We start from the raw sequence: 144,179 nt of genomic DNA, 5'->3' as shown, positions 1-144,179 counted from the left end.
CAGTAACACCCACAGGGGCAGTAACACCCACAGGGGCAGTAACGCCCAGAGGGGCAGTAACACCCACAGGGGCAGTAACACCCACAGGGGCAGTAACACCCAGAGGGGCAGTAACACCCAGAGGGGCAGTAACACCCACAGGGGCAGTAACGCCCAGAGGGGCAGTAACGCCCAGAGGGACAGTAACACCCAGAGGGACAGTAACGCCCAGAGGGACAGTAACACCCAGAGGGGCAGTAACACCCAGAGGGACAACAATACCCAGAGGGACAGTAACACCCAGAGGGACAGTAACGCCCAGAGGGACAGTAACACCCAGAGGGACAGTAACACCCAGAGGGACGGTAACACCCAGAGGGGCAGTAACACCCAGAGGGACAACAATACCCAGAGGGACAGTAACACCCAGAGGGGGCAGTAACACCCAGAGGGACAGTAACACCCAGAGGGACAGTAACGCCCAGAGGGACAGTAACACCCAGAGGGGCAGTAACACCCAGAGGGACAACAATACCCAGAGGGACAGTAACACCCAGAGGGACAGTAACGCCCAGAGGGACAGTAACACCCAGAGGGACAGTAACACCCAGAGGGACAGTAACGCCCAGAGGGACAGTAACACCCAGAGGGGCAGTAACACCCAGAGGGACAACAATACCCAGAGGGACAGTAACACCCAGAGGGGGCAGTAACACCCAGAGGGACAGTAACACCCAGAGGGACAGTAACGCCCAGAGGGACAGTAACGCCCAGAGGGACAGTAACACCCAGAGGGACAGTAACACCCAGAGGGGCAGTAACGCCCAGAGTGGCAGTAACACCCAGAGGGGCAGTAACACCCAGAGGGACAACAACACCCAGAGGGGCAACTTCTATAGGGAAACACATCTTTTCTAATTATAGGACTCAGGATGAAAGGATTTGGGGTTGTGTAATGATATTTTCATTCTTTATGCTATTAAGGATGAGCCTCTGATGATTATTTTCTCCCTGGGAACGGGAGACAGAGTCTGTCTGTTCATCTCAGTGTCACACACGGTCTTGGAAAGAGGTACTGGCTTCTCGAGGAACGGAGTGTGACATTTCATTCCTGTTCCCATTGCTACGGCAATCGTGTTAGACTCTGCCGCCTGACTAGGTCCAGAGTTTCCCAGCTCCCACGGGGATCAGGCTGCGAGGGAGATTGGAAAATTGGGACAGAGGGTCTCAGATTGGAAACCTGATGTCGTTACATCGGAACCAGACAGGACAAGTGGGAGGGAGGTGAGTAAACCTGTTAAACAGGCAATCAGCTTTCGGAGTTTCCTCAGAGTGTTCGGGAATCATGAGGCTTCAGGACCTCTCCGGGTACAAGGGGGGAGGTGGGAGATCAGATACTGACTCCAAACTGACACCATCGAGTGGCACGGCATGGGTTTTGGCATGGCCAGGGGTAAAAGGGGAAAGGTTTGTGAATTGGGTGGGGGGGGGGCACTGCCAGAGGTGGCAATGGGACTGGGGCAGGGGGGGTAAGAGGAAAGTGAGAGAATCTACCAGCCATGGCACCAGAGAGGCAGTAACACCCAGAGGGGGCAGTAACACCCAGAGGGGCAGTAACACCCAGAGGGGGCAGTAACACCCAGAGGGACAGTAACACCCAGAGGGACAGTAACACCCAGAGGGGCAGTAACACCCAGAGGGGCAGTAACACCCAGAGGGGGCAGTAACACCCAGAGGGGGCAGTAACACCCAGAGGGGCAGTAACACCCAGAGGGGGCAGTAACACCCAGAGGGGCAGTAACACCCAGAGGGACAGTAACACCCAGAGGGGGCAGTAACACCCAGAGGGACAGTAACACCCAGAGGGGGCAGTAACACCCAGAGGGACAGTAACACCCAGAGGGGGCAGTAACACCCAGAGGGGGCAGTAACACCCAGAGGGACAGTAACACCCAGAGGGGGCAGTAACACCCAGAGGGGCAGTAACACCCAGAGGGGGCAGTAACACCCAGAGGGGCAGTAACACCCAGAGGGGGCAGTAACACCCAGAGGGACAGTAACACCCAGAGGGGACAGTAACACCCAGAGGGACAGTAACACCCAGAGGGGGCAGTAACACCCAGAGGGGCAATAACCCATGCGACATGAACCCAAGATCCCGGTTGTTACACTATCTGTAACCCCCGTGACTTGCCTGGGTTTGCAAAACCTCACTTACTGTCCTGTCTGGAGACAATACACATCTCTGTAACCTGTGCTCAGTGCTCCTTCCACTCACATTGTTGGCCTCTTTAAGACTTGAATAGCAGGTTAGGTGTAAGGATTCACATTCTAATCAGTAATCTGTAAACTGTCTGAGCTGTTATATGCTCTGTCTGAGGCCAGAACTCTCCATTCACCTGACGAAGGGAGAAACCCCAAAAGCTTGTGAGTTTACTATCAAATAAATCGGTTGGACTGTAACCTGGTGTTGTCAGACTCCTGACTGTGTTTACCCCAATCCAACGCTGGCATCTCCACATCAGGACGAGGCGAGACAGCCAGCTTTCCACTTTTAACGTCCCTGCCTTAAAACTGCCTGTTGGAGGAGTAATAATAATCATTCGAGCTCTGCAAATAGTTTAAAGACAAGAAATTTAATAAAATAAACATGAATTATACGGTTATAATTTGAGCCTTGTAGAGGAAGATGATGTTTTTTAACTCTAGCTGGCCTGAGCCTGTCAGCCTGCATCCGTCTCAGGAGTCTCCGAGTTAATCCCGGACCAACCCTTGTGTGACTGGGTCTCTCTCACAGACATTGCGGCTGATTGGAAGCCCGAATATCTCTCTCAATCTCTCCTCCACATCACAGACCCAACGGTGTCGACCGTCTCCTCACCTCTCGGCCTCTTCCCCAAATACTCAGATCTCTGGTCAGGATTGGGAGGGGGTGGTGGGGGGTGATGATGGCATATTCTAATTACAGAGACTTGGTTAAGGGAAAGATCGGCAGATCCCAGGATACAGATGTTTCAGGCGGGATACAGGGGGATGTAAAAGGGATGGAGGAGTTGCACGGCTGGTTAAGGAGACTATCACAGCTGGACTGCGGGAGGACACCTCGGGGGGCTCATACAGCGAGACAATATGGGTAGAACTCAGGAATAGGAATAGTCACAACGTTGTGGGTTTACTATAGGCCTCCCAACTGCCAGCAGGGGATAGAGGAACAGGTGTGTAGGCAGATTTTGGCAAGTAACAGGGTTGTTGTGGTGGGAGATTTTAGCTTCCTCTGTATTGACTTAGTGCAAGGGCCATGGATGGGGCAGAGTTTGTAAGGAGCATCCAGGAGGGCTTCCTGAAACAGTGTGTAGATAGTCCAACTCGGGAAGGGGCCACAACTCGGGAAGGGGCCACACTGGGCCTGGTATTGGGGAATGAGCCCAGCCAGGTGGTTGATGTTTCAGTAGGGGAGCAGTTTGGGAATAGTGACCACAACTTAGTGAGCTTTAAGCTACTGACGGATAAAGATAACTGTAGACCTCAAGTTAAGGTGCTGAATTAGGGAAAGGTTAATTACAACAATATTGGGCAGGAACCAAAGAACGTAGATTGGGGGCAGATGTTTGAAGGAAAAATCAACATCTGGCATGTGGGAGGCTTTCAAGTGTAAGTTGATAGGGATTCAGGATTGGCACATTCCTGTAAGGATGAAGGGTAAGTATGGCAAGTTTTGGGAACTTTGGATAACAAGAGATATTGTGAGCCTAGTAAAAGAGGAAGCATTCTCAAGGCTAGGAAGCTGGGAACACACGAAGCAAGTGTAGAATACAAGGAAAGTAGAAAGAAACTTAAACAAGGGGTAAGGAGGGCTGAAAGGAGTCACAAGAAAGCATTGGCCAGCAGGATTAAGGGAAATCCCAAGGCTTTTTAGAGCAAGAGGGTAGCCAGGGAGAATTTGGCCCACTCAAGGACAGAGCAGGGGGTCTATAAGAACATAAGAACATAAGAAATAGGAGCAGAAGTAGGCCATCTGGCCCTTCGAGCCTGCCCCGCCATTCAATAAGATCATGGCTGATCTGTCGTGGCTCAGTTCCACTTTCCCGCCCTCTCCCCATAACCCTTAATCCCTTCTCTTATCAAAAACCCATCAACCCGCTTCTTAAAAATATTTAGCGAGGCAGCCTCCACCACTTCAACGGGCAGAGAATTCCAGAGATTCACCACCCTTTGAGTGAAGAAGTTCCTCCTCAACTCCGTTCTGAACCGCCCCCCCTTTATCTTGAGGCTGTGCCCCCTAGTCCTACTGTCTTTTTTGAGCGGGAAGAGTCTTTCCACCTCTATCCTATCCATCCCATTCATCATCTTATACGTCTCAATGAGATCTCCCCTCATTCTTCTAAACTCTAACGAGTACAAGCCTAGTTTATTCAGCCTCTCCTCATAGCTCAACCCCCTCAACTCCGGTATCAGCCTAGTAAACCTCCTCTGCACTCCCTCCAAGGCCAAAATATCCTTGCGCAGGTGCGGCGCCCAAAACTGCACACAGTACTCCAGCTGCGGCCTCACCAATGCCCTATACAGCTGCAGCAAGACCTCCCTACTTTTATATTCAATCCCCCTCGCTATGAAGGCCAGCATCCCATTCGCCTTCCTGACCACCTGCTGCACCTGCACGCTGGGTTTTTGCGACTCATGCACAAGGACCCCGAGGTCCCTCTGCACCGTCGCCTGCTGCAGTTTTTCGCCACGTAAGTAATAGTCCTTCCTACCATTCTTCCTACCAAAGTGGACCTATGCATGGAGCCAGAGAAAATGGGCGAGGTATTAAATGAGTATTCACCAAAGGACTTGATGGATGATGAGTCTGGGGAAGGGTGTGTAGATAGTTTGGGTCATGTTGAGATCAAAAAGGAGGAGGTACTGGGGGGTTCTTGAGAAACATGAAGGTAGACAAGTCCCCAGGGCCTGATGGGATATACCCCAGAATACTGAGAGAAGCAAGGGAGGAAATTGCTGGGACCTTGAGAGAAATCTTTGTATCCTCACTGGTTCCAGGAAAAGTCCCAGAGGATTAGAGAATGGACAATGTTGTTCTTTATTACAGAAGGGTAGCAAGAATAATCCAGGTAATTACAGGCCGGTGAGCCTTACGTCAGTGGTAGGGAAATTATTGGAGAGGATTTTTCGAGACAGGATTTATTCCCACTTGGAAATAAGTGGATGTATTAGCGAGAGGCAACATGGTTTTGTGAAGGGGAGGTCGTGTCTCACTAACTTGATTGAGTTTTTTGAGGAAGTGATGAAGATGATTGATGAGGGTAGGGCAGTGGATGTTGTCTACATGGACTTCACTAAGGCCTTTGACAAGATCCCTCATGACAGACTGGTGCAGAAGGTGAAGTCGCTTGGGATCAGAGGTGAGCTGGCAAGATGGATACAGAACTGGCTCGGTGATAGAAGACAGAGGGTAGCAGTGAAAAGATGCATTCTGAATGGAGGGCTGTGACTAGTGGTGTTCCTCAGGGATCAGTGCTGGGAACTTTGCTGTTTGTAATATATATAAATGATTTGGAGAATATGCAACTGGATTGATTAGTAAGTTTGCCAATGACACAAAAGTTGGTGGATTTGCGGATAGTGATGAGGACCATCGGAGGATACAGCAGGGTATAGATCAGTTGGAGACTTGGGCGGAGAGACAGCAGATGGAGTTTAATCCAGACAAATGTGAGGTAATGTATTTTGGAAGGTCTAATACAGACAGGAAAAATACAGTAAATGGCAGAACCCTTCGGAGTATTGATAGGCAGAGGGATCTGGGTGTGCAGGTACACAGGTCGCTGAAAATGGCAATGCAGGTGGAGAAGGTAGTCAAGAAGGCATACGGCATGCTTACCTTCATCAGCCGGAGTATTTAAAAATTGGCAAGTCATGTTGCAGCTTTATAGAACCTTAGTGAGGTCGCACTTGGAATATAGAGTTCAATTCTGGTCGCCACACTACCAGAAGGATGTGGAGGCTTTGGAGAGGGTACAGAAAAGATTTACCAGGATGTTGCCTGGTATGGAGGGCATTAGCTATGAGGAGAGGTTGGAGAAACTTGGTTTGTTCTCACTGGAGTGACGGAGGTTGAGGGATGACCCGATAGAAATCTACAAGTTTATGAGAGACATGGACAGAGTGGATAGTCAGAAGCTTTTTCCCAGGGTGGAAGAGTTAATTACTCGGGGGCACAGGTTTAAGGTGGGAGGGGCAAGGTTTAAAGGAGATGTATGAGGCAGATTTTTTCACACAGAGAGTGGTGGGTGCCTGGAACCCATTGCCAGGGGAAGCAGTGGAATCGGATATGGTAATAACTTTCAAGGGGGGGTCTTGACAAATACATGAATAGGATGGGAATAGAGGGATATGGTCCCCGGAAGGGTAGGGGGTTTTAGTTCAGTCGGGCAGCATGGTCAGTGCAGGATTGGAGGGCCGAAGGGCCTGTTCCTGTGCTGGAATTTTCTTTGTTCTGCTGTGTAGTGGTATTACCGCTGGGTTAGTAACCCAGAAACTCAAGATAATGGTCTAGGGACCAGGGTTCAAATCTCACCGCAACAGATGGTGAAATTTGAATTCAATAAAAATCTGGAAAGTCTAGTGATGACCATGAAACCATTGTCAATTGTCAGGAAAACCCATCTGGTTCACCTTTATGGAAGGAAATCTGCCGTCCGTCTGATTTTATAAATCCAGATGCTCTCGGGGTTTGGTAGATCTACAATATCTCAGGCTGTCATGTTTGAAGGAATGGCGATGATACTCTGTCTTCCTGGGATTTGTCTCTCTCCGTTAGCTTTCTGGGCTCCTATGAGCTGTGGTTCCCTCTGGGGCAGCATGGTGGCACAGTGGGTTAGCACTGCTGTTTCACAACTCCTGGGTTCGATTCCCGGCTCGGGTCACTGTCTGTGTGGAGTTTGCACATTCTCCTCATGCCTGTGTGGGTTTCCTCCGGGTGCTCCGGTTTTCTCCCACAGTCCAAAGATGTGCAGGTTAGGTTGATTGGCCGTGCTAAGAAATTGCCCCTTAGTGTCTTGGGATGTGTAGGTTAGAGGGATTAGTGGGTATAATATGGGATGTGTAGGTTAGAGGGATTAGTGGGTATAATATGGGGGTGGGATTGTGTTCGGTGCAGACTCAATGGGCTGAAGGGCCTCTTTCTGCACTGTAGGGTTCTGTGATTCTGTCTTTTTCTTCTCTGTCAGAGTCAGAACTTTGTCCTTTCCCTTCATTTTGGATTCACTGTTGGCCAAGTCTGTTTCCGGCCAAGTCTTATAACTTGTTTCCGTTCTGTAATTACAAACAGACGAAATAGGAGCGGGGTGGGCCATCTGGCCCCTGGAGCCTGCTCCACCATTCAATAAGATTTGATTGTGTTTCTCATTCCCCATTCCCAATAGGGGACCAAAACCGTGCACTATACTCCAATTCTCTATGGGGAGCAGGCAGGAAAGTGGAACTGAGCCACTTCAGATCAGCCATGATCTTCCTGAATGGCGGGGCAGGCTCAAAGGGCTGGATGGCCTACTCCTGCTCCTATTTCTTATGTTCTTATCCACTTGCAGCTTGGAAAGTTTTCCAGCTTTTCCTTTCAATGCCTTCTCTCTTTCATTAGAGCCCATAGAGATTTACAGCACTGCAAAGAGGCCCTTTGGCCCATCGTGTCTGTGCTGGCCATCAAGCACTTATCTATTCTAATCGCATTTTCCAGCGCTCTGTCCGTAGCCTCGTGTGCTATGGCATTTCAAGTCTGAGGTCAGGCATTTTGGTTGGTAAAATGGGAAGGCGGTTTATTATCTAGATAGGGAGAGACTTCGGGGAGGTCTGGTGCAGAGGGATCTGGGCGTCCTTGTTCGTGAATCACAGAAAACGAGCATGCAGGTACAGCAGATAATAAAGAAAGCAAATGGAATGTTGGCATTTATAACTAAAGGAATAGAATATAAAGGTAAGGAAGTATTGCTGCAATTATACAAGGCATTGGTGAGGCTGCATCTGGACTGTTGTGCACAGTTTTGGTTCCCATATCTGAGGAAAGGGAAAGATATAGTGGATTGGAGGCAGTTCAGAGAAGGTCCACGAAATTGATTCCGGGGATGAGGGGTTTATTATATAAAGAGAGATTGAACAGTTTAGGCCAATACTCTCTGGAATTTAGAAGTACGAGGAGAGATCAAATTGAGATACACAAGATAATAAGAGGCATGGATAAAGTAGACGTGGAGCGGATTCTCCTCCGTGTCTCCGTGGGTTTCCTTTGGGTGCTCCAGTTTCATCCCACAGTCCAAAGATGTGTAGCTTAGGGGGATTGGCCATGCTAAATTGCCCCTTAAGGTGCGTAGGTTAGGGGGATTTTTGGGATAATTACATGGGGTTACGAGGTTAGCAACTGGATGGGATGCTCTGTCCGAGAGTCCGTGTAGACTCGATGGGCCAAATGGCCTTCTTTTCCACTGTATGGATTCTAAGTCTCTGAGGGAGGTCACAAAGGAGATCGGAGTTTGGGTTTTGAAATGTTTACTAAGTCACTTAAATAGAAAAATAAATCACTAATGAAAGTAAAACAATCACTTTGATTTAATAATGAAACAAATAAATGAATAAATGCTCAATGGAAGAAGCCAGAGAGTGGTGGTGGGGGATTGCTTCTCTGAGTGGAGGCCTGTGACTAGTGGTGTGCCACAGGGATCGGTGTTGGATCCATTGCTGTTTGTCATCTATATCAATGATCTGGATGATAATGTGGTAAATTGGATCAGCAAATTTGCTGATGATACAAAGACTGGAGGTGTAGTTGACAGTGAGGAAGGTTTTCAAAGCTTGCAGAGGGATTTGGACCAACTAGAAAAATGGGCTGAGAAATGGCAGATGGAGTTTAATGCAGACAAGTGTGAAGTATTGCACTTTGGAAGGACAAACCAAAGTAGAACATACAGGATAAATGGTAGGACTCTGAAGAGTGCAGTAGAACAGAGGGATCTGGGAATACAGGTACAGAATTCCCTAAAAGTGGCGTCACAGGTGGATAGGGTCGTAAAGAGTGCTTTTGGTACATTGGCCTTTATACGGACATGGACAGTTAACACATCATTGTACATAGAATGGATACATTTATGCAGTTGTGTCCTCTATTAATGGCTGGTTTCGAGATATACATTTATGTATTTATGTTCCCATCAGTGGCTGATCTTATTATCAAACACATTGTTCTGGATCTGCTCTTATCTCAAGTCTTAAAGTGCCCCAGGTCTGACCAGTTTCCTGCAGAAATTCAGCAGGGTTTTAACTCTTTGTGTAGCTGCCTGTGCCCAAAGCCAGTGTCTTTTAATGTCCCTTCCCAGAGTCCGTTTTGTGTGCCATGTAACCATTTTGTGTCCATCACTTTAATTTCACCATAACAGTACCTCACCCTCCCTTTCCATTGCTCCTTCTTCCAAATGGGCCGAAATGAACATCATTCGATTAGATAGTCCTCGAACCTGATCTGGGCTTACTTTAATCAAACTTGTCATTTGTTCATAGCTTTCCCTGTGGGACTGAGGCTCAGCTTACGTGATTTTTTAATATAAACTTGTGTGATTTTTTTTAACCCTTTCAATGAGAACAAGGGCTGCAGGGTGGGTACCAAACCAACCGTAACACCATGCTGCAGGGTGCCATTCGGGAGAAAGAAAATGTGGTCGTGATAGGGGACAGCCAGTCAGGGAAAGCCTTCAGCTGTAACTCAGAGTTGCGGAGCTTCCTGCCTGGGCCACAGTTAAGGACATCCCTTCACCACTGGAGCAAAACATGAAATAAGAAGGGCAGGATTGAGTTGTCAGGCTATGTTTCAGAACTAAGAACATGGATAGAACTAGGAATGGTATTCAGCTGAGTTTGGGCAGTTTGGGACTGAATGCAGAAGCAAAATTCAAAGATAATCATCCCTGGATAGTTACCTGAGCTGTGTACCAACTGGCCAAGAATAAGAACATAAGAACATAAGAACATAAGAAATAGGAGCAGGAGTAGGCCATCTAGCCCTTCGAGCCTGCCCCGCCATTCAATAAGATCATGGCTGATCTGTCGTGGCTCAGTTCCACTTTCCCGCCCTCTCCCCATAACCCTTAATCCCCTCTCTTATCAAGAACCCATCAACCCGCTTTTTAAAAATATTTAGCGAGGCAGCCTCCACCACTTCAACGGGCAGAGAATTCCAGAGATTCACCACCCTTTGAGTGAAGAAGTTCCTCCTCAACTCCGTTCTAAACCGCCTCCCCTTTATCTTGAGGCTGTGCCCCCTAGTCCTACTGTCTTTTTTGAGCGGGAAGAGTCTCTCCACCTCTATCCTATCCATCCCATTCATCATCTTATACGTCTCAATGAGATCTCCCCTCATTCTTCTAAACTCTAACGAGTACAAGCCTAGTTTATTCAGCCTCTCCTCATAGCTCAACCCCCTCAACTCCGGTATCAGCCTAGTAAACCTCCTCTGCACTCCCTCCAGGGCCAAAATATCCTTGCGCAGGTGCGGCGCCCAAAACTGCACACAGTACTCCAGCTGCGGCCTCACCAATGCCCTATACAGCTGCAGCAAGACCTCCCTACTTTTATATTCAATCCCCCTCGCTATGAAGGCCAGCATCCCATTCGCCTTCCTGACCACCTGCTGCACCTGCAAGCTGGGTTTTTGCGACTCATGCACAAGGACCCCGAGGTCCCTCTGCACCGTCGCCTGCTGCAGTTTTTCGCCACGTAAGTAATAGTCCTTCCTACCATTCTTCCTACCAAAGTGGACCACCTCACACTTGCCAACATTAAATTCCATTTGCCATTTCCTGGCCCATTCGCCCAGCCTATCTCGATCCTTCTGCAGACTCTCCACACCCTCCGCACAATTTGCCTTTCCCCCAATCTTGGTGTCATCAGCAAATTTCGACACCCTGCATCAAACATGTTAGAAGTTTAAGGGCTTGTCTGAAGGAGTTTCCATTTTTGGGAAGCTTTTTCCCAGGTTGGATACAAAAATCACGAGGGGTCACGGGCTTAGGGTGAGGGGGGCAAGGTATAATTCCGATTTAGAGGGAGGTTTTTCACACAGAGGGTTGTGGGGGCCTGGAATGCACTGCCAAGTAGGGTGGTGGAGGCAGGTACACTAGAGTTGTTAAGGCTTACCTAGATAGGCACATGAGCAGACTAGAGATGGAGAGATACAAAAGATTGTTCTAATTAAGGATCAAGAGCCTCAGGACGTTCCTGGGAATCAATAGATTCCTATGGACCATCCAATATATCGTACAGCTCACCCGTCTTACGTTTGAGCTTCTGGGGATCTGCCGTGAATGTCTGTATAGGCTGTGTATGTTTATTGATTTTTTTTTTACATCCACAGGAGATTGGGTCCGCCTTGTTGTCCAACGAGGGGCATACACGTGGTGGGTCGTGCGAGGGCTGCTCTTGCTTCGAGAGTTGCCTAGTGCTTCACGTCGTTAGTGTACCCTTAAACTGGACCAACTGACGGGCAACACGACAGCTCAGTGACCATCACTGTTTGCTGTGCAGATACAGGGTCGGATCTCCGACTTGGATCAGCGTCTGTGGGAGTTTGCACATTCTCCCCGTGCGTGCGTGGGTTTTCTCCGGGTGCTCCGGTTTCCTCCCACACCCCAAAAACGTGCTTTTAGGCTGATTGGTGTAACAAATTGTCCCTAAATTGGACCTCCCTTAATCTGGCGCACATATAATTCTCTAAATTTGCACACCTTTATTGTGGAGTCCAAGAGGCATAGAGAAAAGTCGTAGGTAGAAGGAGGATTGGAATGAGGCGCTCACTGAGTGTTACAATGGCGGCGCGGGCTTGTCGGGCCGAAGGGCCTGTTTCCTATCCTGTGTTGTTCTTTGGGGCCCTGACTCCGATACTGGGGCACGAGGAATCTGTTCCCCCCGGGACAGACTCCAGTTAAACTGGGCTGGGCTCAATGTCTTGCAGAATCAAATAACTGCATCAGTTTAACATTTTATCTAATAAGCAGTCTCTCCCTCTCTCCCTCGCTGGAGTGTCTGCCACGACTCCTGGAGTCAAACTTCAATAGACAATCGTGTGACTCAGAAGTGAGAATATTACCAACTGAGCCACAGCTGACACTTATAATATTAAAGTATCAACATTTTTGAAGCTGGGCCAATGAATCTCCACTAACTTGTCAATTTTATTGTCTTTTTAGAAAATCTGTATCCTATTAGTCTGTTTCTAATATTCTAGTTCCTTTCCAGCAGCTCATGATCACTTTGCAATGATTGCCAATAACTGACTTGTCTCCCTCAATACTCTGAGACAAATATCCCCGGGAATCTATTTGTTTCCTGCTCTGTTGGGTTGAGTTTATTTGGACAATCCTGTTACGCACTTTGGCCCAGATTAGCAAGGGATTTTTACAATTGCAAAGGGCCTGAGGCCAGGCCAGTTTAGATGGGTGGTGCTGGCCACCCTAGAGACACAGTAGGTCACTTGGTGTCTGATCAAGGGTTCCAATATCTGGACTATATTCTTGGGAGTGACTATCTTATTAACTCACAGCTGGAGTTGAATGGTGTCTGTGTAGTTAATGGATGAAGTATTGTTTCTGGTTGATTTTAGCGTGTAACAGATTTTTCTGCTACCCTCCATATTGGCCCAGTTAACAGTCTCAGCTCAACCTGGGTGGCACGGTGGCACAGTGGTTAGCACTGCTGCCTCACAGCACCAGGGACCCGGGTTCAATTCCTTCCCGTCTGTGTGGAGTTTGCACGTTCTCCCTGTGTCTGCATGGGTTTCCCTCAGGTGCTCCAGTTTCCTCCCACAGTCCAAAAATGTGCAGGTTAGGTGAACTGGCCATGCTAAATTGGCAGTAGTGTCAGGGGGTTTAACAGGGTAAATGTGTGGGGTTACGGGAATAGGGCCTGGGTAGGATTGTGGTTGGTGCAGACTCGATTGGCCTCCTTCTGCACTTCTATGATAACCTTGAGAAGTTCATTTCCTTCAAACTGCTTTCAGCGTTCCTCATTGAATTATTTTATCAAATGTAATGAGCCATCCTTCTGCGTTCTTGCCATGGTTTCCAGCTCTCTGATTCCAGCTCCATCTGCTGTCCTGGACAAGATCCAGAAAAGAACAATTTGGTGGATTTAGTTTTTATTTTGTGTGGCAGTGGGAGGAGGGAGAGCCATTAACAGTTTGACATTAAGGTTAACAATCCAGTCAACAGCTTGGGATGAGGGAAAGTGAGTGGTTGCAAAGCCTCCGGGGAAAGATCTCACAGGGCGGGAGCTCGGTATTTGGGCAATGGTCTAACACGGGTGAGCCAAGATGCAGGGTGAGACCCGATCCCTCTGGGGACCCGCTGTTGGTTCTGTGTTGGTGGTTGTTTTGATCTCCAAGGTGCAGCCCCAGACATCTCCTTACACTCGTGGCCTCATAGTTCCATTAGCTTACTGGTGTCAACAGGAAAATGATTAATAGTTATCTGGACAGAGCAGGAGAACAGGCAATGAGATACCAAATAGTTCTCCTGTGCTGAGTTATCCATGGCTGTTCGCTGTTCCGTATATTTTATCGCTAGTATTTATCGCTGATTCCGGAGATGAGGGGGTTAGCCTATGAAGAGAGATTGAATAGACTGGGTCTGTACTCATTGGAGTTTAGAAAGCTGAGGAGGGATCTTATAGAGACGTATAAGATAATGAAGGGGATGGATAGGGTAGAGGTAGAGAGATTCTTCCTGCTTAGAAAGGACAGCAGGACTAGAGGGCACAGCCTCAAGATAAGGGGGGGTGCAGTTTAGATCAGAGTTGAGGAGGAACTTCTTCACTCAAAGGGTGGTGAATCTCTGGTGGTGGAGGCTACCTTGCTGAATATATTTAAGTCACGGGTAAATAGGTTTCTGATAGACAGGGGAATTAAGGGTTATGGGGAGAAAGCGGGAATGTGGAACTGATCCACTCCAGATCAGCCATGATCTTATTGAATGGCGGGGCAGGCTCGAAGAGCTAGATGGCCTACTCCTGCTCCTATTTCTTATGTTCTTATGTACTCTGTGAAGACACATTAACCAGTAGTGTCCAGCAGCAGCCCACAGTCCGACCTGGCTGGACTCCTGACTTTTGTGACCTTAGTTCCATCAGGTCACTAGCGATTGCTGAAAAGCTGCTCAGGAATGAGAGGCTGAATCTCTTAACTGAGGAGATGCGAGTGGTTTAGCTCTCAGTGCCACCTAGCAAGTGTGGAGAAGGTCTATGGGCGAGTGCATTGACTGGGTACCCTGCACTGACACCACTGTAATAAACTGTGCCAGAACTGTGCCCCTTATCCTCCTGTACCGGTTACAGATTGAATTTCATTGTCAATTCCTCTAAGAAAGAGTGATTCCCACGAGTAACTTACAGAATACTGAGAGGCCTAGACAGCGTGGACGTGGAGAAGATGTTTCCACTAGTGGGGGAGACTAGAACTCGAGGGCGCAACCTCAGAGTCAAGGGACGCTGCTCTAAAACAGAGATGAGGAGGAATTTCTTCAGCCAGAAGATGGGGAATCTGTGGAACTCAGAAGCTGTGGAGGGCCAGGTCATTGAGTGTCTTTAAGACAAGAGGTAGATAGGTTCTTGATCAATAAGGGGATTAAGGGTTATGGGGACAAGGCAGGAGAATGGGGCTGAGAATCATATCAGCCATGATCCAATAGCAGAGCAGACTTGATGGGCCGAATGGCCTAATTCTGCTCTTATATCTTATGGTCTTATAGAAAAACAGTCTTGAAGAATTACAGTTGACTGCTACATTGCGTCATTCTGTTTTTTGGTACATTTGTGTGGGAACAGGATATTGATGAGATCATTAGGGTTGAAGCAGTTATTATTTTAATTTGATTTGATTTATTATTGTCACATGTATTAGTATACAATAAAAAGTATTGTTTCTTGCGCACTATACAAAGCATTCATAGGGAAGGAACCATTTAGAATGTAGTGTTACAGTCGGAGCGAGGGTGTAGAGAAAGATAACAATGCGAGGGAGGTCCATTCAAAAGTCAGATGGCAGCAGGGAAGAAGCTGTTCTTGAGTCAGTTGGTACGTGACCTCAGACTTTTGTATCTTTTTTCTGACAAAAGAAGGTGGAAGAGAGAATGTCCGGGGTGCGTGGGATGCTTAATTATACTGGCTGCTGGAAGTGTAGACAGAATCAGTGGATGGGAGGCTGGTTTGAGTGATGGATTGGGCTACATTCACAACCTACTATGTCCCACACAGTGAGAGGGTGTAGAATTAACATCTGGAATTGAACAGAATTACATTTATATAGCACCTTTAACAACCTCAAGATGTTGCAAAATGCTTTACAGCCACTTCTGAAATGTGGCCACCATTGTAAAGTTCGAAACCCAGTCGAATTTACTGATAAAAAGCTTGTACGTGACAATGGCTAGGCCAATGTATTAGGTGTTGGTTGAGGGATAAATAGATGTCAACTGGGATAACTCCCCTGTTCTTCTTTGAACAGCAGATGTGGGAACATTGACATTGTGCATACAGGGCTTCAGTCAGTGTATTATCGCACCTCTGACTGTGCAGCACTCCCTCAGTATCCCATCAAAGTGCCAGCCTAAATTCACAAAGCTATAGAATCCCTAAAGTGCAGCAGGAGGTCATTCAACCCATTGAATCTACACTGATTCTCGGAGAGGGCATCTTACCTAGAGCAGTCCCTAGCGCTGCGGGGCAGCAGTGCTAAGCACTGAGCCATCGGAGAAGTCTCCAGACTGGGATTTGAAGCAACAATCTCCTGCGTCAGAGATAGAAAGGAGCAGTGTTAACAACTGCACTGCTCCTGATTTTCATTCTGTTACAGGTTTAGTAATTTTCCCAATGGTATTGCACTGTTGGAATAAAGCAAACTTTACCATGATCTCATAAACAGCTGAGTGACAAAGAACTTGTGGATGTTAAACCACACAGACACCACCGTGAAACTTAGTCTATGATGAGTTAACGGATTGCATCTGGGCTGGTGGGTGGGAAGTGGAGCACTGCAGGGAAAGCTGCTCCTGATCTGTCCACTGCCCCATGTTGAAAGATCCCGATGTGTGGACACTGGCGGAGAAGAACCTGAGGCTCGGTCGTGAGAATCAAAGGGTTAAATATCCATCCAGCACTGTGCCAGCTGATTGGTCACTGGTCACAGTCCAAAAGTGGGTGGATTATGGGGTTTAGCCATGGGGTGGCACGGTGGTTAGCTCTGCTGCCTCACAGCGCCAGAGACCGGGATTCAATTTCCAGCCCAGGTCACTGTCAGCGTGGAGTTTGCACATTCTCCCCGTGTCTGCATGGGTTTCCTAATGTGTGGATTGGCTATGCTAAATTGACCCTTACTGTCGGGGGATTAACTAGGGTAAATGTATGGGGTTACGGGGATAGGGCCTGGGTGGGATTGTGGTCAGTGCAGGTTCGATGGGTGAATGGCCTCCTTCTGCACAGTCAGAAGTCTCACAACACCAGGACTGCTTACTGTGTTTACCCCAGTCCAACGCCGTCATCTCCACATCCTTCTGCACTACTATGATCCAGAGGGTGGTGGGAATCTGGAACACGCTGCCTGAAAGGGTGGCAGAGACAGAAACCCTCAAGCATTTACTTGAGCACTTGAAACACCATAGCATACAAAGGTTATAGACCGAGTGTTGGTAAATGGGACCTGAATTGATAGTTGCTTGATGGTTAGTGGGGACTGAAGGGCCTTTTTCCGTGCTGTAAACTTTATAACTATGACAGCAGCTGATAAGAATAAAGCTGTTGACCTTTCACCTCTTCTAAACCCATCTTTGGTGTCCCACTGCAAACACCCTTGCCTTGTACCAACACTTGTTTCATCTCTTACCTTCCACCCACCACTTCACTGACATTCCTTTGTAACTCCTTTACCCCCCCCCCCCAACTCCTTTACCCCCCCTCAACAACTCCTTTACCCCCTCCCATTCCTGGTTTCTGCACTTGCTAAAAAAACTGTTGCACTTTGAACATTTTTTTTCCTTATTGTGGGATGTGGGTATTACTGGCTAGGTCAACATTTATTGCCCATGGCTATCCCTAATTGCCCTTGAGAAGGTGGTGGTGAGCTTCCTTTCGGAACTGCTGGAGTCCATGTGCTGTAGGTACACCCACAGAGCTCTTAGGGAGGGAGCTCTGGGATTTTAACCCAGCCACAGTGAAGGAACGGCGATATATTTCCAAGTCAGGATAGTGTGTAACAGGCTAACCTTCTGGTGACAGTGTTCCCAGGAACCAAATGCACTTGCTTTTCTAAGCGGTGAAGGCCATGTGTTTGGAAGGTGGAGACAGTGGTAATATCACTGGAGGAGTAATCCTGAGGCCCAGCCTAATGCTCAGGGACATGGGTTCAAGTCCCTCCATGGCAGCTGGTGAAATCAGAGATCAGTCAATAAACCTAGAATTGAAGCTAGTCTCAGTAATGGTAATCCTGAAACCATTGCTGTCAAATCCATCTGCAGCACAGATTCGTGAAGGGAAAGTCGTGTTTGATGAATTTATTGGATTTCTATGAGGATGTGACTAGTACGGTAGACAGAGGGGAACCGGTGGATGTGGTGTCATTAGATTTCCAGAAGGCTTTTGATAAGGTGCCTCACAAAAGGTTGCTGCAGAAGGTTAGGGTGCACGGAGTTGAGGGTAAGGTGTTAGTGTGGATAGAGGATTGGCTGTCTAAGAGGAGGCAGAGAGTTGGAATCAATGGGTGCTATTGGGATTGGCGGTTGGTGACTAGTGGAGTGCCGCAGGGATCGGTGCTGGGGCCTCAACTGTTTACCATTTATATAGATGATCTGGAGGAGGGGGCTGAGTGTAGGGTGACAAAATTGCTGACGACACGAAGACGAGTGGAAAAGCAAATTGCGTGGAGGGTGTGGAAAGTCTGCAGAGGGATCTGGATAGGCTGAGCGAGTGGGTGAGGACCTGGCAGATGGAGTATAATGTTAGCAAGTGCGAGGTTATCCACTTTGGTAGAAATAATGGTAGGAGGGATTATTACTGACCTTGCAACCCACTCAGTTCAGATGCTGACCTTGCCAGGGGCACTCCCATCCCAGCAATAAAAATAAAACACACTCTTGACTTGTGACTTGTAGACGGTGGAAAGGCTTTGGGAAGTCAGATGACTTATTTACACAGGATTCCCAGCCTCACGTAACCATAGAGTAGAATCAGCACAGTGCAGGTGGTGGCCATTTGGCCCATCACATCTGCACTGACTGTCCAAAGGAGCATCTCAGGCAGGCCCACCTCTCCACTCTATCTCACACTTTTACCATGGCAAATTCTTCTAAACGTCTTGGGGCAATTTAACTTGGCCAATCCACCTAATCTGCACATCTTTGGAGAGTAGGAGGAAACCAGAGCACCTGTAGGAAACCCATGCAGACATGGGGAGAACATACTAACTCTATTCATGCACCCAAGGCTGAATTGAAATGGGGTCCTAGGTGCTGTAAATTTAACAATCATGATGCCACAGAATGTTAATAGGAATAAGTTGATGACCTCTTACTGGAGGTGGCCATTATGTGAGGTGTAAATGTTACTTGCAACCACCAGTGAACATCCCCACTTCTAACCTCCTGATGGGAGGGAAGGTCATTGATGAAGCAGCTGAAGGAAGTTGAGCCCAGTAACAGCCTGGGGCTGAGTTGAGATGATAGGCCTACGATAATCTTCCTGTGTGCTGGGTATGACACCAACCAGCAAAGACTGCGTGCATCCCCCTCACCCCAATTCAGTTTTGCACAGATTCCTTGATGCCACACTTGGGTGGCACAGTAGCACTGCTGCTTCACAGCTCCAGGGACCTGGGTTCGAATCCCAGCTCGGGTCACTGTCTGTGTGGAGTTTGTACATTCTCCCCGTGTCTGCGTGGGTTTCCTCCGGGTACTCTGGTTTCTTCCCACATTCCAGAGTTGAGCGGGCTAGGTTGATTGGGCATTCTAAATTGCCCCTTAGTGTCCTGGGATGCATAGCTTAGAGGGATTAGTGGGTAAATACATGGGGATAGGACCCCGGTGGGGCTGTGGTTGGTGCAGACTTGATGGGCCAAATGGCCTCTTTCTGCACTGTAGGATTCTATCAAATGCCACCTTGATAGTCAAAGGCAGTCGCTCCCACTTCACCTCCAATCCTGATGTAAACTCAGTGACCTGAAACATCAGTTCTGTTTTTCTGTTCGCAGTCTGACCTGCTGAGTATTTCCTGCAACTTCAGTTTAGAACATTTCCGCTTATATTTCAGATTTCCAGCAGGCGCAGTATTTTGCCTCTGTTTTAAACATGCAATCTCTCGTGCCACATCTGCAGAAATAATTTACAAGCTGCGTGTGTTAGACATCAACACAGAGGCACCTGCCACGTGTGCCCGAGAGCCAGAGAATTGTTATTGCCACGGGAAACAGCAGCTCACCCGCATGCTCAAAAATGCTTGTTGTTCTTTTAAAAAGTTTCCACTTGCTTATTCCATGCTTTTACTGGAGCATGTTACATCATTTTAATCCCAAGAACTTAAGTCCTTAAAACGTAGAACATTACAGCGCGGTACAGGCCCTTCGGCCCTCGATGTTGCGCCGACCTGTGAAACCAACCTAAAGCCCATCTAACCTACACTATTCCAATATCATCCAAATGTTTACCCAGTGACCGTTTGAATGCCCTTAATGTTGGCGAGTCCACTACTGTTGCAGGCAGGGCATTCCAGGCTCTTACTACTGAGTAAAGAACCTACCTCTGACATCCGTCCTACGTCTATCTATATTTAAAGCTTTGTCCCCTCGTGCTAGCCATCTCCATCCGAGGAAAAAGGTTCACACTGTCCATCCTATCTAATCCTCTGATCATCTGTGTGCCTCTATAAAGTCACCTCTTGTTTCATTGAGAGCAGGGATTCTGAACAGAGAATTGGCAGATTTCAAGAGCTCCCCATTGCTCTTCCAATAGCAACCAAACCCCAAGCCCAACTCAGGCCTTACTCACTGCTGACTAGCAGCATCACCCTCAGTGAGGAGAGGCAACGGCCAAGTGGTATTATTGTTAGATTATTAATCCAGAAACTCAGCTAACATCTGTGGGAGTTTGCGCATTCTCCCTGTGCTTGTGTGGGGTTTCTCCGGGTGCTCCGGTTTCCTCCCACACCCCAAAGATGCACTCTTAGGCTGATTGGTGTAACAAATTGTCTCTAAATTAGTCTTCCCTCAATGTGGAATGCCATAGGTATAGACAAGGGTCATGGGTGGGGGGCTCATCATTTTAAAATGGCGGCACGGGCTTGTTGGGCCGAAGGGCCTGTTTCCCGGGCTGTTTTGTTCTTTGTCCTGGGGACCTGGTTTCGAATCCCATCGCAGCAGCTAGTGGAATTTGAATTCAATAAAAAATATTTGGAATTAAGAATCTATGGCCGACCAGAAACCACTGCTCGTCCGAAAGAACGATCTGGTTCACGAATATCTGCCGTCCTTAGCTGGTCCGGAATGTGCGACTCCAGAGCCACAGCAATGTGGTCAACCTGCCTTTGGGCAACTAGGGATGGGCAGTGAATGCGAACCAGCCAGCGACACCCATTGATCAAGAATGAATTAATAAAAAAAAGCACCATCAGTCACGTAAAGCAGAGTGAACGGCAATTAATTCACAAACTTCCAAATGGAAACTCAATGGGTAACACGCTACGTGATCCATTTTACACCCAATGATGTGAAAAGTCACCACTGTGGGATTGCTGATTTATTACTGGTGAGTACTGCTGCCTTCACAGCCACAGGGACCTGGGTTGGCCTTGGGTCACCGTCTGTGTGGAGGTTGCACGTTCTCCCCGTGCCTGCGTGGGTTTCCTCCCACACTCCAAAAAATGTGTGCGTTAGGTTGATAAGCCATGTTAAATTGCACCTCAGCGTCAGAGAGATTAACCAGAGTAAATATGTGGGGTTACAGGGATAGATGGGATTGTGGTTGGTGCAGGCTAATGGGCTGAATGGCCTCCTCCTACACTTTAGGCATTCTATGATTACCATTCTCTCGCACCTTCGATCTCTGTCCTATCTCCATCACGCTCCAGGATGGAGTTTTCTGTCTGAATTATTGTTCACGCAAAAGGAGTAGGGCTCCAGCTCTGAGAGACAGAGTGAGATTGCAGGATTGTTACGGTGCTGGAGGTTACCATTTCATCCATCATGACTGCCCCTGGTTCTCAGAATGAGTAACTCACCCTGTGCCATTTCCCCACCCTCTCTCATAGATTATAGAGCCCTACAGTGCAGAAAGAGGCCCTTCAGCCCATCGAGTCTGCACCAAACACAATCCCACCCAGGCCCTACCTCCATATCATACACACTAATCCCTCTAACCTCCGCTACCCTGGACACTAAGGGGCAATTTCTTAGCATAGCCAATTAACCTAACCTGCACATCTTTGGACTGAGAGAGGAAACCGGAGTACCCGGAGGAAACCCACGCAGACACGAAGAGAATGTGCAAACTTCACACACACAGTGAACTGAGCGGAGAATTGAACCCTGGAGCTGTGAAGCAGCAGTGCTAACCACTGTGCTACTGTGCCGCTCTCTGAAAAGTGAGCACCGAGTGGCCACGAAACAGCCACGGATGAAGTTGAAATAGACCTCGGTATGTGAGCAGACTGCACCCTCAACATCTACAGACAAAGCACAGAATTGCAGACTAAGGGAACAAAATCCCAGAGAGAATTCAGGGAAATATTACAGTGCAGGAGATGACCATCCAGTTCTCTGAATGAGCAATTTACTTTGTGTCACTCGCCCACATCCTCCCCATGAACCAACACTCTCTTCCAACTAATTCCCGTCAATGGAACCTGCATCTGGCACACTTTCACACAGTGCGTTCCACACTCTAACCACGCCACACATCAAAAGGTTTCTCCTCATATTATTTGCTTCTTTTACTAATTACTTTAAATCTGTCTCCTCTCAGTTGCGATCCTTTCCCAAGTGGGAATAACTACTCCCTATCTATCCGGTCCAGACAATTTTGAATATCTGTCAATCTCAATTTTTTTTCCCAAGAAAACCCTAACTAGAATTCGACCCATCAAATCTGCACTGACTCGTTTAAAGAGCATGTTACCCAAGCTCCTCCCCCCCCCCCGCAATCCTATTCCCTAAACTCCATGTATTTACCCCTCCCATCCATCTAACCTACACATCTTTGGACTGTGGGAGAAAACCGGAGAACCCAGAGGAAATCCATGCAGACACAGGGAGAATGTGCAAACTCCATGCAGTCACCAAGATCAGAGATGAACGGGGTTCCTGGCGCAGTGAGGCATCAGTACTTAACACACTGTACCACAGTGCTGGCTTTCTCCAATCTATACTCATAACAGAAGTTCCTCATCCCTGGAACTGTTCTCGAGTCTTTACTGCACTCTCTGCGCTGCCTTCTCATCTTTCCACAATGGGGTGCTCAGAAAGGACAAGTTCAACATAAACTGCTCACCAAAGGCTGGGTGGGTTGTGGGTCATGACGTGGAGATGCCAGCGTTGGACTGGGGTAAACACAGTAGGAAGTCTGACAACACCAGGTTAAGTCCAACAGGTTTATTTGGTAGCAAACACCACTAGCTTTCGGGGCCTCCCACCCTTTGTCAAGTGAGTTGAGTGTGTTCTGATCACAAACAGGGGATGTAAAGACACACACTCAGTTTACAGAACACTGATTACAATGGGAGTTTTTACAGCTAATCAAATCTTAAAAGGTACAGACAATGTGAGTGGAGATAGCATTAAACACATGTTAAAGAGAGTGTATTGTCTCCAGACAGTTAGTGAGATTTTGCAAGACAGTGTGACATGAACCCAAGATCTTGGTTGAGACCATTCTCACGTGTGTGGAACTTGGCTATCAGTCTCTGCTCAGCAACTCTGCGCTTCGTGTGGTGTGAAGGCCACCTTGGAGAATGCTTACCCGAAGATCAGAGGCCGAATCTGCTCAGATGAGGAGGATCGCAACGGACACCTCCAAACACTGAAAGATGCCCTCGTAAGAGCAGGGTATGACGCTCGACTCACCAGGTGACAGTTCTGATGCGCCACAGCCAAAAATCGCACCAACCTCTTCAGAAGACAAACACGGGATTATGGCATAATGAGTACCCTTCGTTGTCCAGTACTTCCCCAGAGCAGAGAAGCTACAACACCTTCTCCAGAGGCTTCAACATGTCACTGATGAAGATGAACATCTCGCCAAGGTCATCCCCACACTCGCACTTCTTACTTTCAAACAACCGCACAGCCTCAAACAGACCACTATCCGCAGCAAACTACCCAGCCTTCAGGAGAACAGTGACCACGACACAACCCTCCCACAGCAACCTCTGCAAGACATACCAGATCATCGACACGGATACCATGACCTCACGTGAGGACACCATCCACCAGGGACACGGTACATACTCTTGCAACTCAGCCAACGCTGTCTACCTGATATGGTGCAGGAAAGGATGTCCCGAAGCATGGTACATTGGGGAGACCACGCACACGCTATGACAACGGATGAATGAACACCGCTTGACATCATCAGGCAAGACTGTTCTCTTCCTGTTGGTGAACACTTCAGTGGTCACGGGCATTCGGCCTCTGATCTTTGAACGTTCTCCAAGGCGGCCTTCACGACACATGACAGTGCACAGAGTCACTGAGCAGAGACTGATAGCCAAGTTCTGCACACATGAGAACGGCCTCAACCGGGATCTTGGGTTCATGTCACACTATCTGTGACTTGCCTGGGTTTGCAAAATCTCACTTGCTGTCCTGTCTGGAGACAATACACATCTCTTTAACCCATGCTTAATGCTACCTCCACTCACATTGCCTGCACTTTTAAGACTTGATAAGCTGTAAAAACTCACATTCTAATCAGTATTCTAAACTGTGCGTGCCTTTATATGCTCTGTTTGTGATCAGAACTCCCACTCACCTGACAAAGGGTCAGAGGCCCGAAAGCTAGTGGTGTTTACTACCAAATAAACCTACTGGACTTTAACCTGGTGTTGTAAGACTTCTTACTGGGTTGTCAGTCCCAGAGATACTGGGCAGAAAGCTGCCACTGTCTGCTTCCCTCCGAGGTTCAGTTGGTAGTACCCTACCTTTGGGATCTGAAAGTTATACTTTCAAGCTCTTCTCTAATCACGAGCACAAACAGATTCAGATTCGCTAAACCGGCAAAAAGATCAGACACATTACTTAAAATTTGGGGTGTCACGGTGGCCAGCACTGCTGCCTCTCAGTGCCAGGGGCCCCGGTTCGATTCCCGGCTTGAATCACTGTCCGTGTGGAGTTTCAATATCTTCCCCGCATCTTCATGGGTTTCCTCTGAGCGCTCCGGTTTCCTACCGCAGTCCAAAGCTGTGTGGGTGGGCCATGCTAAGTTGCCTCTTAGTGTCAGGGGGAACTACTTAAGGTAAATATTTGGGGTTACGGGGATGGGACCTGAGTGGGATTGTGGTCAATGCAGACGCGATGGGCCGAACGGCCTCCTGCTGCACTGTAGGGATTCTATGAATAGAAACAAGTGCATTTCTCTGGTGATAAGTGAGGAAACATTGGAAAATTTCAGGTCAGCCAGCATCTGTTGAGGGAAAGGGTTAACATTTCAGGCCAATCACGATTTCCCCAGTGACTTGGGCATTTATCTCTCAATGGTACCCTTGTCATTTGTGTGTTAGTGTTGAGTCAAATGGTAGAAATACGATTTTGCAATCGTGGCTATGGGCTATCTTTGAATTGCACAACGCTCCGACAAGCCCAGCGTAAACTGCTTGCGTCACATCACATTCCTAAACTGTGACGTCATGGCTGCATTGTTTATACATTTTCAAAAAAAAAAAGGTGCGGGCTAAAAAGCAGAATAATGCAGCCTCTTGTAAACCACAGACAGAAACATGAGAGCTTGACGCATCAAAATGAGCAACCAGTCTCTTATACTGCCTAAAAGGATGTTGACAACTAACAAAGTAACCATGGCAACCACATCAACATAAAGAAACTGGTGAAGTTTCAATCCAGCATTCTCTCTCCCCTACGTCACAAATTATGGGTTTATTCTTAAAACCAATTTTTTTTTTTTGTCCACTTGTTTCGGAGAGAGACCCTGATTTGTTCCGTGTCGATGGCCCATTTAAATAGCGCCATTTACACCTTGCACTCTACATCCAAAAGACTTCCATTCATTTGGCACTTTTCATTTGTGTATAGTCAGTATAGGAATGCAGCAGCCAACTTACAGACTCCAAACAGCAATGTCATACTGGGTACTGATTAAGGGATAAATATCGGCCAGGATACCATGGATAACTCCTTGCAATTAAGTTTTTGTTTAAGGTACATGTAATGTAGGAAACACTAATTTGTGCAGAGCATAGGGGTACGTGCAGCAATGTGATAATAATTAAGTAGCGGTTGAAGGATAATTGTTGGAGCACCAGGGGCGACGTTCCTACTCTTTGACATAGTGCCACGCTATCGTTTACATCTGCTCGAGAGAACGAGGTCAGTTTAATTTCTACCTTGAAGCAGCTCCGCAGCACTGCCTAGAATGTCAGCCGACATCACACGCGTCAGTCAACTCGCAACGTTCTTCCATGAGACTGTTCCTCGCTGAGCCACAGCTGATACTGTAAAACAGTGGGGGAAGATGGTGGTAATGTCACTGGGCTAGTAATCCAGAGGCCTCGGCTGATGTTCTGGGGACATGGGTTCAAATCCCACCCCCGGCAGCTGCTGGAATTTGAAATCAATCCATAAGATTGGGAACTGTTGTCCACAACGGTGACCACAAAGTATCAGTCAGAAAAATCCACCTGGTTCACCACTCTTTAGGGAAGGAAATTTGCCGCCCTTAACTGGTCTGGCCTACGTATGACTCCAGAGCCACAGCGACGACTCTTCACCACCCTCTGAAATGGACTGTCAAGCCACTCAATTCAAGGTTTATTCTTTTGTTAAAAGTTAATCAGCTGTCTTGCAACTCATCCACATTTCTAAACAAAAAAATGAAAGTTACGGTTTATCGAGCCAGGGTTCCACCTTGGAACAGGTATGTCCAGGAGGAATTTCATCTGGGATCACTGTACTCATTTGATTTTCTGGGTTTCAGCTTGTTCCAAGTTAATGAGATGAGCCCAAGTGTAGGGCAATGGAGTTAGCATTTCTGTAAATTCTAAACTATTGAATTTTATTAAATCAAATTGGAGAAATGCATAAAACCTAGAAAGGTTATTACAAGATACGTCGTACGCTCCAATTAGTGTATTTAACATGTTCATTGAAACTACAGTGTAGAAGGAGTCTGCACCAATAACAATCCCTTCCAAGTTCTATCCTTGTACCCATACACACATACCCTTCTAGACCCCTGACACTAAGGGGCAATTTATCACAGCCAATCAACCTAACCCGCACATCTTTGAAGTGTTGGAGGAAACCAGAGCACCTGGAGGAAACCCACGCAGACGCGGGGAGAATGTGCAAACTCCACTCAGACAGTGACCCAAGGCTGGAATCGAAGCCATGTCTCTGGCACTGAGGCAGCAGTGCTAACCACTGTGCTACCCACGTCACTGGTGCTGAGGCAGCAGTAATAACCACTGTGCTGCCCAGGTCCCTGGTGCTGAAGCAGCAGTGATAACCACTGTGTTACCGTGCTGCCAATCATGGCAAGATGAATTTAACACATCTTACTGTTACATCAAGATACATGTCACAGTATTACTGGGTTGGTACATCTTACCCATCAGTTCCATTTAAAACATACACAAACCAAGCTGTTTTGTGATTTTTTTTATTGACCATGTAAATAATATGATAAATTGATATCATGGAAGGAAGGTGAATGAACATCAGTAACAGGCAGAAAAAGGAAAAGGTTTCAGAAACCTAATGAGCCACATCTATTGGTTTACCCAGGCATCTGAACAGCCTCACGAAAGGAACTATCTATCCTCTGGAGCAGCCAAAGTCCACAGAAGACTGGCACTCAATGGCAGGAGACAGCACTCCCGAGACCAGACCCCAAACATACTGGACACAATATAATGCACTGTTCCTGAGTGAGCACAACCAAGTCAAACTTCTGAACGCACAGGCTAATTCTGCTTCCCCCCACAGCCCAAGTTAGGACTTCCAGGAAAGAGAGTGTTCCAATTAAATAAGTTTATTACTGGAATAGCTTCCAACAGCTGGCAGCTCCAAAGGACAGGTATTCCCCGACAGGCAGCAGCTTCTGGCTTTGCTCTTTGTAACAGGTGAACAAGGGTAACATTTTTGGAAATATTCCAGAACTTATCATGAGACATGGTCTCTTCAACCATCATTCATTTTCTGAAATTGCAACTTTCAAAACTGTCACAGTTCGCAGACAATACTAAACACTACACAATATGATTTCCCCAAAGAAATTAATCAAACAAGCTGGAGTTATCTCAGGGTACACAACTGTCCACCTTGGAGATCACGGGTCTAGAAGACTCCCACAACACTCTCTCCCACCATCATTGAGTTCAGAGAAGACAGGACCCTCAAACTGAGCTACACACAACCAAATTCAGCTGATGGAAAATGTCAGGTACAGTTCTCTACGTTATCTATCTCCAACTTTTATCTCGTCTGGAGTGTTGGGGGTCCCCTCACGCTTTGCCCAAGAGGCTAAACGCTAGTTCATGAAGCTTGGCATTCCATGTTGATGGGATATTCAAACATGGAGGAGGGCCAGTATCACATCATTTACTCTTACGCACAACAGACGCAGCACACATGCATATTGCATGTGGAGCCTTTGTAGAGAGAAAGCAGGGGCAGTGACGTTGACTGATCTTTTCCCTTTAACCTCAAGTACATTTATACAAATTTCTAAAAATAGCCACTTCCTCACTGGGATCACAGCGCCTTTGAGCACACGGCTACTCTTGTAGGAATGACCAATGCCAATTACTATTGAGTCAGTAACAAAGAATCACCACTTTGGATGAATCTTTGGCTCACTCTGGGTACAGAAATAGAATGCTTCATCCTACTGTACAGCTGCAAGCTGTGGTGAGATGGAATCAGACTGTGCTGCCTTCAGTGGTAACTTATGGCACGCTTTAAGTTAGCACAGTTTGGGGTTCATCTATCCTCAGAATTCGCAACCCTCTAAAGAATGCTTCAAGTAAAAGTTATTTCAGGGAACTCAAATTATAGGAATCTAAAATGAATCCTTTCTGATTTATGTCATTACGTTTCCTTTAAAAAAAAAATCAGGAACATCAGGGTGATTATTGTTTAAAAGCTAGTTTAAAATATTCCAATACTTAAAGCAGATGTAGTAGACTGTTAACACTAACAGTTCCCCTGTCATACCAATTCCAGGCATGTTTCACTTCAGGAATCCTTGCAGACTGCCACAGGAGAGTGCTACACGTGGTCACAGTGTAAGATCCTCTGCTAGTTCAGTTCACTAGCTGTATGTAAAGAACAGTTACACCACAAGCACAGTTCTCCCTCACTGGGTAACAATACAAGGCAGTCACCTTACGCATGCTGAAACAAGTGAGAAAAGGTAATTTCCCTCGACACAAACCAGCTTGGAGGGGGAAGATTTACCATTTCCCGGAATTGTGAAATAATATAGACCAGCTCCAGACACTATTTCAGAAAGAATCGTAGAATCCCTAACAGTGCAGAAAGAGGCCCTTCAGCCCATCGAGTCTGCACCGACCACAATCCCAGGTCCTACCCCCATATCCCTACACATTTTACCCGCTAATCCCGCTAACCTAAGCATCCCAGGACACTAAGGGACGATTTTAGCACGGCCAATCAACCTAACCCACGCATCTTTGGACTGTGGGAGGAAACCGGAGCACCAGGGAGGAAACCCATGCAGACATGAGGAGAACATGCAAACTCCACACGGACAGTGACCCGAGCCGGGATTCGAACCCAGGTCCCTGGAGCTGTGAAGCAGCAGTGCTAACCACTGTGCTACCGTGTCGCCCAATTGGCATTTTCTGAGGACAGTCTGGACTGTTTCAAATCATTCGGCATTGCTATTAAATTGTGTCTTATCAACAGTCAGCTCAAAGCATCAGAGAAATAAATGAATCTGAAGAACTAACCCTACTATTTCCTTAGATTGTACAGAGGCACACCACTCCAGAAGATTTGGCAAAATAATAATTACTTTCTCTCTTTTTAACTCACTTCTTTTTATTGGTTGCCCCACATAATGCATCATCCTTGGCTTGCACACTACCAATGCTAGGTGGTATTAAGCAACTAGGCTGTCATATGGGCTGTGACTGTCCAACGATTAGCAAAGAGGCTGGAATTAACAACTTGGCAACAGTGCAGCCAAAGTCCAAAGCCATACCCAACACAGCAATGCATCTGTCAGTGCTCCTTCACACATATCCTTCCAAACACTGTACTTTACATAACTACACTATGCAACGCTAAGTTAGAAGGCTGAGTGCTGCCTTCTCGCCTGTAAACACTGATGTTTTCACCAGGGAGAGGAAGTACTCTAACACATCACACACGTGTTTACACGTCACCTTTGACAACAACTGCTAACAATACACTCACTGCGCGTGGAGGTCACCAGAACCGTGCTTGATAATGTCACAGCATGCAAATTCCCATACTTCCAGCAGGTTTATTTGCAAGTGAGCAGTTTATCTTGTTTCATCCCCCTCTCTTCTTAACCCAGGTTCACTGCTGCCAATTGTGCCACCCCTACTCTGGCCCTGGCTAAATTCAGCATAGCAGAGGATCTATGTCTGAATCTTGTCAGTAGGGGGTAAGGGACATCGGCCCTGAATTGTCCCAGGGTCTTTCTGGCGTATCTTCAGTGAGATGTTGGCTCAAAACCCTTGGACAATGGTGTTGAGGAGTTACTGTTCAATGAGGGAATCTCTGGTAAATGCACAGGTGAATATCTTGACCATAAACTGTTGAGGGATGAAGATGATGTGATTTAAAACAGCACCTTATTCAGCACACATAGATAGAATTGATATCTCAGACACCCAATTTAGACTGCACCCTGTACGTTGGTATGCTGCTTGCTTGTTTTTCTTCACTTACTCAGTTTATTTTCGATCAGGCCCTGTTCTCCATGACTGTGGCCAGTGTCATGTATGTGGCACAGTGACAGGCCAGTTTCAGATGTACAACGAGACCCAGCTACAGAGCAGGATGAGAACTGACTGAAAAGTCTCACTTGCATTCTGTAAGCTGACCAACTGCTGCCTACAATGAGATGATCAGTGGGTTTTTACTGCAGGCTTTTGGTTCCATGTGTATGTAGACTTAGTAATGAAGTGTCACTCCCCTGCGCTGACCATAGAATCATAGAACCCTACAGTGCAGAAAGAGGCCCTTCGGCCCATCGAGTCTGCACCAACCACAATCCCATCCAGGCCCTACTCCCAGATCCCTACATATTTTACCCACTAATCCCTCTAAGCTAAGGATCTAAGGGGCAATTTTAGCATGGCCAATCAACCTAACCCACACATCCTTGGACTGTGGGAGGAAACCCATGCAGACACCAGGAGAATGTGCAAACCCCACAGTGGCCGAGCCGGGAATCGAACCCGGGTCCCTGGAGCTGTGAAGCAGCAGTGCTAACGTTCCGCCCTGTAAATTGCAGTGGTCGTAGGGGACCACTGCAACTTACATGGGAAGATGTAGTGACAGCTCCCTGATACCTCACCTGCATGGCAGCGCTTTGTGTGTGCGTGCGTGTGTGTCTGTCTGTCTGTAGATATTCAACCACAGGAGGAATCATGGCTGAGCTAAATCCAGTCAGTTTGCATTTTAAGGTTTGTGTGCTTAAGGAGTGATAACAAGGAAATGGGAGCCCCATGCCAAAGGCTTCCCACTTTCCAAGACAGGCCAGTTGAAATATTACCACTACTGTCTCAGCCAAATTCTGGTAACTCAGTACAAACCGAGGATCAAACCCGCAATCATCTGTTTTATCTGACCCAGTAACGTGATGACTTTACACACGAATCCGTCGGGAAGTTGTGTAGATGATCTTTAAAGCTGTCATTTCCTGCAGTACAGAATTATACCACGCAGTCAGCACGTGTAGCTGTTGATGTCCCTCTTAGCTAAACCCAACAACATGCGGTTTCAGGAGACGTTTAGGTTGTTGCATTATTGTGTAGCAGATTCCAGCAACAGATCACTTGCACAGGACGCTGGATGGATCAATCTGGTCCCGGAATCAATGACTCTGTGCCAGCCAACAACCATATCAGACGCAGTTCATCAGCGCTTGTTCTAACACTGTTCTTTAAACATTTTATAGACACGCACGCGTGCAAAAACACTAAAAAAAAGGTAATATAAAACAGTTAACTGCTGAGAACACGTATTTTTAATGTGACCTGCTATCTGAATCAGCCCTACATTTGGGCCACATCAGCCTTTGGTTGAGATCTCTGGCTAGTTAGTAATGAGGAATAGCTCACAATCAGAGTCTGATTGCAGGAACTGGCTCCAGCAGCTCTTTCAGGTATTTTTCAAACAGCAAGATTTATTTTAAAAGCTCCAATAGGTCTCCCCTTCAAATGTAAAATCAGTGTGCGTGCTCATCAGACAGGACGTTGATACAGTAGAGGAGACATTTCATATTGGCAGGTGCCTCTGATGGGCAGCGCAGAAAGGGAATCATAGAGAGACAGGGGAGGGAGGGGGAGGGAGAGGAAGGAGGAGAGGGAGGAAGAGACACAGGGGAGGGGGACAGAGAGAGAGAGAGAGAGAGACACAGGGAGGAGGGAGGGAGAGAGAGAGACAGAGAGAGACGGGGAGGGGGGGGGGAGAGAGAGAGAGAGAGAGAGAGAGAGATGGGAGGGCAGGGGAGACCGGGGAGGAGGAGATGAGAAGACGGTGGGGGGGGGGAACAGAGAGAAAAAAAGAGAGAGAGGGAGAGAGATGAAGGGGTGCAATTGGGAAGAGAAAATGTGTCAATCTTTCTGTGGAGACCAAGTCCGTTTTTGGTTCAAATTTGCTCCAAGTTTAATATTGAGCAGACTCCGACCTGTGCCAGTATAATCTAATTTGGTAGAACGTGGTGGGAAATAGATGTTAGATTTCAAAGGGAATCCATGTGCCGGTCAAAATGACACATGGAAAGGTCTGGGGTGGCTACAGTGGTTCTTAAACCACCTGGGCTGGAGCAAACACCTTCTTACAGGGACACTGGCTACCTGATTTCATTCTGAAAATCAAGTTATATTTGTGTGAAAAAGGAAAACAAATAGTTGGACAAATCTTGGAATGCATATCTATACTTGAGGAGGGTAATGTTTTCTCTGTGGTGTTGCAGATACTTTTCCTTAATTAATGGGGATTTGAGGTCTCCTTGGAGTGCATTATGACCACTGGTTACTTATGCATTAATTCAGTGCTTGGGGACTGAGACAAAACACATATCACACAACTGTCAGCCAACAAAATTCTCACTCACATCAGAATACAACTGCTAAGCAACAGCAACAAAAGTTAGAACCCATTGGCAGCACTCCAAGTCTAAGTTCAGTCCAGCATTTAACTCGCCCGAGTGCTGAGAGAGAAAAAAGTCAACAAAGAAAGAATCTAATTGTCCAAAGGGACCAGAAAGCAAGAGGAAGATTTGGCGATGACGTGTGAGGAATAGAAAAAAAATACTGCCTGTTTTTCTTTCAGCAACTTGGATGAGCGCAGTTGAAATGTTTAATCTTCTTTGTGAAAGACGGTGCAGTGGCAGAGACCTGAAACATGACGAATACACCCAACACTTTTACACAATCCACTGAACTGGATCCTCCCCTCCCAGTGACTCTTCAGGCACAGTGTCCCCTCATTGTGTTCGGAGTTGGTAGTCTGCAAAACAAAAACGAGGAAGAGAAGATAGAATCAAAAGGCGGCATCAATACATGATCCAAACCGAGACACAACAGAACACCTCATACAAACACATTCCCTACACCACACTGGGTAGATTGCAGCCTTTATAACAACTTCCATGGGCTTGTGGGCTGCAGCACATCATATACACTCTCTATCATTTACTACGGGTTCTATTAGAAGTCACACAAAACAAATAAACACTCCTTTCTCATCCCTAAAGCCGTGCAGTATTACACCCTATCACATCAGTCCAGTCAAATGAGCAGTACACAGTGTTAACGTTACCAGGTGCAGATCACACCTAAAGCCAAGGGTATCAAGCTCCCATGGTCTTGAGCTCTGCTGCTCCCAGCTACACTTTATGCAACATTTACTTCTAGTTTTCAAAGCAATTTTCTGCCCAGAGGTATCAATGGCCAAGTCTGATCAGTCTCTGAGATGTTCATCTCCCCATACACTGCATGAGTTGTTAGACAATGGCCAGGAATCACTGACTGATTTTGCCCTCCTTGGCTCAGGAGGGCGACAGCCAATTCAAACGCCCTACTACCTTCGTCAGATCATCACAAACCAGGAACCAAATCTTCCCGGTCTGTATGGCTCAGCTACTTACTGGGAATGCTCAATTTTAGGATGGCTTACTCATCCTCAGGGATGGCTTACTCCTCCTCATTCTCACTCCTCCACTGTTGCAGGGTTGGATATTACCATGGATTTAAATAGTGTGTGTTGTCACGCGGCGGAGGGAGTTTCAGTCCAATCTAGACCAATGGGATGAAACCTTCCTTTCTTTCCCATGAGAAATAATAAGCCCAGTGGACAGAACCTGCCAGTTCTGGCACACTGTGGGTGGCTGACACAGGGTGCAGGGCTTTGTGGCCTCGCTTGTGTCCACACAGTAAAATCCTATCCAAGGTCAGCAGATCTTTCCATTGTCTGCCCATCACCTGCTCAGATTTCCATGCTGGATAGAACAGTAAAATCCTAACCAAGTGCAATGGTCAGTATAGTGGACTACAGAGCGCCCATCTAAGATTTAGAAAGAACTTAGCTGCTCTTGATCAGAAACGCTTGACAGCATTAGGAATTTGTTCCATTTTCCATTACTGCTGTTGTCCCAGCTCAATTTCTGAATAACTCCCAAATTCAAAACTAAAAATATCATTCCAAAATTAGAGACTTGGGAACCTTTTCTCCAATTTGAGAGAGTCAACAATTTATGTAAAGTTATTCTGTCACTCCCCACCTTAGACAGCTGTTGCAAGGCCAGTAAAGATCAAAGCAACACTGGCTAAACAACGCACATCCTGCAAACACATCACAAGGACAGTTAAAGCAGAGATCCAAGCTGTTGGTTCAAACTCACTGGCGTCCAACAATATAACTTGAAATTCCAACAGGAAGAAACATTAAGGCAGCATTATAACCTGTAAGTGGCTGCAACAGCAGTCTGATTCACCCTGGAGTAGACTACTTTGAGTGAAAGAGAAGAGATGGTTTCAGGATTCCACAAAGAGAGCAGGAATCGGCCATTCAGCTTCTTCAGACTGTTTAAATAGATCATGACTTTGCCCCTTGATCTCACCACCTAGCAAGAATCTCTCTGTCTTGGTCTCGAAAGCTTTCACGGTCTTTCACATAACCCAAAAAAAACAAAACCTTTGGAGAGAGAATAGAGACAACATTGAGTCAGGGTAGCCCTTCAACAGAACCCTTCTGACGCAGGGTCGGCCAGCCTCGAAACGTTGGCTCTATTATCTCTCCACAGGTGCTGTCAGACCTGCTGAGTTATTCCAGCATTTTGTGTTTTAGTTTCAGATTCCAACATCTACAGTATTTTGCCTTTCAAACAAAAACTTTAATTTTTTTGCTTCCATTAGATCACTTTCTAATTTCTAGCAAACATAGGCCAAGTATATGCAAGTTCGTCTCAACTTATTTCAGGAATCAGCCTAGTAAGCCTTTGTTATACTTCTAATGCACATATATCCTTAAGTCGTCTACACAACACCAGGTTAAAGTCCAGTTTATTTGGAGTCACAAGCTTTCCAAACCTGTTGGTCTTTAACGTGGTTTTTGAGACTTCTTACTGTGCCCATCCCAGTCCAGTGCCAGCATCCCGACATCATGGCTTCCTTAGACATGGAGACTAAAACTGTACACAGTACCCCAGGTGTGGACTCGCCAAGATACTTATTAAATGCACTAAAAATTCTTCTTTATTTTGACGTTCCTATCACTACTATTAAAGATTAACATAACATTTGCTTTCCTCATTATTAAAGTTATTCAGACATCAGGCTGAGACAATGGAGTAATGGAGACGGGAATTGATTTTTAATGCTGTATCTACACGCTAAACTTGTGCGGTTTGCTTACAAGTATACCCAGGTCCCTCTGAAAATTCCGCAGTCTCTCAACATTTAAAATATTATTCTGGTCTAGTTTTCCTGCCAAAGTGGATAATTTCATCTGTCTTGATATTGCTCAACCTGTCTTTGTACTCCTTTATAGCCACAGCATCTTAAAGAGAGAAGGTTCAAGGGTCAGAGAAACTCAGGCTGATGGCCTACACAGCACACAGCAGGGCCATCAAGGGAAGAGCAATTAAAATGGAGAAAGGACAAAAGGCCAGAATTGAATATTGCAGGGTAGCGGGGTTGGAGGAGATAACAGAGATGAAGAGGGACAAAGCCATGGAGGGATCTGAAACCAAAGGTGAGCATTTTAAAATCAAAGTGTTGTTTGCACAGGAGTCAAAGGTAACGGGTCCTTTCTTCAGTAAGATATATAAAGTTTGAAAGGTTCAAAGTCTTGTAATAAGGTCCTTTCCCGCAACCTCACATCTGTGAGCAGTTTGCATGCATTCTCAAAAACTGCATCTGAAATCGCTTCTTTTCATGGCTGCATTTCAAAGGGATTTTCCCAACAGATCATTTCAGCTGTTGGCAGTACAGTCTCTCCTAAAGACACCAATAACCCCATAAGCTTTGTTGTGTGCGTGTTTAATACATAAAACAAACACTTAGAGGCCGTATTGACATGCTAGCCATTCAAGGCCAAGGCTGCCATGTCTGGAATAATCCAGGGTGCTTTACTTATTCTTTCACAGGATGTGGGCGTCACTGGCTTGGTCAGCATTTATTGCCCTTCTCCAATTGTCCTTGCGAAGATAGTGTGAACCGCTGCAGGCCATGGGTTACAGGAACATCCACAATATTATCAGATAAAAGTGTTCCAGGATTTTGACCCAATGATAGTGAAGGAATGGCGATAGTCCCAAATCAGGATGGAGAGAGATTTGGAGGGGAACTTGGTCTTCCCATGTATCTGCTGCCCTTGTCCTTCTAGGTGATAAAAAGGTCACGGATTCGGAAGATGCTGTTGAAGGACAGCGTTTCCCAGTAACCCTGCAATCCAAATACGTACAACAAAGCTTGCGTTACCTGACACACTCCCGAAGGGGTGCATCGATTGTTGAAATGGGAACAGGGCAAGCAAAGCAACAGCAGGGCAAGCGAAGCAACAGCAGGACAAGCTTGCTGGTTGAGTACCACTAACAAGGTGTTGACTTTCAATTAACGTGAGCTTTTAACTAGATCTTTTACATAGAAAAATAGAAGATAGGAGCAGGAGGCTGCCATTTGGCCCTTCGAGCCTGCTCTACCATTCATCATGATCATGGTTGATTGTGCAACTCAATAGCCTAATCCTGCTTTCTCCCCATAGCCTTTGATCCCATTTGCCAAGTACTGTATCCAGCAGCCTCCTGAATAAATTCAATGTTTTGGGATCAACTACTTCCTATGAAGCAATTCCTCCTCACTTCCATTCTAAATCATCTCACCCCGAATCCTCAGACTGTGACCCCTGGTTCTGGACTCCCCCACTGTCAGGAACATCCTCCTTGCATTTACCCTGTCTTGTCCTGTGAGAATTTTGTAAGTCTCTATGCGATCCCTCCCTCTTTCATCTGGACTCCAGTGAAAACAATCCTAACCTGCTCAGAAAGGACAGCAGGACTAGAGGGCACAGCCTCAAGGTAAAGTGGGGGGGGGGGGTGCAGTTTAGAACGGAGTTGAGGAGGAACTTCACTCAAAGGGTGGTGAATCTCTGGAATTCTCTGCCCATTGAAGTGGTGGAGGCTGCCTCGCCAAATATATTTAAGTCATGGGTAGATAGGTTTCTGAGAGACAAGGGAATTAAGGGTTATGGGGAGAAAGCGGGAAAGTGGAACTGATCCACTTCAGATCAGCCATGATCTTATTGAATGGTGGGGCAGGCTCCAAGGGCTAGATGGCCTACTCCTGCTCCTACTTCTTATGTAACCTAGTTAATCTCTGCTCATACATCAGTCCTGCCATCCCCGGAATCATACCTTCGCTGCACTCCTTTGAGAGCAAGAACATCCTTCCCCTAGGAAAGGAGACTAAAACTGTTCTAAGTGTGGCCTCACCAAGGCCCTGCATAGCTGCAACAACACATTCCTGCTCCTGTGGATGAAACCTCTCGTAATGAAGGCCAACGTACCACTTGCCTTCTTTACCGCCTGCTGTGCCTGCATGCTTACCTTCAGCGGCTGGTGCACAGGGATATCCAGGTCCCGCTGCACACTCCCCTCTCCCAATTTACAGCCATTCAGGTAGTAATCTGCCTTCTTGTTTTTGCTCCCAAAGTGAATAACCTCACATTTATCCAAATTTTACTGCATCTGCCGTTGATCTGCCCACTCACCCAACCTGTCCAGATCATTATGAAGGTCTCTGCATCCTTATTACAATTCACCCTCCTACTCAACTTGGTATGGTCTGCAAACTTTGTTACATTTTGTTCCCTCATTCAAGTCACTAATATATATTGTCAATAGCTGGGGTCTCAGCACCGATCCCTGTGACACCCCACGAGTAACTACCTGCTAATTTGAAAAGGACCCATTTATTTCCACCCTTTGTTTCCTCTCTGCCAACCAGTTTTCTATCCATCTCAACATACTTCCTCCAATCCCATATACTTTAATCTTGCATGATAATCTCTTACGCGGGATTTTGACACTTTCTGAAGGTCCAAATACACCACATCTATGGTTCTTCCTTGCCAACGCTACATCTTCAAAGAATTCCAACAGATTTCCTCTTCATAAATCCATGCTGTCTTATCCTGCCACTGCTTTCTAAATGCTCCGCTATAAAGTCCTTGATAATGGATTTAAAAATTTTCCCTCCACTACTGATCGTTAATCTGAACTGTTTGGTGTGAAACCGAATGCAAGATTCAACGCTGCGATTCTGTCAGGCATCGCAAAGTTAATTAAAAATGAAGAAATGAGCTAACACTTGAGGGTGGGCCAAATGAGGCAACATCAGCTCCACCGGGGCTTGGCTAGCTGTACCCAAATTGACCCGGTAGCACTCAGAAATTCCAGTTACCGCGCCATTCTATTTGGCACAATACCGATATCACAAAGTTTAACAAATGCTTCTCCTCAACATCGACTGCCCAGGTCACATCCGTGATGGAATAAGAATAAAATCAACTTAGTTTTTTTGCTGAGTAGAAATATTTTGCTTGGTAGTCATGCAGTGTTGCCGCCTTGTGAAACTTTACTCCATCCTGTATTAATGGGAGTGAACCGCTGTGCTGGGCTCAATACGTTTTTGAACATTGGTGGCTAAAAGTGGCAGTATGTTGTGAATTGGTGGCGCCATGTCCACTGGTCTCAAAGAATCACAGTAAAAAGTCTGACAACACCAGGTTTTAGTCCAACTGATTTATTTGATAATAGACTCACAAGCTTTCGAGGTGTTGTCAGACTTTTTACTGTGTTTACGCCAGTCCAACGCCGGCATACCCACACTCAAAGAATCAGACAGCAGTGGAGCCTCAGCGATTTTCAATCTACACTAATGACGTAGAAGAAGAAATCGAAAAAAATGTATGTTTGTGGATGATGTAAAGCTAAATGGGAATGGAGGCCACAAAGAGGACTAAGAAGCTCCAAAGAGATACAGTCAGCTTAAGTGCATTGGCAACAAGATTCTAGATGGAATATAATGTGGGACAACGTGAAACTTTTCACTTTGGTCTAAGAATTGAAAAGCTATAGAAAGTTGTGCAACTTGTAAGTGTTCATGTTCAGAGAAAGGCTTGGGTGCATTCAAAGAGCACAAAGTTAGCATGCAAGTACAGCATGCAATTAGGAAGGCAAATGACATGTTGACCTTTATTGCAAAGTGACTGGAGTACAAGAATAAGGAAACCCTGTTACAATTGTACAGGGCTCTGGTGACACCATATTGGGAGTATTATGCAGTTCTGGTCTCCATATTTAAGAAAGGACATTCTTATTTTGGAGGCAGCACAGCAAAGTGTCACGAGATTAGTCCCTAGGATGACAGAATTGACACAGTAAGAAGTCTCACAACACCAGATTAAAGTCCAACCTGTTTATTTGATAGTAAACCCAAAAGCTTTTGGAAACACTGTTTTTTCATCAGGTATGTGGAAGGTTCTGATCAGAGAAGGGCATATAAAGGCACACAGTTTACAGAAGAAACAGCATTTCCAAAAGCTTGTGAGTTTACTATCAAATAAACCTGTTGGACTTCAGCCTGGCATCGTGAGACTTCTTACTGTGTTTACCCCCGTCCAACGCCAGCACCTCCACATCATAAGAGGATTGTCCAATGATGAATGGCTGGGTATCCTCCAGAGTTTAGAAGGGAGGCAAGATTCTGAATAGGATCAACAAAGTCAACACAAATGTTGATTCCCCTGGCTGGGGAGCTGGGAGCAGGTGCACACAGCCCGTAGAAAAGGGGTCAATCGTTTAGGACTGCAATGAGAAATTTCTTCACTCATAGCTTTGAATTTTTGGAATTCTCTGTCCCAGAGGGGTGCAAATGCTCCATTGCTGAGTCTTTTCGAGACAGACAGACAGACTTCTGGTGTCTCTAGGAATTGAGAGGAGGCAGGAAGGTTCAGGCAGATCAGCAACCTTTTGAATTAAATGCTGTGGTAGAGCAGGCTCAACGGACCTCATAGTCTATTCATACTATCTTTTATGTTCAGCAACCAGGGCAGAAAATGAGAATCATAGATCTTTATGTATCTCAATGTTTATACACATTGTGGAATTTAACAAACTATTATATGATTAGCTATGGCCAAGCACTTGCGCGCCAAGGCGACGTCAGGCTTGCATTCGAAGTTTAAGGCCCTTCTTTGCCAGCAGACACTGTTTGCGAAGGATGGGAAGTTGCTGAACCAGTGAAGGGGCAGGCATAGCACTTTCCCCCACAGTGGCTGCAGCAAGGAGGAATCAGACCTGTACGGGGCAGCCTAATGAGCACTGGATCCTCCCAGTGCAAGACGACAGAAACTGAAATACTCGTATTTGCATTCTGCAGGCATTGGATTGGAAAGCCTTCTCTGTCAAAGCAATGGTTGTCCACACCAGCAAAAAAAATCATCACTCAGGAAAATGCAGAAGTGAAACTGGCCCATTCAACAGCACCAATGCACTTTCTTTTGATCACCACAAAATAATCAACATCAAAATAAGTATAAATAAAGGCATTACTCAGGTTCCTGGCATGTGCTGGATTGAGATCTTGTTGCTAACAAATTGGCTGCTGCATGGCCTACATTACAACAGCAAAAACATTTCGAAAGTTGTGAATTTGCTGTAAAGAGCCTTGTGTTGCCCCGAGAGCATGAAAGAATTGTACGGTGTTTTTACACTTGACTTGAATACAAGCTGCACGCAAGAGGCTCTCGGCAGAAAAGGGAACCACAGGGAGTGAAATTCGATGGTCCATTCTCCTTGGGGAAAATTGGGTGCAGTAATAAATAGGGTGTACTGTGCCAGAGGAGTCAGCAAAGCTCCCCTGCCAACAACCAGCTGGACCACTTCCAACTAAAACCGACAAGTGGCTAAAACCAGATTGTAAGCTTTTCAAAATAGGAAAGGGAAATAAACATCTACCAAACAGGCCCAACTGGGGCCATTTACAGCTTTTAATTTTAGAATGCTTCAATTTTTCAAATAGTTCTGGTCAGATGGCTTGCCGGTGCTCGGAATAAAAACGTGAGGAATCTAAGAAGTGTTCCCGCAGTTTTAACTTAAGTGGTTAGAATTCAGGAACACTTTTCAACATTTTAATGACAAAGATGGGAGGGAAAAAATAAGGAAAAAGCCTGAGACAAAATGGAACTGAACTAATTTGCTCATATTTTTACTGGGAGGTGTGGTGGAAGTGTTGTACTCCCACCAGGACATCTGCTACTCTTTATAAAATGCACACTTACGTTTGAATAACACTGTTACAATCCATTTATGTCTGGAACTTCTATTTCACGTACTGACTGGACTAATTCAGCATTGGAATCTCCAGAACAAACAACAACTGACAAATTTGCAATTTGTTTTTAAACGCAGGAAATACAGCTTCTTCCCTTCGACGATGTAGGTAAGAAGACTGTTGTACTTTCAGCTATGGCCGACGCACACTTACACAAAACCATTTTCATCTGCACTTGCCCAATTTACGGAATCTACAGCCCACTGGACGTTGATGAGTTTCACCAAGCAGTAGGTAGGTGGGACTGTTAAGGATTTAAAGTTTATTATTTTAAACAAAACTGCTGCCTGGTTGTAATGCCAACCCTTTACTTCTTGTGTTAAGAGTGGCGAATCGATGTCTGGGGTAAGCAGATCAGGGACAACAGCTCGACAGGTTATCTGAGGTGTCAGTGTGTGTCTACGTAGTCACTGAAGCTTATCCTACAGCTAAGATATACAATGATTAGAAGAGTCCAAGATGACTCACAAACAGAAAAGGCAGCCCAACAGCTACCTTTATTGAAGCGAGGTTCTTAGAGGTAAAAGGTTGAGATTTTAGTTTGAGCCAGAGGCAGTGAAGCCACTTTAGCTGCATGAATTCTGGGGTTGTTGTCATTCGACTAGTTGCTTTCAACTGGTCCACCCCCCACCGCCCTCCACACTCACACCATTGGTCACCCTATACATTCATCTTCACAGTGCACTGTCAGCTCAAGACATTTGGATCTTTTGCGGTTGTCCATCAAAACAATCCATTTCCCCCACCTTCTTCAACTTCTAACAAAAAAGCGTTCAAAGAAAATTTAAAGTACTTTTTTTTAATGTTCCGATCATTATTCTCCTGGGCTGCAGATTAATCTCCAATTCCTAGAGATGCCAGGGCATCCCCCAGACATGCTGTGCCAGATGCAGACACCAATCTGTGCCCAGTCACAAGGCAGACACAGATCAATGCAAAGAAATGGGAAGGTTCTGTTTCCAAAACTGCACATGCTCTTGGAAAGAACCCTCTCTTCACCCTCCAAACAAAATGGCTAAAGTGTGATTGACAGACTATACACTCAGACGGGGCGGTGCACTGATGGTTGCCACATGGAGGACCCACTTAACCACAAGAACTCCTCGTACTCTAACAGCAAGTACTAGATAATTGCCTTGGGGGAAAAGAACCGTAATCCCATCTTGGACTTCAAAGAATCAGCACTTGTCTGTGGCGGTTTACCTAGGCTATATTTCAAACCATCAAACAAAAATAAATCCCATTTTGTACAACATGCCTTTCAACAGAGTCCAGCACCACCCCAATGGCCATATATAGCAACCCTAAACAGTCATCGTATAGCTCTCAGTGGCACAAGTATAGAGAGAAAAATCATTGGCTGCCTTTCCTACATTTCTTCCACATCCTTTGATTAAGTACATTTTTAGCAGCAATGAAAAGTAAGAGATTGATGTACAGATGTATTTTTTTTAAAAGTGGATTTAAACTGCTCATTTTAAACTGATAAAACATGACAGCAACATCTCGAACATTTCACTGGAGGACTTGCAGTTAAAAGCCGAGCGGGAAGTTGGATTCTGCATGTGTGTAGATAGATCAGTTGGTACAGATGAAGTACAAGGGCTCTGGGTGACACACTTGCAGAATGGCTTTCTGCGGTTACTGAATCCCTCCACCGCAGGAGACCGTCAATTGGCCCAGTGAGTCTGCATCGAGTCCCTAAAAGACCATCTTACCCAGGCCCACCCCGGTTGAAACTGAGGAGGTCAAAGGAAATTTTCACTATCTTTTGGGTCTTTAAACTAATTAATTTCTTCTCCTAATTAAAGTTAATCCTCGTTCACATACCTACAGATGGTTGCTACTTTCAATGGAGCTGTCTGTGGGTTCAGCTGGTTGAGTCATGTGGTTGCTCGGCAAGTTGGTTGAGGGTTTGGTTGAGTGGGTATGGGTTTATTTAAGGGCATGCAGACAAATAGTCTGGCTGTTGAAGACGACTTCCAAAAGAATAAAATTTAAATGAAAAGTGCAGGCCAGGAGTGAAGCCAAGGCTCAAATATCACAGCCCAGGATTTGTGGCGATCTAATCTTTTCAAGATCAGTAAGCATCAAATGCTAACTTGCCATTTGATTTCTAGATGCAGATGGCAATCTGCTTATTTCAGATGAATGTTTAAAAAGTGATACTACTACAGAACTGTATCCCCCTCTAAGGCTGAATAGGGACCATAACAGCTGAATGCTGGAGAACGTGGAGAGAAAATTTTGAGCGTCGGTAATTGGTGGACAAGTAGAAAGTAGATGAGGAAAAAGACATACTCCAGCAGATGAAACTGAAGATATACAAAAGCAGACACAGCACTATTTCTGATCCATCAAATATGCAGTGTAGGGGTTCAGATAGTATACGGAAAAAAGGGACACTAGCTCACATCACTTTAGACTTTCCTGTCATCTCAATGGAAACACAGACTTCCCACTCAGCCCAGAAACAGTGAAATTGAGAAGTGCACAAAATATTTTTAAAAATACTCTTAGCACAAAACTCTTCAATATGTTGGAAATATATTCACCATAAATCATGGATTGCAGCAAACAGCTGTTAATTGTTTTTCTCTTGCTACAGACTGTGAGCCAAGTGATAGAAAAATAGAATAAAATCATCCCGTCCATTTGCATGCCACGAGCTCACTTTGGGTGTCCAGAAATATCAAAGTCTTCTTGCGGTTAATCAGGAGTAAATGCATATCTACCTTGTTTACAAGAAAATATACATCATGCATTCAACAACAATAGCAATAACTTGTAGTTACATGGTGGCTTTAACAGAATAAAGCTTCATAGGACTATCATCAAATTAATGCTACATATAGACTTATCAGGACAGGCAATCAAAAGCCTGGTCAGACAGGATGAGATAAAGTTTGATAAACATCGGAGAGGAGGAGAGAGATACGGAGAAGTTAAAGGGGGAAATTCCAGAAGACAAGGATTCAGCCTTAATGCTTCTAATGGAGCAGCAATGAAAATCCACAATGAACAAGAGGAAAGAATTAAAGGGACACAGGCATCTTGGAGGCCTGTAGGGCTAAGGGAGGGAGAGGAAAAGCCAGGGAAGTGATTGAAAATAAGGATGAGAATTTTGAAATGTAGTGCTCCTGGGCTAGTCTATGAATCTAAAACACTTAACTAAACAGGGTTAGAGAGGATGGTGAACAAATGAACGTTGCGAGAGATGCAACGTGCAGTAAAACATACAAGTATCAGAAGCACACCAAACCTGGAGATCAGATTGCTGATATACCTGAGGTATTTTTCAATCTATCCACTAGCTGCTGTTGACTTTTACTCAGTGCTTGGTAATGTTTAATCTCCCTAACAACAGCTGTTGGGTGTGCACTGATTGTCAGCCTGCTCTGTGTCAGCATGTGTACTGCCATGCTAGGGAAGCACTACTTCAGATCAAATACACTTTCTAAAAAAGTAACTGGGGTAAGGGCACTGCTGCTATGACTACATCAACATCTTCTCCACTTGGGTTTAAAGAAACCACATTGTGGACTTTGGGAAAATGGGCAAGGGAGTCTGTAGTAGTTCTCAAATTCCAAACTCCTGGCTTAGTAATGCCCTGACAATACAGCCCATTAAATACACCTTGTGGTTAATAGTCTAAAGTAAATTTTCTGTAGCTGTTTAACATCCATGACTTGGCAGACTCTCTTTCCCTCCCTCACTAAGATTTTCTACCCCTCCCCCCCCACAACCCCCCAGTCTTTAGAATCTAACGCGATCTGTGGTATTGCTCCACAGGTGCTAGCAATCTTCTGATACCTTAGCCAACTGGCCACACAATATAGCACTCAGAAATGAGAACCCTGGCTAAAATTACATGCTCCTTCGTCCAAGGGTGTTGACGTGAATTTCAGTGTGCCCCCCTGACACTTGGCAGGAACTAGCTAACTCAACACAGACCAGGAATTGAATCTTAGGCCTTCCTGGATTTGTACCCCCTCGGCCAGCACCTCTACCCAGTAAGTCAGATAACAGCTGTGTTCTGCAGGGTTTTCTAATCAGGTCTTCAGTTTATTCACCCAACACACAAGAAAACACAATGGAAAAGCAGGAGACCGCATCCAGATTATAACCAGATTGGACTGCAGCTTCCCAATGGACCACTTATTTCTTACTGCATTTATCGCATAACACTTTCAACTCATTGCAAAACAGTCCCAAATTACAGATCAAAGGCAGCTGCATTGTATAAGGTGCTGGTTGGACTTATCTAGATACCGTGCTGTTCTGATCACAAAATGACCATAAGGTCCCGAGAGGGTGCAGCAATTAGCAACCACGATAATTCCAGACACCAGGAATTTAAGTTGAGGAGTGTGGAAAGAATTTTAGGCTGGCCGTTTTTCAAAAATCAGGCTTTAATTGTAAACTAAATGACATTTACATGATTAGGAAAGGAGCTTGACAAAGTTGGCCCAGGTAAATATTCATAATAAGAGATTCAGATGTCAAGCAGGCATTCGTTAAAGGGTAAGAATGAAAAAGGCTCATGGTATCAGTTACCAAGAAGGCTGCTGAAGCCACTTTTGAACAGACCAGATTTAGGGATATAGTGAGAAAGCAGGATAGAGTGGACATGCTGTGTCTAAACCTTGTCCTAGAGTTTCATAGAGTTGCTGCAGTGCAAAAGGAGGCCATTCGGTCCATTGAGTTTGCACCAACCACAATCCACCCAGGCACTATTCCCGTAACCCCACATACTTACCCTATTAATCCCATGACACTCAGGGGCAACTTAGCATGGTTAATCAGCCTAACCCACACATCTTTGGACTGTGGGAGGAAACCAGGGCACCCGGAGGAAACCCACGCAGATGGGGAGAATGAGCAGATTCCACACAGACGGTGACCCCAGGCGGGAATTGAACCTGGGTCCCTGGCGCTGTGAGGCAGCAGTGCTAACCACTGTGCCCCCATGTCCTGTTGCTAGAAATTCTCCAGTTCTTAAATTATTCTCCTTTAATGCTCAGAATACTAAACACAGGGAATGCATGGCCAAGTCTCACTTACAGACAGCAGCCAATTGCATAAGTCTGATCAGGGCTGTGTAAAATATATGTCTACTGTTAAATGTGTTCTGTCAGCTTTGCAAATTGGAGGCTTGAAGTTGCTGTTTCCAGAAATCCAAATGAGCGTAGAGATGACCTTGGCAGAATGCTCGTGTGCTCATCAGTAGCAATGCCAGGGAGGGATGGTCTTTGAGCTCTCTTTCTGAGCCAAGTGATAAATGTTGGCACTGCTGTCTGTGCAGGAGAACACAGTTATACTCCAGCAGCAGCTATAGCTGGGATCAATGGTGGCGTGCCAATTTTAAATCTCAGCCTCAATACGGAGTTAAAATTTGCTCCCTCTGGAGCGATTTTATTTCAGTCAAAAGGTTTGCAGGGAACAGTGGAGGAAAACCTGGGAGAAAGAGTCCCCAACAGCAGATTGGCATTGCCTGCTAGACTTTGAAAAACTCAGACACTCAAGATCCTTCCAGCTGACCCAGAGGGAAAAAAAGAGTGATGGGGTATGAATGGATCAGTCGCAATTTTCTCACCACTGCTTTTGAAAGCTGATTACACGCTTACGAGCTCCAGTCAATGCTTAGCCTTCGTTCAGGTGGCAGAGTGAAGTATGCAAATAAAAGATTGCAAGGTGCTTCAGTCCCTACCCAATCAACTCGCCTGTATTCCAGGAAGGTTAGCAACAGGAACACCTTAGCAGCATCCCTCTCTCTGGCACAGGCCAATTATAAACAGCTATCAGCAACCTAAGCGAGAAAGGGTTCTAATACTCAGGTATTCCTGTCTGCTTGGGTTACTCACTGGATTAATCTGTGAGGTGAGAAAGAAGTGATCCATTGAGTTTATGGCAAATAAAAGGGAGATAAGGAGAGTTTTGCTTAAGACATAAGTGAGTTGTTCCCACTGAAAGAAGCAATTACAATAATAATTTTCAAAATAGAATTGGATAAATACTTAAAAATGAGAAACTTGCAGGGCTATCGGGAAACAGCAGGGCAATGGGACTAAAGGGCAGCTCTTTCAAAGAACCACCTGACAACTCCTGCTGATACTGTGACAAATAAAGTTGGCGGCATTTTACAGGTATGATGACACCATGGACACTGCACTGTTTATTAAACATCACACCTTTTTTACTCTGAAGGAATAAAGGGAAGACAACTTGAGGTTTGACAATGCATTCAATATGCACCCTGAACACCAGGTTAGGGTTAGGGTATGTGAATAGTCACATAAGCCTCAATTGCCTAATGACCTGATGGGCATCTTGAAGATTGTGAAAGAGTTTGATAAAGTAGACATTGAGAAAATATTTCCACATAACAATTACAATGCAGAAAGAGGCCATTCAAGCCATCACGTCTGCGCCAGGTAGAATTCAAAATTAGGAAACCTTAAATACAACAGGTCATTAATATACTCACTGGCGAACACAGGAAACATATCTAAATCCAGAGTGGTTAGAATGTGGAACTCACTATCACGGGGAGCAACTGCAGCAAATGGCATTGATACATTCAAGGGAAGTTATGTAAACTTACAGAGAAGAAATGAATTAAATGTTATGCTGATATGATGAGAGGCTGGAAGGGAGCTCGTGGGGAGCATGATTATCGGCATGGATAAGTTGGGCTGAATGGCCTGTTTCTGGACTGTACACTTCATGAAGCTCCATGCAGTTCTATGTAATAATGCCCATAGGAGGAGCAAACATTTCAGTCACCATGGAGATGAAATAAAGTTCACCAGGTTCAGAAACATTAAACAACAGCCCATCTCACTTGCTGAATTCCTGGAGGGGGATAACTCCCACTTCTGGTGGCACAATGGCCACAGAAAACTCCAAGTAGAATTTCACATTCATAAATAACATTTACCCTCAGTGGAGCAGGGTAAAACCATCGGCTCATTTTGCAGAACAACCTCCTATTCCACACCCTCTCATGTCTGTAGAAGGGGCAGGATTGATGGATTTTAAATTACACTTTGTCATTCTATGTTTTCTGTTGTTAAATTGAAATCACTGAGCTCAGCAGTAAGTATAGTATTTAGCCTGCCACCAACAGAGACAGAGAGGCACAGAAACATTGTACAGCAGCCAGATGCTTATATAGATCTCTATGACCTTACTAACGAGAACTTGTGAACTATTGAGAGTTTCGAGTGGAATGATGTGCAATAATTACTTATCTTTGCTTAGGAACAGGGGAACATCAAACTGGCACTGCTGATTCGCAACTGGACATTCAGTGGAAACCAAGCTCAGTTATGAAGGATGCGGATATACACGAGAGAGAGAGAGAGCGCGCGCGAGAGAGACACACATGCATACAAATACACACAAACAGACATGAGGAAGGGGGAAAAAAAAAGCTAACGGCTGAATGCTGTACATCTGCTCTTATTTCTTAAGTAACTTATGTGAGAAGACATAAGGCAACAAGTGCGTGTGTGTTTAGGGGATGAGAAAGTATAATGTTAGCAAATGCGAGGTTATCCATTTTGGTAGAATTAATAGTAGGAGGGATTATTATTTAAAGGGCGAAAAGCTGCAGCATGCTACGGTGCAGAGGGACCTGGGGGTCCTTTTGCACGAATCGCAAAACCTCAGTCTGCAGGTGCAGCAGGTGATCAAGAAGGCGAATAGAACGTTGGTCTTTATTGCGAGGGGGATAGAATATAAAAGCAGGGAGGTCTTGCTGCAACTGTATAAGGCACTGGTGAGGCCGCAACTGGAGTAGTGTGTGCAGTTTTGGTCCCCTTATTTGCAAAAGGATATATTGGCCTTGGAGGCAGTACAGAGAAGGTTCACCAGGCTGATACCGGAGATGAGGGGGTTAGCTAATGAAGAGAGATTGAATAGACTGGGCCTGTACTCGTTAGAGTTTACAAGGCTGAGGGGGGATCTTACAGAGACTTACAAGATAATGAAGGGGCTAGATAGGGTGGAGGTAGAGAGATTCTTAGAAAGGAAAGCAGAGCTAGAGGGCACAGCCTCAAAATTGGGGGGGGGTGGTGCAGTTTAGAACAGAGTTGAGGAGGAACTTCTTCACTCAAAGACTGGTGAATCTCTGGAATTCTCTGCCCATTGAAGTGGTGGCGGCTACCTCGCTGAATATATTTAAGTCATGGGTAGATAGGTTTCTGATAGACAGGGGAAATTAAGGGTTATGGGGAGAAAGCGGGAAAGTGGAACTGATCCACGACAGATCAGCCATGATCTTATTGAATGGCGGGGCAGGCTTGAAGGGCTAGATGGCCTACTCCTGCTCCTATTTCTTATGTTCTTATGAGAGAGAAAACAAGGAGGGGAGCGAGAGCATAACGGGGGCAAGTAAGCAAGATGAAAGATGAGGGGAGGAATGGAGACAGAAAGAGCTATAGAGAGAAGCAGGCAGAAAAAAGTTGGATGAACTTGCAATTATCAAGTCAGTTCTCACCATTCTCACAAAATACCAAATGATATACCTTCAATGAATTGCATGTGGGTATAATCAATGTTATGCAAGAAAACATCAAACTGTGATTCCAAAACATTTTTAAAATTGCCTGTATCATTTACAATAGCTAAATCTTTCCACAGACAATATTGCTACATCATACATTCTACTCAATCCATTTAATTTCTTCAGAAAAGATTCCACAAAATGCCCCAGTGCTGCCTCAAAGCCAATATTAGAAATGCCAGTTACATTACTGACTGTAATCAACACTTGCCACCTTCCATCTATTCATACTGCTGCTCAAAACTTCCAATTATCGTTAAATGTGTGACTTCAGGCAGTTTTAATTACCAGCCATTCCTCACCATCACTACAAAGTGCCACTCTTTAAAAACTCTGCAAAGACCAAGCCACAGCCAGCGTCTGCTTGCTGTGGTAGCTTCACAACCTAAACGAGGCATCCACATCTGACAAGAGTCAGGATGGAAGATTCGAGAACAGAGAACATAAGAAATAGGAGCAGGAGGCCATCTAGCCCTTCGAGCCTGCCCCGCCATTCAATAAGATCATGGCTGATCTGTCGTGGCTCAGTTCCACATTCCCGCCCTCTCCCCATAACCCTTAATCCCCTCGCTTATCAAAAACCCATCAACCCGCATCTTAAAAATATTTAGCGAGGCAGCCTCCACCACCTCAACGGGCAGAGAATTCCAGAGATTCACCACCCTTTGAGTGAAGAAGTTCCTCCTCAACTCCGTTCTAAACCGCCCCCCCCTTTATCTTGAGGCTGTGCCCCCTAGTCCTACTGTCCTTTCTGAGCGGGAAGAGTCTCTCCACCTCTATCCTATCCATCCCATTCATCATCTTATATGTCTCAATGAGATCTCCCCTCATTCTTCTGAACTCTAACGAGTACAAGCCTAGTTTATTTAGCCTCTCCTCATAGCTCAACCCCCTCAACTCCGGTATCAGCCTAGTAAACCTCCTCTGCACTCCCTCCAAGGCCAAAATATCCTTGCGTAAGTACAGCGACCAAAACTGCACACAGTACTCCAGCTGCAGTCTCACCAATGCCCTATACAGCTGCAGCAAGACCTCCCTACTTTTATATTCAATCCCCCTCGCTATGAAGGCCAGCATCCCATTCGCCTTCCTGACCACCTACTGCACCTGCAAGCTGGGTTTCTGCGACTCATGCACAAGGACCCCGAGGTCCCTCTGCACCGTTGCCTGCTGCAGTTTTTCGCCACGTAAGTAATAGTCCTTTCTACCATAGTGGACCACCTCGCACTTGCCAACATTAAATTCCATTTGCCATTTCCTGGCCCATTCGCCCAGCCTATCTAGATCCTTCTGTAGACACTCCACACCCTCCGCGCAATTTGCCGTTCCACCAATCTTGGTGTCGTCAGCAAATTTCGACACCATACACTCGGTTCCCTCCTCCAGATCATCTATATAAATGGTGAATAGCTGAGGACCCAGCACCGACCCCTGGGGCACTCCACTAGTCACCAACCGCCAATCCGAATAGCACCCATTGACCCCCCACTCTCTGCCTCCTATTTGACAACCAATCCTCTATCCACGCTAACACCCTACCCCCAACTCCATGCCCCCTGACCTTCTGCAATAACCTCTTGAGGTACCTTGTCAAACGCCTTCTGAAAATCAAGAAAGACCACATCCACCGGCTCTCCTCTATCCACCGCCCTAGACACATCCTCATAGAACTCCAGTAAATTTGTCAGACACGACTTCCCCTTAACAAAACCGTGCTGCGTCTGCTCTATCAAGCAATTCCTCTCAAGATGCCTCGTTATTTCCTCCTTGATGACGGATTCTAACATTTCACCTACAACAGACGTTAAACTAACCGGCTTATAATTCCCCGCCTTTTGCCTGGCACCCTTCTTAAACAACGGCGTAACATTAGCCGTTTTCCAATCTTCCGGCACTTCCCCGGAATCCGGCCATGTTTGGAAAATAACCACCAAGGCATCCATTATCACCTCCGCCATTGCTTTCAGAACCCTCGGATGCATTCCATCCGGTCCTGGCGACTTGTCCACAATCAGCCCCTCCAGTCTGTCGAGCACCACCTCTCTAGTAACAATAATGTCATTGAGACCCTCCAGTCCTACCACCTTTCCATCGCTAACACCCGGCAAATTATTCACGTCCTCCTCCGTGAAGACCGAAACAAAAAAGTTATTCAAGACCTCAGCCATTTCCCCATCCCCTACCACTAGGTCCCCTTTCTCATCCTCTAAAGGACCAACATTCACCCTAGCCAGCCTCTTCCTTTTTATATATTTATAAAAACTCTTGCTATCCTTTTTTATATTAAGCGCTAGCCCAGCTTCATAGTTTCTCCTACCCTTCTTTATCAACTTCTTTGTCAATCTTTGTTGACATTTAAACCTCTCCCAATCCTCTTCTTGCAGCTACTCTAAACGCCTCTGCTTTTAATTTAACACTTTCCTTCACCTCCTTCGTTATCCACAGCTTATTACCTCTCCTCCTATGGTCCTTTTTAACCATCAGAATAAATTTCTGCTGAGCACCAAGAAAGACCTCCTTAAAGATCCTCCACTGCTCCTCAGCAGACCTACCTTCCAACACGCTCCCCCAGTCAACATTCGCCAATTCTTCTCTCATCCTACCGTACTCCCCTCTGTTCAAACAAAGGACGCGTGTCCGGGAACCCACTTTCTCCTCCTCCATCTGCACCAGAAACTCCACCATACAATGATCACTCTCCCCAAGAGGATCCTTCACCACAAGGTCCCTAATTCTACCCACCTCATTACATAGCACCAGATCCAAGATAGCTCGCTCCCTCGTCGGCTCCAACACACACTGTTCAAGGAAACTATCCCGGCAGCATTCCAAGAACTCTTCCTCGAGCCCACCACATCCAACATGGGTCGACCAATCAATATGTAGATTGAAGTCTCCCATAATTATGGCCGTTCCATTCCTGCACGCCGCACTTATTTGCGCGTTAACAGCCCGCCCCACCTCCAGATCATTATTCGGGGGCCTACAGACGACATCCACCAGTGTCTTCCTCCCTTTGCTGTTCCTAATCTCCACCCACAACGATTCCACGTTCTGCTCTTTGGTTCCTATATCATCCCTTGCTACCACCCTGATGCTATCCTTAATCAGCAGAGCTACACCCCCCCCTCTTTTTCCTCCCGCCTATCCTTCCTAAACACTTGATACCCCTGGACATTAGCTCCCAGTCCCTGTCACCTTGCAGCCACGTCTCTGTAATGGCCACCAGATCATATCCATTTGTGTCGATCTGCGCCACCAGCTCATCCACTTTATTCCGAATGCTTCGTGCATTCAGATAAAGTGCCTTCATCCCAGCCTTCACCTGGACCCTATTTGCCAGAACGCCACCAACCATACTCACGCCCCCTACTCCCTTTATTATTGGGACATCCTCGGCCTCTTCCCTTACCTGTACCGCCTCCTTAGCTTTAGACCCCGTAATGTCACCTACCCTCGCACCCTCCCCCCCCAATTAGTTTAAAGCCCTGTCTACAAGAGCAGCGAGAACACTGAAACTTTTTCTCCCAGTGACCAAACAAGTCCCACTCAACAGCAGGCCAGGGCAGACTGTCAGTAATACTGGAAACAGAAAATGGTGCGTCAACACCTGCTGGGAATACATTGCCACTAGTCATGGGATTCTAAATAGATACCAAAACAGTCAACTGTACACAACCGTGTCTGGCTGTAAGCCAAGGGCCATGAGAAGGTTCAAGGAATTCAGTTGTAAACTGAACAAATGAAAGTTTCAGATTCTGATTACTGGAGAGCTGGAATGGTACGCAGACAAACCCAAGCCTCAATTCAAGAACACACAATCTGTGCCAGATCTATCCCAGCCTTAAATGTGTTCAATGATGAAGCATCCTCAGCCCCCTGCAGTAGAAAATCCCTAAGATGCACAACCCTTCGAGTAAAATAATTTCTCCTCATTTTAGTCCTAAATGATCATCCCCTTGAGATAGGGACCCTATGCTTAGGTGCGCCACGCACGCAAAGAAAACAAAATACGATTCATAAAACTGAGAGTCAGCATGCCAACCAACAAAGCCAATAGAACGTGGAACTAGGAAGCCAAACTGGCATAATGAGTCACAGGAAGTCATGATCAAACTGCTAATGGTGTTATCCTGCACCTCAAGAACTGTTGCCAGAGCCGGTAAGCCTCATCAACAGGGTGGGTACTACACGCACCTAACAATTTAAATGACCAAATTAGGGGAAAACAGTGACCCATCAGTATTTGACTGGAACACAGGACAGTGGCCTAAAGAACAGGTCAATTCCATAAACTAAAGGGCGGTTGCTAACCCTCCTGGAAACATACGTCTTCCACCAACTTCTGGCCTAACACTCTCCTTGTGTAGCCTGATATCAAAATCCTGTTCGATCATGTTTGTGTGAGATGCCTTAGAAATTTTTGCTACATTTAAGACACCTCATAAAGGTGAGTCATCAGGAAGTTCCCCACACAGAGCAATCAACACATGGGACACACACACAGCTAGGAGTCAGAGGCAAAAGTCCAGGAGAGGGGGAGAGAGAATTCAACAAGAAACAACAGTAAATTGCTATTGAATCACTTGGCAGGTCTTCTCCGACTTGTCACAGCAACAAAGGAGCCAAACTCATGCACGACTGGACAGAAATGTGCGTAATTGTGATGATGAAGCATATAGTGAACGATAGGCATTTCCTCAAAGAGCAAATCAGAAAGGTGGGCAATTCTTAAAGGTTAGTGGTGGGACATTATAACCTCCTTGCTGGTCATGTTTATTGTGGAGAGGTGAGGGAATGAAAGGTAAAAGAGATGAACTACTACGGATAGGAGGAAGCTAAATCACAAAAGACATTTGTCGTGAAAACATCACCTACATTTAATGAATTTGTTAAATAAAGACTCGAGTCACTTTTCTCTCTCTAAGGGCTGAGAGATTATATTTCCCACAAATAATGATTAATTAACTCAGTGAGCAGCATTCTCATATTGCAAAATCCATCACATCTCACTGGGCAGGACGAGATTGAGAGGATTTGGACAGATAGGGGAGTTAAAGACGTCCGAAATGAGATTAAAAAAAAAATCGGACCACTCCAACAATGCAGCAGATTTTTGAGAGTTTGGGTGCTTTATACTGGGTTGTGGGAGATATCACCAGCAGAGACTGGTTGAGCCAAATGGCCAGAATCTATGTTGAAATTTCAACAATTAAATTCAAACATTATGCTGTAATTGGTTGGATTCTTATTGTACCACTGATAAGATTGATATGCACATGAACGTGATTTCATAAATTTCATTAAGCTCTTAAACTGCAAGATACCAACACTGATCTGAGTGGTGCTTATGGTACTGTCCCAAATACCCAAAAATCCAAGTTAAAATCTCAAATTAATTTGGTCATTTGAGATTTGTCACTGTGAAGGATAATCGTTAAGCTGCTGTTCTGCCATGGTGTTCCAAATGATTCAGTCAAGGCCTCGGAAAACAAGCTTGCCACCTTTAAGTTTATCGTTTAGTGTCACAACTAGGCTTACATTAATACTGCATTGAAGTTACTGTGAAAATCCTCTAGTCGCCACTCTCCACGCCTGTACGGGTACACCGAGGGAGAATTTAGCCTGGCCAATGCACTCAAATAGCACGTATTTCAGACTGGGGGCGGAAACTGGAGGAAACCCATGCAGACACGGGGAGAACGTGCAGACTCTGCACAGACAGTGACCCAAGTTGGGAATCAAACCCAGGTCCCCGGCGCTGTGAGGCAGCACTACTAACCGCTGTGCCGCTGTTTTACCCTGGTCTGCAAACATCATGTTTCACTAACTGACAGTCAGTGCCCTCAGATCAACTCAATGCTGCCTTGACAGTGCTGCCCACATCCCAAAAACAAACCTATTAAACTAATGAATGGATTTGGTCAGTTTTGCTTAAATCTGCATTCCATGCAACTGTGTGTTTGTATCTGTCAAACGTTTCATTGTGTATGCAAGCTAGGCATCCAGCCAGAAATTATTTCTGTTTCTTGAGATTAAAAAGGAACACAACAAAGCTGGGGGTGGGGTTAATAAATAAATAGTTGGAAAATGCCATTAGAAAGCCTCTGGAAAGTGGGCTTTACAGTTAAGAGTAACAAAATATGAAAGTCACGAGGGTACTGGTGAATTTATAGCAGTTTGTGTGAGCCTGCAAAAGTGTGCACTGTTTTGGATTTTACACAGTAGGAGGGAAAGGACAGAGAGACTGCTGACTGGTACGAGCAAACACAACGGAAGACTTGAAAAATCATATTTCATTACAGCAAAGGAGATAAAAGGGGGAGAAGTTAATGAAGTATTAAAAGGTGATTTTAAATTAACAGTGTTTTCAGTCTGTGGAATTATTAAAGTGAGTGATTGAAACGGAGAGAATGCCAGCCTTTGACAACAGGTGGAAATGGAACAGGGTGGGTTAAAAGATTGAGTTGTGGACACACTGTTTGGGTTAAACAGCCAGAATGTATACTGTAATTCCTATTTCGTTAATTCTAGGTACCGCATTGTAAACTTACGGGATTCCTATGGTATTGGGAAGATTAAATGTGTTGTAACCATATAGATTCCGGTAACAGTCAGATCAAACATATGCATTTAAACATACAGCCATGTGATACAGTTCAGACTGAATGTGCGCATAGTATCTACAGGCTTGTGTGACAAGATTAAACATCTGCACTGCAACTGCTGTTTTGAGGCAGATTTATTGGCTGCTGAGATAATGGTTGCACTGCATCATCTATCCATCAACGTACCATACAACAATGCACGTACAGGAATAGTTTTGCATTCACCAAGTGTGAATGAATTACAGCTGTCTGACTCATCATGCGCTTTGATTATCTGGTTTTAGGAAGGTACTGATTATTTTAATTGCAGCAGTGAGCAGTATATGATTTGGTACAATGTAGCCTAGAGATCAAATCTGGATAGGCTTCTCCAGTGAATTGGCCATGGTGCTTGTAAAATAACATGCTTTCAAACTGAAGATAAAAAAACATTCTCCACTTAATACTAGAGTGCAGCTAAGTCATGGGAAGATGGTGGTGCAGTGGTAATGTCACTGGACTAGGAACCCAGAGACCCAGGTTCAAATCCCACCATGGCAGCTGATGGAATCTGAATTCAGTCAATAAATCTGAAATCTTAGTAATGGTGACTGTAAAGCTACCCATGACTTTTGTAAAAACCCATCTGGCACACTAATGTACTTTAGGGAAGGAAATCTACTAAATTATAAATGATCAGAGATACAGCCAAAATACAGACAAAGTATTGCTTTATGAAATTACAAGTTCTGCCCATAAAGATGTAATGTCATAGAAAAGTTCTGACAGAATTGAAAACAAAAACTGTTGGGAAGACTCAATGGGTTCGGTAGGCTGGAGACGTACAGATTGACCTGTTATGCATTTCCAGAAATTTGTCTTTATTTCAGATTTGGACCTATAATTTCAGATTTCCAGCGTCTGTGGTATTTCATTTAACCATTCTGAAGAGTCTGTGTTGGATTAAGCTAACATTTGTGATTGGTTTGTGAAGTTCAGGAGAATCAGCATTCAAGGCATAAAAATGCATATTCCTTACCTCCATTTTGAGTAATATAGCGAACCCATGGCAAAGCCTGGTAACCACTTTTCTCAATAATCTTCAAGTAACGAACCTGAGCAAAAGAAAAGAGATTTCGGGTAAAATGACTGAACACAGCTACTTGTCATCAGATTCCCCTTTGCAAGCTTTAGAGTGAAGCCCATCTACTAATTGTGTTATTTCAGAGATGGAGATCGAGTCTGATTTTCACAGCTCCTGAAGATATAAAAATTGCTTCAAGGAACTTTACTGTAACATGAATGTAGCATATGACAATGATCACCCATTCCACATTACCACTAACGATTCATTTCACCCCCTCATGCCTTTAGATAAAATGCATTTATTAATAACAACCAATTAAAACTACAGTAAAGGTTTGTGAATCTTAAACTGATCCATCTTCAACTTTTGGGAGTGCTATTTTGTCCCCCTAAAGGGATCAAGATTTCTGGTTCACCGATTGCAGCATGAGATTTGAGTTAAGTTGCAATAGCCATGATTCCTCATACAGGACAAGACTGCAGCTCCCAAGCACTTGCATTTTGAATCAAGATCACTGAATTTATATTATGTTTTAATGTAGAAAAACATCCCAAGACACTTCGACGTGCAGCCAGATTAAAATCAATACTGAAGCAGAGGCAGATTATTAGGAAAACTGAATGAGGCTACTCAAAATAAAGCTCTTGACGGTATTAAAGAAGAGGGGAGTGGAGATGTTCAAGGAAAGTTCAAGGGCCGATGTGGCTGAAGGCATAGCCATGACCAGTAAGGTGAAGGGAGGGCAGAGTCAGAGGAACACGATTCCTGTGGGGGTTGAAAGTGGGAGGCGTTATTTGGCACTGAAGGAGGCTACAGAGACAAAAGGTGACTCAACCATGAAGGGACTTGAACACAACATTGTTATTAGAATGGAAAACATAAATGCCAACATGTGGCAGAAGTCAAATTAGTTGACTGTGGAAAATAGTTTGCATATGGGGGTGGGGGAGGTGGGAAACAAACTTTTACAAAAAGAGACCTGAACTTTTTCATATTTAAACTTTATATTCAGGTGAGAATTAGTGTCAAGAGATCTGCTGACTTACAAAACACGACACCCGTAGACAAAAATGAATGGTTCTTCAGGGTCTGAGATGCTGGGGTTAGTTACCCTCACCAGAATTTTTATTTAGTAATGATGATGAGCAAGTCTTCCAGTGATTGGCACTGTACACAGCATGTGTCTCATCAACCTCTGCTGTGTCTCTCTGTTTCCTAGCTTTTGTTTCTGTCTCTCTTTCTCCTCTGTATCTTTCTGTACATGTGCATGGTGGTGTGTCAAGAGAAGACATCATGTGGGTTGGGGGCTGGGGAGGGTGGCTGCTGTATTTCCCAGAAAGGAGAGCTCCATGGTTTCCTTCCCAACCCCTCTACTATTTTCTAAGTTCTCTTGCTACCATCTTCTCATTATCATCATTGCTCATTCTGATTGGTACCACATTTTTTTCCCTCACAACTACCCAAGCAACCCCCTCCCCAAGCCCACTGTAACTCACTTTACCCATTGCCCTTTCAATGCCATTTCCTCTTCCTGAGGTTAACTGCTGGGGTGAAAGGTTCACCTACGCTTTTTCCAACAGAGACAATTCTAGCTTTCAAAACTGACTCAATTTTGTTTCAAAAGGCTCAAATGGAGATGAGGAATGAAACATTGTGCCTCTCACCATCTATCTCAGATGTCCACTATAATTAGAATTTTCAGTCTGCTTCGAATAGCAACTTAATCATGACAGGGAAAAATACATCGGCTCAGCTTTAAAGTTTAAAACAATGGTTGCAGTGGCATGTAACCAGGAGCGGTATTTTTCCTGTGCATGAGATTTCAAACAAAACTCAAATAAAATTTGGATAAAAAAAGTTTCTAGAATTTCTCCCCCTTAGCTTTTTCTTCAAGTATCTGAAGCTAAAATACAATATTCAGTTGAGTAGTCTAAATGCCACTGATGCTTTGTGGCAAAATGGACAAACTAAACATTCTACCTTCAACAGTCACAACACTGGGGGAAAATGTCACGGACAAGATCTGGCTTTTGAGAGAGACTATAACCTTCAACAAAGAACTTAAATGAAAATGGCAAAAGTCAAAGCAAATCCATAGAAATAATTATTATTAAAAAGACATTTATTCAGTTCTAAATTTTGCACAGAACCTTATTTTTGAACATCATATCTTTGAGGAGAATCTTAGACTCTGGTCACCAGGAAATATTTTTTAGGGAATTCACTGTTCATAGAATCATAGAACACTACAGTGCAGAAACAGTGCAGTACAGTTCCCTTGACAGACAAGGGAATTAAGGGTTATGGGGAGAGAGCAGGAAAGCGGAACTGATCCACTTCAGATCAGCCATGATCTTGTTGAATGGTGGGGCAGGCTCGAAGGGCTAGATAGCCTACTCCTGCTCCTATTTCTTATGTTCTTAGAAAGAGGCCCTTCAGCCCATCGAGTCTGCACTGAACACAATTCCACCCAGGCCCTACCCCCATATCCCTACATATTATACCACTAATCCCTCTAACCTACGCATCCCTGGACACTAAGGGGCAATTTCTTAGCACGGCCTATCAACCTAACCCGCACATCTTTGGACTGTGGGAGGAAACCGGAGCACCTGGAGGAAACCCACGCAGACACGAGGAGAATGTGCAAACTCCACACAGATTGTGACCCGAGCCGGGAATCGAACCTGGGACCCTGGAGCTGTGAAGCAGCAGTACTAACTACTGTGCTACCATGCCGCCCTATCCTGCAGTGCTTTGGAAGATAATTGTATCAGACAGACTCGGGTACAATGCCCGTGTCGTTAACTGCTTGGAAATGCTGTTAGAGATAGACACTGACTAACACAAGTCTTGGATATTTTCATTTTGTTGTTTGAGATAAGGAAGGGGGAATTATAGTGTTGCACTAAGGATGCTATTTGACTCGGTGAGTCTGTATTAGTGTCAGTTTCACATTACCTCATCTTATTTCCCTGCATCGCCTCAGCAATCTAACATTTTCCATCAATTATTTGTCTATCCAATTGCCACTAACAGTGCAAAGTATTGAAGCAGTTTCAACCACCACTTGTATCCCATATTCTAACGGCCTGCAGCACGAAAACAATCTTCAACTCCCACTTCAATATCATTCCTACATTTACACTCTTCTGCCGGAATTGTACTGGCATGCCCACCTGAGGCTCGCAAGATCCCACCCGAGCCCAGTGGAGATTGCCGTTCTGTGAGCCTCGCCCACCCAGCTTTCCCGGGGGGGGGGAGGGGGGGGATGGGAGAGAGGGAGAAGGGGAGGCGTGCTGGTAAAATTCCAGCCTTCGTGTCAGTTACTGCTCAGGGGTCACACTCTCCATTCTGAGTCATTGGGTTCTGGGTTTAAGTTTCGCTTCAGAGACAATATCTAGGCGGACACATTACTGAGCGAGTGCTTCGTTGTTGCAGCTGCCATCTTTTGGCTGGGATGATAAGCTGAGGAGGCCTCTTCAGTCCTTTCAGGTGGACACAAAAAGTTTCAAGCCAATATTCTGAAGCTCAGCAGGGGAGGCATATATCTGATATCCTGGCCAATACTTAGCCTTCAACCAATTTCACAAACAGGATACCTGATCAGTATTGCTAAGTTTATTTAGTGTCACAGAAGGCTTACGTTCACACTGCAATGAAGTTACTGTGAAAATCCCTTAGTCGCCACACTCCAGCGCCTGTTCCGATACACTGAGGGAGAATTTAGCATGGCCAATGCAACTAAGCAGCACACCTTTCAGACTGTGATGGAAACTGGAGCACCCGGAGGAAACCCATGCAAACACAGGGGGAATGTACAAACTCCACACAGAGTGATGCAAGCCGGGAGTCAAACCCCAATCCCTGGTGCTGTGATGCAGCAGTGCTAACCACTGTGCCACCATACTGCCCCTACACTGCTATATGTAGCACCTTGATGTGTACAAACTGTCTGCCATGTTTGCATAGTGACTACAAACAATTCATTGGAACATTCTGAGGCTGTGAAAGGTGCTACATAAATGCAAGATTTCTTCCCCTCTACCAACCACTGAAAATAATCTTCTCAAACCATTGTAATTCTGAGCATTTCTATTAGGCTATAATCTCTCCTGTTAGAGTGAACATTCCCCCAGTTATCCCAAATCTATCATTCTACAATCTGACCCTCGGCCAATTAAAGCTTTTCTACAAGCCCTTTAGTAGGGAGCTAAAATTATAAAGCACTCTGATTGTGACCTAATCAACATGCTGAATTTAACTTGTAGAGCACTTCTTTGTTTTTACATTCAACACCTATATGAACCAAGGCCAAAATCCAAATGTCTTTATTGTGGGCCTTCTACCTGCAGTTCCTGAATACTAGGAGTTGAACTTAATGGCCATGATGTAGGTCCTGTCAAGGTGACTTGCCTGGGTTTGTAAAATCTCACTTACTGTCCTGTCTGGAGACAATACACATCTCTTTAACCTATGCTAATGCTACCTCCACTCACACTGTCTGCATCTTTAAGACTTGAATAGCAGGTTAGCTGTAAAGGCTTGCATTCTAATCAGTATTCTGTAAACTGTGTGAGGCTTTATATGCCCTCCTCTGATCAGAACCTTCCACACACCTGATGAAGGAACACCGTTTCCGAAAGCTTGTGGGATCACTATCAAATAAACTGGTTGGACTTAAAGCTGGTGTTGTGAGACTTCTTACACGGTCAGAGAGCCAGAGCTAAATATTGCTGTGGCCTTTTCTGAAGACCTGGTCATCAGGCAGTTAATGACCTGGCAATTGCCTGGTTATCAGGTAGTTAACCAGCTGGCATCCATCTCTGTCTTTCTTAAGGATAAAGAACCTGTCTCAAAGTTGCCAACCAATCAGGTGGCTGGCAGCTCCTCAGGTCCCAACAGCACCACTGGGAGCACTGGCCATTGCTAGTAATGCAAGAGGCTTAGACCAGGAACAATAGGGGAGGCCCAGGATCAGAGGCAGTCTTGATGGTGTAGATACATGAATTGCAGGGGGAAAACAGGAAAGCTGTTATCTGAACAGATGGCCTACTGAATGCAGCAGTCCTGTTTCAAAGCTTGTATCTTTTTGAATCATACTCTGACAGATGCCTCATGTTTTACGGTGGCACAGAGTGGATCCTGGAGCAGGCAGTCGTCAAGTGTAAGGTTTCTGGAGCTATTTCTGTTACTTAAAGCAGTTGACTGATTACAGTCAATTGTCACAGTTTACAGGGTTGACATTTTGGAGAAAGGTAATTTTTGTGTACCCACACCACCACAACTGCCAAGACCAAAACTGAGGAGTTTTTGGCGAAATACAACAATTTGTTGAAGATTGGACTTGTGGAACTTGGGTTGATTGGGAGCTGCTGTCAGCTGAGAAACTGTAGCTAAATCTGAAGGAGCTGGAATTCTAGAGAAGTTCAGAGGTTTGAAAGGCTTTGTGGCTGAAATTGGTGCCGCATACACTGAGTGGACTGCCTAATAAATCTGTTAAGATCTAACTTTGTTGTATCTGCTATTTAACATGTAATTTGTTTGTTAAAGAAAGTTACAAAAACTTAAATCTTGAGCATTGGGTCTTTCATTGAGGCTTGTCAGATAATTTCAGTTTTGACTTGATCGTAACAACTGTGAATTTTAGGATGTTGTTCGATTCTCTGTTCTCTTTTCCACACGGTACTGCCCACATTTACCATCACTAACCTGCAGTTGCCACAGCTCGGCCCAGTTTACTCAGCCCATAGTTGCCAGTACAAGTGCGAATCCTTCAGTAAAGTCATGATGGGGTACAGTATGCACAGCAAGTTTTCATTTGCACTAACAGTATTGGATTGTAAAAGATTGACTAAGAATAGATTTCTCTGGGGTTTATTTTGAGTAGGTTGGGGTGTGCAGCTGGGGCTAGTGGCTAACTTGATCTGCATTATAAATCTTAGCTCCAGATCGAGCTGGCGAACCAGAAAGGTGGTTTCTTGAAAGCTGAGGTGGTGGTTCTGGTAACTTGTTCAACCAATTGAACCACAGGATTTCAGGGCAGAGGTCACTTCAGTCTCCACAGGCTTTTTTTTAAAAAAAAACCACATTTATTTTTGTAAATACAGTGAGAGCAAATATATATGTTTAATTTTAGCAAAGATCAGAGAGGCCTTTGATACCCGCTCCAAATAAACTGAAGCCTCAGCATTTTAAGCTTCTGGTTTCAAAAGAGCGCTTTGTTTTATAGTTCAGTAAAGATGCTACAAAATGAAACTTTTTAAAAAAGTAAATTATACTGTAATTGGCTATGAAAGAATGTATATTTCCTTATAAAAGACTTCACCTATCCAGAGTTCAGAATTGAACTAAATCTAAACAGTGAGCAAGTGCTCTAATCCCAATTATAAGTAGCTCTCTCAATGCAGTGCTTAGAGTTTGTTGCCTTACAGGTTTTACACATAGGTTTATGCTGTGCCCAAGATACAGTGTGGAAGCCAAACAGGATTTTGAAGTGTCCAAACTTAACAAATCTAATTTGAAGTCAGACCTTAAACTATGAAAGTCCCAACTTGGATAGATTTAAACACGTGGTTCGGTACTTGTGAAAGCAGGAAATGGAAAACTTCACCACCTGGCTGACAGTGATAGTTAAAAATTATACAGAACTTGTACCTAATTTCTTCAGGGACCACCCCCCTCCCTCAAACAATAACTTAAGTGAAAGCCTTCACTGAGTGACTGCCCTCTCATCTGAGTTCATAGAATCTCTACACTGCAGAAAGAGGCCATTTGGCCCACTGAGTCTGCACTAACCACAATCCCCATGCCCTGTAACCCACATATTTACCCTGCTAATCTCCCTGACACTAGGGTCAATTTAGCGTGGCCAATCAACCTAACCCGTATATCTTTGGACTGTGGGAGGAAACCGGTGCACCTGGAGGAAATCCAGACAAGACACAGGGAGAATGTGCAAACTCCACAGACAGTGACCTAAGGCCGGATTTGAACCCAGGTCCCTGGTGCTGAGAGGCAACAGTGCCGACCACTGTGCCACAGAGTCGAAAGGGTCAAGCTCCACATTTCTAAACTCCAGCACAAAATCCAAGCTGACACTTTAGTACAGAAAGGCTGCAGTTTTGGGGTTGTGCCTTTCGGATGCGATGTTAAACTGAGGTGGACACACCAGGCCAAATGGCACAATTCAAGAGCAACATGAGAGTTCTCCCACACTGATACTAATGCCTCAAATGGCATTGCCAAGAGACGTTATCTGATTATTTATATTTCTACTCTTTGAGGGCCCTTGCAGTGGGCAACTTTGCTTCACATTTACCAGTATATCTGCAGTCACTTCAAAACAGTTCATTGTTTGTGACATCCTGAGGCTGTGAAAGCCATTACAGAAATACCAGTTGTTTTGCTTCTTTCCTTTGATCATTATCATTCCAACCCCTCTCTCTCACCAATTGTTCCCAGTGCCACTCAAGGTGCACAAAGATAAACTTCACTGTTGAGAAATGCGCCAATCTGAGACTCCAGGCACAAAACGAGTTTGTGGTAAAACACACTGGAATATCAACACATTGCTCTGTCACACTGCCCACTTTCAGAGATTGTGCAACCGGAGTCAGGATTCAACCACTGACATCAACAGGAACTGGAGGAAACCAAAGCTTGTTCACCAATTGAAATTGATCATGAGTAATTTGTATTTTAATTCCATTTACCTGCTTGGGTCATTAACCCTTAATAGGAGGGCTTCAGCTGAGAATCACAGACATATATTCAGAATCACAATGGTACGAGAGGCAGCACAGTAAGTAGTCTCACAACACCACATTAAAGTCCAACAGGTTTATTTGGTAGCAAAATCCACTAGCTTTCGGACACTGTCCCTTCATCAGGTGAGCGGGAGTTGTGTTCACAAACAGGGCATATAAAGACACAAACTCAATCTACAAAATAATGGTTGGAATGCGTGTCTTTACAGGTAAGCAAGTCTTAAAGGTACAGACAATGTGAGTGGAGAGAGGATTAAGCACAGGTTAAAGAGGTGTGTTTTATCTCCAGCCAGGACTGTTTGTGAGATTTTGCAAGCCCATGCAAGTCGTGTGGGTTACAGATAGTGTGACATGAACCCAAGATCCAGGTTGAGGCCACCCTCATGTGTGCAGAACTTGGCTCACAAATAGGGTATATATAGATACAAACCCAATTTACAAGATAATGGTTAGACTGCGAGTCATTCCAACCATTATCTTGTAAATTGAGATTGTGTCTTTATATGCCTTGTTTGTGAACAGAACTTCCACTCACCTGATGAAGGGGCAGCGCTCCGAAAGCTTGCAGCTTGTGCTACCAAATAAACCTGTTGGACTTTAACCTGGTGTAGTGAAACTTCTTACTGTGCTTACCCCAGGCCAACACCGGCATCTCCAAATCACAAGAGACAGCCACAGGATTCCTTATGACCATCCTCACCAAGAACATTCCAAGCCCAACCGGTTAAGCCAGACTGGTACGCCATTGGAAATCCTGAAGATATGAACGAACACCTTGATCATGAGCTCCCCTAATTCCTATTACTGATGTAACTGAATGTATGAAGATAGCAATAGCTGAAGTAGCCTCTAGCCATCGGCTACATAACCATGGCCGACCACATGACTTTGGGCCCCAAATTTATTTTTCCTTGCACTGTTGTGATGTGGTTTGAGATCTTTTATCCTGCCACTGTATAATCTGACTAAATGCCGCCTACTGATTAACTGTTGGTAAAGTATTTGTGGTCTGCTATATAAATACACAACTATGGGTTACTGAACCTCCAACTGCTGCCAACCTGGTCAACCATTCAGCCCTCATATCACAACTTGCAATTAACTTCCTTCGCTTTGGCACATTAGCAACAAATCCCACACGTTCATATAAAAAAAACGAAACACACTCAGCTGTGAATATCATGTTTAACTTTGGCAAGAAACACAAAGCTCAAGCGTTTGAAGGGTGTCTTATGAGGTGACTCCAGCGCAAAGAATGGGAAGCAGGCAACAAACTACCACGTTTAGTTTATATATGGCATCACTGGAGTTTGATATTTTCAAAAGATCATAATCTATCCCCTTCCATTTTTCTTCATTCATCTCTTGATGTTACTGACATGTCAAGACACAGAACCATGGATAGGGCAGGCTCTTCCACCTTATCAGACTTCATGGCAGAGTTTACACATTAAGTTTTGGTTGGGTACCCTCATGGGGGCATCTCATGGGATAAGGGGACAATCATTTTCACAACAACACATGGTTACTGAACCCAACACTCATATCCCTAATAAACTTTAATCAGTTCAGCACAAGAATCTCGATATTAAAATCATCTTTAGATTACAATTTATTAAAAACACCAGGCAATTTATTAAAAAACAATGCCTGTTGCATCAAGTTAGGAGAAAGATGAAAATCGGCAAGACCGTGGAGATGCAATTTCAGTTGCACTTTTTCTCTCATTTTTATATTTCCAGCATGAATCCCTATGCCTATATTAAAATAGAAAATGCCTTTGTAAACTTGTCACACGGTAATTTCACACTTCCTCTCGCTGCTGACACCAAAATAGAGGCCAGGGTTTTGTGTGTTTCAGAGTCGCATTAAGCAATGAACTTAACCACCAAGCTATTCAGAGAAATAAATAGTGCTCAGTATCAAATCTACATAAGGAAGGTAACCAGGAGCATCACTATACTCACAAACAGCATTGGGACAGAAGAGAGAATTAGGCATTTCTAATTAGATTCATCTTTAGAGGAATTAACACACCTTGTATTATTTTTTCCTTTATGGGATGTAGTCACTACTGGTAGGACCAGCATTGTTACCCAACCCTAACTGCCCTTGAACTCACCCATGTTTATGTGGCTCCAGAGTCACATACAGGCCAGACCAGGTAAGGATGGTAGGTTCCCTGCTCTGAGCAGTCACTCAGCCAAGATTTTCGCTTAGGTTGTTTGTGGAAGAGGTGATCCCTGAACAAAGTAAATTAAGTACAAGTTCTGTATAATTCCCTTCTCTGGAGAACATTAGTAATCCAGGTGGATTATGATAATCGACTATGGTTTCATGATCACTGCTACCAAGATTAGCTTTCAATTCCAGATTTACGTGGCAGGTTTGGGACTTCTGTCTCCAGAGTTTCATCCAGAATCCATGAAAGAACTAACAATAATTTCTTCAGCACGGACATGGGTCTAATGGATTCCTTCTGCACTGTAACAATGTTACGATGGTATGATTTATGTTCTGGTTGCCACACTACCAGAAGTACGTGGAAACTTTGGCGAGAGTGAAAAGGAGGTTCACCAGGATGTTGCCTGGTCTTGAGGGTGTTGGCTATGAGGAGGGGTTGGAGAAATTAGGATTGCTTTCACTGGAAAGATGGAGGCTGAGGGGAGACATGATAGAGGTCTACAAAAGTACAAAAGGCTTAGGTTGGACAGTGAAGAAGCTTTTTCCCAGGGTGGAAGTGTCAATTACAAGGGGGCACAGGTTCAAGATTGGTAGGGGGAGGGGGGAGTTCAGAGTGGTGGGTGCTTGGAACGTGCTGCCAGGGTTGGTGGTGAAAGCAGGCACATTAACCACATTTAAGAGGCATCCAAATGAGTACATGAATAGGGAGGAAAGAGAGGGATACAGTCCAAGTAAGGGGAAAAAGGTTGCTTTTTTTAGTTTAGTTAGGGCAGCATTAGCCTTCCCAAGCCTGTGCCAAAGAGCCTGTTCCTGTGTTCATTAGCTTGGGCCTCTGGGTTGCTAGTCTAGTGAAATCACCGCTATAGTCCCTTGTGGAACAGATATTCAAAGATACTGAACTATAAGATTTTACCCTGCCCAACAATGGGGTATAATGGTCCCCTTAAACAATTAGGGAAATAGGTAACAAGTCACAAGTGGCTTACATTCACACTGTGAGAATCCCCTAGTCACCACATTCCAGCACCTGATCGGGAACATTGAGGGAGAATTTAGCATGGCCAATTCATCTAACCAGCACATCTTTGGACTGTGGGAAGAAACTGAAGCACTCGGAGGAAACCCACACAGACACAGGGAGAATGTGCAAACTCCACAGAGACAGTGACCCAAGCCGGGAATCGAATCCCGGCACTGCGGGGCAGCAGTGCTAACCACTGTGCTATTTATAAAATCCAATCACTCGATAGCTCAGATTGTGTTCAAGTATCTGACTATACTATGACAGCCAGGGCTATAGAAACATTTTTTTTTGAGGTGGGCATGCCGAAAGCAGCAAATTTGGGATGACATGTGGTGAACAGCAGCCCAAAACTTTGTGCAACATGAGTAGTTCTTTCTAGAGAAAGGAAATATACTTGGCTCATTTCGAGCAGAAACTGAAGGATCTCCCCTAATGTAATCACAAATTTTGCATGTGTATTTGATTAAATCAACATGCAAATTTTATGGTTTCTTTACATCAGCGCTTACAAACGAAAGTGTTTTTCTTGCTGTTACTTCCTCTTGTTAACACTGAGGATGGCAACTATTCAGAAACTCACTGTGCACAATCTAATGTTGAAGTTCACTCTGAAAACATGTATTTTTATATCATACCAACTGAGCTTCCACGATATTGCACAGGTAGTTAAGATTTGGTGCAGTTCTTGGATAGAGTTGAGTTCATAGGAGGTAGAAAGTAATGTGCCAGGACCTACAGACCGAATCAAACAGTCACTTTAACTGTCCCTGTTCGGGTCTTGTACTTACATTATGTAGAATCATACAGCACAGGAGACGACCACTTGGCCCACCGCACCTGCACTGGCTTTTTGTTGGAGCTATTGAATTAGTCCCACTCCCCTTGCTCATTGCCTTGCCAATTTTAATTTAAATTTGGAATATTTTCAAAATTAAATAGATTGAAACATTTTCATTGCCGAACTCTCATGTCAATATTGCTGATGGAATCTGCTGACAAAAACTGATTCAGTTTGTTCTCCACATAGAAACTCTGTGCGTACATTGCTCATTTGCTAAAAATATGTAAATGAATAATAACCAAAGAGATGACAGATATCCAACTTTAAGTAAAATGTGCATTAAAATAGTCAGAAAGTCCCGAGTGCACAATCTCAAATATCACAACTCTTAAGAAATGTTTTGACAGAGAAGGGAGTGAGTGAGTTCAGATCAGGCTGTAATTATACATTCCTGGTGTAGAGATATAACACCTCCACAAACTGAAGACGACAATTACGATGTGGCAGGTTTACACGAGTATGGAAATTTAAAATGGAAAAGGCTCTCTGGAAGTGTCTACAGCCACAATGATTGATATATTCATTATATGGTAACTTATTGTATCCACAGCGTAAAAGAAAGTCACTTCTATTCAAAAGAGCCATTTAGTTTACTTGTGGACAACTATTGTAACCCTGTGGAATCAGGTGCTGCAGTGTTAAGAACATTCCTCTCATAACCATCATCCAATAAATGTTGCTGTGGTACTCAAATGATGAGAGAATGTTCTGCAGTTGTTTTCAAACCACTCACAGAACTGGGTTTAAAAAGTGCATTTTATATACTCTTTAAAGCAAATTTCAAACAGAGTAGAACCTTCAAGTGCGCACCATAACTATCCATCTTCGACACATACTTCCCGGCAATTGTGCAAGGTCCCAGATCTCCTGGCTTAAACCAACTGAGCAGACCTGCTGACATTACATTCCATTCCTGTTAATTGTACCACTCCCACCTTCAGTCCTATGTGATTGTGTCAACGTCTGGTCTCCTGCTGTTACTACACACAAATGTGCTGTAGAACCCTCACTTAGCAACCTAGCAAGAACCAATTAAATCCAATATAAACTACAGAAAGAAGATGGCAGCAAGAACTGAAATCCAAATTTCTTTCTTGCTCATTTCACTGCTTCTTGGTAACTGGCTTGGTGATTAATTGAGTAATTAGATTTCCAGTCTGCATAACACTACAGCTTTTAACCAAAAAAAGTAAAAATACTTTTTAAAAATCTAGCAAGAAAGCAATTCCCACCCCCAACACCACCCTGCTCTTCATTCACTTGTTGGCCCAACACAGAATTTATTCCATTGTTTCCATAATTCCAACACCACCAACAAAACTGCCGAAACTTGGATGTAACTGCCTAGCAAATCCCTCTGGAAAGGTGAAAGAGAGCATCATAGTCAAGCCTGACCCAACCTTTGCTCAAGTTCTATGTTCATCACCAATGTTTGTTCTATCGTGGGAACCCATTTCTGGGTGGCGATGGCCTAGTGGTATTATTGCTAGACAATTAACCCAGGAACTCAGCTCACGTTCTGGGGACCCAGGTGCGAATCCCACCACGGCAGATGGTGGAATTTGAATTCGATTAAAAAAAAATCCGGAATTACGAATCTGCTGATGACCATGATTGTCAGAAAAAAGCAAGCCATCTGGCTCATCGATGTCTTTTAGGGAAGGAAATCTACTGTCCTTACCTGGTCTGGCCTACGTGTGACTCCAGAGCCATAGCAATGTGGTTGACTGCCTTCGGGTAACTAGGGATTGGCAATAAATGCTGACCAGCCAGCAACATCCATGAATGAATAAAAAAAAAATTAGGAAAACTACAAGACCTTCATTGTCATTACAATGTGACTTCTTGGTCTGGTCTGGTCTGGATCTTTCACTGTGTGAATCACTGGATGGGAATATCTCTTTTGCACGGATTATTTTTCACTTTTCAACGCTGTCTGTTCATGTAACTACTATTAAAAATAGTGTAGATAAGATTTTGCATATTGTTTCTATTGGCACAGCAAAATATATCTTTACACATGAAAGATACTTCATTTACTGAGTGTTCTGTTGGCCACAGGTTTCCATCGGGCCTCTATTTTAGCATACTAAACACTGTCTATTTTTAGGGTCGAGATGGAGGCAACCACAAGAGGACTAAATTGGAAAATGTCACAGCCAGCTTTAAAAAAAAACAAACTTGCATTTCCATTACCCTTTGCACACTGTGCCAATGGAACAGAGTACATCACAACTGGAGGATTATTTTTGAATGGGATGATGCAGGTCAAAAAGAAGAATCAACTTTCATTCAGACAGCACCTTTCAACCACCTCAGGATGTGCCAAAGTGCTGTATATCATCTTGAGGGGTGTGTGGGAGAACGTGGCAGTCAATCTGCATGCTTCTTGCAACAAACAATGCGACGAATGACCAGCTGCTACAGGACAGGATGCCAGAGGCACACCCTTGATCTTCAAATAATGCCTTGGGATCTTCCACATCTACCTGAACAAACAGATGGACGCCTTAACTTAAAATGCCATCCGAAATACGGCATCTCTAGCAGTAATGCCTCACTACTACACTGGATTGTCAGTCAAGGTTCAATAGTGCCTGGAGATGTCTGGAACGCATCAATAATTGCATTTATATAGCACCTTCTATGTAGAAAAATGATTCAAACACTTCACAAGATGCCATTGAGCCAAGTGATAGTTTTTTGGGGATCGAATAGATTGGCTGGTTGCTTATGGAAAAGGTACGTTACACTGAAAATACTGCCTTCCTATAAAGATAAATGGTGTAATGGAAGTCAAATTCTAGCACTTGGAAGACCAGTGCAAAACCTAATAGTATAAGCTACTCAAATACAGAGGAAAGGGGGAAAAAATAGAACTTGGAAGGTGCGATCAAAATCTGTTACAATTGCTTACAAAAATCACCTCCAGTCACCACAGATATGCTGACCTGTAATGTACTGATCTCTATGCTAAAATGCAAGGGTACAATTAGGTCCTGCCAACCACCAGGGTTACATTCTCAAAACCGCGTGACCAGCAAAACCATCAACGACGAACATGCTTTTCAATGGGAGTTAATTGGATAGGTGCCTGCAACATCAGGACACCATTAGTTTGTACAGTTAGCGTACAGCAAATTGCATTTCCTAGATACAGGAGGCGAGAGTCAGGTGACCTGAAGCACCTCTGAGCAATACCAAGATGTACTGAAAATTTTAAAAAGGTAAACTCGTTTAAGAAAAACAGAATCATTTCAAAACTGGCAGACAAAATCAGTGAACATTTCAGAATTGAAGAGAATTGTTAATGCAACTCTGGATGAGAAATTCAGATATTTCCAGGTAAGCCTCTCTCTGTTTGGGCTGCACTTCAACTGCATTCCAGGTGCCGCATCTCACCCTCCAAAAGATGCTTAAAAATTAAACATCAATGGCCAGGACTAATGGAAGGAATCTGCTTCCAGAGAATTTGTGTTTTAAAGTTTAATTAGTGTCACAAGTAACACTAACACTGCAATGAAGTTACTGTGAAAATTCCCCAGTCGCCGTGCTCGGGCTCTTGTTTGGATACACCGATGGAGAACTTATCGTGGCCAATGCACCCAACTGGCATGGCTTTCAGACTGGGGGAGGAAACCGGAGCAGATACAGGGGAGAACATGCAGACTCCGCAAAGACAATGACCCAAGCTGGGAATTGAACCCAGGTCCCTGGCGCTGTGAGGCAGCAGTGCTAATCATTGTGACACCATCGCACCACTGAAACGTGTCACAGTCTCTGTTCTGTCACAGCTGTCATCTCCTCAGAGAAAGATGGGGGGGTGGGGTGTGGGAATATGGATTAATGAACGCTTGCTCACACGATGGGCGATACAATGTACAAAGCTTTAGCACTGCTTAGCAAATACTCAAAAACAAAGACGCTGCAAAAGGAAGGACTTTATTGTAATGGAAAGCTGGCTGGCACCAGCATTCTTGATTTCAATGAGTGGAAATTGCACTTTGAGACCAGTAATTTATTAGGGTTGAACCTCCTTTTTGAATCCTCATGCAGCTGAACAAGGGCACAAGACAGTTAGAGCTCACAAAGCAGAACTTCTAACAGGGGATAGAAGTGAAGGCAAGTCCAGCAGTTTCTCTACTCCACACGCCTATCCCTCCCTCCCTCTCCATGAATACTCACACATCTTTCCCTTTCTATTCGAGGCAAATCCCCTTGTTTTAAGCTCTATACCAGACACAAAACTCAACATTATAACCAAGTTAAGATATGCTGGAAATACCCAACAGGCTGCTTTTAAGTTTCAGAGAACAAGTGTAATACATTCAGTCTCTGGAATGCTTTCAGTGGATGTATTTATTAAATATTTTTGGCAGTAATTACTACATGGCCCGCAGCAGTTAATGTACTGAGTCTTTCAAGCATTAACATTTTAAAATGGACAGCCAACTTTCACATAGAACAAGAGCAGACAAAACAGATTATGTTTCTGAACAGGATTCTTTGCTGAAATGATGGGTCTTCTGTTCATGCTGTTTGGTTTGGCACAGGATTTGGACACGATTATACCTACCTGGTTAGTGTAGGATGTAAACTGATTTATAACTGCCTGGACTGGGATCACAGTTACAAAGCAGAAACACTTACAGCACAGAAACAGGCCACAGTGCCCAACAGTTCCATGCCATCACTTATACTCCACCTGAGCCTGCTCCCAACCCAAACCCATCAATATACACTTTATCATCTTCTTCTTGTCCTTAGCTAGCTTTCCCTTCACTGTATCTGTTATTCATTTCAATGACATGCCATGGTAGGAGATTTAACATTCTATTCATGCTCTGTGTACTGAAGTTCTTTACCGGATCTATTAGTGACTCTTATATTTGATCACTGATTCTGAACTCATCCGCAAGTAGAAGCATGTCTACGCTATCAAACTCTTTAGTAACCTTAAAATGCCACTATTTTGCCTTCCGAGCCTTGCTCTTTTGCGAAAGAGCCCCACAAGCACTCAATCCTTCTTGATAAGATTCAACTTCTCAGTCCTGTTAAAACTTTCATGCAGCTTCTCCACCGCCTCTTTTCAAAATGTGCATACCATACTGTTCACTGTGTTTCAGCCTGCTGACAAAGGGTCAACCAGGCTCAAAACATTAGCTCTGTTCTCTCTCCAGATAGTCAGACCTGCTGAGATTTACCAGCATCTTCTTTTTGTTCAGGTCCTCCTTCGATTTAATCTAGATCCTTTAAGTTTAACAACTTCTCCGCTTTTAATTCTCTTCTAGAAATTAACCCCAATAAATTGCTAGCTTTTTCACGACCTTAACAGCTTCAAGCACTTGGTCTGGAAAAGTGGTATACGACCCCCCCAGCTCCCTCTGTTCCTCCACGTTTAGACACACTTTCCAAAGAGTAAGTGACCTCCTCATTCTTCCCATCAAACTATTAGCTCACACTTATTTATACTGAAATTCATTTGTCAATTAGATACCATTGCCACATTTTCTCGCAGTTCTTCAGTATCAACTGCTCCCTCAATTTGGTGTCATCCAAAAATATTGTACCCTCATTTCTGAGCCCTTATCGTTGGTGGAAATGGTAAACGGTACTCCCAGTCCTTATGGAATATTGCTTCCCACCAAGTTAGAAGTCTCACAACACCAGGTTAAAGTCCAACCAGTTTATCTGATAGTAATCCCACAAGCTTTCGGAAATGGTGTTCCTTTGTCAGGTGTGTAGAAGGTCCCACCACGTTACCCAGGATCTTCAACCCTTACTCACTGTTAGGTGTTTTGTAGTTACTTTGCTATCCATTCTGTGGTTTGATCCCAAGCGCCACATATTCTGATCGAGACTTTCCAAAGGCTATTTGAATATTGAACCATCTTCAAAATATCTGCCCTGTTACTACTTCAAATAATTTCTTGGGGTTGGTCAAACATGACCTTCTCTTTTGAAATCTGTGCTATGCTTCATCATATTTTCAATTTCCAGGTATTTTTCAGTTATATCTTTGACTAAGTCTTTCCTATTACCAACATTAAGCTAATTAGTCCAGTTTTCCTGGACTTGTTCTACATAGAATTCCCATTAGCTGCTGTCCACCAGTTCTCTGGCACTATTATTTTTTCTAATAAATGGACATAATACATATCTGTAAATATGGTGCGTCTGCTAGCACTCTGCAAATTTATTTTAAAAACCAAAAGAACATAATAAGAACATAAGAAATAGGAGGAGTAGGCCATCTAGCCCTTCGAAACTGCCCCACCATTCAATAAGATCATGGCTGATCTGAAGTGGCTCAGTTCCACCCATCCCGACCAGGGGTTTTGTCCTCTGTTAAGTTTGATTTGTTTATGAATTTGCAACCTGCTTTCTATGCCTTCGTGCCTTTTTTGTTGTCTCCTTCTAATAATATATCCATCCAAATTTCCCAGGCAAATACCAAGTGATTATTTAATATTTGTCAATATCTGAGGTTTTAATGTAAACTCCATTTTGAAATCTATACCATTCTTCATATTTTCATTTTCCAGGTATTTCTCTGTTATACCTTTGAATAAGTCGTTCCTATCACCAGCAGGTATTGTCTGCCTGTTGAATTCCTTAACATTTCTCTTAATCTTGATACTTCTGTCGTTCCTCTTTCTCAGCATTATTTTTGATTTCTTTCTCAGTTTCTCTGAATTCCCTTATGTCATCCATTCCTTTCTTGTCTACATAATTAGTGCATGCCTTTACTTTATCATCACTTTTGCCCTTATTTGAATCTGCAATGTGTCATTATAGAACATAGAACATATTATGGACTAGTCTGGGCGTGTATTTTCGTAAGCTGTATTTCTCCTGGAACTACTGATCACTGTTTTAAATATCTCCCAGTTCTGCTTGGTACAACTGATGTTACTACTGGACCGGAAGATTCCAGAATGGAACCTGGGCTCAAAAGATTCGTAACTTTTACTTTTCTTTTAAAAGAAAACGTGGAAAAACAAAGTCACAGGACTATTAATTGGTCTCAACAAGACAAAATACATTCATTAAACATGAAGAGTTTACTTCTTTACTCCCCTATAGCTTCGCAAACGTACACAATTTTCAAAAATAAAACCCCACTCAAACAGCCGATGTCACACAACTGATCTTCTGCAGATTTCTCACAAACCCCCAGATGATTGTCAGGAGGACTCCCCAAATGCTACTCCCGAAAAGACGTGCTTTAAAATCTTTCAAACGATGCTTTGCATCAGCTGTTTGCATTAGAAATCCACCAGATTTTTCAACTATCCTTTCAAAGGAAGCTTCTGCTCCACTTCTAACAAGGGATCCAGCACCAGATGTTCCACCTCTCCTTTCAGCCTCTCCCCAACCCGAATTGCAACATGCAACCAAAACTCTACACAAACTCAGGTATTCATGCCCCAGAATATAATGCTTCAAACACTGGAAAGGAGAACACCAAATCTTAGATTTGCTTTAGATACGTGGCTTGTCTATAGCCAACTCATTAGCCCTCCTCTTCCTAGGTCTACCAATGACTTCCATAAGCAGTATCTTGTTCCAAGAGCAGCATGGTAGCACAGGGGTTAGCACTGCTGCCTCACAGCGCCAGGGACCCGGGTTCGATTCCCACCTCGGGTCACTGTCTGTGTGGGGACAGCACGTTCTCCTCCCATGACTGCATGGGTTTTCTTGGGTGCTCCGGTTTCCTTCCATTTTCCGAAAGACATGCTGGTTGGGTGCATTGACCCGAACAGGTGCCAGAGTGTGGCAACGACTAGGGGAATTTCACAATAACTTCATTGCAGTGTTAATTTAAGCCTTACTTGTGACTAATAAATAACTTTACCTTTTCCTCTGAGCATTTTTATTTCAATATTACCAGAACTACTTTGCCATTGCTTGGAACTAGAACATAGAACACTACAGCACAGCACAGGCCCTTCGGCCCTCAATGTTGTGCCGAGCTATGTCCAAACCCAAGGTCAAGCTATCCCACTCTCTATCATTCTGGTGTGCTCCATGTGCCTATCCAATAACCGCTTGAAAATTCCTAAAGTGTCCGACTCCACTCCACTAAGCCACCGACTTGGACTCCACTCCACTAAGCCACTGATGTGGTGGCATTTGCTACCAAATAAACCTATTGGACTTTAACCTGGTGTTGTGAGACTTCTTACTGTGTTTTCTGTTTCCAGCAGAGCTTAGCTGCCTTCTCTCTCTTTACCGAGCTAAAACTAAACTCAAAGAGCATTCCTTCCCTGGTTACTAAGCAATGACTTTATGCTTCGCCCAGACTGTTTACTTTTCACGCTTTAACCCTCTCTAAGCACAACAGCAGTCTTATCTGAAACAACCACTCACCCCCGACGCAAACACCTTTGTCTAACATGAATCTAACTATAGTTTTACCCTTCCTTACGCAGCAACACTATATTAAACCCACTTAAAACCATGCCTTATTTCTAATATTTAACAATGCAAATATAGCTCATCTAAAACAATCTGTTTTCTCTAACATGCTCTATTCCTATGTTTGTCAGTAACTCTTAGTCTGTTTTCCTTAATTTCATTCTTATTCTTGTAAAAATAGTTTTTCCAACGATCAGTTGGATCCTTGCCTTATATCCCTTTCAAGCTTTACCTGACACCTCGTGTCATTATCCCTGGTTTAGATGTTGCCCTAAGCTTGCCCCTCTGATCTGTTCTTATTTTGAGATCATCTCTGCAGAGCTTCCAACATACTCTTGCGCACAATGTCTAAAAAGTTCCGATTTCTGCGCTCTTTCCCACACCCCTTCCTACTTTTTATTTCAATCCACATGTTTAGAGTTTCTAACCACGGAGTTAATGATGCCCCTACTTTCTAACATCATTGTGTCATCACTAATCAGTACTACTACTCCAACCTCCTTTCCCTGAAATTTCTGATTATTTATAAGCTACCAATCTTGTTCTTTATGAAGCCATGTTTCAATTGTTGATGCTACATCTGGTTCCTCACTTCAGGTTATTCACAGTTCCTGTTTTATTTTGAATGCTGTGTTCGTCACTGTGGATCTGCTTAATTTGTCTTTATTACTAGTTCCTTTTACTTTATTTTTAAAAGCACTTTTATAGATATGTTCTGTAACATGTTCCCCTTATATTTTACGCTGATCTGACCTTTACTTCAGCTCTTAAGACCATAAGACGCAGAAGTAGGTGGCTGTTCAGCCCATCAAGTCTGCCCCACCACTCAATAACATTATGACTGATGTGATGTGATAATCCTCAACTCTACTATAAAACAACACACAATAAAAGCATAGGTGCCAATAGTTCCCTGGTGCATTCTCCATGGCATTAGCGCGATCAATTAGAACTGACTTGCCAACCGATCAGCGCTCTGTTCTCATGCAGTACAGATTGATATTCTCTTTGAAATTTGGCATTTTTGCATCTGTTCTGATGAGTGCAAGATGAAAAGTTTCAACAGCATGTCTCTCTTTCAACAAGACCCATACTTTATTAGTTTCAGTTAAAGTAAAATATACAAATATAAAAAAAGTGTGTTGTTTTGATAAGGAACCTTCATCATGACAACATATCTTATCACATTAGCTACAAATGTTCCATATGCAGGACATCCTAATAAGACCTCTTCAAAGTAATGCGCTCAAAACCCACCGACATTGGAATCTTTATTGCATTACGAGTCTTTTGCGTTCAGTGTGCTCCACAAAGCCACAAGTGATTTACTGCCCCAAAGCAAACACTTAACACTTGAAGCATTACTCCCAGCATCTGTGATGCTAATCATACACAGTTCCTTTGAACACACCCCCAGCAAATCGATAATGTGGATTGTGTTGTCACAGTGACATTTTTCTTTGCGTTATCCTTTCCTGTATCGACCAATGTCTCAAATGGGAAGGTTAACTTCTCTTGGAGCCAACACTGCATGGAACCACCCTGCCAGCCAACACAGATCACCAGAATCTTTGGTCCTTTCCCACCAAAGGTAAAAATGTATCTCTCAATGCAAAGTTGCACCATTTCAAATCAAAATTTTACTTTTACAAATTTAAAAATTCAGCCTTCTCACATTCACACACTGTATATTATACACAGCTCTTACCTGGATATCTACATCGTAATGGGTGGCACAGTGGTTAGCATTGCTGCCTCACAGTGCCAGGGACCCAGATTCAATTCCGACCTGGGGTCACCGTCTGTGTGGAGTTTGCACATTCTCCCTGCGTCTGTGTGGGTTTCCTCCCACAGTCCAAAGATGTGTGGGTTAGGTTGATTGGCCATGCTAAATTGACCACAATGTCAGGGGATTAGCGAGGGTAAATATGTGGCATTACGGGAATAGGGCCTGGGTGGGATTGTGGCTGGTGCAGACTCGATGGGATGGGCTGAATGGCCTCCTTCTGCGCTGTAGGGATTCTATGATTCTATCACCTACAAGTTTAATTTCACTATCTTGCCAAAGATTCAGTTTTTAAAAAATACAAGAATTAGAATCACAGAACCCATACAGTACAGGATGCAGCCATTCAGCCCATCGAGTTTGCACCAACCACAATCCCACCCAGGCCCTATTTCTGCAACCCCACACATTTACCATGCTAATCCCCCTGACACCAAATTAACATGGCCAATTAACCTACCCCACACATCTTTGGATTGTGGGAGGAAACCGGAGCACTCGGAGGAAACCCATGCAGATACGAGGAGATACTCCACACAGTACAGAGGTCAGAATCGAACTTGGGTCCATGGTGCTGAGAGGCAGCAGTGCTAATCACTGTGCCAATCCCCTCAAATTGTTTAAACAGGACACCTGACTTTAATCCCATTCCAAGGAAAGCCTACACTGCCGCTCAGGCAGAGAAGAGTAAAGGTCTCTGGTAGCGTATTCTAATGTTCTTTGTCAGAGGTATACTGTGTGAATACAATGGATATAACTAACTCGGGCAAAGTCATTTCTTCATAAGGTGATACATCACACAAGGAAGTCATTGGGCCCAACCTTGTGTCAGAGTCCACCAGCTGTGCAGTGTGCAAGTTGTGTCTTTTATTGCTGTGGAAGTCCTGCCATCACCTTTCCTTCTTTAAGTCCCTCCTTAAAACCAACCTCTGGTCAAGTATTTGATCACCACCCTAACCAGCCAGGCTTCGATCTCTATCTGACAAAGAGCTGTGGGTTTGGGAATGCTTCATATTTGTTAAGGGTGCAAGTTGCTGCTGTTGATTCCACCGCACATTTATATCCTGAACGTGAAGTTTGCAGCCTGGCCATTATAGGATAATAAACAGGGCCGCCAGCTGTATGACAGAGAGAGCTGGAGTGAGGGTAAACACTACCATCTACTGGCCAACACCATCAAAACCACCGACATGTCTGTTAAATGCTCAGCTCGAATTTGAATACAATTCATTCAATAGATGGCACGGGACAGGATGCAAGGCAGATTGACAGGTCGGCACAGAATTTACTCAGGTCAGGGGTACAACGATTAAACAGAGCGGTACACCAGCTTACAGTAGGTGGAGTACAAAGATAACCTTAACTAACGCTCAGCCCAGCTGAGTGGTGGCATTCAACTGTGGTTTCTCTCAGTAATTCAGACACAACTTACACTACGGAATAGCGCCTAGCCTTGTAGTCGAGAACAGGTCCATATATTAGTAACTCACTATCACAATTGCTTCTACCCACACTTACGTGTCTGTCACAGATGGATTAGTCCATTTGAAATGGTGGGTAAATGTGGAGGATGAGATTGGCTTGCAGAGGATCTTTAAATTTTATAAGGATTGAAAGCAAGGAGCATTGGGAGATTGGATCAGGAGCAGAGAAGTTAACCAGGGAGGCAGAAGGTGGATTGGGAACAAGAATGTGAGAATTAGATCCTGATAATATTACTTGTTATAATGCATCGAGATACATTCACCTGTTTTTACACGACAGAAGAGAGGGATGGGCAGTAGCCAGGATGCTCTTACCTGCCAATCCCTAGCGCGGGAGGGGGTCAGGTCACAGGTCAGCTATTAGTTTACTGCCCAGTAACTAAGGGAAAACTCAAGAGGAATATATATGTATGAACAAGAGTTTGATAAGAGATCTGGTTAGGAAGACAAGAGGTTAACAGACTTATCTGTTTAACAGACAGCCGCTAAGTCTAGGGAGACCTGGTCGGAGTAAGGCAGTATTTGATTCTGTCTGTCTACGTTTTCACAATGCTTGATGAATCATGCAGTTTACAAGTTGGATCTGGGTTGTGTTGTCAGTCTGCTGACCAATCGGTTGGGGAGTGCACACAGTAAAAACAATACCCAGCTCAGATTATTGTAACTGCCAAGCTAACACCAATAGGCAATGAGGACACAGTCCTGAACTTGTGATGTGGGACCACCCATAAGAATGACCAGCAACACCAATGAACCAAGAGAATCTCTCAGACAAACAACATTTCTAATACGTCTCATATTTTGGTAGATTCCCTTGGGGTGTTTGTGTACAAACTGCCAACTGAACTCAAGTTACTATTCTGCAACAACCAAAGGTAACTATAATTAATCAATACAAGTCACAAGACTGGCACCATCTTCCAGAAGTCCAAATGGCTAAGGCATAATGGGGAAAAATAATGTGCAGCAAGAAACCTGGCCAACTAATCTGATCAAGGAGTCTTAATCAGTCTGAACAAATGTGAAATGTGTGCTTTATTTTTCTTTGTAAGGAAAGAAGGTATATTATCTGAAATTAAAGAAACCTGGTTTCTTCATGTGCACCCAAAGACTTGCATTGAGAGAATGTGCTTGTGATCACTTCACAGCCACTCAGAGTCTCTGCTGTAATGTAGGAAACACTGAGGCACTCCCTCTGACAGCTCCCCCCCACCCCCCCCGCACTGCCACCGCCGACAGTGCGGCACTCCCTCAGCACTGCATTTGCTTGATTTTTTTTTGTTCAAGCTTTGGAGTGAGACTTGAAACCAGAACACAAATTCTGGTGATTGTGCAACCAACTGAGCTACGGCTGACAGGGCTGTGTGGTGGAAATGAAGAATACTATCCCTGAAAAAAGCTAATGGGGCTGTGGGACAGTTGAAACTCAAACCTGAGTTGGTAGATTTTTGCTGGGCGTTTATAGAACAGACTCGAGTGGCTGAGTGGTCTCTCTCCTTCGGCAGGCAGTTTCAGCTTAACTGCGCGTATTCAGGCAGCAAATATCTTTTCTGTCCAAGTGTGAAAAGCCATGGCTCCTACACACCCAGGCAGGGGTAATCACTGTCGTCACATGCTGAGATCAAATCCTGGGCTTGCTCCAAACAGCTGTCGGCAGAACTTGAAGCCAACTTTATTATCCTCTAATGTCAAACCGCACCCCTGGTGCCTGATTAGAGGACAGGGTAGGGATTTATCTGGGATGGATGTGCTCAATGTTGAACCATTTAGTTTCTTATTAACAACTGTTGTGGTTACAAGTGGGTGATGTGGAGGCTTGGGAAAGAAATCACACAACTGAATAAAGTCAACAAGTTGAGCACATCACTTGCTGCATGAATCAGAGGTCCAGCCAAAGCCGCCTGGAGGGACAGCGGGAGCAAACGTAATTGGGATAATGGAAATCATAGTAGATAAAATGTTCCGACAAAGATCTTTCCTCTCTATGGACTCTTTGCAAGATTCTGGGCTAAAAGGGCAACAGCACCATCTACTGTTTAAAGTATCATGCACCTACCTGTATCCCTGAAGTGGTAAAATAGGGAATTTCAAACTTGACACTGATAGGTGGCTTTCCCTCTTTGTCTTCCGCTTCCACACTCGGGAGTCCAAAATGCGCTCTCATCAGATATTCCTTCCCACCCTGCAGGCACGGAGATGAAAAGTCAGACAGGGACTCGGACACAGACAGCGATCATATTTACTGTATGCTTCTGAGGAGCCCCATTTATACAGGTTCACCAAACCTCAAACACCACCGTTACAATTCAGGCAGTCGAGCTTTTGTTGGAAATCCAATGCAAACCGGACTAATTTATAGATTAAGCAAACTAAGGAAGGGCAGTAGAACTGCAAGAGGTAACTACAAGACTATTAAAAAGAAAGAGAGTTGGACAAAATGTCCAAGTCTGCAAAACAGTCAATGATGAAGTTGAACACAGATCTGTAGAAAGATCTCAGTGCCATTCTCCTACCTGTGACCCTATGCATTCTTTCAACTAATTCCATTTTCAATGCTTCAACTGAAGCTGCAGCTGACACACTCACAATACATTCCAAACACTAACCACTCGGAGAAACTTTTTCCTGCTTTTATGTTGCTTTTATTACTTTTGCCCTTTCATTCCCGATCCTTTTCTGAGCAGGGACATTTTCTCCCGATTTACTCTGTCCGGGCCTCTCATGATTTTGACCACTTAGGTCAAGTTTCCGTTCAACTTTCTCTTCTGCAATGAAAACACACCTAACCCCTCTCAACTATTTCACAACAGAAGTTCCTCATTCCTGGAACCATTCTTGTGAATCTTTTCTATACTCTCTCCAAAGCATCTTCCCGCAGTGCAGTGCACAGAAGTGAACACAATACTCCAGCTGAGGTCAAACTATTGTTTTGTACAAGTTCAACATAATTCCCTTGCTCTTGTACTCTATGCCCTTATTAATAAAGCCCAGGATACTATATGCTTTATTCACTGCTCTCAACTTGCCCTACCACCTTCAATGACTTTTGCACATATGCACACATACGTCTTTCTGCTCCTGCACCCCCTTTTAGAGTTGTATCCTTTATTTTATCTTGTGTCTTCATGTTTTTCCTACCAAAACGACTCATCTCATTTCTCTGCATTGAACTGTGTGCCTACTCCACTAACTTGTCCATGTCCCTTTGAAGTATTATCCTTCCTGCGGTTCACAATATTTCCAAATTTCATATCATCCACAAACTTTAAAACTGTGCCTCATACACCAAGGTCTCCGTCATTAATATACTTCAGGGAAAGCAAGAGGACATAGCTCAAGTATTAACAATGACCCTTGGGAATATCAACAGAAACCTTCTGCGTCTAAAAACATCTATTAACACTATTGTTTCCTGTCATTCAGCCAATTCCATATCCATTTGTTACTTCTACTCCACGAGCAATAACTTCTTATATACCTGTTGAGTGGTACGGTATCAAATGCCTTTTAAAAGTCCATGTACGTCACGTACAGCACTGCCCTCATCAACCCTGAACACCTTCCCAGAAAACTCCAGCAAGTTAACTAAATACGATTTTCCCTTCCAAAGTCCTTGCTGGTTTTACTTAATTAACCTGCATTTGTTTGTGATATTTTGCACTGAATTATTGTTTCTAGAAGTTTCTCTACCACTGAAGTTAAACTGACTGACTGGCCTGTCGTTGCTGAATTCATCTTTTATGGTGAGAGCCTCTGCAATTTCCCATCATCATATGAAGCATCTCATGCAGTCCTGGTGCCTTATCCACTTTAAGTATCGGTAGCCCTTCCAAAACCTCATCGTTTTGAGTCCTTCTAGTGTCTGAATTAACTCCTCTTTCACCCTGGCCTAGGTAGCATAGTCTTCCTCGGTAATTACAATTACAAGGTATTCAATATTTCAGCTATGCCCTCTGCCTCCATGCACATAAACTCTTTCTGGTCTTTAAATTGATTCCATTCCTCCTCTTTTACTATTCCCTAAAGACTTTGGGATTCCTTTTGTGTCTCTTCTCCTACTCCCTTTGTTTCTTTTTTCGCCTCCCCTCTGAACCTTCCATATGTAGCCTGGTTCTCGGGTACATTTACTATCTGACATCAGTCACAAGCAAATTTTTCTTCATTTTAATTTCTCTCCCTCTTATCATGCAGGGTAATTAAAATCAGATAATGAGTTATACAGAGAAGACAGTGGATCCAAGCCAGATGAGGAGTTTTAAATGTACTGGGCACTGGATAGTCTGCATCTTGAGTACTGTGTCCAGTTCAGGTCACAGACACACTAGTGGTGGAGGCAGTATAGAGAAGAGCCACAGGGAGTCTAATTGCCACTGTCAGGAATCTGGGTTGAGTGCAAAGAATTGAAGAAATCTGGGGCTTTTCAGTCTATAAAGGAATGAAAGGAACAGTAAATGTAGATAGTAAATGTACTTGAGAACCAGACTAGATATAGAAAGGAAGATGATCATCTAGTGAAATACAAAATAGCAGGTAAACCCAGAACATTACTCCAAACTAAACAGTGAGAATAAGGCAAGGGGACACTGGTTAAACATGGTAAAAGGGACAGTTAGGACTAAGGTCAGCAAGTTCTCTACAACTAATGAACACCACATGAACTAGACTCCCAAACACAGCAGTGCGGCCAAAAACCTGGGACTCATTTAAGGAGCAAATGGGTGCTATTAATCAGAGGCTGTAGGGTGTTTCTAGATGGCGGAATTATGAATCTAATCTTCACAATCACACTGAACAATAGGACAATTGTAGGCACCTTCAGAAAGGTACTACGCTTGAGGATACTGAAAAAGATTAAGGGTCATGGAGTTGAGGAAGTAGTAATTTGATTAGAACCTAGCTAAGAGTGAGTAAAAGTAGTATAGGAGATTAATGGAGTTCCTCAGTGGTTTGAAGTGGGTCGCAGTGTTCGGCTGAACCTGCTTGGGGACTGTTCTGTTCAATGTGTACATCAACATAGGGCTAGAAGAAATGATGTCCACATTTGCAGATACATTAAGAGGAGGCAAAATAAATAACTCTGTGGACCAAGAAACACCATTAGGAAAAAAGAAACCAATGCATGCCAATCCTGGCGAATAGGTTTGATAGGTGGTAGAAGAAAGAGAGAATTAAAGGAGATGGGAACAGGAAGGGACATGGTAGGATGGATAACTTTTGATTTGATTGACTATTGTCACATGTATTAACAGTAAAAAGTATTGTTTCTTGCACGCTATACAGACACAACATACTGTTCATAGAGAAGGAAACAAGACTGTGCAGTCATAGCTAGGGTGTAGAGAAAGATCAACTTAATGCGAGGTAAGTCCATTCAAAAATCTGACGGCAGCAGGAAAGAAGCTGTTCTCAAGTCAGTTGATAAGCGATCTCAGACTTCTGTAACTTTTCCTAACAGAAGAAGGTGGAAGAGAGAATGTCTGGGGTGCGTGAGGTCCTTAATTATGCTGGCTGCTTTGCCGAGACAGTGGGAAGCGTAGACAGAGTCAATGGATGGGGGGCTGGTTTGCGTGATGGATTGGGCTAAATTCATGTCCTTTTGTAGTTCCTTGCGGTCTTGGAGAATGGCTGCTCTTGGAGAATAAAGACCAGCGCAAAGTGAAGTTGAAGCACTCAATTCCAGAATAAGGGAGGAACAGCTCATTGCACTGTACCTTGCTGCTAAATTCAGTGGCCAAACAGTCCACTGCCAAGTAATTCTGTGGGATTGGCAAACCCTAAATGCTAAGCATGGCTGATCATATTGCCATTTAGTTCAGGGCTGCAAGTTCATGGTTGAACCATCTACAGAATTAAGTGGAACGTACAGCACAGAAACAGGCTATTTGACCCAATCAGTGCTGGTCTCATTGATCTTCCCATTCTTCATCATTTAATATCAATGTAACCCTTTATAATCCTTCTCCCACCAAGCACGTTGTTACTATTTGCCTCAATGACGTTGTGGTAGCCAGTTCTAGATTCTCAACTATGAATTTCTTTGAATACTTGAATATTTAACATTGTCGGCCTCCAGCTTTGCTCTTCCACACAAATAGAAACATTCATTGTGTGTACTGAGAACCTCCATAATTTTAAATATCTCTTAGATCACCCCCCCTCCCCCATCAGACTTCTCTTTTTAAGAGACAAGAAACTCAATGGTGTTCATCTTCTCCTGATAGATACAACTCCAAATTTATAGCATTAAACTTGTAGATTTTTTTGCACCTTCCATAGCATCTCTGTAATTTTTTACTTGGTAGTACAGAGTAGAATATTACTGAAAAGAGAGAAACATGTTGTTGAATCTTTTCATCTTGCACTCATCAGGATAAACACAAGAGTGCCAAACTTCAAATAATCACAACAAGTTATACTACAGGAGAAAATTGGTTGACAAGTCTGATTGGTTGAGGTGTTGCCACGAAGAAAGCAACAGTAAACTACAGGCTCCTCAAGACACCAGGTAATTCAAAAAAGCTCGAACGTATTCCTTTTGCTTGCAGGAAACAGATTCTTGCACATGAATGTATGTTGCTGCTTATAGGCGTAAACGAGCCACATTATCTTAAATTGGTTGTTTGTGTAATTTTTAGCAGAGTCAGGGTTATTCAGCAAGTGCTGCCCAATCACAGAATCACATCTAGCAGTGGACATTCTGTTTTGGATTTTTGTAAATATGGATTGGTTGATTATTCTCTCCTCTGCCCATTACAAACAACCCAAAAAACATGCAGCTTAATTTGCTCACCCAATTGTTGGGACTTACAACCGACACAACTAGCATTCCACTGACACTGAAATTCTTACACACATTGCTGAATTTTATAGTAGTTAGAATGTCTTTTTGACGGCAGCATCCCATCAGTGATAGATACCATTTGCATATCCACTGCAGATGTTGTGCCTCTGTATGCCATAGCTTTGGTTTTTTTTTAAACACAACCTCTAATATATACAGCAAATACACTTCATTGACCCATCTTGGCTTCATAGCCTTCAACAGCTTTGCTTAAAAATCTGATCAGTTTTAATTTTTTTTTAAATCACCACAAATTGGGGAGCTTGCTAAAACAATCCTTACCGGAAATGACTTGATTGACCACACTATTTCACTGCTTTCTGGCACCCACTTCACGTTACCCACTGTGGTCTTAAATTTGGGTGAATCAGCATCGTTTGGGACTGGAATGTGAATCTCGACATTGTTGGCTGTGGATCTACGTTTGAATTGACTTTTTGCCTGGAGGGAGAGAGATGAAGATGACCGTTAGCTGATAGATTACTCAAACAGTTGTTTTAACAAGCAGAATAAAGCAATGGCAACATGTGCCCAAGGTATGCAAGCAGTTTAAGTTTTGAGAACCACACACTACGACTACTGATTCTGAGAAAACACAGGATACAACAAAATCTGCACATTCAGTGCTATACTCAAAGGTACAATACTACATTATACTACAACGATATTAAGGTAAAGTTGCCCTAGTCCCAGATGATTGTAGGCTGACAGTCAATAGTTTAAACAGGAGGGTCACCACACCTCAGGCGAGGAGCAAGGTTGAGAAGGCTTGAATAACTTCAGCCCTTACATAGAACATAACAACGCAGAACAGGCCCTTCGGCCCACAATGTTGCGCCGACCAATTAAAAAGCCAATGACTCTCTAACCTAAACCAATCCCTTTCCATCCATAAACCTATCCACGGATCTCTTAAACGCCCCCAAACTAGGCACATTTACGAATGCAGCAGGCAGGGCATTCCAATCCCTCACCACCCTCTGGGTAAAGAACCTACCTCTGATATCCGTCCTATAACTACCACCCCTTAATTTAAAGCTATGCCCCCTCGTGCTAGCTTTCTCCATCCGAGGAAAAAGGCCATCACTGTCCACCCTATCAAAACCTCTAATCATCTTATATGTTTCAATAAGGTCCCCTCTTAGCCGCCTTCTTTCTAGCGAAAACAACCCCAAATCCCTCAGTCTCTCCTCATAGGACCTCCCCTCCATTCCAGGCAACATCCTGGTAAACCTCCTCTGCACCCTCTCCAATGCCTCCGCATCCTTCCTATAATGTGGGGACCAGAACTGCACACAGTACTCCAAGTGCGGCCGCACCAGAGTTTTGTACAGTTGCAACATGACGCTGCGGCTCCTAAATTCAATCCCCCTACCAATAAACGCCAAGACACCGTATGCCTTCCTAACAATCTTATCTACTTGATTCCCAACTTTCAGGGATCTATGTACACATACACCTAGATCCCTCTGTTCATCCACACTATTCAGAGTCCTACCGTTAGCCCTATACTCTACACATCTGTTATTCCTGCCAAAGTGAATTACCTCACACTTTTCCGCGTTAAACTCCACCCACCACCTCTCGGCCCAGCTCTGCAACTTGTCCAAGTCTCTCTGTAAACTATGACACCCCTCCTCACTATCTACCACACCTCCGACTTTGGTGTCATCAGCAAATTTACTAATCCACCCAACTATACCCTCATCCAGATCATTTATAAAAATTACAAACAGCAGTGGCCCCAAAACAGATCCCTGAGGCACACCACTTGTAACCGAACTCCATGACGAATACTTACCATCAACCACCACCCTCTGTCTCCTATCTGCTAGCCAATTCCTGATCCAATTAACTAAATCACCCTCAATCCCATACATCTGCATTTTCTGCAGAAGCCTTCCATGGTGAACCTTATCAAACGCCTTACTAAAGTCCACATATACCACGTCAACTGCCTTACCCCCATCCACCTCTTTGGTCACTTTCTCAAAAAACTCAATAAGGTTAGTAAGGCACGACCTACCCTCCACAAAACCATGCTGACTATCTCCAATCAATTCATTACTCTCCAAATAACTATAAATCCTATCCCTAATAATTTTTTCTAAAACCTTGCCCACAACAGAAGTAAGACTCACCGGTCTATAATTCCCGGGGAAGTCTCTGTTCCCCTTCTTAAACAATGGGACAACATTCGCTATCCTCCAATCTTCTGGCACTATACCAACATTCGCTATCCTCCAATCTTCTGGCACTATACCTGTGACCAACGACGACCTGAAGATCAGAGCCAGAGGCTCTGCAATCGCCTCTCTTGCCTCCCAGAGAATCCTAGGGTAAATCCCGTCCGGCCCAGGGGACTTATCTATTTTCAAACCCTCAAGAATATCTAGCACATCCTCCTTATCAACTGCAATACTATCCAGTTTACAACCCTGTAACCCAGTGTTCTCCACAGCTACATTTATGTCTCCCTGCGTGAATACCGTAGAGAAATATTGGTTCAATGCCTCTCCAATCTCTTCCGGTTCCACGCATAACTTCCCACTGCTGTCTCTAACTGGCCCTAATCTTGCCCTAACCAATCTTCTGTTCTTAACATATCTATAGAACGCCTTAGGATTCTCCTTAATCCTATCAGCCAAAGTCTTCTCATGTCCTCTTTTAGCCCTTCTTAACTCACTCTTTAACTCCCTCCTAGCCAATCTAAAGCTTTCCAGTGCACTACCTGAGCCCTCAAGTCTCATCCTGACATAAGCCTCCTTTTTCCTTTTAACCAGCGAATCAACTTTTTTAGTGCACCACGGTTCCCTAGCTCGACCATTTCCTCCTTGCCTGACAGGGACGTACATATCAAGGACTCGCAGTAGCTGCTCCTTGAAAAAACTCCACATTTCGGACGTTCCCAGACCCTGTAGTCTCCTAGTCCAACCTATGCTTCCTAATTCTCTCCTAATAGCCTCATAATTACCCTTCCCCCAGCTAAAACTACTGACCTGAGGTTCGTGCCTATCCTTTTCCATCACTAAGGTGAACGTAACCGAATTGTGGTCACTATCACCAAAATGCACACCAACTTCCAAGTCTAACACCTGATCTGGCTCATTTCCCAGCACCAAATCCAATATAGCCTCACCTCTAGTTGGCCTATCTACATACTGAGTCAAAAAACCTTCCTGCACGCTTTGTGCAAAAACTGACCCCTCTAATGAGCTAGAGCTATAACAATTCCAATCAATATTAGTAAAGTTAAAGTCCCCCATAACAATTACCCTATTACCTTCACTCCTATCCAGGATTGTCTCCGCAATCCTTTCCTCAACCTCTCTAGAACGTTTAGGAGGTCTATAAAAGACTCCCAACAGGGTGACCTCTCCTCTCCTATTTCTAATCTCAGCAATCTTACAGGAATTGAACCCACGCTACAGGCGTCACTCTGCGTCACTAACCAGCTAACAGAGCTAAACTGACTCTCCCGTACACGTATTACTGACACGAGAAATATACAGATATAACAGTGACAGTCACCAGTGTAATCTACAACCAACTCCAATTTAAAAACTGCACTTCAGCTCCAGGCAATCACGAGGAGAAAGGAGACACAGTTTTATATCCCGTACAAGTGGCTGTCTTGTTCAGAGTTAATGAGTTCAGTCAATCATAAATGGGACACAGATTATACATCGTTTTTGATGGGGAGTTTATTAAAGGTATCACTGTGTGGGATGAACCACAGGGGTTTTCCTGGATCTTGTTGTATTCTAGGGCTGTATTATTTATTGGTAAAAGTTGGATAAGGAATTTTGTCTTAAAAATGAACTAAAGAGAAATACTGGTTGCGATGGGAGTTCTGGTGAGACTAACCTGAAATTTATTTCTAGCTCCCGTCCTTTCATCTTCAATCACAATTTCACCACAAAAAATCTTTTACAAGGATGTAATTGGCTCAATTTATTTTGTGGGTTTTCACAGTATGTTAATAGCTAATATATACCATCGATGATATTAGATCACATGTCACTGGAAGTCAGAGAGAGATGGGGCTTGAAGGAGCCTCACGTTTATCTGTCTCTGTACATAGTTAATAAATGTTTGACAGTTCCCCGCAGTCTCGCTTCCACCAGTCTGTTAAACATAGCCCGAAACCCTTCATCATGATGTTTCTCAGTTGGCTCCATGCTTTTGAAATGCTGATGGAAGCTGGGTGTTTTAGAAAATAATCACAGTCACTCGAAGCTCCAGTTGGAGTTTTGATGCTTGATCGATTTGCACACGGGAAGGAAGAGCTCACCTTGATCATGTATTCTATTCGACTGTGGGAGTGCTTTTCAATCACCGACTCAATCCAGATCAGAGGCTTGACCTAATGATCAAGAAGATTCCTTTGTGTTAGTACCTTCCGTGACTTTTAATGGAAATTCATCTTTAAAAAGGTAAGAATCACTCCGATCAGCTCAGTACTCCAAGTCCAAAGGTTAACATAAGAGTAAGAAGTCTCACAACACCAGGTTAAAGTCCAACAGGTTTATTTGGTAGCACGAACTTTCAGAGCACTGCACCTTCATCAGATGAGTGTGGAGATGCCGGTGTTGGACTGGGGTAGGCACAGTGGGAAGTCTCACAACATCAGGTTAAAGTCCACCACTCACCTGATGAAGGGGCAGCACTCTGAAAGCTCATGCTACCAAACAAACCTGTTGAACTTTAACCTGGTGTTATAAAACTTCTTGAGAAGGGTGCACTGGAATCAGAGTCTCAATATTTTATCCTGCTTTTGTTTACTTGGTGATTTACTCGGAAACAGAAATAACCCATCAACAATTCAGCAAGCACAAAGGAATATAGGAAAGTGTAATAAAATTCAGGAGGAAGTAATAAAAGTAAAATAAAAGAACAAGTAAATCTACTTTGTACTATGAGCAATATTTTGTTTTGTTTGGAGGCACCGTATTTCAGAAGGGAGGACAACACATTCCCTGTGCTGGGAACAGGCACGGAAAAATTTGAAAGCTGTTGATTTACTCAAGATACCATTTAAGCCCCGATGTCAAATAAAGGCCTCTAAATCATGATTAATTGGTGACTTAATCACTAGGACAATCAGGGAGAATATAACCATTTATCGAGGTCTGACTACATACACAAGGGGTGCTCTTTAATTACAGTTTGGCATACTAATCAAACAAAACAGAGCAAGGCATATGTTTTTCCCCAGAGTTGAACATTTCATTCCATACCAGCCTCAATAGCTTTTAAAATATTAACAGGGGATTAAGGGAATATTGCAGCATAACTCATGCCACAGGCCCAAACTCTTAGCATTGTTGCAATTGTAACCAGCCCAGGGCAACCGCTTCCTCCTGCAACCCCTGACACTATTCCAATCGACCAATAGCCTCCTCACCCCAAACAAGGCTGCGGTTCCAGCCATTTCTGTGATCACAGCCCAGGCAACAGTCCACTTTCCTCCATATCCCATCCACCGGCATGGTCCCAACCACTCTTAATCCAAACTCAACCCAATTGAGAAAACAGATTCCCTTCTCAATCCAAATTATCTGAATGATTCCTCTAATGAAACAGTAGCTGTTGGTGTCCTCCTTGCTGTTTGGAGAAGTTTCATTGAGAAAAATCAGATTTGGTTGGATCGAGGCTCCCAGTAAAGTTCTATTGGTTTAATTATATTCAAAGTCTCGAGAGTACTAATACAGATGATTTTATGTACAGGCTCAAACTTGCACAATCTCCATTTAATCAATCCAAGGAGCTATCATTTGCTCATGAAAGACAGGTGGAAAAGGACAGGGTGCGCCATGCAGTTCCAGCTGGTGCAAGTCATCAAAAAAATTGTTACTGCATCGCATCTTGATAGCTCAGTGATAAGTCATTGTGAATCTCCTTGTGTTTGACAGATTCCAGGCTGCACATTCTACACATTTAGACCAATATTTTTTTTCACGACTCACTGTGTGCAGCTCAGTACCTACATGCGTGTTTAAACGGTAGGACATCAACTCGAATTCTCCGTCTGGTGGAATGAAGGAAATGGTTCTGTCGTTCTCGAATCGGGAGAGGCGCACACACTGGTGAAATTTCACATCTTCCAACTCCACGGATTTGCTTTTGCCGCCTGCCTCGGGAAAGAAAAAGAGACCCTTTCAACCTGGTTCAGCAAGGCTTTCTTTTCCAAATGATTCAGAGTTTGTCAATCGATACTCGGAGATAACAGGAATGGTGAAAAAGAACCAACGCTTGATTTTGTAACTTCAATCAAGAACTTCCCAAATTGAAGAAATATCGGTCAGTTCACAGCAGCAACTGATGTTAGTTCCAAGCCAGAGGCAAATACTGATCCAAATTCTGATTATAACACTTTAATAACAGGGGTAGTGAGAATTGTTGACTGATCCCTTCTCAAAGATTTATTTGTCCTTTTCCAATACTCATTCCTCTAAACATTTAAAATTTCACCCTAGCAGATAACAAGTTTGCACGTCTACACTCTCACAGGAATCTCACCTGACACTACCTAATCATTAGGAGTCTCCTGGAAGGCAGGATACCAGTGTACGCTATCACAGTGGAACCCTACCGCCAGATGTGAAGCATCCCTCAGGTGAGCAGCTTAGCAACAAGTGCTCCTCAGATGGAACAATCATTTTTGTGAAATGTGAGCAAAACAGAATCCTTCTCAGCAATCCCTTATAAGAGGCTTATAGATTTTTACTTCTGGCAAGCACCAGAGTTCAAATAATATTCGCAGTAACTTCGTTGCAGTATTAATGCAAGCCTACTAATAAATAAACTTAAACTTAGTTGATTATAAGTGAGTCAAATATAATTGATACCATAGAAAATGTGGCTGCAAAACAATGACCCACAATACATTGTCGGCTGTCAGCGGATGTACATGTGCTATGTTGATGCAACTTATTAATCTCTTGATTTGAGGAAGAGAAATATCAGCAAGACAAAATTAATTCCACTTGTTGCTGAGAAAATAATCCTTCCCCCCTAATCTTTTCTTCTCCTTCCTGTCTGAAAGTAGTGGTATGCTGATAATAACAACCCGTGAAGGTGCGCAGCCTTCTGCTACCTGTGCAGCAGTGGGCTATACTTTTGTAAAACTGAATTCAGTCATTTATTTCTGTACTGTTCTACCCCGTCAGCCACTGAAATGCGTGCAGTGCCCCATCCTCCTCAACTAAATATAACACTGTAGCTACAAACCACACTGCACCCCGACACAACTAAGTGTCTTGTGGTAAACAACTATTTACTGACACCGGTGTTTTCATTAGAGATTTCTTCGGTTAAACAAACAGTTGCTTTAATCCAGGGAAATTACAAGGCACAGAATAGGCAGTAATCTTCCTATTGGTTTGGTGTGGTCAATTTGCTTCCTAACTGCAGGATGCATGAAAACTGTTGGCACAAACAAGGCAGCTGGTGGTTTGTGGCTAAGAGATAGCTGCTGGCCAAAAGAGCATCTGGAAATTAATTGGTTTTATAAAAAAAGTGACATTTGGCTTTTCAAAGAAGTGAGTAAGCTTGTTTATTTTGCAAAAGTTGTTTGTGCTTTGTTTACAGCAGCAGCAGTGAAGAACATGGCAACTAAAACATTTGCAGCTGAGCGTTTAAATGCTTGTCTGAAGAGTGGGACAGTTCTCACCAGAGCCGATATTTAACCCCCTAAACCAACACAATGGCTTATTAAAATCATAGAATCCCTACAGTGCAGGAGGCCATTCATCCCATTGGGTATTTACCGACAACAATCCCACCCAGGCCCTATACCCGTAACCCCAATTATTTACCCTGCTAAACCCCATGACACTAAGGGGCAATTTAGTATGGCTAATCAACCTAACCTGTGTATTTCTGGAGTGTGCGAGGAAATCCACGCAGACACAGGTAGAATGTGCAGACTCCACACAGACAGTGACCCGAGGCCGGAATTGAAGCCAGATCCTCAGTACTGAGAGACAGCAGCGTTAACCACTGCGCCACTCCAATACTCAGACAATAGAAGCAAGTGGTATTAAAGGGAGGCCGGTAACACTGATTGGCAATTGGCCAAATAGGAGGAAAAAACGAGAAAGTACAGTGCAGTTAAATTCCACTGACTGCGGAATTTAAAACTCAGGGCACTGTTTCAGGATAAGAGCCGATGACCATTTAGGACCAAGATGAGGAGAAATTGCTTCACTTTAAGGGTTGCTGGTCTTGTGAATTCTCTACACCTGTGTACTGGGGATCGTCCGCTGTTTACTGTGCTTAAGACTGAGAAAAACAAATGTTTGGTCTCCTGGGGAATGAAAGGATAATGGGGAACGGATGGGAAAGGAGAGTTGAAGTCAACAATCAGCCACAGTTGTACTGTGCAGTACAGCACACGCAACAGGCTACACGGTCTACTCCTGTTCCCATCTCTTGTGTACTTCAGGGGAGGCTAGCAAAATGGGCAGAAAATGGCAGGTAAATTTGATGTGGGTGAGTGTAAAGTAAGGCATTTTGGGAGAAGTAACATGGGGCAGCGATATAATCTAAATGGTATAATTCCAAACCAGGGCAAGAACAGAGAACCTTCGTGTGCATATTCACATCATTGGAGAAGACAGGGTGAGTTGAGAAGATGGTCAAGAAAGCACTTGGGATATGTGGATTCATAAATAGGAGCACTGAATAAAGAAACAAGGACATAGTATTAAACCTTTACAAATCTCTGGTTAGTTCACAGCTCGAATATGTTGTACAGCTCTGCGCACTACATTTTAAGAAGGATATCGCAATCCTGGAAAGGTTAAAAAGGGACACATCAGGATGCAATCAGGGATGGTAATTAGCCAAAGTCCACAGGGGACTGTATGCATCATTCAGAAAAACAAATTGTTCTGAAAGCTTGAGGGATACTACTTTGCACCAAACATGGGGTATGCAAGGAGACAGGTCTCCACAAACTACCACATCCGGGAAGGTGGTTGAACCCACACCCACCAGTGTTATTCTGCACTACACTAGTCATCTGGCCAGCTGAGGTAAGTGACCACCATCTGGCAGAGATGAGGGAATTCAGTTATGTGGAGAGATCTGTGAAGCTGGGACTGTTCTCCTTATGAGACAACAAGTAGAAAGAAACGATCCTTTGGCACATGCATGGCAACAGATTGAAAATAACTGGCCAATGAACACAAGATCTGGAATGCACTCACTGAACCAGGTTCATCATGAACTTTTCAAAGGCGATTGGGCATGTACTTGAAGAGGACTGAGTCAGCAGGTTACAGGGAAAAGGCTGGAATGTGGGACTAAATTGGACTGCTCTCAGAGTCAGCATATGCAAGTTAGGCCAAATAGCCTACATCTGTGCTGTAAGATTTTATCAATTTATGATCATCACATTATTAATGGGACTGTGCTGTGTGAGAACTGGCTGCTACATCTCCTACATCATAGTGTGGAACTACACTTAAAAAGTAATTAATTGGCTGCAAAATATTTTGAATGTAACACAATTATAAAAAATATCCTGCGAACACAAATATTTATTTTACTCTTCTCCAGTGGGTTCAGTCACAATCTGATACTTACTCACAGATAGCTGGACATGCATCTCCTCCACAAACTGGAACACACAGGCACACACAGCTATCTTTATGTCCTATTTTGTCTCCTAATCTAAGATGCTTTTGTCCTTCTGTGCTCAGTTTGCTGTGTCTGCCTGTACTCCTCTCCCTGCCCCTTTCTGTCCTTGCGCAGTTACTGTTAGCTTGTATTTATTTTTAGGTTTGGGAGAACATTCCCACTCCTGATTTCCTACATTGGAATACACTATCTGACTGTGCCCCACTTGGCCACCATTCCAGTTTTCCCCCACCACTGTCTTTCCCTAGATTATTAGGAGCAGCTTACTGGAATTAGGAAACAGAATCAATTTCAGATGGTTCCAGCTTACTTTAACTCTTCAATGTGGTGACTCAAAATGCCTGCAAATGATGTACTTAAAGAACACAGGAAGAGGAGCACACCACTAAGCTTCCTAAGCCTACTCAATCATTCAATAAAATCAGGCTAATTTATGACCCAACTCCTTTCCCTTATATCCCTAAAATCTTTGATTAATAAAAATCGATAGATCCTAAATTTAAAATTAATTGGCCTCGCAGTTGTTTGCAGAAGAGTTTTCTACAATTCTATGCACATCAAAAACATTTCCTAACTTCACTGCAGGAAGATTTGGATCTGTTAGACTATGACCCCTGATCTTAGATTCCCTATTTAGCAGAAATCCCTTCAGTTCCCCTTAATGCCTTGGAAACTTTAATCAAATATAAGAACATAAGAAATAGAAGCAGGAGTAGGCCATCCAGCCCTTAGAGCCTGCCTCGCCATTCAATAAGATCATGGCTGATCTGAAGTGGATCAGCTCCACTTTCCCGCTTTCTCCCCATAACCCTTAATTCCCCTGGCCATTAGAAACCTGTCTACCCGTGACTTAAATATATTTAGCGAGGTAGCCTCCACCACTTCAACGGGCAGAGAATTCCAGAGATTCACCACCCTTTGAGTGAAGAAGTTCCCCCTCAACTCTGTTCTAAACTGCACCCCCCTTATCTTGAGGCTGTGTCCTCTAGTCCTGCTATCCTTTTAAATTGGGAAGAATCTCTCTTCTAAGTGGGAAGAATGTCTCTTCTAATAGTTTATTTATTAGTGACAAATCGGTTTACATTAACACTGCTATGACGTTACTGTGAAAATCCCCTCGTCACCACACTCCGGCACCTATTCAGGTACACTGTGGGAGAATTGAGCATGGCCAATGCATCTACCCAGCACGTCTTTCTGACTCAGTGGGAACTGGGGCACCCGGAGGAAACCCACGCAGACGGGGGAAAATGTGCAAATTCCACACAGATAGTGACCCAAGCTGGAATTAAACCTGGGTCCCTGGCACTGTGAAGCAGCAGTGCCAACCACTGTCCCACTATAAATCCAAGGGAACACAACTCGAGTTTGTGCAACCTCCCCACAGAACTTTTTTCTAGTTAAGTGGCCATGACCAGGAAGGTCCCCAACATTTATTGCCTTTGAATACAACTCTGTGGTTTGCTCGCCCATTACGGATGGCAGTTTAGAATCAGCCACATTGCTGAAGGTCTGAAGTCACGTGGTGACCAGAGCAGGTGAGGGCGAGATTTCCTTTCCTGCAGGACATTAATGAAAGTTGGAATTTTACAATAATTTGATAGTTGCATGCTCACCATTACTGATATCAGCCTTGCATTCTAGATTTTAATTAATTAGTTGAATTTAAATTCCCCAGCTACTGTGGTGGGATTTGAACTCATTCAAACCTTGGCAGTTGGGCATCATTCTCAACCTGCATGGCACTCCTTTAAAGGACAATGTATCCTTCCAAAGGTATGGCAGAACTGAATATTACTCCAGGTGTGGTGTAATACCTTTGTATAGCCTTAGCATAACTTCCATCCCCTTGTATTCCAGTCCTCCAGACATGAAAGTCAGTATTGCATTAACTGTTTTCTTTTTGTTTTCTGTAATATTTTAATGATCAACATAAACAGACTGCTACTGTTCCCAAGTTTTCACCATTTTGGAAGTAGTCTAATGGATCAACTTGAGGTTCAAAGTGGATGACCTCACATTTACCTCGACTGAAGTACAGCAAGATCCCACAAGCAGCAGTGAGATGAATGAATAGCTTATCTTTTACTTAAAGTGATGTTAGTTGACAGATAAAGATTTGGCAGGATTTTGTGAAGGTGCTCCGTTTCCAATAGTACTGCGGATCTTTACATCGACCCAAGAGGGCGGACAGAGCCTCAGTTTAATGTCTCTAAAAGATGGTATCTTTGACAGTGCAGGTCTCCCCAATACTGCACAGTGTCAAGACTCTGTATTGGAACTTGAAGCCACATTCTTCTGATTCGGAGGCGAGAGTGCTACAACTGAACCATGCTTCAAATACTCTGCCCCATTTCCCCCACATTTCATCATTAGATTGGTAGACTTTTGTTTAACTAAAACTTTGTACATTCAAAGAATCAACAATCTCAGTATGAAACTGCCCAAGCTTTAGGAGGATCAAATCCCACAGGCGCTTTATACACTAACGTTTTAGCTATTTCCTCTTCACACAAAAAGGTAGAGGGTTTTTTATCTCCCTCCGCGCACACAGTCACTACTTTGCTTGGCACAATATTGTAACAAATGAATACTCACGGCCCGTGTTCTCAAATAATACTTTGTCATTTAGTCCGAGTCTCAATTCTGGCATTCCTGATAGAAATACTCTCATTTTGATGGAACCCACTATTTCACTACGCAACACATTTCCATTCGCACTAACCTAGAGTGAGAGAAAGAAAGATGATGACCTCTCCAGAACTGATTTAAACAGATTTCCACTTCAAACCAAGTCTATAAAACAATTTACTAACAGTCAAGAACAGGGGAACATCAAGTTATTAAATATTCAGGAATCTGTGACCTGTGATTACATTTTAATAAACACTAATGGAATATTTAGGGTGGTGCAGTGGTTAGCACTGCTGCAGGGATCTGGGTTAGATTTACGGCTTGGGTCACTGTGTCCGGAGTTTGCATGTTCTTCCCGTGTCTGCATGGGTTTCCTCCGGGTGCTCCAGTTTCTCCCACAGTCCAAAGATGTGCCGGTTAGGTAGATTGGCCATGCTAAATTGTCCCTTAGTGTCAGGGGGACTAGCAGGGTAAATGCATGGGGTTAGGGCCTGGGTGGGATTGTGTTCGGTTCAGATTCAATGGGCCAAATGGCCTTCTGCACTGTACGAATTCTACGATTTCTATGATGATTTAGCCTTTTTAATGCTTATCAAGATGAGCAGCATCAATATTAGGAATAAGAGCTTTATAATTCTTTGGTTGGCACTTTAAGGACAGTCACTATTGTGCAGAAGTGTCAGACAACTGCCTTAATATCCTCGCCTCCACAAAAACCCAATATCCATTGCCTCCAACTGACCCCCTCAGATGACATCACCAATTTCCAAATCTGATAGGCAGTTTCATGGTGTGTGTGACATTATCCAAGCTCATTCAGGCTGGATCTTACGGCTTTGTATTTTCAGCCTGGGGTGAATCAAACCCAGGATTCAGAGGTGAATGCACTGCAGGAATCTACCATGGGCGGCACGGTAGCACAGTGGTTAGCACTACTGCTTCACAGCTCCAGCGACCTGGGTTCGATTCCCGGTTTGGGTCACTGCCCGAGTGGAGTTTGCATATTCTCCTCGTCTCTGCATGGGTTTCCTCCCACAGTCCAAAGATGTGTGGATTACATTGACTGGCCATGCTAAGTTGACCGTAGATGCATAGGTTAGAGGATTACTGGGTAAAATATGTACAGATATGGAGTTAGAACCTGGGTGGGATTGTGGTCGGTGCAGACTCGATGGGCCAAATGGCCTCTTTCTGTACTGTAGGGTTTCTAAACAGAACACGAAGACTTCTAAAGAGAATATTGTTCAAGAGTGAATCGTTGCCTCTCTCCAAGGGTATCCAACGTTCCCTTTAAAATGTAGTTGTCATGAATAGCCTCAGCTGTTCAGTGCGCGGCTTAAGTGTTTTGGCAAAAGAGAATATTTCTCACCAAACAAAGCCAGCGCAATGTTTTAGGCTGTTGCATGTTCACAAAACATAGCAGGAACACTGAGCAAAGGGAAGGAGAGCGACCAGAACACTTCAAACGCCAATAAGTGGCCAGTTGGAATAAAACAGCCAAATGGCTTGCAAACAGGCCTTTGCACTCGTTTGAGGAATGATGCATGGGTCACTGAAAAAAAAAGCATAAATCAAATTGAAATATTTGTGCTGAAGCATCTCAGCATTCACAGCAAGTATAGGTCTTGCTGTGGTGCAGTGGGTAGTGTCCCGACCCCTGGGCCAGAAGATTCGGCTTCAAATCCCTCTTCAGGACTTGATCGCCATGGAAGGTGTCTTCATAACATTCTCAAACAGATCAATTATCAGCCTGAAAATCCTTCCAATACATCTGGTGACACACAGCTCAGAGTGAGTGTGTTTCCTGGTCAGCCACATTGCAGGAGGCAATGGAAAACCACTGCAAACATAATCATGGACCAATCCGATGGAAGTCCATGGTCGCCAATGCCCTCTTAGGGTATATGAAAGAGAAGGAGGTGCTTAAGATAAAGGTGCTGCCGTTTAAATAGTTTCAAGCATTCTCTCTTCACTCCCCTGTGTACCCCCAAGATGAATTGGAAGTCCTGTATGTTGCAAAGTTCTACTTGTCTAAGAAGAAAGAACTTACCAATAGATTGACAGATTCAATAACATCAAGAAATACTTCATTTTTCCGATACTTGATCCCCTCCGATCTCCAAGACACAGCATTGGTAACTGTTGCTGGTGGGCGTGGAGCCCCAGTGTCCAGCTTATGACCTTCCTGCGTAATATACCTAAAATTGGAATGAACACAAGTTGGAGATTTGTCTAACAGAGGCAGATTTGGAAGTGACATTCAGTGTTGAACCTGTACAGTAGCCACTTTTCTACTCTCTGAACCCTGGTAACTTGGCCAATCGACAATTCGATACTCTTAGTGCAGGGCTTTTTACAGTGCTAACATTCGGTTGGAAAATGTTGCCCTGATTTTGCAGTCAGTAGCAATGAAAAGGATTACATCGCTGCACCGTTACCTTGCTAATTGTTGTACTGGGAAATTGCTCTGTCAGCTGCAGCATGGATCCATTGGCATGGTGCAATTCTGGCAAACCCATGTCCCCTTTGACGTTACAAGATGATGGATGCTGAGGTCAGGGATAGGGTGTGCGAGCACTCTAGAGAATGTCAATATATCGAAGGAGGGGGGAGCGTTGTGCATCCTAAATTGCGTTAATGCAGACACATCCCCAGGCCACTGTGGGAGGCAAAGGGAGAAATAGCTGGGGCCTTAACAGATATCTTCACATTCTCTTTGGCCACAAGCGAGGTTCCTGATGTCAGTGGTGGGGAAGCTTTTGGAGAAAATAGTGAGAGACAGGATATATGCACATTTGGAAGAAAATGGACTAGTTAGTGACAGGCAACATGGTTTCATACAGGGAAGGTCAGATCTCACCAACTTGATTGAATTTTTGAAGAGGTGACAAAGATAATTGATGAGGGAAGGGCTGTGGATTTAGTTTATATCGACTTTAGCAAGACGTTTGACAAGATGGCACACAGCAGACTGGTACAGAAATTAACATCACATAGGATTCGGGATGGGCTGGCTGGATGGATACAGACCTGGCTTGGTTATAGAAGGCAGAGAGTAGTGGTGGGAGGGTGTTTTTCAGAATGGAGATCAGTGACTAGTTAGTGGTATGTGCAGGGATCAGTGCTGGGACCCCTGTTGTTTGTAGTATATTTAAATAATCTGGAAGAAAATGTGGATGGTCTGACTAGAAAATTTGCAGATGACATGATGATTGAGGGACTTGCTGATAGTGCCAGGCTACCAAATAAACACGTTGGACTTTAACCTGGTGTTGTGAGCCTTCTTACCATGCCTACCCCAGTCCAACACTGGCATCTTCACATCAGTGCCAGGGACTGTCAGAGGATACAACAGGATATACATAGGCTAGAGACTTAGACACAAATGACAGTGGAGTTCAATCCGGACAAATGCCGGGTGATGCATTTTGGAGGATCAAATTTAAGGGTGAATTATACTGTAAAAGGCAGAATCCTCTGGAACATTAACATCCAGAGGGATCCAGGTGTGCAGGTGCACAGTTCCCCAAAAGTGATAACACAGATGGCCAAGGCATATAGCATGCTTGCCTTCATCAGCCAAAGTATTGAGTACAAGAGTTAGCAAATCATGTTGTAGCTATATAAAAACCTTGGTTAGGCCACATTTGGAGTATTGTGTGCAATTCTGGGCACCACATCAGAAGGATGTGGGAGCTTTGGAGAGAGTGCAAAGGAAGTTCACCAGGATGTTGCCTGGTCTCGAGGGCGTTGGCTATGAGGAGAGGTTGAATAAACTGGGATTATTTTCACGGGAAAGATGGAGGCTGAGGGGAGACCGGATAAAAGTCTACAAAATTATGAGGGGCATTTATCCCCAGGGTGGAAGTGTCAATTACAAGGGGGCACATGTTCAAGGTGAGGGGGGAAAGTTTAAGGGAGATGTGCGGGGAAGTTTTTCATGCAGAGAATGGTAGGTGCCTGGAATGTGCTGCCAAAGGTGGTGGTGGTGGAAGCAGGCACATTAGCAACATTTAAGAGGCATCTGGATGGGTACATGGATAGGGAGGGAATAGAGGGATACAGACCAAGTAAGGGCAGAAAGTTTTTATGTTTAGTTAGGGCATCATGACTGGCACAGGCTTGGAGGGCCGAAGGGCCTGTTCCTATGCTGTGGTGAACTTTGTTCTTTATGAAGACATGCGTCTTGAGTGTTGACTTCAACTCAATGACTGGTTTTTACAAATTATTTTACGTCTCAGTGTTTCGATTCCAGTCTTGGGTGACTGTCTGTGTGGAGTTTGTACATTCATAGAATCCCAACAGTGCAGGAGACAACCACTTGGACCATCTAGTCAGCATAGATTCACTGACAGAGCACCTTAAGCAGGCTCACTCGCCATTCCATTCCTGTAGACCAATGACTTATCTTCAGATCTTGGCACACTGCGAGACAACTTAGCATGGCCAATTGACCTAACCTGCACATATTTCTCCCCCTGCATCTGTTTCCTTTGGCTGCTCTGGTTTCCTCCCACGGTCTAAAGATGTGCAGATTTAGACGGATTAGTCATGGTAAATATGCAGGGATAGGGTGGGAGAGTCAGTACAGACTTGTTGGGCCAAATGGCCTCCTTCTGCACTGTAGGGATCCTATGATTCTATCCTACGCTCTTCCTAGTTTGCTGCTATTAGGACCAGTCCACAATTGGGGGATATATATCTGAATAGTCAGCTCAAACCCGGTTGACAGCTGATGACAAGAAAAACAAATCAACTCAACACAAATGATTTACCTACCCTAGCCCTCACTCTTTTATTGTTTCCTTTTCCGCTCTCTGGCTGTGGGAGCAGACCTCAATTAGCCTGAGGCATTTCCACACTACTACAATTAGTCCCTCATATACATTGAAGAAGAACTGTAATACTTTGGATTATTTAAGTTCTCAATTTCAACTCTAAGTTTTTGCAGAATAGAAAGCCTCACTTTGGTAGAATGATAACATATAACCAGCACACTGACGGCAGTGTATAGTACATACAGGATGCAATATTAACAACTCAATGCTTCCTCAACAGAAGAGCATGGGTAGTGGTCATGGGAATGCCATCACCTCAGAGTGCCCCTATAAGGCACACACCATAGAAGAGAAACCCCACAATGCAGAACAGGCCAGTTGGCTCATCTATTCTTCATTGACTCTGACAGAGTATCTTAACCCAGGTCCTCTTTCCTGCCCAATCCCCATAACCTCACACATTTCCTTATGGCCAGTCCATCTAACCTGCACATCTTTGGGCCATGGGAGAAACTAAAGGGCCTTGAGGAAACCCACACAGACATGGGAAGACTGTGCAAACTCCACTCAGTCACCCAAGGCCAGAATTGAACCAGTCCCCTGAACTGAGAGGCCGCAGTGCTAACCACTCTGCCAATGACCTGACTTAAAAAAAAAATCACCATTCCTTCATTATCACAGGGCCAAAATCCTGGAATTCTCTATCCCGCAGCATTGTGGGAGCATCTCACCACACAGACTGCAGCATCTGAAAAAGGCAGTTCACCACTCACCTTCTCAAAGGTAATAAATGTCAACATTTCCAGAAATACCCATAACTCAAGAACTGTTTTGTGTTAAAATACAGAACATCAGTATCGGATAAGTGCTTACCCTGAGATGGGATTTATTACAAATACTGGGCTCTGCTTGTAAGGCTTCCCTGTGTGGGTTTAGATAGCCTTAATTTTGAATTTTAGGCAGCGGTCGTGCCAAAGTGGCACAGGATAAGCCACCCTTTTTACTAATGGATCACTTTAAACAAATCCAGAAAGAGCTCCCAGACTGCGTGGGTGGTCTCATTAAAGTACGCCCTGAAATAGCCAGACAGCAACTGCAGCCAGCCATCCGGTGAAAAACAAACTATTACTGAGTAACAGCATTACACAATGGAGAAGGAGTACCTGCATTTCATTAGCAATTATTTTCATTGGCAAGTGGTAACATTTAAAAAGGCTTCAGTCAGCAAACGAGATGGAGACTATTGTATTCTGTGACCAAAAACAGCCCGAAGAATAAAAGAAAAAGGGAGAAACGAATGGAAAGAATAAACTGAGGAGGTAAATGAAGGCCAAGGTATTTGGTTTCACACTCTTGCAGGGTGGTGGGAGCAGAGGGCACATTCTTCATTTAGAACATACCTCCATCCTCTACACTCCAAACACTCAACTTCTTCACTAAAGAAAAGCAGATGCTTAGTTGACATTAATGTATGCATGAAGGGTACAAGCCCTGTTTTATCGCAAGGTAGCACATTTTCAATATTCCCATTGTGGTCAGAGACCTACGCCAGTCTCTGAAAACTAACCCAACTCCATCTGGGTCCCATTCCCCTGTCTTTTCCCAATACTTTGGCAAATGAATATTCATCCTCCCTTTTCTGAAAGGTTACAAACAATTCTGCTTCCAGCCGTTTCTTGGGACTTCCCCTATCCTAACAAACCTCAGGAAAAGAAATCCTAACCTTTTTCTGCATTCCTTCAGTCATTAGGTTAAATCCTCTAGCTACCAACACAGTGGCAAATGGAAATAGTTTGTTTTCCCTGAACTCTGGGTATACATCAGATCTCCTGTCAGCTTTTTCTGTTGTAATCCTTTGGACAGTTGCATGGAGAGGCTGATGCTCTAATTCGCTGACCCTAGTTGGACTCATTTCTGGGGTGTCATAACAGGATCCTCTGCCTTTAACCACCCCACCTTTAATATGCAAGTCCTATGGAATTGGGGGTATTACTGAAGCCTCACCTTGTGCTAGCACTCAAATCAGAAGGCAGTCATGCCAAAGGCAGCAAAAACAGGGAAGGTACTCTCTCCCCAACAGTAGCCAGTTGCTATTATTGTTGCAACAGTCCCCTCAGGCCTGCAACAGTTAAATCAGCTGAGGCAGCTAGCTGATGTGATGCCTGCAAGTCTGCATCAATGGGCCTTTCCTGGCTACTTTTTTTTATTCATTCATGGGACATAGGCATCACTGGCTAGCCACCATTTACTGATGTAGACTCACAACACCAGGTTAAAGTCCAACAGGTTTATTTGGTAGAAAAAAACCACTAGCTTTCAGGGCTCTGCCCCTTCGTCAGGTGAGTGGGGAGTTCTGATCACAAACAGGGCATACAATGACACCTTTAATGTCTTTATATGCTCTGTTTGTGATCAGAACTCCCCACTTACCTGAAGAAGGGACAGAGCCCCAAAAGCTAGTGGTGTTTGCTACCAAATAAACCTGTTGGACTTTAACCTGTTGTGAGACTTCTTATTGTCCATTCCTAGCTGCCCTTGAGAAAGTGGTGATGAGCTGCTTTCTTGAATCGCTGCAGTTCATACGCTGTGGGTTGATCCACAATGCCGTTAGGGAGGGAATTCCAGGATTTTGACTCAAAGGAACGGCATTACATTTCCAAGTCAGGATGGCGAGTGGCTTGGAGGGGAACTTGCAGGTAGTGGTATTCCCATGTATCTGTTGCCCTTACTTCTAAATGGAAGTGGTTGTGGGTTTGGAAGGTGCTGTCTAAGGCTCTTGGGTGAATTGCTTCAGTGCATCTTGTAAGTAGTATGCACTGCTGCTACTGAGTGTCAGTGGTGGAGGGATTGAATGTTTGTAGATGTGCCAATCAAGTGGGCTGCTTTGTTCTGGATGGTGTCAAGCTTCTTGAGTGTTGTTGGAGCTGCACCCATCTAGGCAAGTGGGGAGTATTCCACCATAGTCCTGACTTGTGCCTTGTAGATGGTGGACAGGCTTTGGGGAGTCAGGTGGTGAGTTACTCGCTGCGGTATTCCTCGCCTCTGACCTGCTCTTGTAGCCACTGTGTTTACGGGTGAGTCCAGTTGAGTTTTTGGTCAAAGGTAACCCCAAGGATGTTGACAGTGGAGGATTCAGTGATGGTAACATCATTGAGTTGTCAAAGGGTAGTGGGAAGAGTGTCTCTTACTGGTGATGGTCATCGCCTGGTATGTACATTGCACTGGTAAACTCACTACAGACAAGAGAAGAAAATCAGCTTCTAGGGATCAAGAACAGCGAAGAAGCAGGACACAAAACCTGGGCAGAGGGATGTAAAACAATCACTGAACGGGATAATGGATGGCTCCAAGTGAAATGACACCCAGGGGAGAGCAGAGTCTCAGCACCATCAATGCATCCAACATCTTTAATCTAGTAAACTGCCCCAAGGCACAGAGTAGCACTATTAGACAAAATCTGACTCCAAATCACACATTGTTACCTGTGCCAAACAGGTATTGTTTAAAGTCAGGGGAAGTAGAGAGGCATTCCACAGCTTGGGGTTTAGGCAGCTGAGAGGCACATCTGCCAGTGGTGGAGCAATGACTATAGGGGGTGCAGATAAAGTCAGCACTGGAGTATTGGTTTATCAGAGGGTTGTAAGGCTGGAGATATACAGAGATAGGATAGGGGTGAGCTCATGAAAGAATTTCAAAGCAAAGACGAGATTGTTAACTGCCATTGTTGACTGCCCTCGAGAAGGTGGTGGTATAACAAAAGTATCACATTTTTTCGTATTACCCCAATACTATTGTGGCAAACTGCAAAACAGGATTGTGTGTGCACAAATATATATATTGTATGGCTTATTTAATTATACTGAAGATGGCAAGGATAGAAACATCAAAAAGTGGATGTCATGAAGTAGATGTTTTGAGGTGAAGATGAGCAGGGCTAAGACTGGTAAGCAGCATGAATGGATATTTGCATCAAGATGGCAAGGGGGGCGGTGACATGAGGTTGACCAATTGTATTTCCAACTGACGATAATCATAAATGGATAAAGCAAAGTATTATGTTTAATTGTACCCAAAAGTAGTAGCTCCACAAATAACAAGGATTTGTATATATCCTGGGAATGAAAACTTCCAAAGGGACCCAGAAACAATAGATTTTAAGATGAAAGGGGGAAATGTATTTAAAGAGACTGATGGCTGTACAGGTGTGGTGTTATAAGATCCTGAGGAGCATGTGTACTAAAACAGACCTGTGAAGAAAGCAGTCTGCATCCACCTTCAAAAGCCTGACAAGTGGATGCTTGTGGTAATTTTACTGGAATCTCTAGAGGAAAATCTGTGAGGGCGGTTGTCTAAAAAGGAGTATTTAGCTTTGAATTTAACTAAGCAGAAATCTTTGGTAAATGTTTGCAAAACCTGTTAATTGTGTAAATGTAACCTTGTATGTTTAAGTTTTCTTTCTCTCATTTTTTAAAATGTTTACATTTAATATTTATAATCCCTAAGACTAGTTTGCATTTTTTATTCCCAACTTCAGTGCAGATACCTTCTGATTATGACATACACCCTGCAAATCATTGTGATAGCTTTCCCTTTGGGATTTGGGCAGTCCAACAATTACTGCCTGCCATGTCAAAACAGTGGTGAGATAACTTCTTGAACTGCTGCAATCCATGTGGTGTAAGTAATATGCACAGTATTGTTAAAAAGATAGTGTCAGGATTTTGATACAGCGGGAGTTAAGGAATGGCAATATGTTTCTAACTCAGGATGGTGAGTGACCTCAGGATGGTTGTGGTCCCATCTGTCTGCTGCCCTCGTCCTTCTAGATGGGACTGGTTGTGGGTTTGGAAGGTTGTTGTGGTGAGTTGCCGACGTCTTGTCGATGGTACACACTACTGCCAATATGCATCAATGGCAGAGACGGTGCTAATCCACTTTACCCTGGATGACAACAAAGTTGCACTAATCCCATTTTCCACCACTTGTCCCATATCCTTAAATATGATATTTAATGATATTATGATACTTCAAGTGCCCATCCAAATACTTTTTAAAGATTGAAATGTTTCTGATCTTCACTACCTTGTTGTGGAGACGCCGGCGTTGGACTGGGGTAAACGCAGTAAGAAGTCTCACAACTCCAGGTTAAAGTCATTCAGGTTTATTTGGTGACAAGAGCCACCAGCTTTTGGAGCTCTTGCTGCTCCTCGCTACACCTGAAGGAGCAGCAAGCGCTCTGAAAACTAGTGGATTTTGCTACCAAATAAACCTGTTGGACTTTGACCTGATGTTGAGAGACTTTTTACTGCCTTCACTACTTTCCCAGGCAGTCCAGATTCCCACCTCCTGAATGACAATATACTTTCTCAAACCACCTCTGAATCTCCTGTCCCTTAACCTAAAACTATGCTCCCCACTGTGAGTGACCCCTCAACCAAGGGGAACTCAATCATGCCCCACCTCAGCCTTCTCTGTTCTAGAGAAAACAATCCAAGTCTATCCAGTATCTGCTTATAGCTGAAATGCTCCAATCCAGGCAACATCCTAGTGAATCTCTTCTGTACCCCCTTTAGCGTTATCCCATCCTTCCTATAGTGAGGTGACCAGAACTGCACACACTACTCCAGCTATGGCCGAACCAATGTTCTGAACAGCTCCAACATTACCTCCTTGCTCTTGTACTCTATGCCACAACTAAAAAGCAGCAAGCGTTGATATGCCTTCTTAGCTATTCACCTCCTCTATTGCCTTCAGGGATCTGTGAATAAGCACCTCAGAATCCATCTGTTCCTCTGAGCTTCCTAGTGTCCTGCTCCCTTTATTAAATACTTCCTCGTCTTGTTACTTCTTCCAAAGTGCATCACCGTGCATTTATCAGGATTAAATACCATTTGCCACTGCTCTGCCCATCTGATCAACCCACCTACATCTTCCTGCAACCTACAACCTCCTTCTTCACCTTACCAACGTTGGTGTCATCTGCAAAACTTGCATTTCATTATCTCGCACATTATCTATATTGGCAAAAAGCACTCAGCATCTGTGGAGATGTAACCAATGATCTCAGGAAATTTCAGAGAATAAAAAAATCCCATCTTAGCTGACCAGCACCTGTCACGTTTATTCACTGTCTACCCGCCTGCCTCAAGCATTTTCTTTCACATCAGCCACTGTCTTTATAACAGCCAAAACTGTTTGACGTTTCAATTTGATTATGCTCAAGAACACTCATTTTCCAAGTGACCTGGTCACAAGCAATGCAAACAGTGATGAGTAATGATGTCTTGGCACATCCACAGTCAGATCTCTTATACTTCCGTGCCCAATCATAAACCAGCTTGCACTGCTTGAAATTTCAAACTGAACTTTTTCTGGCAAACAGCTAAACTTTAGAGGAAATTTTTTGGTCAAAGAACCACAAAAGGCTCAGTCTCTGCCTGTAAAATATGTGTCTAAATAGGAGTGTTTCTTCTTGGAGGATAGCAAACTTTACCAATTTTCTCTGTATTCAAAAGCAGGGTCACTCCCTTTACCACTTCTCGTGGTTTGGCACAAGAACATATTCCATCACTGGGACTCATCACACCGTGTCTACTAGACACTGCTCGGAGACAGGGACTGTTACATTCTGTATCTGAGCCTTACAAACAAACCTCAATTGGTCAGCCAGTACATTATCATTAAATCTGAAAAAAATTTAAAATTATACCTTTTGGAAACAATTTAGGATTTAAGCAGATGAAATATGTTAACATTTGCCATAAACCCAAGCTTAATCTTAACCTGAACAAATAACTCAAAGTTATCATTTCAGCACGGAGTTTGGAAGGAGGTCATTTACACAGTGACATATTATTTGCCATAACAAAAAGATGAACAGGACCCTTCCATTAAAAAATATATTGTGGGGCAACTATGCCCCACAATATCCAGAAACACCACCTTACTTACTCCTGCAGGATCTTGCTGTCTGTGGTCTGTGGGTAGCCAAAGTCCATTAACTCATCAAGCAGTTCATAGATTATAACAAAATTATCTCGAATACTCTCTTCTTCCAGCTCCTTAAAATACTCAGAAAACACCTGGAAAATAAAGTTGATTGAAATATTAATGGCAATAACTCTCACAGTATAAGCTTTAATGTAACGGTGAAGCTGAACTAACAAGGCTTCACTGCACGGAGTGGATGCAAACTCAAGCTTGCAATTTCCCACACAACCTCAACCTAGCAGAAACTATTCTTCAAAAAGCAACAAAGACAAGGCCAATTCAAGCACACTGGCACACCTTTCTTGGTTACATTTGGGCATATGATCTGCATTCAAGGCTAGATAAAGTTAGCTGGTGTGGGGAGGTTGAACAAAAACAGGTGTCTGAACCAGGCTCCCTAGAGAGTAAATCAGCACAATTGGTCACTGGCTTGTGGTGAACTAGCCAACCTCAGAAGCAGCAATGGTGCGGGCATAACATTTGGCGTCAGTGTCCACAGGGAAAAAGGAGTGTAGTAACTCTGGCAGACCCTAGCTGTGAAATCTAGTTTCAGGTTAAGGCAGGATTATGCTCAGCTGTGATGAACACTCCCACCACTGAAGATTCAGACAGCTCTCACCGTCGTTAACTCAAACTAATTAGAAAGCAAGGATAAGCAGATGAAGAGTACTGAATATGTCTCCTGAGCAAATAGAAAGAGGAACTGTGCCCCTTTAAAGGACTGATCCTTTAAATCGCTTGATTTTCATTTATTCAAAAAGCAAAAAGAGAAAAATCTGTGAGCAGTGGGTTGATCAGTTGGAGACTGATGGCTGTAATATTGCATTCTGGTAATACAGCAACCACCAAGAAAAGGATTTCTACCTAGCTTTGTTCTTCATCTGGTTTGGAATCCATTTAGTGAACGCATTCACAGATAAAGCTGTGACTTGTTGTGTTTTGCCATATGAATAACCACTGAAGATCAAGCTCTCAAATTCCTCAATAATAAAACTGGAGGATCACCATCCCTGTAACTAAGCAAACTATTCTTGGAAATTAAATGTTTCAGAGACGCACAGCCATACTCATGTGGCTGAATGACAGTAAACATGGGCAGTCTTCCAGGTTGTTTATTGAAAAAGGGATTCCACCCCTTTGGATATTACCAATTTTTAAAATCCACTGTAAAATATACAGATACCCTCCTGACTAATTTCCAAAATTTTAAAAACTGGATAAAGTCTTTGACAAGGTTGAAGCGATGTCAGCCTCTAACTCTGAGCAAAAGGAACTTCCTGACAGCATCAGAGAAGCTGATACCTCATTACCTCTTAAGAGAAGCTAACGATCCCTGTGACTGCAGAAACCAAAGGGAAATATACAACGGTCATTTACATTTCATAAGGAAAGCCTGGCCACCAGTTTACTGGTCTGCTCAGAAAAAGGACCTGCACCCTCCTTTCAAATTCTTAATGGTTAGAATATTATTAACAATCCAGGGAACCCAAAGGAGTGTACCCCCTTTGCCAAAGCCAAGTGGAGAGGTGGGGGGGTCATGAAACATAATGAACATCCCCTCACCCCCACCAGTTATACGGTCTTGCTATACTGCAAATCAGTCTGTCATCTTCCATTTAACAAGCAACTTAGAAAAGGGAGGCTATGACAGACCCCCATCTACACTGTTTCAATGAGATCTTCTCAATTTCTATATCATTGCCTCGAAGACTAATTTATGTGCATCTTACGGTGGCAGTCATCTCCACCAGAAAAGAGAATTATCCAGTATTTGGCCTGCCAACACCTGAAGGAATATACCATTGGATTTTGATTCTGGACTCACCTGAAACAATAACCGTTTGCTCTGCGGTCTTTCCCTGTAACCCCTCTTTCTCAATCTCTCATTCATTTATGAATGTACAGGGGGCTGTGCAGTGACACCTGCCCTCATGTTTGAATCTGTGCGAATATTTGCTGTGGAATTATGAATAGAAATTCAATCTGACCATAAAGGAGGGGTTGGGAAAGCAAAATTAAGACACCTTCTTTTCCAGACGGGTGCCAAGAGGATTAATGAAGGTTTTTTAAAATTAAACCCTTTCCTGCCCATAGCACCAATGACATGATGAAAAATTCAAAATGGACCAAGGTAAACTGTTGATTTGCCAGAGCAGCAAGAGATTTTTGGAATGGGAAGAAGAACGAAGTGCGGATTGAAATGAAAAATTGTTCAGTTTAGACCTGGGGAAAAATTTAAAATCATCCTCCTCACCTGAACCACTTTATATAGGAATGCAAACACCAGAGAGACACACGCATTCTTCTTGGAGGTTGCGACGACTGCATAGGTTAAGGTCAAGGCATTAAAAACTGACTGGCTCTAAATTCTTCCTCCCCATCACATCCCTCTAATCATGCAATTTCCTCAGAAAGGCAAAAAACAGCCCAGGGATTTTGTAAAAAATTGAGTTCAATGGGGACAATAGCACAAAGTGTTGCTGAATAACAAACTGCAAACAGAACTCATTGCAGAGCATGGGAATTAGTCACATTTTATTGTATGAGCTGAAACAAGTTAGAAGGTTCTGTGATTTTGAGCAACGTCTAGAGAGTCATAATGATAAAACGTGTAGTTTCGGCAACAACTGGGGAGAGATAAGAAAATGTTTAGTCATAGTGCAACAGCAATAATGGTATAGAGCAAGGGTGGTGGACCAGCGAGCAAAGGAAAAGGCATTTGGAAGCACTAACTGGAAGGGAGGAGGTGGGATCATTTGCCTGGGGCAGAATGGGTGGGATTTTACAGGCACCCTCATCCCAAAACCATAAAATCCCAGCCGAGGTCAACGGACCTTTCCATGTTCCGCTCCAATTCCTGTGGTGGGCAGTGTGGTAAAATTCCAGCTAAAATCTCTGCTTCTAGCTTATTAATAATTCAACAACAGGACAATTAGCTGCCAAGTTAATGACTGACGGATAATTGGGTCACCAAAGTTGATCTTACAAATTGAGAAACTAAGCAAGGTACTGGAATGACAACAAGCAGACTACGAACAAACTTGAACCGTTCTGTGGCTGACAAGCTGGCTGGTGTTAAGAGCTGCTACTTTTCACTATATCCATAAAACAATTTGTAAGCAGAAATAAAAATGCATTTCTAAGTTAACTGACAACACTGTTAGGGGATACTGTACATAGTGCAAATGGGAGCAGAAAGCTGCCATGGGACACTGGCAGATTAGATGAGTGGAAAAAACACAGCAGTGTGAGAATCTGAACTCATTTATTGAGGATATAGGAAAGATAGCTCAGAGCACTCTCCAAATATGAAAAGCTAGGGACTGCGGAGGGGTGAACAGATTTAGGAATCCAAATACAGAAATCACTAAAGATTACTGGACAAGTACAAAAATATTTTAAAGGGTTATTGTAATGTTGTCCTTTACCTCAAGAGGGCGAGAACTCAGACAGATGAAAATGCAATAGGTTAAATGGTGAAAAACTATTTTCTCAGGTAGAACAGTCCTGAACAAAAGGAGCACAATTTTAAGATTACAGCCAATTCTTTCATGCATGATAGCAAGAAAAACTTCACGTTGTTTATGGTACCCTCCCATCTATGAAAGGATGGGCACATAGCAACAATCTATTGGGTGTCTGAAGAGGCCAATCCTGGGGGGGGCAGAAAGTGCCACATATGATGTTTTACAGTGACATTATTGTCAGTGTTGGCACTCATGTCAAGCCTGTGCAGTCACTGATCATCGTGATGTCATTTTCCTCTGACATCAACCAGTGACTCCGAGGTGCCCTACCTGATGTCTAAACGCCATGATTAGAAGCTTTTGGGCATCCTACTGGCTTAGGCTTCAGCTACCTCACCGTACAGAAAGTCCTTGGGTATACAACGCATGGACCTGCCTGAGCCAATGAGTGCTATCAAAGCTGGGAGCTCTGCATTTGAGAGGACTCCTGCGTTTGTGACTCGTCTGGCTAGAATTCACTCATAATGCGCCACAGACGGCAAAGATGGGAGTAGCTGAGCTCCTTGTTTTCTTCAGACAAAGAGTGGTAGAAATATGGAATGCCCTTCCTTAAAAAGCCTGGAGGCCAATTGAAACTTCCAAAACTGTGATTTGTAGATTTTTGTACAAGGCTATTAAGGGTCACAGACCTCACAGTGGATTGAGTAAAGATACAGATCAGCTATAACGAACTGAATGATGAAATAGCCTTGACAGGCTGAACAGCGTCTGGTTCCTATGCTTGGAGCTGTCTTTAAATGATCAAGACAAGTTGAGCAGCGGAGGCGCTTGATAAAAGGAGGAAGAATGAAAATGAAGCACATTATCTAAACAGTGAGATATTGCAGCGCTCTGAGTTGCAAAGGGATGTGTGACCTCATGCATGAGCTGCAAATGCCTAGTATGCAAATACAGCAAGTAATTTCAAAAGCTAGTAGAATGTTATAGTTTATTGCAAAAGAAATTAATGTCAAAAGTGGACTAGTTACACTTCAGTTATAAAAGGCATTGGTGAGCCCACATCAAGTAGTCTGTACAGTATTGATCTTCTTATTCAAGGAAGAATGTAAATATGTCACAGTTCAGATACGGTTTACCAGACTAATACTTGGAATTGGCACACTGCATTATGAGGAAAAATCAGACAGGCTAGGCTTGTATCCACTGGAGTTTAGGAGAGAAAGAGGTGGTTTGATTGAAACATAAAAGATCTGAGAGGTCTTGACAGGGTGAATGTGAAGAGGATGCCTCTTGTGCGTCACTGTTTAAAAATAAGACGCTGCCCATTTAAGACGGATGAGGAAACGTTTTTTCCTCTGAGGATAGTATGTCTTTAGAAATCTATCAAAAGACAGCAAAGGCAAAATCCTTGAATATTTTTAAGATACAGGTGTATTAATTCTTTACAAGTGAGGGTGCGATTAATTCTTTACAAGCATGGGTGGGGGGAGCGGGCAGGCAGGAATGTGAAGCTGAGATTAAAATCAGTTCTCAACTTCCCATAAAGACTAAAATGAGAATTGAGAAATTATTACAAGAGGCTCAGCCACTGTAACCAAAACAGCATTCTGAATGAGTCAACTGAGTAAATCCATCATGGGAGAGGCTTAAAACAAGAGTAAACATTGTTGAGAAGGTAAGGCATGCAGTTCAGTTCTTATTCAGGTTGATCTATGATTCATTGCGAGCTTCAATACACTGGGGTGTTTATACAGAATGTGCCAACGATCAACGTCTATCTTGCTTATGCCACTCGTCATTGAACATAATCAAACCGTAACACAAACGTACTGGAGGCCTATAGTGCGGAGGTTTTGGACCTGTGCTGGTCCATATTTAACTTTTGACTTGATGCTCTGCACGTTTTCTGCTGTGTGAGCCAAGTAGGCCCTTGGTGCTAGCAGTGCCTGCTTATTGGAAGGACCAAGATCAAATTGACATAACATTTGTAAAAGGTCTTTTGCTAAATGCTACAACATTGTCCCCAGAGAGTGACTCTGTTTCCCATTATAGGATCCTACACCTTTAATCTTAAAGGGCAATTACACAGAAGCAGCTTTTGTAAGGATACGATAGAGATTGTTGTGTTTGATCCACATGAATCGAACTGCTCCATGTGACAGGATGGGCGTCAGGGAACACTCCTCCTCCTTCTCCATCAGAATAGACATAAAGTGTTCAATTTCTGACATTTCCACATCTCCCCGATAATTCCGACAAATCAGGACCTGAGAAACAAAAGACATGGATTTTTCACATACGATGCAACAATGTTCATGGAAGTGGGGTAACTGCTTGACTTATGAGAGCACAAACGATTCTGTGCCAAAGAACAGTTTCATGAGTGGACACTGTCAACAGGCAGTGGGATTTGCACCCTCTCAAGCCCCACCCAGTGCTAACTTGTGTAATTTCAAGTGTAGTGCAGCGCAGTGCAACACAACCAGTTGTAGATTAAAATCCCTTCCATCCAGCTAGATCAGACAAGCATCACACAGCACTGATCACATCAGCCATCGAGCAACTCCTAAATGAGGCTGCCCTTTGACTGTAGCATATGTATGCCACAGAAGCCTCCCCTCAGTCTAAAGTTTATTCATTAGTGTCACATTAACGCTGCAATGAAAATCCCCTAGCTGCCACATTTTGGCATCTGTTCAGGTACACTGAGGGAGAATTTAGTATGGCCAATGCACCTAACCAGCATATCTGGAGGGAGGAAACCAGAGCATCCGGAGGAAATTCCGGACACAGGGGGAACGTGCAGACTCCACACAGACAGTGACCCAAGCCGGGAATCGAACCCGGGTCCCTGGCGCTGAGAGGCAGCAGTGCTAACCACTGTGCCCCCCTAATCCCCTTTTCTCAACTTGCCTCTATGTGCTATTTGCTTCTGAAGTATACATCAAGCCTCCTCTTAAATACATCAATGCCAACTGTTTGAACCAGTGTACATGACACCAAGGTTCACATCCTCATTCAACTCAGCATAAAGAAATTCCCCTAAATGTTTCATCTGATTGCCACGTGTCATGTAGAATATTAATCTGGCTGGTGGAATGTCTTGGTTTTTAAAAAGGAAAGCATCAGTTAGAACTGCAAAAACACTGTCTTAAAATGGTTGCAGAAACCATGATTTACAAATTGGGCAGGTTTCTAAAAGCCTCTGAACATGGGTAGGAATGTAGGAGGAATAGACGATTTGGCCCATTACACAGTCAATTAGATCATGGCTGTTGATTTACCTCAACGCCAGTTTCCTGTGTAATTCTCCTGCCGCTTAGCGTCATTAATATCCAAGAATCTAGCAATTTGCATCTTGAATATGTTCAAAGATTAAGCTTTCAGCTCCGATTCACCATCCTCTGAAAAAATTCCACCTCATCTCTTAAAACGGTCTACTTCTAATTTTGAGATTCACCAGCCAGAAGAAACATCCCAACTATATCTACTCTATTGAGTCCTGTAAGAATTTTGTATGTTTTGACAAGATCACCTCTCACTGCTCACAGTGGCACAGTGGCTAGCATTGCTGCCTCTCAGCGCCAGTGATCTGCGTTTGATTTCTGGCTTGGGTCACTGTGTGGAGTCTGCAGGTTCTCCCGTGTCTGCATGGGCTTCCTCCAGACGCTCCGGTTTCTTCCCACAGTCCAAAAGACGCGCTGGTTAGGTACACTGGCCATGCTAAATTTTTCCTCAGTGTACCCGAACAGGCACTGGTGTGTGGTGACTAGGGGATTTTCATAGCAACTTCATTGCAATGTTAATATCAGCATACTTGTGGCATTAATAAACTTGTAAAATCTAAAGCATATGGGCCCAGTATCTTAATCCTCCTCATAGAAGGCTCATTTCTTCCAGGAATCAGTCTGGTGAACCTTGGTTACACTCCCTGTATGGCAAGTATACCTTTTAGGTAAGGGGGCCAAAACTGTACACAATATTACAGGTGTGGTCTTATAAAGGCTGTGAACAAATGAAGCAAGACATTCTTACTTTTATATTCAAATCCTCTTGTGATGAAGGCCAACATACCAAGTGCCCTCCTAATTGCTTGCTGCACCCATATACAAGCTTTCAGTGACTTGTGAACAAGGATACATACATACATATCCAAGACCTTTTAAATACTTCCCAACCTCTCGCCAATTAAGAAATACTCTGTTTTTTTTTGATGTGGAAATGCTGACATTGGACTGGGATAAGCACAGTAAGAAGTCTCACAACACCAGGTTAAAGTCCAACAGGTTTATTTGGAAGCAGAAGCCACAACCTTTTGGAGCACCAACACCATCAGGTAAGTGGGAGTTCTGTTCACAAGCAGGGCATATATAGACCCAGTAAGAAGTCTGACAACACCAGGTTTAAGTCCAACCAATTTATTTGATAGTAAACTCACAAGATGCTCCGGTTTACTATCAAATAAATCAGTTGGACTTAAACCTGGTGTCGTCAGACTTCTTACTGTGTTTACCCCAGTCCAACGCCAGCATCTCCACATCATATATGGACTGCCACTGGCGCCCACAGCTATTATCACATGAGAAAGCTAGTCCTGCCACTTTGAAAACATATAATGTTCATGTCCTTTCAACACAGACACACCAAGTAAGCTGGGCTTTTATTTGACCTTTTAGTGTGAAACTACACAGATTTGCTCTCTGTTTACTCCTCGAGTTGTGTGGTGTTTGTAGATGAGATAATGACTAAGGTTAAGATATTATTACTGGTGGCTTACTGGGAAATGGTCTGTAGCCAATTACTAGTTTGTGCCAATTAAATCCTTCTAAAAATTGATCCTCTTGTTTTTTTTTTCTTAGCTTGGTTTTTTGTTGCCATTTTTCCACATCCTTGTTTTGAGTACAGTTCAAACAGCTCAGCAAAGAGATTTAAAGCTGAGGCAGTCCTAGCCCACAAGGCTGAGTAGCTCATCTACACTGCACTCAAGTGGACACTATGATAGACACTAAATTCCTTTTGATCAAAATGTTCCATCTCTAATGTATACCAAGATATAATAGAGATGGAGCACCTTGTCAGCAGAGTAAGAGAGGGGTGATGTTACAGTCTGCAATCGTTATCTTGCTGTTATGGTCCATTCTGCAGAGTTTTCCTGCTGAAACAAATGGACAGTTTAACATCATAGCCTTTCACAAGTGGTGTTCTGATCACATGACAGCTATTTTGGTGCACAACATGGGGCAATCCATACTAATGAAGGAATATGATGTCCCATGGTCACAGCTTTTAAATTGCCATTGAAATAGAGATCTTCATCATCTTTCTTGCATAATGCATTTTGTTAGCCCTTCATTGTCCCTATCCATTTCTGGAGTCGGGAAGTCTAATGGTATATTGTACTTGTGTTTTGCAGAGAATTCGGACAAACGTAGAACATAGAATAGTACAGCACAGTACAGGCCCTTCGGCCCTCAATGTTGTGCCAAGCTATGTCCAAACCCAAGATCAATCTATCCCACTCCCTATCATTCTAGGGTGCTCCAAGTACCTATCCAATAACCACTTGCAAGTTCCTACAGTATCCGACTCCACTATCACAGCAGGCAGTGCATGGTACACCCCAACCACTGTCTGAGTAAAGAATCTACCTCGGACATCCCTCCTATATCTCCCACCATGAACCTTATAGTCATGCCCCCTAGTAACAGCTACATCCACCTGAGGAAATAGTCTCTGCACGCCCACTCTATTTATCCCCCTCATCGTCTTATAAACCTCTATTAAGTCGCCTCTCATGCTCCTCCGGTCTAAAGAGAAAAGCCCCAGCTCCCTCAACCTTTCCTCATAAGACCTACCCTCCAAACCTGGCAGTATCCTGGTAAATCTCCTCTACACTTACTCCAACGTTCCACATCCTTCTTATAGTGAGATGACCAGAACTGCACACAACATTCCAAATGTGGTCTCACCAAGGTCCTGTATAGTTGTCAGCATAACCCCACGGCTCTTAAACTCAAACCCCCTGTTAATAAGCGCTGACACATTATAAGCCTTCTTCATGGCTCTATCCACTTGAGTGGCAACCTTTAGAGATCTGTGGATACGAACCTCAAGATCTCTCTGTTCCTCCACATTCCTCAGAACCCAGCCGTTGACCCTGTAATCCACATTCAAGTTTGCCCTACCAAAATGAATCACCTCACACTTATCAGGGTTAAACTCCATCTGCCACTTTTCGGCCCAGCTCTGCATCCTATCAACGTCTCTTTGCAGCCTGCAAGAGGCCCCCCACCTCATCCACTACTCCGCCAATCTTGGTGTCATCAGCAAATTTACTAACCCACCCTTCAGCCCCCTCTTCTAAGTCATTGATAAAAATCACAAATAGCAGAAGACCCAGCACTGATCCCTGTGGTACACCGCTGGTAACTGGCTTTCAATCTGAAAATTTTCCCTCCACCACCGTCTTCTACAAGACAGCCGGTTACTTATCCAATCAGCCAAATTTCCTTCTATCCCACACCTCCTTACTTTCTTCATAATCCTACCATGGGGAACCTTATCAAACGCCTTACTAAGATCCATGTATACGACATCAACTGCTCTACCTTTGTCTACACACTTAGTTACCTCCTCAAAGAATTCAATCAAATTTGTGAGGCATGAAACCGTGCTGAATATCCTGGATTAAGCTGCATCTTTCCAAATGGTCACAAATCCTATCTCTCAGGACCCTTTCCATCAACTGGCCTATAATTACCAGGGTCATTCCTATCTCCTTTCTTGAAGAGGGGAACAACATTCGCAACTCTCCAGTCCTCTGGCACAATCCCCGTGGACAGTGAGGACCCAAAGATCAAACCTAAAGGTGTCACAATCTCACCCCTTGCCTCCCAAAGTATCCTAGGATGTATCCCATCTGGGCCATGGGACTTATCGACCCTCAGGTTTTTCAAAATTGCTAATACATCTGCATGATCTTGGGACATCAGGGACACCATGCAGATGCTACAATGGATGAATGAATACCACCTGACAATCACCAGGTAGGAGTGTTCTCTTCTTGCTGGGGAACACTTCAGCAGTCATGGACATTCAGCCTCCGATCTTCAGGTAAGCATTCTCCAAGGTGGCCTTCATGACACACGACAACGCAGAGTCGCTGAGCAGAAACTGATAGCCAAGTTTTGCACATGAGGACGGCCTCAACTGGGGTCTTGGGCTCATGTCTCACTATGTGCAACTCCCACAATTGCCTGGACTTGTAAAATCTCACTAACCATCCTGGCTGGAGACGATACATATCTCTTTAACCTGTGCTTGGCCGTCTCTCTACTCACATTGTCTGTACCTTTAAGACTTGATTACCTGTAGAGGCTCGCATTCCAACCATTATCTTGTAAACTGAGAGTGAGAATGAAAGTGTGTGTGTGTGTTTGTTTGTTTTGCCGGGGGGGGGGGCGGCGGCAGTGGTTTGCTGAAAGGACATGCACATTATATGTTTTTAAAGTGGCAGGTCTAGCTTTCTCATGTAATAGTAAACCTGTGGGTGCCAATGGCAGTCAGGCAGTTTGGGCTCGTTAATATCCAACCATGGCCAAAACAGACCATGAAACAAAGCAGCAATTTTACTAAATTTAGCTAGAAAATAATATGTAGTTGTCTACCAGGAACCTCTACAGCTTGTTGTGAGATATTCAGATGACAACAACTTGTTTTTATATTATGCCGGTAAAATGTTGAAATAATTCACGCAAGCGCTGTCCAACAAATTTGATCGAGGAGAAAACACTAAAGCAGTTGATCAAGAGCTAGGACTGGTTTTACTGGAGAGTAAGGGGAGGTTTACAGAGGCAATTCCAGAATTTAGGGCTGGAATAAGTGAAGAAATAGTCATCAGTGGGAGGAAAAGAATGGGAGATGTATACAGAGCAGAAATTTTGGAGGTGGTAAGGCTGTGCTAAAATTTTTAAAAAAATGAGAATTTTAAAATTGAAAAGTTGACAAATTGCGTGTCAGTGAACAGATAATGTGCAAATGGGATTTTGTACAAGTTAGGACGGAAACAGCAAATATTTGGAACAGTTGAAATTTATGAAGAGGATATGGTGGCAGTCATATACCAAGGGTTAAATCAAACATTTCTTCAACACCATCGCAGCCTTGTGATAGATATCATGACTAAAATACATTGCTAAGTATACCAAAAGGTGTCTTACAAATAGGAGGGGGTGAAGAGATTAGATTGAGAAATTTGGCATTCAACATACGCATTTTGTCTCCAAACCTGTGGTCTGCTTCCTCAAGGTTATTGTCTATACAGCTCCAGACCATACCAATGTGGTCACTAATAATGTATTAGCACTGGGCCTAGGATAGCAATCATGGACCTGACTGATCCCACAACTGCTTCCCCCCCATCTTTAGCTCCCCTTGTCCATGTAGATCTTGTAACTCAAACCAATCCAAGATTTATCATCAATAGGGCCCAGTACAATATTGTACACCATGTTCTAGACAAAGGACACGAGTAGGTACACACGGGAGAGCAATAAAAAGCATACAGTTCTACCACAAAACCTCCCACTGAAACATGAACATGTGTGTGAGAATCAGAGTCACTGTTTAATAGAACAATAAGTGACATGAGTGAATCTGACGATGTCTGGGAGATGTTCCAAGTTTGTATAAGGATGGTCTTTCAGTACTGAAAGATAACAAGTCCGTTGGTATGTAATCCTTAAAATATTTAAAAGATATTTTAAATATTTTAAAAGATGACTTTTTCGCAAGTAAACCGCAACAAATTAAGGTTTTAGAAGAAAATTTTCTTATCCTCGTTTAAGTTAGTTAACAAAGGTATTCCACAGGACTCTTAAATCGGCCTCGCAGGTGGAGGATGTGGTCAAGAAGGCGTATGGTGTACTGGCCTTCATTAATCGAGGGATTGAGTTTAGGAATCGGAAGGTAATGCTGCAACTTTATAAGACCCTTGTCAGGCCTCATTTGGAGTACTGTGCGCAGTTCTGGTCGCCTCACTATAGGAAGGACGTAGAAGCTATTGAAAGGGTACAGAGGAGATTTACAAGGATGTTGCCTGGACTGGGAGGTATGCCTTATGAAGTTAGGTTGAGGGAGCTGGGACTCTTTTCCCTGGAGAGACGAAGGTTGAGAGGCAACCTGATAGAAGTTTATAAAATGTTGAGGGGAATAGATAGGGTGGATTCTCAGAGGCTATTTCCCCGGGTTGAAATGGTCGCTATGAGACGACACAGATTGAAGGTGTGGGGAGGCAAGTACAGAAGTGATGTTAGGGGTAAGTTTTTCACTCAGACGGTGGTGAGTGAATGGAATCGGCTGCCGTCAGTGGTGGTGGAGGCGAACTCGCTGGGGTCTTTTAAAAGACTTCTGGATGAGTATATGGGATTTAATGGGATTGGGGGTTATAGATAGGTCTATAGATTGGTAGGTGTTGACGTGATCGGCGCAACTCGTGGGCCGAAGGGCCTGTTTGTGCTGTAGTGTTCTATGTTCTAAAGGTATTCTGCACACACTAAACTCCAGTAGGAAACAGTATAACTTTTGGCAATAATGGTACATCAATGCTCTCCGCTGATATTTAAATATTCTAACCAAGCAAATTGTATGGTTACCTGGCTGCGCAAGCATCCCCAAGCACATAAAATGGAGACATGCATCTTTGAAAAACTAATACTATGCAATGTACACAGAAATGTGTAAAGTTTATTTATTAGTCACAAGTCGGCTTACATTCGCATTGCAATGAAGTTACTGTGAACTATTTCATTTGATTAATCAAAACTGTTAGAGTATTTACCTTTTGGTGAAATGCTAACCCATTCTTATGACATTGCATATGCAAAGTTAAAAACAATCATTGTTTTCTGTGCAACAATCAGAGATATTTGGACTGGGGTGGCATGGTGGCAAAGTGGTTAGCATTGCTGCGTCTCAGTGCCAGGGACCCATGTTCAATTCCAGCCTTGGGTGATTGTGTGGAGTTTGCAAATTCTCCGTGTTTGCGTGGGTTTCCTCTCAGTCCAAAGATGTGCAGATTAGGTGGACTGGCCATGCTAAATTGCTCCTTATGTTAGGGTGATTAGCAGGATAAATACGTGGGGTTATGGGAATAGGGGTTAGGTGGGATTCTTGTTGGTGCAGGCTCGATGGGCCGAATGGCTTCCTTCTATCACATGCAGCTGTGATCAACTCCCCATTTTAAAGTCATAGATTCTGACGTTTTTGTACATGCTTTGATATTTATAGTTAAATGTGACAAAGGGGATAAAGTACATTTGGTTGGAGTATATGAGTGAGGCACAGGTTGAACAGCCAACTGTAGGTGAAGCAGCAGCACCTCTGCAGGAGGGTATAACTACACACAAAAGTTTGCAACGACAATGTTCATTATAAAGATGGTGACAGGAAATTAAAATGTGAAAAGCTGACGCAAACATGTTCACAAAATGCGATAACAAAATGTAAGGTTTCTTATCTAGTAGGTTTAATATATTATGTAGCTAGACATTTACCCCGTACACTGTTCAGCCTCAGTAAACATGCTTGACCTCATCTTTACCAATCTGCCAGGTGCAGATGTATCTATCCATGACAGTTTCGGTAAGAGTGACCACCGCACAGTCCTTGTGGTGACAAAATCCCACCTTCACATTGAGAATAACCTCCATCATTGTGAGGCACCATCATCATGCTAAATGGGACAGACTTTGAATTGATCTAGCAACTCAAAACCGGGCATCCATGAGGCGCTGTGGACCAGCAACAGAAGTGGAATTATATTCCAGCATAACCTGTAACCTCATGCCCAGCATACCCTCCCAGCCAACCATTACCATCAAGCTAGGGAATCAACCCTGGTTCAATGGAGAGGAGGGCATGACAGAAGCATCACCGGGCGTAACTAAAAATGTGTCGACCTGGTGAAGTTACCAAACAGGACTATTTGCATGCCAAAGGCACAAAACAGCAAGTGATAAGACAGCAACGTGATTCGACATCCAACAGATCAGATCTAAGCTCCGCAGGTCAGCCACATCCAGTCATGAACAGAAGTGGACAATTAAACAACTCGCTGGAGGAGAAGGTGCCACAAATATCCCCATTCACAATGATGGACAAGCCCAGCACATCAGTGCAAACAATAAGGCTCAAGTATTTGCAGCAATCTTCAGCCAGAAGTGCCGAATGGATAATCCATCCAGTCTCCAGCCAATTTGATTCACTCCATAAAACAAGTTTATCAAGAAACAAATTGGAGGCACTGGATACTGCAAAGACATTGGGCCCTGATAACATTCCAGCTATAGCATCGAAGACTTATGCTCCAGAACTTGCTGCTCTTCTGGCCAAGCTCTTCCACTACAGTTATAACACTGGCATCTACCCAATGTGGAAAATTTCCCAGGTATGTCCTGTACACAAAAAGAGTAAGGAGTCTCACAACACTTGGTTAAGGTCCAACAGGTTTATTTGGTAGCACAAGTTCCTTCTTCAGGTCACTCACCTGAAGAAGAGGCAGTGCTCCGAAAACTTGTGTTACCAAATAAACCTATTGGACTTCAACCTGATGTTGAGAGACTCCTTACTGTGCTTACCTCAGTCCAATGCCAGCATCTCCAAATCATCTGTACATAATGGCATGATGGCTTTAAATTAAGGGGGGGTAGCTACAGGACGGATGTCAGGGGTAGGTTCTTTACCCAGCGGGTGGTGAGGGATTGGAATGCCCTGCCTGCTGCAGTTGTAAATGCGTCTAGTTTGGGGGCGTTTAAGAGATCTCTGGATAGGTTTATGGACGAAAAGGGATTGGTATAGGCTAGTGGGTCATTGTTTTTGTAACTGGTCGGCGCAACATCGTGGGCCGAAGGGCCTGTTCTGCGCTGTAATGTTCTATGTTCTATGTTCTATAAAAAGCAGGACAAATCCAACCCAGCCAGTTACTGTCCAGCTTACTCTTGAACATCAGTAAAGTGATGGAAGAGGTCACTGACAGCGCTATCAAGCAGCACCTGCTCAGTGACACCTCGTTCAGGTTTCACCAGAGTCACTCAGCTCTTCACCCCATTACAACCTTGGGTAAAACATGGATTAAAGAGTTGAATTTCAGGGATGAGATGGAAGTGACAGCCCTTGACATCAAGACTGAGTGTGGCATCAAGGAACCCTAGCCAAACTGGAATCAATGGGTATCAGGGGGCAAACATTCTGCTGGTTGCAGTCATACCTGGTACGCAGGAAGATGGTTGTGGAGGGTCAGTGATCTCAGCTCCAGACATCAGTGCAGGAGCTCCTCAGGGTAGTGTCCTATGCTCAACATAGGACACTTCAGTTGTTTCATCAATGACCTTCCCTCCATCATAAGCTCAGAAGTGGGGATGCTCACCGATGATTGCACAATGTTCAGCACCATTCTCGACTCCTCAGATGCTGAAGCAGTCCATGTTCAAACGTAGCAAGATCTGGACAATATCGAGGCTTGGGCTGATGAGTAGCAGGTAAAATTTGCACCACATAAATGCCAGGCAAAGACCATCACCAATAAGAGACACTAACCACTGCCCCTTGACATTCAATTATGATACCATTACTGAAACCTCCACTGTCAACGTCCTTGGGCTTACCATTGACCAGAAACTCAACTGGAGTCGCCACATAAACACAGTGGCTACAGGAGCAGGTCAGAAGCTAGGAATACTGCGACACGTAACTCACTTCCTGACTCCACAAAACCCTGTCCACCATCTACAAGGCACAAGTCAGGATGGATAAACTCCCCACTTGCCTGGATGAGTGCAGCTCCAACAACACTCAAGAAGCTTGACACCATCCAGGACAATGTAGTCCACTTGATTGGCACCACATCTACAAACATTCAATCCCTTCACCTCTGATGCTCAGTCGCAGCAGTGTGTACTATCTACAAGACACACTGCAGCAATTCATCAAAGATCCTTAGACAGTACCTTCCAAACCCGCAACCACTGTCTTCTAGAAGGACAACAGCTGCAGATACATGGGACTACTACCATCTGCAAGATCCCCTCCAAGCCACTCAACGTCCTGACCTGGAAATACATAGCTCTTCCTTTGCAGTTGCTGGGTCAAAATCCTGAAATTTCCTCCCTAACCTCATTGTGAGTCAACTCACAGAACATGGACTGCAGCGATTCAAAGGAAGCTCACCACCATCTTCTCAAGGGCAACTAGGGATGGGCAACAAATGCTGGTCAGCCAGTGATGCCCATGAATGATTTTAAAAGAAATGACAATAAAGGTATTTCACCACGGCACCGCTTTAATGAAGCTCTGCAAAGACCATCTCTTAGATTAGGAATCATAGAATCCCTCCAGTGCAGGAGTCCATTTGGCCCATCAAACCTGCACCAAAAGCAATCCCGCCCAGGTCCTACCCCCGTAATCCCATGTATTCCGCTAGCCCCCTGATACCAAGGGGCAATTTAGCATGGCCAATCAACCTAACCTGCACAATTTAGGAATATGGGAGGAAACCCACGCAGTCACCCAAGGCTGGAATTGAACCCAGGTCCCTGGCATCGAGGCAGCAGTGTTAACCACTGTGCCATCCCAAAGAACGAGAAGAAGTTTTCTACATAGTTTGACTCTTTCCCCAAAATAAGCAACAATTAAATTTTGACTCAGTTGCTGGCTAATGCACCATTAGAGGTCAAGTATTAATAGTTTGATCGTGCGTGCAAGGTGCTGTCCCCCACAGCAACTACAAACATCCATCAAACTTCCTTCTACACTTTCAAACAGCACACTGTATGACACAAGGCTGAGGTGACATGTTAGTGCCTCACTGCACACTTGAGCTGTGTCATCCTCCTGCTACAAAGAATAGAGGGAGAAACTGGGAGAGAAAACTAGCAAGAACAGACAGTAATAACTTCCACAAATATATAAAAACGAAAAGAGTAGGAAAGGTGAACGTTGGTCCCTTCGAAGGCAAGATTGGGAAATAAATACGAAACAAGGAAACGGCAGAAACTGAACAAATATTTTCCATCTACCTTACAGTCAGTGAGACAAAAAACCTCCAAATAACAGGAAAGCAATGGACATAAAGGAGGAAGAAATTAAAACAATCCAGATCATGAGAGAAAAGGTACTCGGAAAATGAATGGGACTAAAGGCTGAGAAGTCCCTAGACCCACTGGCCTGCATTCTACCCTCTCGTAGGAGTTGCTGCAGAGATAGTGGCTGCATTAGTTGTAATCTTCCAAAATTCCACAAAAGTCGCAGGGGTTTGAAAAACCACAAAACATTAAGATTCAAGAAAGGAGAAAAACTGTAAACAGGAAACTATAGGCCTGTTAGTCTAACATTTAAGTATTATTTATTAGTGTCACAAGTAGGCTTAAATTAACACTGAGGAAGTTACTGTGAAAATCCCCAAGTCAACACACTCCGAAGCCTGTTCAGGTATAAGAACATAAGAACATAAGAAATAGGAGCAGGAGTAGGCCATCTGGCCCTTCGAGCCTGCCCCGCCATTCAATAAGATCATGGCTGATCTGTCGTGGCTCAGTTCCACTTTCCGGCCCTCTCCCCATAACCCTTAATCCCCTCTCTTATCAAAAATCCATCAACCCGCTTCTTGAAAATATTTAGCGAGGCAGCCTCCACCACTTCAACGGGTAGAGAATTCCAGAGATTCACCACCCTTTGAGTGAAGAAGTTCCTCCTCAACTCCGTTCTAAAACACCCCCCCCCTTTATCTTGAAGCTGTGCCCCCTAGTCCTACTGTCTTTTTTCAGTGGGAAGAGTCTCTCCACCTCTATCCTATCCATCCCATTCATCATCTTATACGTCTCAATGAGATCTCCCCTCATTCTTCTAAACTCCAACGAGTACAAGCCTAGTTTATTCAGCCTCTCCTCATAGTTCAACCCCCTCAACTCCGGTATCAGCCTAGTAAACCTCCTCTGCACTCCCTCCAAGGCCAAAATATCTTTGCGCAGGTGCGGCGCCCAAAACTGCACACAGTACTCCAGCTGCGGCCTCACCAATGCCCTATACAGCTGCAGCAAGACCTCCCTACTTTTATATTCAATCCCCTTCGCTATGAAGGCCAGCATCCCATTCGCCTTCCTGGCCACCTGCTGTACCTGCAAGCTGGGTTTTTGCGACTCATGCACAAGGACCCCGAGGTCCCTCTGCACCGTCGCCTGCTGCAGTTTTTCGCCCCGTAAGTAATAGTCCTTCCTACCATTCTTCCTACCAAAGTGGACCACCTCACACTTGCCAACATTAAATTCCATTTGCCATTTCCTGGCCCATTCGCCCAGCCTATCTAGATCCTTCTGCAGACTCTCCACACCCTCCGCACAATTTGCCGTTCCCCCAATCTTGGTGTCATCCGCAAATTTCGACACCCTACACTCGGTTCCCTCCTCCAGATCATCTATATAAATGGTAAAAAGCTGAGGCCCCAGCACCGACCCCTGGGGCACTCCACTAGTCACCATCCGCCAATCCGAATAGCACCCGTTGACCCCCACTCTCTGCCTCCTATTTGACAACCAATCCTCTATCCACGCTAACACCCTACCCCCAACTCCAAGTCCCCTGACCTTCTGCAATAACCTCTTATGAGGTACTTTGTCAAGGAAGAATTTAGCATGGTCAATGACTCTAACCAGCACGTCTTTCAGACTGTGGGAGGAAACTGGAGCACCCAGAGGAAACCCATGCAGACACAGGGAGAATGTGCAGATTCCACACAGACAGTCACTTAAAACAAGAATGAGTCCCTGGCACTGTGAGGCAGCAGTGCCAACCACCATGCCACCTGTGGAAAAATGCTAAAGTCCATTAAGTAGGTACTAAGGCGTTTAGAAAAATCAGAACACTGTCAGGCTGAATGTCTGATTTTGCGAAAGGGAAATCAGATTTGACAAATTTGAGTTTAGAACATAGAACATAGAACATAGAACATTACAGCGCGGAACAGGCCCTTCGGCCCACAATGTTGCGCCGACCAGTCTTATTTTTAAAAAAAAACATTGACCCACTAATCTAAACCACTCCTTTTTCGTCCATAAACCTATCCACCAATCTCTTAAACGCCCCCAAACTAGGCGCATTTACAACTGCAGCAGGCAGGGCATTCCAGTCCCTCACCACTTATAAGTGAAATGTGTCAGCAAGGTGGATAAGGAAGAACCAGTAGACGCAGTGCATCTGGATTTCAAAAGGGGCTTGATAAGGCACCTGATAAGGCACCATATAAAAGGTGACCGCAGAAGAGCTTATGGTGTTGGCGGCCTATAGAGGACTGGTTAACTAACAGGAAATAAGGGTTGGGGTGAATGGCTCATTCTCAGGTTGACTGAAACATTAACGAGCGGAATACTACAAGCATCAGTGCTGGGGCCTCAATAAATATAATCTATATGGGTGACTCAGATTATGGCACCAACAGTTATATTTGCTGATGATGCAAAGACAGGACGAATCTGCAAAATTAAGCGAGTGGGCATAAATTTAGTAGATAGAAAAGCAGGATATTATTTAAAAAGAGAGAAACTGCAGAATGCTATAGTACTGAGGAAAATGGGGGTCATCACACATAAATCACAATGTTAGCATGCAGGTAGTTAGGAAGGCAAATGGAATGATGGCCAAGTGGGGTGGAGTATGAAAGTAGGGAAGACTTGCTACAACTGTACAGGGCATTGTTGAGACTGCATATGGAGTACTGAGCACTGTTCTGGTCTCCTTACTTAAAGGGGAATATATTTACATTAGAGGCAGTTCAGAGAAGGTTCACTTGGCTGATTCTTGGGGTGAAGGGGTACATTTATCAGGAAAGGTTGAGCAGGTTGGGCCTATCCCCTTTGCAGTTGAGAAAATTGAGAGAAGATATTATTGAAAAGTATGGTTCGGACAAAGCTTGATGCTGAGAGTTCCCTCACGGGGAAATCCAGAACTAGGAGATTCCAACATAAGACTGAGGTAAGGAGGAATTTCTTCTGAGGGTTATTAATATTTGGAATTCTCTTCTACAGAAAGCAGTGAAGGCTAGGGCAACGAACATAGTAACGGCTGAGTTAGGTGGTTAACGGCTATGGGGTCAGACAGGAAAAAGGAGGCAAGGCCATAATCAGATCAGCCACAGTCTTGTTTAATGGTGGAGCATACTCATTGAGTCAAATATATTTCTATCATCTCATCTCTGTTTCATCAAATGTTACTAGAATGATTGTCGGAAGAAGGGATTACAGTTACGTAGATAAACTAGCAAAGCCGGAGTGTTCTCTTTACACAAATGAAGACCATGAGCAAAGTACTATAGATGCAGGAAATCTGAAATAAAAACAAAATGCTCGAAATACTCAGCAGACTGGGCAGTATCTGTGGATAGAGGAAAATTTGAGGTCAATTACACAGTGTCATACCTCTTCACAGACATTATCAAATCTGCTGAGCATCTTTTGCCCTTAATTAATGCCACAAGGAGACCTGATGAGAGGGACAGCTTAAATCATGAATGAGTTAGACAAAGCTTCTAAACAGTTTGGACTCTGAACAGTCTGAGAGGATGGTGGGTACAGATTCAACAACATCTTTCAAAGGGGAATGGGATAAATACTTGCAGGAGAAGAAATGGTAGCAACGAGGAAGGAGCTGGTGATGGAGACAAACTGGATTTCTCTTTGAAAGAACTATGTCAGACCTGTTGGATCAAAGTAACTCCTTGGCGGTGTACTATTCTGATTCTGTGAAAAACTGGCTAACAGATTCTTCAAAACAAGCAATTTGTAATGAACAGTTTCAAAAGAGGAAATAATTTCAATGGCGTCACTGAACAGGAACTGTTTCACAACAGCAGAAATAAACCACTTCTTACTTAAAAAGCACTAGCTGAGTGAAGAGCAGGCCCTTTTCAATAAACCCCTGGAGTTGTACTATATAAAACAGGCATGGCAAGATCAGATTCCCTGAAGGAATGGGCTCACAAGGAGAACGTGGCTCCCAAATGAAGCCTGATCTGGGGAGTTTGTCATTTATCCAAGGCCAGGACAGTGAGAGCTTGACTTTACTTCCACAAGCAAGCTTGATAATATGTGAAGTTCACTATATATGGTTTACAACAACCAATATCTACAAGGTCTGAGTGACATTCCAACTCATGGCCAGGCTTGTACTGTGAAACTACACCCAAGAAATGATGAACACAGTGCTCAAACTCACTTCACACAAGACCACTTCCCCTCCCCAAATGATTAGTGTGTCTTTTTCCATCTCTCCAATGTAATTCGACCCACTGTGCAATTGAATCGCTCATCTAATCTGTAAGCATAATCTCAATGGCAAAGATCACGTAAAATCCCGACCATGAATTTCTGTATTCAACTGACTGAACAAAAACCGCAAGAGACTTGCCATTTACAAACTGCCTTCCATGCCTCAGGAATCCCATACAACCTCACAACAATGCAGTATTCTCAACATTGTTGTAATGTGGGAACAGCGACAGTGCACTTGCAGACTGCAAACTCCCACAAACAGCAATCAAAGGAATAACCAAATCATCTGTGGTTTTTGCTGCAAAGGTGTTATGTGAATGTGCATGTGCATAATGTGATACAGTCTGCAATTGTGTTCAGCATAGGAAGCACTTAATACATAATTTAGTATAATTAAAGCAAACCACTACATAATTGAACTACACTTCAAATTTGCGTGCAAGACATGTTGAAGCTAACTATTTCCACATAACATACCACAAAAGATTGCACTAGAGCACATGAGAGGGGTGTTATATTAACATGAGCATTGCTAACTAACAGAAACAGGATCAACAGGTCATTGCCAGAATGGTAAACTGTACCTGTAGTGCCTCAGGGATCAGTACTGGGATCTCAACTATTTACAATATAGATGAAGAGATAGAGTGTACGATAACCAAATTTACCAATGATGCAAAGATAGGTATGAAGGCAAGTTGTGAGGACAGAATCTGTTAAGAGACATCAATGGATTAAGAGAGTGGGCAAAAATTTAATGTTTGATTGACAAGGGACACGAGGGTCATGAGAACAGACAAGGAAGTGGTGTTAAGGTCTCAACCAATCAGCCGTGATCTTACAGAATGGCGAAAGAGGCTCAACTGGCTGAATGCCTACTCCTTTTTCTTAGATCTATTCACACAAGCACGCAGAATAAGTTATCAGTATCAGGCACACTAACTTTCTAAACCTGTGCAAAATATATGGAAATATTTGAGGCATTATACAGTTATTCTGTTTCGTTCCCATGAATTAGAGATTACTGTACATGACATACAGAACAGCCTGTTCAGCTAAATAATCATTCATGTGGTTAAACATGAGATTAATCAGTCCGAAAAGACTTTACTGGTTTAATTCAGTACTTTAGCTTTACGGCTGACAGGACTGCAAAGCAGTGAAGGTGTGCTGCATTGCTGGAGGTGCTGTTGGACAAGATGTTAAACTGAGACCTCATTTGCCTGCTTGTGTTGCTGTGAAGGTCCTCACGGTACAATTTCAGCATGAGAGCTCTCCCCAGGCTGATATTTATCCTCCAATCAAAATCACAAAAACAGATTATCTGTCATTAACACATCGCTGTTTGTGGGAGCTTGCTGTCCACGGGTCAGCTACCACTTTTCTTGCACTGTAACAGCGATTCCACCTCAAAAGAACTTCACTGGCCACAAAGTACATCCAGTGATCATGAGAAGTGCGATATAAATGCAAATCTCTCTTTTTGTTTTAAAAAGATGGCTAACCTTCCCCCGGTTACGATAGTTGGATACTGATTCCAGAGCCATCAATAAATGTTTCAATTTACTTGACAGCAATAAGAAATATACTCTCAACTTGAACGAATGCCAATGAGAACCACTTACTGACTGAACGACCATACAAGGCAGCTAAGCAACTCTAGGGCATGACATGGCAGGTGCCCAGTGTTATGCCAACAGGTGACAGAAACCAGAGGTCTGCTCATTAACACTGAAAACTCAGGAAGAAATTCTACATAAAGTTTCAAGCTTGGGAAAGTAGTAAACCATAAAGAGACAGTAACAGACTTCAGGACGGACAGAGGCTGGTGAAATGGACATATGTCAGGAAAAGTGTGTAGTTATACATTTTGAAAGAAAAGGAAGGAGCCAATATAAAGATAGCATTTGTTCTTTTTTCAGAAGGGTGCAGGAACAGACAGATTTGGGGACTGCACATATAAATCTTTGAAGGTGGTGTGCTGATTAAAAAAGCTGGAATACTGAGCTTTCTCAATTAAAATAGAGAAATCAAGAAAGTTATGATAAACCATTAAAAACTACCAATATGCCATGGCTAGAGCATTGTAACCAATGTCTCTAACAGACAGACAGGAGCACCATCACCTGGCAGTTCCCCTACAAGTCACTCACTATCTTGACTTGGAAATATATTGCTGTTCCTTCACTGTCATTGGGTCAAAATCCTGGAACTGCCTCCCAGCTGTGGGTTTACCTACACCACATGGACTGTAGTGGTTCAAGAAGGCAGTTCACCGCCACCTTCTCAAGGGCAATTAGGGATGGGCAATAAATGCTAACCTAGTCAACAACACCCAATTCTCAAATGTTTTTTTTTAAATGCTCTAACCACACTTTGGTAAAAATGTCAAAACCTTGGAGAGGGTGCAGAGATGTACTGGATGGTATCAGGGATAAGGGAATCTAGTTGTGTACAGACACCAAAGGAGCAAGGGTTATTGGAAGAGAGATGGCACAGAGTATTGCTCAACTCCACTGTTTAGAACTAACTTGGTAGCTTTGGCCCAAACTGGGTAGTTCCAGTGAAGAGTTACCCTGTATACATTTACTAAAAGTCTTCTACTTGAGATTGTGATGTACATTAACAGAAGGCATTCAACAACAGCAACCGGGGAGACAGATTTAAGATAATTGACAAAAGAATCAAGTAGAAGGAACTATTTCTAAAACTCAACCAGTTACGATGAGCTAGAATGCACGGCACGAAAGAGTGGGGGAAGCAGGTACAAAAGGAGCCCTCAAAAGAAAACTGGATAAATATTTGAAAATGAAGAGTTCACAGAGGTTTAATGGGCTGAATGGCCTCCTCCAATGTAAACATGTGCTTGGTCTGCAGAATGAATGAGTGCACAGAAGAATGAATACAGAATCTCATCTGCATTTGTAAGCATCAGGTAAATTTCCTCCATAGAACTGACAAAAATCCAATTGTTCTGTGCACTTTCTGCTATTGTGGAATCTAATAAAAACACAAACTGCTAGAAAAATTCAGGTCTGGTAGCATCTTTGAAGAGAGAAACAGAGTTAATGTCAAGTCTGTATTATTACTCTTTAGAGTTAAAGTGAGGGAGAAACATTTCCAGCATTGCAGTATTTTGCTTTTATTTTATCAAATCCAATGTCTATGGCTGGATACATTAAAGTGAGAAATCTCACAACATCAGGTGAACCACATCATGACTGTATTCAAGTACCCAGAATATTTTCTCAATGACACACCAACTATTTTCTTTCTTGCTCACACTTCTGCATGAACTAAAATGATTTCCTATATAAATCCAGACTTATTCCACAATAATCATTGTAGAATAATCACTTTCCTTTGCTTATCATCTGCTGCTTTACTCCCAGGCCTCTTTATCATCCGCCTGTGCATTCTCTTCTCTTACCACCTCTGTTTGATTACCTTTACTTAGCTCCTTACTGTCTGCTCAGGTCTCCTTTTTTTGCCCTCTTTGATCTTTTTCTCCCCTTTTCTCCCTTGCAGGATATATTATCAGTAATATCTAACATTACACTGTGCAGTCTCAGCTGGCTCCACTCACCAAGATTAGACAGAAATAAACAAATCCAAACCCCTCATGGTTCAAGCACTAATTCATCATTTGTGACAGTATCGCTGAACCTCACTGGTCCCAAACTGGGTTATTCCAAAGAGAAACTCTATATACATTTAGCAAAATTCTTTCACTTAGGGGTGACACGGTGGCATAGTGGTTAGCTTTGCTGCCTCACAGCGCCAGGGACCCAGGTTCAATTTCGGCTTTGGGCGACTGTGTATGGAGTTTGCACATTCTCCCATGTCTGCATGGGTTTGTAAAGTTAAAGTTTATTTATTTATTGATTAGTTTATCTCTGGATGCTCCGGTTTCCTCCTACAGAGTAAAGACGTGTGGGTTAGGTTGATTGGCCAAGCTAAATATCCTTTTATGTCAAGGGGACTAGCAGGGTGGATAAGTGGGGTTATAGGGATAGGGTCTGGGTGGGATTGCGGTCAGTGCAGACTCAATGGGCCAAGTAGCCTCATTCTGCACAGTAGGAATTCTAAGAAAGTGATGTACCTTAACAGAAAGACAAAATGAAGAACACAAAGTAATGCCCAGTGACTTGGCTCACCACATTTCAATGTGCTTAAAACAACTGTTTGCTTTGAAGCATAGGTGTGAAATATTGCCAATGACCCACAAACGTCAACGTGACCAACAAGCAATTCATCAGGTTTTGACAGTGCTGGTTCAAGGAAGAATGTTGGCCAGGACACTGAAAGGGCTCAGTGATCTAGTTTGCTTGGTTCATTAACTGTTAACCCACACTGCATGGAAGGATTGTTATTGTTAGCGTTATCTTCACACCTATAGTGTTTTGGAGCCTTTGGGAAACAGTGGGTGAAGAATTGCCCAGCTGATTATCAGCCCATCGAACACTTCTTCCAAGGCCACCAAGTTCTGACACTGGACTTAAACCCAGAGCTTCTGGTCCAGCGATAGGGGCGCTGCCACAGTGTCACAAGGCCTCCATGGACAGGGTGAAATGTAGTAAAAAGTCTGACAACACCAGGTTTTAATCCAACCAATTTATTTGATAATAGACTCACAAGCTTTCGAGGTCTCCCTCTTCGTCAGGTGAATGGAATTCACCTGACGAAGAGGGAGACCTCGAAAGCTTGTGAGTCTATTATCAAATAAATTGGTTGGACTAAAACCTGGTGTTGTCAGACTTTTTACTGTGTTTACACCAGTCCAACGCCGGCATACCCACAGGGTGAAATGAACAGAGCTCCTACAGTGCAGGAGCACTTCAGTTACACTTCTTCTACCCCTATGGTCCAGACAAAACGTTCAGTGCATGACCAAGATGTGTTGCACATCCTTTCACAAGAAAGACAGTGAGCTTTGACATTTTAAACATAGAGAGCTCTATATTGTATGGGTTATCAAGCCATTATAAAGTTCTTTATATTTCAAACAGGTTCAAGTCACCAGCACACCTTTTGAGGCATCACTTACAATGAGCTAAAGGATTCACTAAAACGTGCAGTGGATTTGTGAGATTCTCAAAATTCATAACAGATACATAGAATCCCTGCAATGCAGAAGGATGTCTATCGGCATGTCAGGTCTGCATGACTCTCTGACACGAGTATTTTATCTAGGTCCACTCCATCTCTGTAACCCCACTAATCCCTCTAAGCTACATAATTTTAGACAGCAAGAGGCAATTTAGCATGGCAATCCACTTACCCTGCATATCTGGAGTACCCAGAGGAAACCCTCACTGACAGGGGGAGAACGTGCAAACTCCACACCATGCTAAATTGTCCCTTAGTGTCCCATGATGTGTAGGTTAGATGGATTAGCCACGGTAAACATGTGGGGTTAAAGGGCTAGGGCAGGGGAGAATACTCTAACAGAAAGTTGGTGTAAAATGATCAAGAGCTGGCAGATCTGTCAATGTGCAGTGAGTCAGATTGCTGTAAAAAATTGGGAATAATATTAAATTTGAAGGAGGCTAAAGGTGAAGGGTTTAGTCCAGTGTTAGTTCTTGCACAGACTGTGTACAATCCATCTCTCTGTTCAAAAATACCCCTTCAATTCGATTCACCAGTTGGGGGTCTCTCCCTGACCCCCAGGAGTCACGCAAACTTCAAAGCGCACATATTTCCAGCTTGTTTTGCTCAGACAAAAGTGCTAACCACTGTGCCACTGCGCTGCCCATTTCCTCTTGGTCTTTTAGGTCAAAGCAAGTAGACCATCGCAAATTAAATTAGGACAAACTAAAAGGGGCAGCTCCCCAAAAGGAAGGGGAACGGCCCGAACAAAAACAGAAGTACAAAGGAAACTTAAGACACATCAAATCAAAATGTAATTGTTGGGGTCTATAACACACACCAGCCCCTGCGGTGCCCAGCGGGCATGGAAGGCGTCAACTGCACCTGAGGACACCGCATGCTCCCTCTCCAGGGACACCTGGCCGCGAATGTAGCTGTGGTAGAGGGGCAGACAGTCGGATAGATATTTATTCAATTCCCATTGAAAATCTATGACTAAATTTGCCTCCACCACACATTTACAGGGGCCTTGGAGAAGGGAGAACATTCACCATAATACCAAAAGGGGTTCAGTTACAAGGGCCAGCTACATAGGCTGGATTTGTACTCCTTTGTGCATAGATATTTCCAGATTTATCTCATTAAAGTGATAAAGATGTTTAAAAGACAAACTAGATTGAGAGAAATTATTTTCCTTGTTGGCCAGATTAAATCAGATGTGAAACCAGGTTCCAATCTGCCTGCTTGACAGACAAGAGGTCCAGTTCTGAGATCTGAATTGCTTCTCTCTGATCTAATAGCAGCATTTGGGAGAACAGCAGGGAGTTACAGCATTCCGTCCACACCACCTCCTCAATCAGCTCTTTCACAAACTAGTTAACAATTCATCTTACAGTGCACAAGCTGCTGTTTCTCTGCAAAGCATTGAGAACAATCGTACAGTCATTCATTAACTTTTTAACCCTTTCTGTTCAAGGCATCAAGAGCAGGGGTAAGCCCATCATCTAGGAAAGCAGGGCCTACATTTATAAAGCACCTTTCACAACGTCAGTGCGTTAAGGCACATTAGAACCAATGAAATAGTGACATATCATCACTGTTGTGGTGTTGGGAGCACAGTGACCAATTTAAGTATAGTAGGATAATGCAAACAGCAACAACATTGGCTAGAGCATCTGTTTCAGTGACATCAGTTGAGCAATAATTCTCCTGCTCTTCCACAGTACTGGTGTGGACATTCTTCCACAGTACCACAGGATCTCCTGCATCTATCTGAAGGGGGTAATGAGGCTTTGATTTAATGACCTGACAGTGACCTTTTCTATTAATATCGATAGCCATCACTCCCAGTCTGAATCTGATCTTTCGCCAACTACTTTCAAAGATGGCGATTGGCCTAATGATCAACAAGGTTGTTTTTCAGATAAAACAGGATATCTGGTCAACTTTGGGGCTGAATTCTGCCAACAGCTGCTACACTTGAGCCCCATACTAAAGACACTGTGGAACAGTCCCAGAAGGATGAGGTGAGCAATCTAGCACCTAACCCACTCCATTGGGGTATCTGTCAGACCTGCACCCGGTATCCTCCCCCCACAGTGTAATGTCTACCCCCTCACCCACATGGGAGAATAATGTCTAACCCTCCCCAACAGGACGGGGGGGGGGGAGGAGTTATGTCTGCCCCTCCCCATTGGGGGGGGTGTAATGTCTACCCCTCCCCATGGGGGGGGGGGGTGTAATGTCTGCCCCTCCCCATGGGGGGGGTAGTGTCTGCCCCTCCCCATGGGGGGGGGGGGTGTAATGTCTACTCCTCCCCATGGGGGGGGGGGGGGGGGGAGTAATGTCTGCCCCTCCCCATTGGGGGGGGGGGTGTAATGTCTACCCCTCCCCATGGGGGGGGGGGGTGTAATGTCTGCCCCTCCCCATGGGGGGGGGTGTAATGTCTGCCCCTCCCCATGGGGGGGGGTGTAATGTCTGCCCCTCCCCATGGGGGGGGGTGTAATGTCTACCCCTCCCCATGGGGGGGGGGTGTAATGTCTGACCCCTCCCCATGGAGGGGGGGTGTAATGTCTGACCCCTCCCCATGGGGGGGGGGGTGTAATGTCTGCCCCTCCCCATGGGGGGGGGTGTAATGTCTGACCCCTCCCCATGGGGGGGGGTAGTGTCTGCCCCTCCCCCACACTGGGGGTGGGGGGGTAAGGTCTGCCCCTCCCCACCCCGGGCCGCGCATGCTGCTCACCTTGCCCTTCAGGTCCAGCACATAGACGGCCGAGGCGGACATGTTGCCGCCGCCTCCGGGGGTCCCGCCGCCGCTCGCTCCGGGAACAGGAAACCGCTATCCGCGCTGCAGCCTCACCATAACAGCGCCGTCACTTCCGGTCACCCCGCAGCACCGCGCGTTCTGATTGGCCGCTGCCGCCTGAAGCCAGCCTGGAGCCGCGCGCCGCCGGCACGTGACGGGGGGAAAACTCCGGCCAGCTCCCAGGATGCACCAGTCCCTTAAAGGGGCAGGCCACCCACCTGGAGCACTGTCTGCAGCACTGGTCTCCTTACCTGAGGAAGGATGTCCTTACTGTAGGGGGAGTGCAGTGAACGTTTACCAGGCTAATTCCTGGGGTGGCAACTCTGCCAGACGAAGAGGGACTAAGTCAGTTAGGATTATACCCACTGAGTTTAGAAGAGTGGATCTCATAGAAACTTATAAAATTCTAACAGGGTAGATTCTGCAAGAATGTTCCCAATGGTGGGGGAGTCCAGAACCAGGGGTCATAGTTTGAGGCTCAAAGATAAATCTTTTCAGACTGATAGGAGGAGAAGTTTCTTCACCCAGAGGGCGGTGAATCTATGAAATTTGTTACCACCAAACATAGTTGAGGCCAAAACGTTGGCTGATTTCAAGAAGATATTAGATATAGCTCTTGGGGCTAAAGGGAGCAAGGGGTATGGTGGGAAGGGGGGGGCTCAGGATATTGAATTCAATGATCGGCCATGATCAGATTGAATGGCAGAGCAGGCTTGAAGGGCCAAATGGCCTACTCCTGCTTGTATTTTCTACGTTTATGTTTCTCATGGGATAACGACAACTTCGATAGAGGGTGAGCTGGTACTGTTGGAGAGAGATATCGAGTGTGTACATGTGGCACTGAGTGGGGATCTCAGAACGTGGTGAGAACAGCAGTGTGAGAAACCTGTAATCCTGGCTGGATTGAAACATGTGGGATGGAACTTGATTGGAATCCGCGTGGGGTGGGCTTGAGATGGAGATGGTCCCTGTGGAAGGAAATTTGGCTATGGAAGTGGTTTTGCTAAACAACTCATCAAACGCCAAGAGGAAAATGGAAAGCAATGAAGGTGAACACGGTCAGAGAGAGACAAAGAAAAATCCCATCAGAGACAAAGGCAGTACTTCTTCAAGGTAGACATTTCCAGAAGAGAAATGACAGTGGATTAAACACAAAAATAAGCAAAATACTGCAGATGCTGTAATCTGAAATAACCTGGGTTCGAATCCCACCATGGCAGATGGTGAAATTTGAATTCAGTAAAAACTCAGAATTAATAGTCTGACGATGAGCATTGTCAATTGTCATAAAAACCCATCTGATTCACAAAGGCACCTTTGAGGAAGGAAATCTGCTGTTCTTACTTGGTTTGGCCTACATGTGACTCCAGACGTACTGCAATGTGGTGGACGTTTAACTGCCCTTTGCTCAACGGCAATTAGGGATTAGCAACAGAGGTGACAATAGAGAGGATGAGCCAACTGACCGCAGCACCATGGTGCAGGGAGCTATTCAAGTGGGGGGGGGAGAGAAAAGAAGTGTCACTGTAATTGGGGATAGAGCTGTTAGGGGCATAGACACTGTTCTCTGTGACCAGCGTCGAGAGTCCCAAAGGTTGTGTTGCCTGTCCGATGCTCAGTCTGGGATCTCTCATCTGGGATGCAGAGGAATTTAGAATGGGAGGATAAAAATCCAGTTGTTGTGGTTCATGTAGGTACCAATAACACAGGTAAAACAAGGCAGGGGTTCTGCTAATGGAATATGATCAGCTCAGAGCTGAATTAAAGAGCAGAACCAAAAACATAATAATCTTTGGATTACTACCTGAGCCACAGGCTAATTGGCGAAGGGTCAATAAGATTAAGCAGGTAAATGGGTGGCTTAAAGATTGGTGTGGGAGAAATGGGTTTGAATTCGTGGGACCTTAGCACCAGTACTGGGGAAGAGGAAACTGTTCCAATGGGACGGTCTTCATCTGAATCGTGCTGGGACCAGAGTCCGAGCGAATCATATAACTAGGGCTGTAGATAGGCTCTAAAATAGTGGGGGTGGGGGGGGGGTGGGGGATTCGGGGAAATTAGAAAACCCAAGTAAAAGGAGGAGGTAAGAGTACAGGTTAGTGACGTGGTGGGTGGTTACCAGATGGGTGAATGTCTATATGCACCAAGGAATTATAAAAGAGTAATTTATCAGTAGAACAAATTTAAAAGCTTTGTATCTAAATGCACGAAACATTCACAACAAAATTAGTAAGTTAACGGCACAATTAGAAACAAAAGTGTATGATTTGGTGGTGATTACTGAGACATGGATACAAGGAGACCAGGTCTGGGACTTGAATATCCAAGAGTACTCAACATTTCGGAAAGATAGACTGAAAGGGAAAGGAGATGGTGTAGCTTTCCTGGTGAAGAACGGGATCAGTGCTGTGATGAGAAATGACATGAGCACGAGAGAGCAAGATGTGGAATCAGTCTGGGTAGAAGAAAGAAATAGCAAAGGGAAAATGCACTTGATAGGAGTAATCTGTAGGTCCCCAAGTAT

The 144,179-nt window shown here is 44.0% G+C and overlaps 1 protein-coding gene across 1 annotated transcript; it reads right to left on the bottom strand.

Moving 5' to 3' along the window:
- Nucleotides 1-31,984: 31,984 nt before the first annotated feature.
- LOC145358505 (AP-1 complex subunit mu-1) lies at nucleotides 31,985-141,709 on the bottom strand. Its single transcript, XM_080212621.1, has 12 exons — nucleotides 141,593-141,709; nucleotides 117,558-117,714; nucleotides 114,235-114,302; nucleotides 111,942-112,072; nucleotides 102,263-102,410; nucleotides 100,177-100,303; nucleotides 93,921-94,063; nucleotides 92,225-92,296; nucleotides 88,213-88,371; nucleotides 83,146-83,271; nucleotides 57,533-57,608; nucleotides 31,985-32,950 (listed from the first exon to the last, which is right to left on the bottom strand). Exons 1-12 carry the CDS (start codon nucleotides 141,632-141,634, stop codon nucleotides 32,928-32,930), a joined length of 1,272 nt encoding a protein of 423 aa, XP_080068747.1. The 5' UTR covers nucleotides 141,635-141,709; the 3' UTR covers nucleotides 31,985-32,927.
- Between the last annotated feature and the right edge of the window lie 2,470 nt (nucleotides 141,710-144,179).

This window comes from Carcharhinus amblyrhynchos, chromosome 26, assembly GCF_965287045.1.
Source record: "Carcharhinus amblyrhynchos chromosome 26, sCarAmb.v2.hapA, whole genome shotgun sequence".
Taxonomy (NCBI): Eukaryota; Metazoa; Chordata; class Chondrichthyes; order Carcharhiniformes; family Carcharhinidae; genus Carcharhinus; species Carcharhinus amblyrhynchos.
This window is presented reverse-complemented; position numbering and strand designations above follow the sequence as displayed.

Coding starts and splice junctions, on each gene's coding strand:
- LOC145358505 (XM_080212621.1), bottom strand. CDS start 141,634: ATGTCCGCCTCGGCCGTCTATGTGCTGGACCTGAAGGGCAAG. Junction 88,372..92,224: donor GAATAGAATACATGATCAAG/GTGAGCTCTTCC, acceptor CTCTCCCTCCAG/GCAAAAAGTCAATTCAAACG. Junction 83,272..88,212: donor GGTCAATCAAGTCATTTCCG/GTAAGGATTGTT, acceptor CCGTGCCTGCAG/GGTGGGAAGGAATATCTGAT.